This window comes from Odocoileus virginianus, chromosome 3 (genome assembly GCF_023699985.2).
Source record: "Odocoileus virginianus isolate 20LAN1187 ecotype Illinois chromosome 3, Ovbor_1.2, whole genome shotgun sequence".
Lineage (NCBI taxonomy): Eukaryota > Metazoa > Chordata > Mammalia > Artiodactyla > Cervidae > Odocoileus > Odocoileus virginianus.
In genome coordinates this window covers 75,625,257-75,760,628 of record NC_069676.1, presented here as the reverse complement: position 1 = coordinate 75,760,628, position 135,372 = coordinate 75,625,257, and the positions used below count along the sequence as shown (strand labels likewise).

Here is a 135,372-nt window from a genome sequence, read left to right as displayed (position 1 = left end):
AATACTTTTCCCTTTTAATATTTTTAAAAAACACTTCAGGGCTTTCCTGGTTAACCAGTGATAAAGGGTCCACCTTGCAATGCAGGGGCACCAGTTTGATTCCTGGTCCAGGAAAATTCCCCATGCCACGGGTCAACTAGTCCATGCATCACAACTACTGGGCCTGTGCTCTAAAGCCTTGAAGCCCACGCACCCTAGAGCCCATGCTCCACAACACGGGAAACCACTACAGTGAGAAAAGCCCAGGCACTGCAACTGGAGAGTAGCCCCACTCTCTGAACCTAGAGGAAGCCTGCGCACAACAGTGCAGACCCAGTGTAGCCAAAAATAACTAAACACACAAAATTATCTTAAAAAGACACTTTAATGGTGCTATGTTCTGTGTGCTTTATAAACAAATTAAATCATTTAATCTTCATAATAACCCTCTGAAATAGGCACGGTTATGGTCCAGTGCCCAGTTTACAGACAAGGAAACAGAACACAAAGAGGTTAAGTAATTGTCTAGGTCACAGCTAGAAACCTATGCTAGTTTGCTGAACTTGGTTTGCTTTCCTTATAGTAGAGGTATGAACCAATTCAAGCTAATAAATGTAAGGGGAAATCATTGGGGCAGGCAGCAAGGAAAACTACTGTTGTATTGAGAAAATAAACAAACAAAAGGGAGAGGTACAAGTGGCATACATCTTTGGTTCTTTGACCCTTACCCTTCGTCTGATCTAGAATTTGGACATGATGCTTGGAAGTTATGCAGCCATTTTGTGATCATGAGATGAAAACTGAAGCTGAAATAAGAAGAAAGAAGGAAACAGGCTTAGACTTCTTTTTTATGTGAAAAAAAAAAAAAATATATATATACACACACACATATATACACATACACACATATATATAGCCTGATTTGCATGAGATAAGAACTGGGCCCAAAGCTATCTTTATTGGTATTTAAATCTAGAGCATGGTTTGATTGCCCCCAAAGTCCTTAGGTCAATTATCCCTTTTTCAAGAGTTTCCCAGTTAGTCTCTCCTTTATCATGCCTGCTTTGGATCCTCTTCTCAGAGTCCAACACTCATTCTCTCTGCGTCAGGCTCCAATACCAACTCTACCTCCAATGCAGTCAACCTTTCCCATCATAATGTACAGCCTCTCCTCATGGTCCTGAACTTCTGACTTGCATAATAGGGTTTTGGATCTGGCCACTTAGGTTCTGGGGAAGTCGTCCTGAAACCGGGTGACCCCTTTGCACTGCTGCCCCTGCAGCTGTATTTGCTGAGTCATTTACAAAGTCCAAGAAAAGAATCACAGACATCTTCTAAAATTTGGAAAATTCCAGCCTTTTTATAATGTCATAGAAGCCAATGTGCAGAAGGACCTCTCAACTCCAAAGGGCTCAATCTTCAATCCAGAAGAGCCATATTAAACATTCATCTACTCCTTATGGGGCAGATACAGCAGCCCAGCTCCTACTCCCAGGGAAGAGACAGTCTGGCTTAAGGATCAAGGATTGGACAGAAAGCATATTTAACTGGTAGCTGGTGAAACAGAAGGGAAGGGGGCAGGGCACAACCTTTAAAAAGAATAACCTAGCCCTTGAGGATGCAACATAACTGATTAAAAGATTTGGATTCCAGTGAACCTTGAGCCTCATTATACACTCGTTGTAACACACTGCTACTCCTGCTGCTGCTAAGTCGCTTCAGTGCTAAATGACACACCCACAGGTGCCGTAACAGTTCCCGGAAAGAGGCCAAAAAGTGGGCGGTGGCCCCAATCCCGGAAATCCCCATCCATTCTCCAAAATAGTTGGACTTCTCCTCCCACTCATTAGCCAATGAAATTACCAAGCCCATGAAAAACTATCCCATATGTCCGGGCCTCTCACCTTCCAAGAGGACCCACCCTCTGTGGAGTGTTTCTCTCTCAATAAATCTACTTCTTAACTATCATTTTGCCTCTCACCAAATTCTTTCTGTGCTGAGACATAAAGAACCTGAGCTTTAGTAAGTCCTGAGACCAGGTGTGTGATTTCAATTAACAGACAGTGGGTTCAAGTCCCATCTGAGTTGCGCTATTTCACTGGTAACCTTCAAAGACCACGGTGAAGCTCTCCTTTTGTGACCTCTTTTCTTTCCTCCCATCAGGTAGGGCACGGTGTGTGGCACCCGTCTGTGGACAGCCAGGGCTTTGGGAGACTAAATCCATCCAGGTCTAAGGCTCATGGATTTCAAGCATGAACTCTGAAATGGAGCTGTTAGCCCTAACTTCTTATCTTTTCAGCACATCAGAAGCATTTCCCCCCCACCCAGAACAGGAAAGCAATTTTCTCCTAAAATGAATCAGAACACTGCTGGCAGCTTGGAAACAGCAGCCTTTCTCCACTTGAAGCTGTTAAGGTTTAGAAAATGTTAGGGAATGCTTAGCCAGGGGCCTCCCTGTGTGCTAGGCCAGCGGAGGCAAAGAGGGAAACGAAGACAGGAGTGGAAAGGAACCAGTGGGGAGAAAATGATAAACAGAGGAAGCAAAACACGTTCTGTTTTGCTCAGTCTGGCAAGAAGTTTAGCTATAGCCTTTCCTGTCCCAAAGAGAACCCTCCTCCAAAGATTATATTCACTGTGTTTGAATCTTAAGTGAAAACAGCCTTGAAAAATGTATTTGCATCTCAAGAGCTGAAACTAAATATTTTTCCTGTATTGGTGAGAAGGTCAGGGGCCACAGGCTGTCAAGGCCAGAGGAGGAGAGCTCCATGCTGCCTGAACTGGATTCAGAACGCCCCCACCACCGTCCTGGTGGGCCCAGGAACCTGGGGATGGGGGGGGGGGGGGGGAGGCTTCTGGAGCCCCTCCCCGACTCCTCCATCTCCACAGCCAATCTCACAGTGTCACCTGTCATCCCTTGTCTACCACAACTGCTCTGAGACACACCACTTAAGGCTTTCAAAAATAATCAATTGTTGTCTTTAAGATGGTTAATTTTACGTTATGTGAATTTTATCTCCAACATTTTTTTCCTTTAAAAAGTTAAAAAAAAAAATGTGAACTGATGGGCAGAAAACATAGTCAAGGAAGTTTACCTGTTTAAATGCTAGCTCCCTCATCCATCCCCAATACAGGTTACCCCCTCTCCCACCAATCCTGGTTTGGTCCCATGGTGCTAAAGCCTCATTCTACTACTCCTTCCCCTAACAGGGGAATATCCTATTAGGGGATATAGGGGATATAGGTATATCACTAATATACCTATTAGTGATACCCTAATAGGTATCACTATTTCAAGTGTCTCCAGTGAGTACCTCTATCATTTCTTGTTCAATCAAACACAGACAGTATTTTCACCAGCCACACCCTGCTTTGTGAAGGGAGGCCCCCCACCCCACTTTCTTTTCACCCACTTTCTCCTAACTCCATGCTCTGTCATCTGTATTTTAATTTTTGTATCATTAAAGTTGACAAAAGTTATTCTCTTCTGAAATTTTAATTATTTTTTTCCTTTTTTTTTTTTTGCCATGCCATATGGTTTGTGGAATCTTCATTCCTCCACCAGGGATTGAACTGGTACCTGTGACAATGAAAGTGCAGAGTCCCAATCACTAGACTGCCAGGGAATTCCCTGCCATTATATGAAGTCTTCTGTGCTTTGCCTTCACAGTTGAAAATCAAGTAAGTGTTCATACCACCCTAATTGCCCATATAATGTTTACTGCATAGTTTAATAACTGCTTTCTAAGAAAATTGCCCAGAACTGAACAACATGTGTTTTCCTGTGTGCTAAGTCACTTCAGTCATGTCCAACTCTGTGGGACCCTATGGACTGCAGACTGTCAGGCTCCTCTATCCATGGGATTCTCCAGGAAAGAATACTGGAGTGGGTTGCCATGCCCCTCCTCCAAGGGAATCTTCCCAACTCAAGGATGGAACCCACTTCTCTTACATCTACCTGCACGGCATGTGGGTTCGCACCACCTAGGAAGCCCAGGTAAAGGGCTCACTAAGTGCCTAAAGTATTACATAAAAATATTGATAGACACAGATTATGGCAAACAATAGTGGAATTTAAACCACTGTAGAAAAAAAAAAGGGGTAAATGCTGCATGTTTGTAAAGACAGAGGGAAGAAAACATCCCAACTGAAAGATTGCAAATCAGAATGGTTCAAATTTTCTCTCAATAACTTTGGGAACTAGAAGACAGAGAATGCTTTCAGACTTTTGAAGAACAATCATTTTCAACTTGGAATTTTTATACCCAGAAAAATTATCAAACAAGTGTTTGGGCAGAATAAAGACATTTTCAGATATGCAAGGACTCAAAAATTTACCTTCCATATATACTTTCTAGGAAGTTACTGGAGATATGTACCAACAAATAGAGGAAGTAAGTTAAGAAAAAGAAAGATAGATATAGGACCATCCAGGAGAATCACAGAATCCTAGGGGGACAGCAAGCAGAAAGCAGTCAATTAAAATTTGAAAAGAGTGAAGTAAAAGGAGATATAGAAGACCTGACACTATCCTTGAGCGCTTGGAACAACTTAGGTAAGCAGCCAAGACAGAAAAGCTTGAGGAGAGAGGGGCGCGGTGGAAAGGAAGACAGAAGTCCAGGGGAAAAACAGCTGTTCAAGAAAGGAAATAGTTATGAATAACGATGATAAGTACGATGATGATAACCATTGGATTTTTAACTCAAAATGGCAGAAAAACCACACATCTCCTCTCTGTCTTGAGATCTGAATTAAATAGATAGTAAGTGAATTATAAACCACTATTTTGAGGAGAACTGGAGGGGTTCCATCAGCAGACCAAAGTGTTCAGCTTATTTCTGGGAGGCAGAAAATAGTTGGAAGGATTTTGGATCAAGATGCTTATCAAACATAGGCATTTATTTTTACTTGTTCCTAAAACCCCATCAAAACATATTATTAAGGGTATAAAACCATGAAGACAACACGTTTCATATTCCAGATCATCCCACTTTATCACCCACAAAATACAATGTGTTTAATTTGGTTTGTACACCTTGGGTCAGTTCTGCCTCTCGGCTCTCATCACCTGGGGATCTCAGTGAATCTCACACAGCAGGGAGCTGGAGGAATGCCAAGGACAACAGGAAGAACTGCAAGACTCATACTGTTCTTGGTTCCATTCCCGAGGCTCCATGAGTAAATTAGAGGGCCTCTCAGAGCCCTGCTGGTCTCATCAGTAAAGTGGAGATTATAACATCTGTCCTATTTCCTTCAAGTTGCACTTGCTGAACTAAAGTGAGACCAGAAGTAGATAGAAACTATATGTTCTCATCCTCAAGCCTTGACTGTTAAAGTCTTCACCTTTTAATATTCAAGTTACAAAGAAGGCAGGGCATGCTTGCCTAGATGAACAGACTCTTCTTCACCCCATCCCATCCTCACCTCACCTCACCTACTATGGGAAGTCAGTCCCTTCAGTTCTACCATCAGCCCCAAAACAGGTCAGTGGAATACTATACAGCAAAAGGAAGGAACAAGCTAGGGACTTCCCTGGCATTCCAGTGATTAAGACTCTTCACTTGCACTGCTTGTCAAAAATGAATAAATAAATAAAACTATGAACAAGCTAAATCTATAGATAGTATGCACCTCCTCAACACATTCTTAACAGAGAGAAGCCAGAAACAGTATATTCTGTATGATTCAATTGCTATAAAGTGTAAATATAAGCCAAAGCAATCTATGCTGGTTGAAGCCACTACCCTGTCCCCTAGAAGAGAGAAAAAAAGAGACAGTCTTCTGGAGAACTAGTAATAGTCTGTCTCTGGATGTTAATGATGTGTTAGTTTAAGCAAAATCATTGAAACTGTGAAAAGCATACATATTAAATATCTACTATCAGTTTAGTTCAGTTCAGGTCAGTCCCTCAGTGGTGTCTGACTCTTCCTGACCCCATGGAAGCAGCAGGCCAGGCTTCCCTTGTCCATCACCAGCCCCCGGAGCTTGCTCAAACTCATGTCCATGGAGTTGGTGATGCCATCCAACCATCTCATCCTCTGTCGTCCCCTTCAGCTCCTGTCTTCAATCTTTCCCAGAATCACGGTCTTTTCCAAGTATCTACTATACACTAATAAAAACTTTTTTTAATGGGGGAAAGGAGGCCTGTGCCTTCATGCAAATTTGCCCAATCCCTTCCTGTGACTCCGATTTCCACAAACAAATGGATGCTGGCAACGGACAGTCCAAACCTAGGACTCCAGCTCCGTAGAGCTCAACCCTAGGTTAAAATAACCTATGAACTTAACATATACTTACTAAAGGGCCAATTTTAGCAGATTATTTTTCTAAATAATCCGCTCAGAGTTAAATCTACTTTAACTACTTTAGTCTACTTTAAGGACTCTAAACTACAAATTATTTTTAACTGACGTCATCTGAACAACTATAAGAGACAGTCATTGTCCTTTCTCCACCAAATGATTCCTGATAAATGAATTCAAATCATTGCTTCTTTTAAAATTCGTCTCTTTTTAATTCTATAGAGGAGTTTCGCATGTAAAACATGTCAATTAATATGTATTAATGCTTTGATAATACTAGAATCAAGTTATAAACTCACAAAAACGAAAGAACAGCTGCTCCCACGACTGCCTCAACCAGAAGTGAGATTCTGGCTTTACCAAAACAGGGGACAGGGACGGGAAAGGGGACGAGCGACCCGTGGAGGACAGACGCGTGGACCAGCCGTGTGGATAAGAACTAGAAGGAGGGATGCAGACATAGACAGGGGGAACCAAGAGCAGTTATGTAGAGGTGACCGACGCCCTGCAGTGGAAAAATCCCTGCCGCCCCTGCTCTGGGTCAAATCACCGCAGCCAAAGCGCGGTGGCCGGGTTGGGGTGTGAGGATAGCGGGTGGAGGATACTCGAGGGGACAAAAGACGGAGCTTCAGAGGCCACACTTCGGCCTCGGGGCCGGAACAGACTTTGGCCCCGCCGCCCCCACCTGCAGCACAGCCCCGAACCCGCGCGTCACTCCCAGCGGAAACGAGGCGCAGCCCGGGCTTCTGGCGAGGTGCGCGCCTCCCGGCCCCCGCTCCGACGCTTCGCAGCTCCGGGTCCGCGGCCCGCAGCTCTCCGCCGAGCGGGGGCGGGGACAGGGCTGCACCTACCAGGATCTGCGACTCGAGCGACGGTGCAGCCAGCGGAGACAGCATCCCAGCCCGGACGGCGCCCTGGGTCCACCGGCACGAAGGGTCGGAGCGGAACCGGGGAGGCGGGAGGCCCCCCGCCGACTCGACAGCGCGTCGCAGGTCAGTGTGCGGCGCCGGCTGTGCGGGCTGCACTTAGGAAAACTTTGGTTTGCGTGTCGGCTGCCAGGAGGAGGGCGCGGAGCGCGCAGCCCGGGCCCAGGGCCTCCGTGCGCCCCGCCGGGTATACTTGGGCCCTGGGAGCCGGCATCTCCCGCTCCCTGACACTGCGGAGCCCTGGCGCCCACCGAGGGTCGCCGGAGTGCAGGGTCCTTTCCAGAGACTCTGCCCCGCCGAGCCGGGCGCGCTCCGCGGAACCCACACTCGCGCCTCCCGCAGTCCCCGCCCGTTCTTGGCGGGGGCTCTGCGGCGGCGCGGGCTCGGACCTCGCGGGCGAGCGAGTTTCGCCTCCTCCTCGGCCTTGCAGCGCTGGGGAAGTGATGAGGGTAGCCCGCGGCCGCAGGATATCTAAGAGGATTCGGGCAGGGGCCTCGCGGGCGCGGGTCGGCGCCGTAGCGGGAACGGCGCGCGCTCGGCTGCCAGAGCGCGCGGGTCGGAGGGGCGGACTTGGGCGCGTCTCCGCAGGTGCCTGCGGCCGCCTGGCTGTGGGAGGTGCGGGCCGGGCGTGGGGCGCGGGGTGCGGGCTAGCGGGGGCTGCGGAGCGGTTTGCAGTACGGTCTTCACAAATGCGAGCCACACAGGGGCCGGCAGCCGGGCCCCCGGAGCCTGTTGGGGCCATACAGCTTTGGCACCAGGACCCCAGGCCCCTTGTCAGAGAACCGGGGTCCAGAGGTGCGCCTGCCCCCAGCAGAGGGGCAATGGCTTCTCCTCTCGGGCGTGCCATTTCCCAAAAGGAGGGCCGTGTCCCCCGGGCGGGCGGTGCAGGGAGCGCTCCGCAGCGACTCTGCTCAGAACCCCTTCTCGTGGAGGGCCATCGCCTCAGCCTGCCAGCTGTGCCCTGGCTCCGAGCAGAGGCGCCGAAACGCGCACCCCGCCCCCATCGGTGTCCCGACGCTGTCGCCCCAGTCACCTTCCTGTGCCCTTCTCCGACAGCTCCTCGGGCTCGCTCCCTCCCCGCTCTCGGGAAAAACTGAGGCAACAACTCCGTTCCGGAGGCCGCGAGGACTGTGAGGACGCCGCCAGAATCCTCGGCAGCCTGGAAATCCCATCACGTTGGTTCCCTGAGACTTGGCGGTATAGGTTTACATGTCTTTATGTGTGTGTGCTGGGAAGGCAGGGTTGCGGGAGGGGGGCGGGGGTGCGGGTTCTGCAGAGGGATGTGAGGGTGCAGCTTCCCCAGGGCCCAGCACCAGAGACCTGGGGTCGGCTGCAGTAGGTAGAAGTAACCAGCCCTTTGGGGGTACGTGTGGGAAAGACAGCAAACTGTACCAGCTTGGGTCGTTTCTAAATATTTCTTACAAGCCCAGTGCCAGAGAACACTTTACCTGGCAAGTCATGACGTTCCCTGGGACAATCTCAGTGGCATCTCTTGTTCTGGCTTTGTCCCTTCCCTTGCAAGGGGAAGGAGATGCGTATTTTGCTGGTGGTAGGCAGGCTTGCCTCATTCCAGGCGCAGCTGGCCTCCATGTACTGGCCTGGGCTGCCCACTACAAAGCTTGACTTTCTCAGACCTGTCTGGGAAGGGTAGGGCAGCAGACCTCCAGTACCTCGGCTGCTGTAACTCAAGGCCACACTCTTCTCTGGACCTGTGGGCCCTCTTTGCCCACTCTGAGGCAGGGCAGTTCTCTCTGCCCTTCGCTCCTGCAGCAGAGCTAAGCCTCAGATGCCCTGGAGGTGAAATGATGGAGACAGCCTGGTGGGGGAGCCTCAGGCAGGGACTGATAGCTAATAGGAAGTGGGACTGGGGGATGAGTTTGTCGCAGATTTTTCCCAAGTATGTACAAGAAGTACCCCCTATGGGGAGTGGAGCCTGGGATCTAATTAACAAGCTCTCCATGTGATTGTTAGGCCCATTGTAGGTGGAGGAACAGGAGGCACCTTAGCCCCCATTCTCAGACCCCCTAGCCCAGAGCACTTGCATTGAGTGATGTATGTTTAGAAACTGACATGATTGAATTCCTAAGTGGCAAATATATAAGGATCTTCTGAAATCCTCACAGTCATTGTCAGTAAATATTATCCCCACTTTAGGAATGGGGAAACAGAGGCTCAGAGGAACATCTTCTCCAGGGCTCATGACTTGGGAGGAGACAGAGCCCCAGGCTTTGCCACACAGCCTGCTGCCCCCTCTGAGCATGCTCTGGTCCCCTGCAGGCAGCGCAAAGACAGGGTAACCTGGGGCAGAGGTGAGGGCCTGAGTTTCCAGCTTGAAACCCATTTGTTAATTTCCACACACCCCATCCTTCTCGCTGCTGTTTCTCACCATGGCCAGATAAATATTAATAACTTTCTGGGAGGAAGCATAGATCCTGTTTGGAGGTGGACTAAGAGGCTCAAAGGAAAGTAAAATTTCTTCCCAAATGACAGGAAAACTAGGGGTGGCTTGGGGAGAAAAATGCCACAGGCAAGACCAAGCCTATTATCTGCAAGATGACTTTTAAAGCACCTTGGCCCCTGTGGCAATTGTTTGTGCTCAGTCACTTCAGTCGTGTCCGACTCTTTATGACCCTATGGTCCACAACCCACCAGGCTCCTCTGTCTGTGGGGATTCTCCAGGCAAGAACATTGGAGTGAGTTGCCATGCCCTCCTCCAGGGGATCTTCCGGACCCAGGGATCAAACCCCCACCCTGCGTCTCCTGCATTCCAGGCGGATTCTATACCGCTGAGCCACGGGGGAAGTCCATAGATACCACACAAATCAGGTACTCAAAACAGAACTCTACCCTGTGGGAAGCTGGTGTCTAAGAAGCAAGGAGACAGAGGAGAGGGAACATGGGAACATCTGTTAACTCCTGCTGAGCAGGCGGGTAAGAGAAGTGACTCTGAGAGTTCTCCGACCTTTCCCTCCTCAGCCACATCAATGGGGCAGACCTTAGCACAGAGTGGGGCAGACCAGGTGAATCCCACAGCTCAACAGTCCTTGCAGGGCAGCCTTCGTCCTGTGTGCGTGAGTGCGTGTCTGTGTGTGGACACACACAGGATTGCCCTGCGTAGAATCCACTCCTAACACTTCACAGATTTATAAACAGTGAAACATGATTAACTGCATAAACACCGTGGGGATGTCTTCCTTAACAGGGAATTAAAAAACTAGACTCCTAATGGGAGAGATGTGTGGGACAAATTATTGGTATTTATGTAGCTCTGAATAGCTTTGATTTCCTTTAGGAGGAACTGACAGCTGGCTGACAGAAAACTCATCCAAGGAGAGAAAAGACATAAGTGAAGTGTGAAATTGTGAATAACATTTTCAGGTAACTTTCTATTTCCATTTAAAGTGGGTGTCTGGAGGGGCGAATGTGGTTATGATTTGAATTGCTTCACTTATCTATAGAGATTTTTTAATAGGGCTCATAATTCTGAGATCCAGTGCCTTTTACTTCTTTTTCCTACCTCCCAGTCCCCTGGTGACAGGGCAGCGAGCTGGGAATTGCACCATACAGCCTGTAGACTCTCAGTTTCCCCCATTTTCAGCACGTGGCTTCTGCGGCTGGAGCCTTCCTGATCAATCTGTTTAGAGAACAAATCATTTTCTTGCCCAGGAGAGTTGTTGTCTACTTGGGGTGGGGTAAAGTTCTGGGGGGTCCAGCTGTTCTCTCCAACCATCCTGTCATGTTCAACCGTGTGCCTCTTTGCCCATTTCTGTGTCGTTTGGAACCTCCATGTCCTAAGCTTCCGGGGTCCTGCTGGTAAACTGGCTCCCTTCTCGCTGGGGCCATCTCCCTGGGGGGATTTATGTTGTAGCTTCTACTATGTTAAGGCAGTTAACCATGCCACCCCCACCTCTGTCTCCTCAGCATGTTTGAAAGTGATCATCTGATGCTACCCTCTTTCAGTTTTCTTTGTTCTTCAGAATAGAAATCTTCTTAAAAAATTTAGAAGAGCCTTGGGAGGTGGAGACCATTCTGGTGACTCAGATGGTGGAGAATATGCCTGCAATGCAGGAGACCTGGGTTCAATCACTGGGTTGGGAAGATCCCCTGGAGAAGAGTGAAAGAGGCGGTAAAAGAGTAGAGTAAATATGCCATGATGAATCATGAGCCTCGTTAAAGACAATTTAATTTTAAAATAAAAGCAATTTATCTGGCTGTTTAATAATTAATATCTTATATTACTCATATCTTTAATGCTGAAATTACTGTATTTGGGAATTATAAGGAAAATGCCCTTAAAGGGGTAGCTTATTCCATAGTTCACTTATTAGGTTTCATTTATGTTTACAAACATTATTTACAGATTCTAAAAAAACAACATTTTAAAATTTTTTATGTTATTTAAATAGCCTGTGAGTTAGAGACATGGTGGGCTTCCCCAGGGGCTTAGCTGGTAAAGAATCTGCCTGCAATACAGGAGACCCGGGTTAGATCCTTGGGTCGGGAAGATCCCCTGGAGAAGGAAATGGCAACCCACTCCAGTATTCTTGCCTGGAGAATCCCTGTGGACAGAGGAGCCTGGCAGGCTACAGTCCATGGGATTGCAAAGAGTCAGACACAACTGAGCGATGAACGTTTTCACTTTTCACTGTAGAGACGTGATAAAAATAAAAGATGGCTACATTCTGAGATAAAAATTTTTAAAAGAAGAACACAGTGAGTAGGAAGGCATACTGGAAAGTCTTTTTCCAGGTGTTGTCTGATTTCATCACCAGCCCCCAGGGGATGAATGTTTTATGATTGTCTTCCACCGATGGGGCACCCAAGACTCTGAGAGGCTGAGATATTTGACCAGGGCACAGAGCTAGAAACTAGGAGAGTCAGGGTGGGAATCTGGGTCTACCTGACCTTCAGATTTTCTCCAGTTGAACAGTCTGTTTGGAAGGTGTAACTGACCTGGGGGATCATTTACAAGCTAGATTATAACAGAGCCTGACTGTGTGAACACCATACTAGCACGAGGTGCCCTGGGTGGGGATGTTTCCAAGGAAGAGACCTAAGGCAGGAACACGTCTGAGCTAGGATCACTGTAGCCCGGAGAAGTGGTCTTCATCCCAGGTGGGGCTCACCTCTGTGAAGAGTAAATTAGTGAAACTTCAGTATCAGCATTTTTGATGTGCAAATGGATGAGGTGAGAGAACAGAATAGGCTGAAAGAAGGTGAAGGCATGAAGACAAGGGGGTTATTCCAATAAAGTCCTGATGACAAGATGAGACACTAGGAAACCAAAAATATATACACGGAGAATAAAGTACATGGTAACATTTTTTTTCTGAAAAATTTAATGTTTAAACAATTTCAGAATTTCCCTATTAAGTGTAAACAGTTTAAAAAGTGAGCAGTCCGACATTTATAATGGATAACCTACTGTATAGCACATGGAACTGCTCAGTGTTATGTAGCAGCCTGGATGGGAGGCATGTTTGGGGGAGAATGGATACATGTATATGTTTGGCTAAGTCCTTTCTCATTGTTCACCTGAAACTATCACAACATTGTTAACTGGCTGTACCCCAATACCAAATTAAAATTTTTTTTAAAAAGTGATCAGTCCAGTAGGCTTAGAAGTCTTTATAATGAGCAAGTGAAGCTTTTGTTGTTTTGACAGCCTGCAGTACTCGGGGGCGGGCCTGCCTACAGATGCGTGACCGCACCTTTGCTAGCTGCCACCAGCTAGTGGTGCCACTTCCCAGCTTCTCTGAAGCCCTGGAGCCCACGGCATCTTCTCTTTCCACAGGACCGCGGCAGAACCGCTGCCCGGCCTAGACATCCCAGCCAGCTCCCCTTCTTCTCCCAGTGAGAGGGAAACTTTCCCTGTGGGAGGGCAAGTTATGGCAGGAAGTGGCCAGGTTTAGCACTGTGAAGAAAGGTCTCTACATGAGGATAGGTGAAAAAATTTGAATGTTGCTCCAAAAGATTCTGTTAAAACTTTAAAAAAAAGGAAGAGGATTGGCTCCAATACTAGAAACTATATTTAATACTGAAATCTGGTATCTGGCAACTGGTTCTCATTTGAATCTCTCTCAAATGCTGCTTTTGGTCAGAGGTGTTTTTACATGATTGATACTATTACCTCTTCTCAAATGGCAGTTACAGAGTAGTTTTTATATTTTATATTATGTTCCAGCTCATTTCTATAAGTCTCTTTGCTTTATTAAACCCATTTGTATATGAAAAATGCTAAAAGAAGGGGTTTTTTTGTGATCACTGTCTCATGCGAACTCTTTTCAGATGTTTCACATTCTGAATAGACCTCTGAATTGGGCCCCAATCTGTCAGCCGACCATAAATTCCTAGGTTGCAGGTACATCTGGTTCTGGAATAGCTTTTTTAGAAGGTTGCACAGAGGACAAAAATAATATATTTTATGTATTACTTTCATTGTATTTATAGACGCATATATTGAGTGGTTGTTCTTTGCTTAACATCATTAATGAAACTGAAGTGGAAATGAATAAGTATATCCTTTTGAATACTGCTTATAGGAGCTGACTAATTGAAATACCTTGAAAGTCTAGGAGTAAATACTATTGAAAACACCACAAAAAGTGATTTATGTTGTGAAAACTGAGACCTTTTAATTATGAGACATTGTTACATAAATATTATGTTCTTTTTTGTATACATATCCCATTTTACAATAGAGAATAGTAGTATTGTATATAGGAGTATATGAAGTGTATACTATTTTAAAAATAAAAATAAAATGGACACCTATATACACACCATCCAGGTTGAGAGACAGAACATCACATGAATCTTAAAAACCTCTCTGTGTCCCTCCCAAAGTGCCTTATGCTCCTGATCCCCACCGAGAGGTCTTTTGGTCTTAACTGTTGTGTGGATCATTCCCTTTTCTTCTTTTTTCCCCAGTTTCCCACTTGTATATAATCCTTAAGTAGACTGTTTATTTTTTGGCAAACTGGGTAGCAAGCACAGATTAGTTGAATAAAGGAAGATCAATATTGCCAAAATATGGCAGAAGTTCTCAGGAGAAGATAAGTTGAACAATCTCTGGGTCTCAGTTCAGCTCAGCATCCCTGAGCGTTTACAGGAGCCCTTCTGGGCAAGGTCACGGGTGAATCCTGGGAAACATGGGTTTACCATGACAGGACTTCTGGCAGGCTACAGTGTAGACCAGATACTGCATATCCAAAGGCAATGGGTTTTGAGTCTCTCCTCCTAAGCTCAGGGCTTCCTGGTGGCTCACACGGTCAAGAATCTGCCTGTGGTGCAGGAGACCCAGGTTACATCCCTGGGTCAGGAAGATCCCCTAGAGAAGGGAATGGCTACTCACTCCAGTATTCTTGCTTGGAGAATTCCATGGACAGGGGAAACTGGCAGGCTATAGTCCATAGGGTCTCAAAGAGTTGGACATGACCGAGCAACTAACAGACACACACACACACACACACACACACACACACACACACACACACAACAAAATGACTTATCCCCAGATCTCAGAGCAGGTTGAAGCAAAACATCTCAGAGCAGGGCTGAAATGAGTGTCATTGGTTGCCCCAGAAAGCAGAGCATGGAGGGGAGAGCAGAGATATGGTGAGGAAAAAGCAAGCCAGTTAAAGAACTGAGGTCAGCAGTTCTTTAACTGCTCCAAATGCTTACCTGGGCATTTGGTCCTCAGTTAACAAGACGGTAAAATGGCAGTATAATCTCAAAGAGGATGCCTGTGCACATTCATTATCCTGGCATCTCACCATCTTCCTGGGAATTTTTGTTTCTTCTCCTCTGATGATCTCTAGATCTCGTTTCTTCTTTCTTGTTCCACCATTTCATCTTGATAGATCATATTCTTCAGTAGATTCTTGAAAGTGAATTGGGATTCAACTGAAAGTGATTCCCAATTATTGACTAATGGTTTGGCTGGCAGAGAATTGTAACCTGGGAATCATTTATCCTTTAGATTAAAAAAAAAAGATATCCCTGTTGTCTCTCATTATTCTTGTTGATAGGTCTGAATCCTTTGTAATTTTTGATCCTCTACTACGTGACTTATCCATTCCACTCCCCTTACTTGCCTCCAAACTTGTGGAATCTTCTCTGTTCTCAGTGTTCTGGAAATTTACAACCATGTGCCATGGTCAGGGTCTGTCTTCATCCATTGTGCTGTGTTCTAATTGGGCCCTTTCAATTCAAGAACTTGTGTCCCTCACATCTAGAAAATTTTCTTGATCTTATTCATCATTGCCTCTCCTGCTTACCCATTCCTCCACCCCCACTATTTTCTCTAGCAGGAACTTCTGTTAGTTGAATCTTGGATTTCCTGATCTAGTCCTCTAATTTTCTCATTTTTTTTCTTTCTATTCTTTTTGCTTGACTGTGTTAGAGATTTTATCAACGTTATTATTCAACCCTTCTATTGAGTTTGGCAGTTTGTATCATGTTTTTATCTTTTGAGAGCTTTTTACAGTCTCTCAATATTCTTTTTAATAGACTCGTATCCTTGTTTCATGGTTACAATATCTTCTTATCCTTTTGAGGACAATGAGTTTTGGAAGCTTTCATTTTCTGGACTTCTCCAGGTTGCATTTCCTATTTGTTCTGGTCTCTACCTTTAATATAAGAGGCTTTTTTGTTTGCATGCTCATGATTAAAGGGCTTGGGTTAAAAAGCTAATGTCAAGCTTTGAACACATGAGTGATGTTTTACACAACCCTGTGGGATGATTTGGGTGGCATGTTGAAGAATCCCTGTGATCAGCACTCTAGGTATTTTCTCCTTGGTAGGTCACATTCTTGAGAGAAGCCTATTCCATTTTCTTATGAAGAATAAAGATATGGGTGCCATCCTTCTTGAAGCTGAGTAGGGGGTCAGTGCTGTGAGTCCTTTGATATTGATGGTCAGTAAGCATACCGTCGTTGTGGTGGCACAGTGGTAAAGAATCTGCAGTGTAGGAGATATGGATTTGCAAGGGTTCAGTACCGGAATTGGGAAGATCCCTTGGAGAAGGAAATGGCAACCTGTTCCAGTATTCTTGGCTGAGAAATCCCATAGACAGAGAAGCCTGGCAGGCCACAGTCCATGAGGTCATAGAAGAGTCAGACATGACTTAGCGACTAATCAAGAAGCATACAGTCACTTATTCTCCTGTTTTCTTGTCCTCAGATATACCCAGCGGCTCTCAGTCCAGAGATTCTCTGTTTCACCGTTTCTGGAGAATAACCTGGACACCTTTTGAGGTGGGAAGTGACAGTCCTCTGTCTCCGAGTGGCTTGGAGTGGCGAAGTGTTTCTCATATTTTAATGTGCATGCAAGTCACCTGGGGATCTAGTTGAACCATAGGCTCTGATTCAGTAGGTCTGGGATCGGAGCCTGAGATTTTGCACATTTAACAAGTTTCGGGTAGAGCCACTGCTGGTGGTCCAAGGTAGGACCACCACACTTCTTGGAGCAAATCCCAGGGATCTAACTGCCTCTCTCACGGCCCTTCTCCTAACCTTCTAGGAGGGCTGTACTCTCCACTTGCTCCACTAGCTAGTTCTAGAGCCTCCGACTGCGGCCTCTCTCGAGGATTCTGTAGTGTACACGGGCTAGTTCTCAACTCTGCCACGATGACTCGAAGCACAGCCTTTTCAGGTTGGCTGAGTCACTTACCACTGGCTCATTTGCTTTCTGGCTTCCAAAATGTTACTGTCATCTTCTGTCCTTTTCCTGCTATCTTTGTGAGTTTATCTTTCTAAAAAAAAAAAAATCTTTACTTTTACGGGGTTTCAGGCAGGGTTAAAAATTAGATGTGTTTGTTCTGCCGTATCACCCTAACCGTAATCAGCTGCTAAAGTATTTTCCTAAAGTTGATTATGGTATTGGTATAGAGCCTGATCTGTGATAAATAACTGTGCTAATTAAAGTTTTCAGGTCTTTGCACAAGGAATGGTCTCTACTTCTCCGTTCCCCCTTTTTCTTCCTGCCAAACTCTTTCACAGTCATTAAGGCTTAGCTCAAATGGCTGGTCTCCGTGAAGCCCCTGTTCCGTCCTCACACTATTAAAGTCTGTGTGTTCTCATGACTTTAAGCCATAACCAGCTGCTTATTCCAAAGAACTGTATAAGCTCCTCAGGGCTGGGGCCTGTACCTTCATAGCTCAGCACCCATCACAATATTAAGAGCTTATAGCTGTTTATCACTGCATTAATTTCTGTGTACATGTCTGTCCCTTTTTTCTTCACTTTCTTTCTGCTCTCTTCATCTCTTCTTTTCTTTAAGAAGTCATATTTATTATCTATTCTACTATCCAATAGAAATTCATGTCCAATATTCTTAATCTTAAAAGTAAATGAGTAGAATAAATAATCCTTCTCAATTTATCAAAGCTGCCAAATTAAATGAAATAGACTTAAATATTACATAAACTTTTATTTGCTTTTTATCCCTAGCTCCAAGGACTGTTGTAAAACTAACATGTCCTTGACTGTCAATAAAGATATAATTCTTACCACCTAATGAAATTATCTGTTGAGTGAGTTTGAATCTAAATTATTTAAATAAATTAAACATAAATCATCTTCCATTTTAATGATAACAAAATGTTTATGAAGTCTACATGCCTTCATTTGTTTTTAGCCTAGAAAACTCCTTTGGAGCAGCTGTCAAAATTTAACCCAATAGTATGGTGCTAACCCCATAACCTAGTCAGTATATGATTTAAATAATGGAGTCAAGAAAAATGCATAATCACATTCTCACCATTCCTATCTCAGTGTCAGACACATCAGTTATTTTAACATCTTGTAGTCCAGATATTTTTCATCCTTTAAAAGAAACATCAAAATCCTCCTCAAATTGGAAATCTAGATCTTAATTATATTATTTAATTGAAGAGCATGTTTAGGTAATTTAATACTAAGAAGTATTTTATATTAAGCTGCCATAAACATGTTCTATTTCAGTTGATTCAGTTGCAATTAGACATAAATTTGGCTTCTTGGCTTATATTTGCATTTTAATATTATTAAAAAAATTTTTTTCCAAGTAGAAAATAAGATGATGATTATTTAGTTAATGTGGGGTTTAGAGAAATACCAGGCAAGTGTTATGTCATAAATATTCAATGAAGATTTTAAAAGTAAATGTTAGTTTGAATGCCCTAAAGGTTGTTACTATTCTAAAATTATTTTTAATTTTGCAATTCACTATTTTGCTCTGTATTTATTAAAGAACAATCTTATTTATGTCTTCTTTCTCTAGACATATTTCAGAAATTGTGAATAACAACATGAATATAAATTGGGACATTAATTCCAACTGATCTTTTGTTCTTCATCTTCTTTGATAACCAGGTATTGATTCTGACTTTTGAAGATGGATGAATGTGTAGAAATTTCCAGTGATGGAAATTCTCTAATTAAAGCGGTCCATCAGAGCCGGCTTCGCCTAACAAGACTTTTGTTGGAAGGTGGCGCCTACATCAATGAAAGCAATGACCGTGGGGAAACACCTTTAATGATTGCTTGTAAGACCAAACATGTTGATCACCAGAGTGTCAGTAAAGCCAAAATGGTTAAGTACCTGTTAGAAAACAATGCTGATCCCAACATACAGGACAAATCTGGGAAAACTGCCTTAATGCATGCTTGCTTAGAAAAAGCTGGTCCTGAAGTTGTTTCGTTGCTCCTAAAGAGCGGGGCCGACCTCAGCTTGCAAGATCATTCTAGTTCCTCGGCCCTGGTTTATGCTATAAATTCAGAAGATAGAGAGACCCTGAAAGTTCTCCTTAGTGCTTGCAAGGCAAAAGGGAAAGAGGTCATTATCATAACGACAGCAAAATCGCCCTCTGGCAGACACACCACCAAACAGTACTTAAATATGCCTCCTGGGGGTATGGATGGGTGTCATACCCCAGCCACCTGTGCCTCTCCTTCAGAAATAGACTTAAAAACAGCCTCATCGCCACTTTCACATTCTTCTGAAACTGAAACGACACTTTTTGGCTTTAAAGATCTGGAGCCTGCAGGAAGCAATGATGATACTGGGGATCGAGGCTCCCCTGTGAGGAAGCCTGGTCTGGCCCCTAACGGGCCCAAGCTCCCTCAGGCTCCTCACTGGATCAGGAGCCCTCCTTCGTTAATGCACAGAGTGGCCTCCTTACAAGAGGAGCTCCAGGATATTACTCCAGAGGAAGAATTATCCTACAAAGCCAACCGGCTGGCACTTTCCAAGCGATTCATTACTAGGCACCAAAGTATTGATGTAAAAGACACTGCGCATTTGCTAAGAGCCTTTGATCAGGCCAGCTCAAGAAAGATGTCATTTGACGAAGTAAATCATCAATCATTTTTTTCTGAAGGAAATCAGCAATGCATTGACATCCCAGTGGATCAGGACCCAGACTCTAACCAGACAATATTTGCTTCCACCCTGAGAAGTATAGTTCAAAAAAGAAACTCAGGGGCAAATCACTACAGTTCTGATTCCCAGCTCTCAGCTGGTCTTACCCCTGCAGCTTCAGACGATGGCAAAGCACATATAGGAAAGAAAAAGATTCTCTCGCCATCTTCTTCCTTGCTATCAGGGTCCAAAGAATTGTTGGAGAATATCCCCCCAGGTCCCCTGAGCAGGAGAACTCATGCCCTTTTAGAAAGGCGTGGTTCAGGAGCTTTCCCTTTAGATCACAACAGTACACAAACCAGACCAGGATTCCTGCCACCCTTAAATGTGAACCCTCACCCTCCCATATCAGATGTCAATGTCAGCAACAAGATTTCCAGCCTTCTTTCTTGTGGTCAAAAAGTGCTTATGCCAACAGTTCCTAGTTTCCCCAAAGAATTCAAAAGTAAAAAGATGTTGTTAAGGAGACAATCATTGCAAACAGAACAAATTAAGCAGTTAGTTAATTTTTAAGACATGGCTAGAAAATACGTTTTGTTCACGTTTAACCAGAAAAATACAGAACTAGAAGATTCAAATGTTCATCCTTTTAAATCTTTTTATTGGTTAGTTCATAATAATTAGGGGTTATCAAAATGTACTGTGTCCCATCATACTATGCACTGTAGATATATAAATTATAGATAATTTTTGAAAAGAGATTCTCTCAAAGCGATTTGTTTTAAAAACCTTCCGTATTTAACACACTTTATGTGGTCCAAGTTTTTAATTTAAACAAAAATAAGAAAACAAAGAAGGTTACATATGTTGGAGATAACTTTAAAGTTTTCAATTTTGCCAAAATTTTATTAGGAAACATTGTGTTCAAATCAGTAATTTTTTAAAAAAGCATTTCAAGATTGTAATTTGCCATGATGCCAACATCATAAAACATTAACAGCTATAAATTGTTCTATGGTCAATAAGCCTAAGCTACAAAGAAAGAATGAACTAATTCTTGAAAAATCTTGACTGCAGGTAGGTGACAATCTAATTAATATTTTTAAAGGTCAACCATTATAGTAGACAAGGCAGCTAATATGTGTTGTCAGCTTAATCAGTGTCAAAATGGCAGATCTGAGTTTTATAAGCTAGTTATAATCTATGCCAAATGTGTGCTATTTTTTGCTTTGCCTTTTTTTTTTAATAGGAACTTTTTTTCTTTTTATTCTATTTCCCAAGAGCAAACACAGTAAGACTAAAGCAAGAATAGAATACATTTAAAATATATAAACTATTAGAGGTAGTGAAAAGAAATTATAACCACAAAAATATTAGTTTGTTGCTTGACATTGTGACAAAGTTTACTAAAATTTCTTCCAGATACTAAGCTTCTGCAGTATTGAATTTACAGGATTATTAGTCAAAGGAACATTTCTGTTCATTTGCTGTTGACAGAACCTTTTTATTTATTTTATATTATGGAAATTTTCAATCACACAAATGTAGAGAGAATAGTTCAATGAAGCTTCATATATACAGTGTAATAGAGTATTGATTTTTTAAAACACAAAGGCATTTTGGTGTAATATTAACTCTTCAGTCCATAAATTCATTGTGGATCCAGATTTTTTTTTAATCCTCATATAGTGTCCTTCTTTATCTATCTTTATGACATTTGTTTTAAAGTCTGGTTTGTCTGAAATGAGTATTGCTACCTCCAATTTCTTGTCATTTCCGTTTGCAAGAAATATCTTTTTCCATCCCCTTACTTTAAATTTATGTGTGTCCTTCGCCCCATAGGGGTCATTTATAGGCAGCCTATTGTAGGCTCTTGTTTTCTTATCCTGTCAACCACTCTGCATCTTTCAATTGGAGCATTTAATCCATTGACATTTAAGGTTATTACTGATAGGTGTGTATTTATTGCCTTTGTTAACCTTGTTTTCCAGGTAATTTTTGGTTTCTTCTTTGTTGCTTTTTTAAAAAAAAAAAATTTGTTTTTCCTTTTGTGGTTTGATGAGTTTCCTTTTTGTGTCCTCTTCTTTTTGGTTTTTGTGAATCTGTTGAATGTTTTTGACACATGGTTGCCCTGTGTTTCAAGTGTGTTAATCCATTACTATATCTACTTGCAGTTCAGTTACCTATTACTATATCTTAGTGCAGTTCAATTCGGTGTGTGCATGCTTTGTCACATCCAACTCTGCAGTCCCAGGGACTGTAGCCCACCAGACTCCTCTGGCCATGGAATTTTCCAGGCAAGACTACTAGAGTGGGTTTTTGCCTTTTTCATTTTTAATGTTATTTTATGGAATTCTTTCTCCGTATCTTTTCATCCCTGTTATTGTTTTTTGAAGCTTAGTCATAGATTCCCAATGACAAGATAATACAGCTGTTAAAAGCATTTCTTGTTTTCTTGTATTAAACTATTCTTGTCTTTCTAAATACAACCAAAAAAAAAGTGTGGGATTTATCACAAAAAGAAACTAAATGCTTGCTTTGTTGTAAACAAGGAAAACTGATTATTAGATTATATTAGGTTAGCTAAAATTAAGAAAGCTGGTAGAAATTTAATTACAAAATGTATTAAGTATTCGGTCAATATTAAAGAATATCTTTTTATTGCTGAGATATAATTATTAGATTATTTATATAATTAGAATAATAAGGGTAATTTCCTTAGTGTGACATTCCAATTATCTAGTATTTAGGACCTGTGAATAATTTCTAACAAAATAAATGAATGTGATGCTACTATCATAAAATGTTATGGATATACTATCTATATGATTTCAAAATATGGTGTCTATACAGAGTCCTTATTTCAAGTTAGCAGTTTTACAACAAAGAGTAAATCAAACTATACAGAGCCTGAGTATATTAATTTGAGGTCCTGGCAATTGACACGATGCTTTTCTTCATAATTTGATATAAGCAAGTTGTTGTTTAACATAGTAATTAATTTCTTGTGGCTTTTATTTGAAAAATAAATGGAAACTGGAAGTTTTCCATTTAATGTTTTGAAAAACATTAATATTAATTGCATTAAAAGTATTTTTTGGTTCAGAACTTAGATTTGTGCCTGATGTTTATAGGTAACTAAACCCTTTTTGTAACTTTTAATACTGAGAAAAGTTCTTGGCTTCAAGTTGTAAGGATACGGTGTGGAAGAATATGTAGCTTGATTAGTTCATAAACAAAATGATATCAATAAAGATTTAAATGTCATTTTGAGTATCAGTGCTATTTTTTACTTTTCATTATATAGTACACATACTAATGATAAAAATTAACATAATCTGAGGAGAAATTGTGCCATATATGTTTTCTTGGAGTAAATAGAAAGTTAAGAAAGAATAACTTTTGTTGTTACTCTTATCCCAACATGAAAATAATATTTAAAGTATTAAAACTTTGTTGGCCATGTTTGGAAGAGTTTTAGTCTTCTATCAATCCTAGGAACATTTTAGGGGCTGAGGTTGTTTGAGCCTGGTTGTAAAGTCATCCCGTGGGATTCAATTGAGATTTGACCTTAAATACTGAAAGGACTGATGACTGGCATAGTCCGAATCCTCCAGATTAAGAAAAACAACTAAAGCCAGAAAATTGAAGTTACAAAAATATTTCAATTATTTTACCTATCCTAGGAAGATAACAATAACTTTTGGAAATAGCTGAGGATAGATGTTAATCAAAGATTTAACAAAAGAGATTCCTTTGATTGACTAACCATCAAAGTCTTATCAACTTCGAAGATTTTTTGAGACAGGCTTTACTTGACAATTCTAGATGCATTGGGACAAGTTGAAAACTAATGATTGAGATTACACTTTTGAATTTCAGTTATCCATGCAACTTCTTAGCTTTATTTTCATGTTTATTCAGTGTTAGCTTTAGTGGCATAAATATGAATTTTGACTGTCAGGCAACACATTTCAAAAAGGCTCTTCTCAATTTCTTAAAAAAAAAAGTCTATATTATCCCTACAGCTTTGGATCCTATAAATATGAGGAATCTGACATCCAAGGGAAGAACAGTTCCACCAAGGTATTCAATCACAGTCCACCAGAATGTAAACTGTGATAACCATCTGATCATTCCAGGTTCCTTCACAGGAGAAAAAGGTTTCATGACACTGGTTGGAATAAATACGGGTAGAATTTGAGGAATTCACTGGGGACCCCCTTGCATTATCATAACCAGGGGTAAATGTAGGTTATCCCAGTTCCACACAAATGGAGCATCAAGGCATCAGAATTCTCAAGAATGAAGAGATGGGGTATACCACCAGGTACATTCTTGGCTGTTTCTGCCTGCAGCTGTTAGAAGGGGCAGCCTAAGGTATCACGTCATCCCATTGGTTCCCTTACTCCCCGATAGTAAACTGGATGAAGGATGGACAAGTGACCCAAAGGAACAAAGCCACAAACTGAGATGAACCAATGGGGGCTTTCTCTCAGTATCTGAATTTGTCTTGTGGCATACTGGAGTTTGTGACCTCCCACTGCTAAGGACCTTGTCTTAGTTGCTTAGGACAGTGGTCTTAGATTTTGCCCTTCCTGCAGCCTAAGTGTTCAACATTTCTCTGAATTTTCTGGATATTTCTCCTATGGTAAGTTCTTCCCTAGCCTCAGTTATTTGAGTTAATTTGAGTAGGATTCTATTATTACATCCAAAATGTTTCAGACCAAGACAGTACCTAAAGCAGTATCAGTTGGATCAAGATGGAAAATATGGTCCAGAAAGAAGGTAATCATTATCAAAACAAGGACTTCATGGCTCATGCCAAGAGAGTTCCAACTTTATAAGACAGCTTTGACACCTAAGGCTTCAGCTTTGAAGAGCGTATCAGGAGACAGTATCTTTATCAGTGATCATATCATGTCACAAAGGCTCTTTAGTACAATGCCTGGCGTATAGTACACACTTCAGATTTTTTCTGCTTATCATAAATGTAAGGATAAGGGAATTTTAAAAACTAGAAAACATTTGAAAAGTTAGTAAGACAATGGTTATAATTATTCTCTTTCCTCTACAAAGTTCCAAATGGGTCATTATTTTATACAGCCTTTTAACTAAAAACCAACTTCAATATACTTCTGTACTGTTAGAGTCTTAAAACTGCTTGCATATATATTTTTCAATTTAAAGGCTAATAGGGAATTCCCTGATTGTCTGGTAATTAGGACTTTGAACTTTCACTGCTGATGGCCTGGTTCAGTCCCTGGTTGGGGAGTTAAGATTCTGCAAACTGAATGGTGCGGCCAAGAAATAAAAAAATAAATAAAGACTAATAAAACTATTTTTCAAGGATTGAATATATTTAGACACGAAATACATTTAAATTAGAGATGCCAAGGGAACATTTCATGCAAAGATGGGCTCAATAAAGGACAGAAATGGTATGGACCTAACAGAAGCAGAAGATATTAAGAAGAGGTGGCAAGAATACACAGAAGAACTATACAAAAAAGATCTTTACAACCCAGATAATCACGATGGTGTGATCACTCACCTAGAGCCAGGCATCCTGGAATGTGAAGTCAAGTGGGCCTTAGGAAGCATCACTACGAACAAAGCTAGTGGAGGTGATGGAATTCCAGTTGAGCTACTTCAAATCCTGAAAGATGATGCTGTGAACGTGCTGCACTCAATATGTCAGCAAATTTGGAAAGCTCAGCAGTGGCCACAGGACTGGAAAAGGTCAGTTTTCATTCAAATCCCAAAGAAAGGCAAAGCCAAAGTATGCTTAAACTACCGCACAATTGCACTCATCTCAAATGCTAGCAAAGTAATGCTCAAAATTCTCCAAGCCAGGCTTCAATATATGAACTGTGAACTTCCAGATGTTCAAGCTAGTTTTAGAAAAGGCAAAGCAACCAGAGATAAGTTGCCAACATCCGCTGGATCACCGAAAAAGCAAGAGAGTTTCAGAAAAACATATATTTCTGCCTTATTGACCATGCCAAGACCTTTGACTATGTGGATAGTCTGGAAAATTCTGTGGAAAATTCTGAAAGGGATGGGAATACCAGACTACCTGACCTGCCTCTTGAGAAACCTATATGCAGGTCAGGACGCAACGGTTAGAACTGAACATGGAACAACAGACTGGTTCCAAATCGGGAAAGGAGTATGTCAAGGCTGTATATTGTCACCCTGCTTATTTAACTTATATGCAGAGTACATCATGAGAAACGCTAGGCTGGATGAAGCACAAGCTGGAATCAAATTGCTAGGAGAAATATCAATAACCTCAGATATGCAGATGACACCACCCTTATGGCAGAAAGTGAAGAACTAAAGAGCCTCTTGATGAAAGTGAAAGAGGAGAGTGAAAAAGTTGGCTTAAAGCTCAGCATTCAGAAAACAAAGATTATGGCATCTGGTCCCATCACTTCACAGCAAATAGATGGAGAAACAGTGGAAATAGTGGCAGACTTTATTTGAGGGGGCTCCAAAATCACTGCAGATAGTGACTGCAGCCATGAAATTAAAAGACAGTTACTCCTTGGAAGGAAAGTTACGACCAACCTAGACAGCACATTAAAAAGCAGAGACATTACTTTGCCAACAAAGTCCGTCTAGTCAAGGCTATGGTTTTTTCAGTAGTCATGTATGAATGTGAGAGTTGGACTATTAAGAGAGCTGAGCACCAAAGAATTGATGCTTTTGAACTGTGGTGTTGGAGAAGACTCTTGAGAGTCCCTTGGACTGCAAGGAGATCCAACCGGCCCATCCTAAAGGAGATCAGTCCTGAGAGTTCATTGGAAGGACTGATGTTGAAACTGAAACTCCAGTACTTTGGTCACCTGATGCGAAGAGCTGACTCATTTGAAAAGACCCTGATGCTGGGAAAGATTGAGGGCAGGAGGAGAAGGGGACGACAGAGGATGAGATGGTTGGATGGCATCACCGACACAATGGACATGAGTTTGAGTAAACTCCGGGAGTTGGTGATGGACAGGGAGGCCTGGTATGCTGCAGTCCATGGGGTCACAAAGAGTCGGACACGACTGAGCGACTGAAATGACTGACTGACATATGTTTTCTAGCTTAAAGAAACAATGCTAGAATGATCAAAGCAGAAATGGCATGAACCTTTTATCCACAAATGCTGAGCACCTGAAACACCTTGATACATTCACACCTTTTGGTCTTAGAGCTCTACAGTGTTAAAAATTAGAACCACAAAGGTTTTTTGTTGTTATTTTGTGTTTTGTATATCTGGGTTATGTGTATCAATATTTACTACATTAAAATTTAAAACTGGGACATTTAAAAAATATTGTTTCAAAATGCCAAACCCATTACACAATAGCATAAATATTTTATGAAAAATAACTACATTTTCCAAAATATATTTAGTGAGAAGAGTGGCACTGTTTTATGTTTTTGCAGTGTCTTAAATTTTGACTTAATAGAAAACAGCTGGATTCTCATCTGTGTTTCTGCTTCAATCTGTTGTAAAATGTTTAGTGGAAACATGAAGAAAATGTGGTATCACACAGATATATATAAAAGGAAGAAATAATTTAAGAGGCTTTTCAGATAATTATAGATCATCTTTTTTTTTTCTTCATGAGGATTTTTTTGTTTGTTTTAATTTTAATTGGAGGCTAATTACTTTACGATATTGTGGTGGTTTTTGCCATACATTGACATGAATCAGCCATGGGTGTACATGTGTTCCCCATCCTGACCCTCCCTCCCTCACCCCTCCCCATCCCATCCCTCAGGATCATCCCAGTGCATCAGCCCTGAGCACCTGCCTCATGCGTCAGACCTGGACTGGCGATCTATTTCACATATGGTAATATACATGTTTCAACGCTCTTCTCTCAAATCATCCCACCCTCGCCTCCTCCCACAGAGTCCAACAGTCTGTTCTTTACATCTGTGTCTCTCTCGCTGTCTCGCATATAGGGTCATCATTACCATCTTTCTAAATTCCATATGTATGTGTTAATATTGGTGTTTTTCTTTCTGACTGACTTTCCACTGTATAATAGGCTCTAGTTTTATCCACCTCATTAGAACTGTAGATCATTTTTCTTGATACTGTACTCAAACTTGTTAAGTAGGTGGTAGTTTCTTAAACGGTTAGTTGTAGTATAGAATTTGAAGCCACACCAAGGAACTTTCATTTTCTGTTACATTAAATTTCATTGCTTTGTCTTGCACTTTGAATGGATTCCTTATCCAAGCAAGACCTTATAATATCATGCATTAGTAATTTGTAAAACAATGATTCCTTGAGTTATGCAGATATTCTAAGTGTTGACACATTGTACTATGTAGCATTAAAAAATAACACTTATTAATATCACCACTGATATCAAAGTCCTTAGGTGTCGGGAATTGTCAAGCTCACAATGATGAGTTCAAGTTTAGTTAAATTCTAATTTTTCATGTAAAAACTCAGGTTTTATCATTGGCAGAAGATACTGTCAGTTGTTTTCCTTTAAGTGACAAGCTTGGTTTATTCATTTTTGAGAAAATATCTGCCAATTACCCAAGACTAAGTAACTGGGCTGTCAGTTGTTCTTTCAAGTAAATATATTTTTTTTCGTGAAAGAAATGGCTGGTTCAGTTGCATCAAGGGCTTTTCTTTAAGCCCTGAACTTCAGCACAACAGAGCTGTACACTACCTCAATTCCTTCACATGGAATCTTAAAAAGACACGTACTCAGGATCAGGACTGACTGAAATGACTAACTGCTGCTGAATCTTCGATGATATTCCTGTGTCCTTTGTGTTTGAACATGTAGGGCAGTGGAGATTATGACTGATAGTCGATGCCAGCAATTTGATTCATACTAAGGGCTTCGCTCGTGGTTCACACAGTAAAGAACCCACCTGCAATGTGGGAGACCTGGGTTCGATTCCTGGGTTGGGAAGATACCCCTGGAGGATGGCCTGGCAACTCACTCCAGTATTCTTGCCTGGAGAAGCTCATGGACAAGAAGAGCCTGGCGAGCTACAGTCCATGGGGTCACAAAGAGTCGGACACGACTGTGTGGCTAAGCACAGCACGCAGCACACGGGGTATCCACAGCTGAGCCTAACATTCTTTTTCCTGCCATCACTGCAATGTCAACACAGTGAGATAGGCAATTTCACAAATGGTTTTTATCTCATCCACCTTCTAAAAGCACCTCAGGGACACTGAGGGGTTTGTGGGCCACACTTTGAGAACAATTGATCTAAGAGAATTGCTGAGGTTTTGTGTCATCCATCCATCCACTCATCCATCATTTGTTAAGGGCCTGTTCTGACCAGGTATCATACAAAAATGATGAATAACCTCTCCCCCAACAGCACAGTTGAGGGCAAAACACAAACCCATAAAATAATCATAGTCTAGCAGAGGATGTGCACCAGGAGAAAGCCCTGGGGAAGTCATGAAAGACCTTATAGAGACCTTGGCTTAGGGACGGAGCTCAACAGGCTGTGTGAAGAGATCACACCCTTCAACTTTAATTCAGAATTTTTTGATTAGCTCTTGAATTCACAAAGTGGCAACAGACTCTCACAGTAAATATTTCAATTAAATTTTCTAAATTCTTACTACATTATGTGATCCCCAAGAAAGGGATAAAGGAGAAAGGGGCAATGACCAGCCTTTATGAAGATTCTATAGCAGCAATCAAACCCAGAACAACTCAACTGCCTGATTTAGTCAGACTGGTTCCTTTTGCAAGCAGAAGCATAGAAACCAAAAAGCCTCCCTTAGAGGACAGGAGGTTGGGTGAGCACCTTTCAAGGTTTGCCTGTTTACTCTCTACTCTGATGGTTAGGCTGTGAGGTAGCTTTTGTTGGTTAAAATTATGACATAATTAAAAATATGCAGTAAAGTAGCAGTTACTGGGGAGTGAGTGTAGTTGTTTTTAAGAAACTGATAGAATTAAAAGAGCTTAGTCAAGTCCAACTCTTTACAGCCCCATGGACTATAGCCCACCAGCTGCTCTGTCCATGGAATTTTCCAGGCAAGAATACTGGAGTGGGTTGCCATTTCCTACTCCAGGGGATCTTCCTGACCTGAGGATTGAACCTTCCACTCTTGCATCTCATGCACTGGCAGATGGATTCTTTACCACCAGCGCTACCTGGGAAAACGGAATTAAAGAGCATTCTTTCTAAAGTCAGAAGGGGAGATGAGTTCAGACGAGATTGGGCATGTTCTGTTGTGGTATGACCATAGATGGGAGGTGAGTTCAGAGGCAGGAAGATGGGGTTTTTATTTTTCTTTCCAAATTGGTATAAAGGAGCAATGTCATCAAATCACTGAGAAATATAGCAATATCTAGCCTCTATCTTATCCTGTTTGGGTCAGTGGCTCCTCCTGACCCTCTGTTACATGAGCCCAAAATATGTATTATTAGATTCTTCCTCCTCCCCCATACTTCTCATTCAACTAGTTTACAAAGTCTTAAAAGTTCTTCCCTCTTAACCTTTCCTCTATATCTTGAGGCTTCCCATCCCCTTTTGCTACCACCTTAATTCAAGGCTGGAGAAGGCAATGGCACCCCACTCCAGTACTCTTGCCTGGAAAATCCCATGGACGGAGGAGCCTGGTAGGCTGCAGTCCATGGGGTCTCGAAGAGTCAGAGATGACTGAGCGACTTCACTTTCACTTTTCACTTTTATGCATTGGAGAAGGAAATGGCAACCCACTCCAGTGTTCTTGCCTGGAGAATCACAGGGATGGGATCACACAGAGTCGGACATGACTGAAGTGACTTACCAGCAGCAGTAATTCAAGGTGTCATCTCCTTTCAAGAATTCTAAGGCTCCTTCTCATGCCATTGGAATCATCTCTGTAACACTCAAAACTGATAACACATCCCTGCTTAAAATGGTATGATGCCTCCTACAGCTTGAGAGAAAAGGAACAAACTCCTTAGCTTGAAAAGTGAATCTGGCCCCTGCCTAAATGTTCAGCTTTGAAATACAGTGCCTCCACAAAAACTTTTCTGAACAAGTTTTTCCTCCTTAAGAGTTCCTCTGCTCATGTGCTTCTGTCAGAAAGGCCATTCCCTCTGTTTACATGGTGAATCTTACTTAACACAACTCAAGTATTCTCTCCAAATTAGAACAGACTGCTGTCTCTTTCCACAACCTGGAGTACCGTTCCATTACAGGAGTTACAGCAAATATCCAACATACTCTTTACAAGCCTCTCTCCCCCTACTGGGCTTCCTCTGTGGCTCGAGCTTGCCTGGTGGCTCAGGCAGTAAAATCATCTGCTTGCAATGCTGGAGACCCAGGTTCAGCCCTGGGTCGGTGAGATCCCCTGGAGAAGAAAACGGCAACCCAGTCCAGTACTCTTGCCTGAAAAATTCCATGGATGGAGGAACCTCATAGGCTACAGTCCATGGGGTCACAAAGAGTCAGACACGACTGAGCGACTTCGCTTTCACTTTTGCTCCCCTTACTAGACGATAAGTCTTGAGATAGAAATCATTTCTGAATTATTTGCCCTGCTTCAATAAATCAGACATCAATTAGGTGTCCCTTTTCCTCCCCCACCCCTGCCCCCCACAATCCTGGAGTTCCTACTGAACCCTGAAGTACTATTACATGTCTCCCTCATGACAGACACAAGCGACTAGACAAATTAAGGTCTTTGGACCAAAGCCTGGCAGTCCTGATGTGCGAGGAACAGATAGGTAATCACAGTGAGGACTAGAAGAGTGACGCTGAGGTGGGACTCTGGATCAAGGCCTCTGAACTCCTGTTGCTGAGGCCACCAAGCGCTCCTGGATCCTGTCCCACTTCTTTCAAGACCTGTTATCAGTTCTTCTCGGTTTCGCTAACTCATTATACTCTCATTTTCTAGACTAAAAAGTACTTCAGCACTACTATTTGCATCTTTCTAACACACGATATTCCTTGCATTGATTCATGAACTTATAAGATAGTAAGCTCATACTAGGTAGACTCCCATCTTAAATTTCAAAATGAGAAATATCACATTTTTCTATATATTCACTAGGTATTTAGGTTGTTGTTGTTGTTTTAGTTACAAGGAAAAACCTAAAACCCTAGCTCCAACAAACAAGCAAATGAACAACCTGTTCTGAATAACTTGCACCAATTTCCCACTGGATAAATGAGTATGCATCTGGTTGCTCAGCAATCAAATCACTTTTACAGGGCCATAAGCCACTCTCCTTTTAAAAGCTCTGATTTTTTGAACAATTGGATCTTGTACAAAAGCATCTTCTAGGGCAAGGATTGCTCTGCAGGCTTGAGAAATGGCGTTTGGATGCTATGGGATCTTAATATCAATACATTAAGCCAGAGAATCTGGAGAGAAAAAAAACAGGTGATATTAAATCATTTACTTGTGTCTGTGAACTTCTTCCCAAATATTTAATAATAATACCTTACAATTTTACGTGTCACTTTATCTCAATAAAGCTGAAATTTAAAAAAGGAAAGAAATAATTGCCTAAAGTCATGAAAACATTCTCCTTTATTCTCTTCTAAATGCTTTATAGATTTAGCTTTCACTTTTAGGCCTAAGATCCCACTCAAATTATTATCTGTGTAGGGTGTGAAGTAGGGATCGTTATCCTTTTTTCCATATGGACCATAATCCATTTAAATTTTACTTTTCAACAGAATAAATTTTATAATTCTCTTATATAATTTTATATGTGCTCAATTGTGTCCGACTCTTTGCGACCCCATGGAGTGTAGCCCGCCAGGCTTCTCTGTCCGTGGGATTTACTTGGTAAGAATGCTGAAGCAGGTTGCCATTTTCTCCTCCAGGTTACCTTTCCCATCCAAGTATCAAACCAGTATTTCTGGCATCTTCTGAATTGGCAGGTGGATTCTTTACCACAGAGTCACCTGGAAAGTCCTTTTATTCTCGAGAACACTTTAAAATATAGTTATAAATCTTAATCTAAATAACACTCTGTTGATAAATTTCTCAATATAAAGGTATTTGGTGTTAAGATTAATACTTTAAAAAATATTACTGAAGACCAGATAAATAGTGAAAATAATCTGGGCAAATGAATTTTATTTTAAACTTAAATGTAGTTCACTTATAAATTCAACTCTTTTTGTGAAAGCAAAGCATGGTCATTTTTGAACATTTATAACATAAACAATACTTTTTACCATAGGTTTTAAGAGTTATTCTTTGCTACAATTGTTATAATTTTATAATTATGAAATTTCACCTTTTGCTTTTGGCAAACCACCATAGAAAGTGAAGTTTTAGGTGTATTTGACCAATAGCACCATATTCAGCTGTAGCTAAAATTTAAAGTAGAGTATGATAATTTTCTTTAAGTACTGGCATGTGTACAATGTTTCATGTTCTATCTCTTACCGCTATCTATCTACAATGGCTATGATCGCATGGTAAGTCTAATAAGAAGGGACTATCTGTTGAACACTTGCTACCAGACGAGCACCGAGCTACATGCTTCCTTTGCAAGAATCTCCCTTAATCTTCACAACAACCCTACAAGGGAATCCTCATCCTCCACCCTGCCTCCTGCCCCCATTTTATACATGAAGGAATCAAGACTCAATGAGGTTAAATATTTCCCCAAATCCCTGGCTGGCAAGGGACAGAGGTGGGGCTGTAAGGGAAGTCTATTTGAATTCAAAACCGAAGCTCTTCTCTCTGCACAGCACTATTTTATTCTCTGGGGGGAAATGGTTGATAAAAGACAAATTACATATCCTAGGACATTCATTGGTAAATTACTTTTCAATAAATGAAAGAAAGCAACATGTTTTTCTGAATACCTTGCTCAGGACTGTGCCAGATACTGTAAAGACAATTAGGAATGTTCTCTCACCATGAAGGACTTCATAGTCTAGCTAAGGAGACATAACTACAATGTATGACACAATTATTGAACAGTATCAGTTAAAAGTAATCGTTAAAGTAAAATCTGGAGATTACTGATGGTGTAAGCATTTTTGAAACAAAGCACTGTGCTGAGGACACTGAATTAACTTTTAGAGTGGGACTATATTAGGAAGGGTATTGAAAGAGCAAAATTCAATGAAGTTGAATTTAAGAAGCCCCTAGAGATTTTTGATTTGGCATAAAGAGAGGTGTTTTCAAAGTTGTGTTTTTTTCTAACAGAATTATCCAGGGTTTCTTTGAGTAATGTGAGGAATGAAGTCATGAGGAAATAATTTTTAAAATTCTAGTAGTAGAACAAGGGCCTGGAACAAAGTGGTGTGGGTGAAAAACTTGAAAAACAAATAACAGCTTACCAGGATTAAAATTCTGCTCTCCAATAGTATTTTGCTCACTCTAGATAAGTTACTATGATCAAAACAAAGAATATAAAACAACACATTAATATATGGCTGTCAGGATGCTCTGAACAATAAGGAAATTCTAGATACATCCTAATTTAATCCTCATTGCTTTCAGTAAATAGACTTGATCTTGTTATAAGAAAACTGCTCAACCCTGTGAAAGTTAAAAACGTTTTGAAAGCCCTCTTTCTCTTTTGCAGTCTCTGAAATAATTAGTTCTCCAGGGAAAAGAAAAGAGGATGGCATATTTTTACGGAATCTCTGTAATGCTAGCACCAACATGTAATTTAGTATCTGTATGACATGTGGATTTTTTCAATTATTTTCAATATACCAAAATATTTTTATTAAGGGTTTTAAAGATTCATTTTCCTAAATCATTATTATATGAGGCCCAATGAAATCTCTTCTTTCCAAATCTTGTAGGTATGTACGGTATTATAAGGACATAAGCCTAACAGAGTAAGCGCTCAATAAATATTTTTTGACTGGATGAACTGGAACATAAATCAATCATCATAATTTGTATGGTAATTAATTCAGATCAGACAAAGAAGGATTACAAAAGCAAAACATGAAATAATTTAGCAGAATTTTCATCTTAGAGATTAATTTTGATTCCAATGGCTTGTTTAAATTCATGGTTTTGTGGTTCCAAGATGTCATAGAAAACTCGTTTTTTGTCAAAATGATCTCTAATAAAAAGTAAATCTTCAATGGAATAGCTATCATTTTTTCCAGTCCAAATGGTCAGGCTGTACCTGCATCAAAACAAAACAGAATTATATAGTTAACAGAGAAAGATAAGAAACAGTGATGAAGAATTCCAACAAGCCTAAACATAGTCACTCTCATTTGTCTCTAACCCAAATTCACATAGAAGAAAAATTAATTAGCACTGGTGGAACTGTATTTTCCTGTTTCATTCCTTCATCAACATCAAAGGGACTAGAGAGAATAAAATTCACATCACTATTGCCTAAATTAGGTAACCCTCATATCTGAATTAATGACTTTAGAAACCTAGAATGGTTAGCACTGTAAACAGGCCCAACTTTGGACAAAAGAGCAAAGATTGCGCTGTTGATCGAGGAATCTGTTCCTATACAAAACCACAGCTCTGACCTGGTTTCTTCAGCAGCCAGGCCAGAGTCAAAAGCGCGACTGGAAGGGACAGTGAAGAGAGACAACTGTCACTGACATTCCCAGCATTCATCTTCACTTCTAAGTGGCCCTGCTATCCCTTCTGGGGGTTTCTGTATGAGGTATAACAATGTCAAACAGAATAAACCTAGATCTATTTCTGGAGTCAAAAGACAATAATAATATATGCAGATTGATTATGGATGCAAGAATATGCTCAGAAATTAAAATGCTACTTAAATCATGTATTTTCATTTCTTCCGGTGACATTACTATTACACTGTTCTTATTAGAATTTAGAGAAATGCAAATCTCTTAAGTATTTTCATATTTATTTTCCTCATAAACATGTCAGAATCCAGGGGAAAATCTCCAAAGCAGTTGTTCTACTAAAGATGGGAAAACAGTCTAACCAATATATATATTCTTATTATTATACTGACACATTACTGTCCTTAAGGATGATAACATCATTCTGGAAATGTAACAAAGGAAAGTACTTCAGATTTTGCTCCATAATATTATTATGTGACAAACCCAAAAGAATTTTAAACTGCAGTGGGGAACACAGGAAAAAAATAAGAATTACTCTAAAAACACAGTTTTGCAAAAATGGCATTTTTAATACTTTATTCAAGCACCATGGAGACAAACCTTATAAAAAAACAGATATGAATTTAGGTTAAAAGAAGAGCTTTCCAGTGTTATTTTGCCTCCTTTAATCCTCCCACTATGGTATACAAACTAAAATAGGAAAAATAAAATTGCCTAAGGGTATTTTAAATTGCATTCATTCAAATCACCTATCAGGTTTCATTTTTAAAGCTCTTTCCACTGTGAAATAACATATAGGAAAAGATGCATAAAACATAAATGTAAATTTTGACAAATTATTATAAAATGAAATCCAGGGTAACACAACACAAACCAAGAAAAGAAATTTGCCAGCACCTTAGGAGACACCTGTATATCAGAGCCCCATCATAGCCTCACCTCTCCCCCGGAGTTCTCACAACTTAGACTTTTCAGTTGCCATCTTCATGCTTTATTTACCACCTGTCTATCCATCCTAAACAATACAGTTTAATTTTTGCCTGTTAATAAATTTTATATAAGTGGAATCATATGGGATGTAATATTTTTGGCATTGCTTCTTTTGCTGAATATTTTTTGTGAAATGTATTCAAATTGAAACATGTAGCCACAGTTTATTCATTTTCTTTGGAAAATAGTTTAGCAGTATTCACTAAAATTGAAAATATGAACACCCTATGACCTAGAAATTCTATTTCTAGAAATTCCTTCCTGATATAATCTTTAGGCACATTTGCACCAGGATGTATGTGTGTGCCCACATTTATATATATATGTTCACAACACCAATTTTTGTGATAGACAAAACCATGAAATAATCCAAATATCATTCAATAATAGATGAACTCTGATGTGCATATAATAGAATACAGAAATCATTATAAATTCTGATTAGAGACCTTTTGATATACAAAAATCTTCCCCAACTCTGCCTAACCTGTTCATATTCTTCATGGTGTTTTTTGATGGAAAGAATTTCCAAATTTTAATGTGTTCAAATTACTCAAAATATCCTATATGGCTAATGATTTTTGTGTCTTGCTTAAGGATTCTTTCCCATCCTTAACAGTCCTGGAAACACTGACACTCTTGGAGCAATGATTATACTAAAATCCCAGATTTTGCTTTCTAAATACCACCTGCCACTATACTCAAGAAGGGATCCTTGAAGAAGTAACTGATTTGGGAATTGGGACAAGTATGTGATTAGCTTGCCAAGAATGCAAGACCTGAGATCTAGTATAAGGAAATATTGAACTGATTGAGACTGAGGATATTTTTCATAATAAAGGGCCTGAAGTCTTTAGGACTGTTGCGTGTATGAGAGGAAGGGAAAAATTGAGGAAGAAGGGAATGGCAACCCTCTCCAGTATTCCTGCCTGGAGAATTTCATGGACTGAGGAGCCTGGTGGGCTACTGTCCATGGGGTCAACAAAGAGTCAGACACGACTGAGCCTCTAACACTAAGCACCAGATTGGTTTCAATGCTGAATTTATTCAAACTCATGTACAGGCTATTTGAATGTTATTTTTAACATCCTAGGAAATATAAAAAGAAAGAAAGGTCCTTAGTTTTTTTTTTAATGAAATGTCCATGATATAGATACTCAAAACTGAGAAAGAAAAAACTACAGACCAATCTCACTTTAAAATGCTGAAATTCTAACTAAAATATTAGCAATAAAATTCAGCAGACTTTAAAAGAATGATAAATCTCAATCAAGAGGGATTTATTCTGTAAACGTGTCGATGATTCAATATATAAAATGCTAATATAATTTTATTAATATATAATGTGAGAAAATATGGTTATTTTCATAAAAACTGAAAAAGCATTTAGTAAAAACTCAATACCCACAGGAATATGGATATTTCTCTATTATATGAGTATATGCTTCCCTTACTCTCTAAAGTACAGTGAATTATCAAACTGGGTCTTTCTCTGGATGATTTGTGATAATTATTTGTTTGTTAGAATTGTTTACAACTATGTAAAATATGTGTTGAGGGCAGTTTTACCAGAATCTTTTCATTTCTATGTATTCAAATGTATCAAACTTTCCTTTTATTGCTTCTGGGTTTTGTGCTTTACCAAGAAGTGTCTTCTCCATTCTGAAACCATACATACAAAAAAAAAAAAAAAAAATCACCAATTGTGTTTTCTTTATGCATTTATTGTTTGGCGTTCAAGTCTTTAATTCATCTGGAATTTATCTTGGAGGAAGATTAAGGAAGGTCATTTACTTTGTTTTTCCTACAGTGTTGCCTGTCCCAATACAAGTTATTGAACTTTTGCACCAATGATCTGAAATACCAGCCTTTTCCTATCCTAAGTTTCATGATAGGGCTGAGTTTATTTCTAGGCTTTCCCTGCTGTCCTATTGACTAACCTATTAAAAATCATAGTATCAAAACTGTTTTACTCTCTGTAGCTTTATAATATTTAATACATGGTCCAACAAATTTTTACGACATGCTAAAATAATAAAATATGGGGAATTCCTTGGCAGTCCAGTGATTAGGACTTGGTACTTTCACTGCCAAGGGTACAAATTCAATTTCTGGTTAGGGAACTAAGATCTCACAAGCTGCACAGCTAAAACAATTAATTTTTAAAATAACAAAATTTTTATATGGAAAAGACTTGGGATTATGACAGAATTCAAAGGGAAACTATTGTATCCATTTATAATTTTTTGTTAATGTTTAGCATATTGAAAAAAATGACAGACATTTACTGGGTACCTATTATGTGCAAAAGGTTTTGTGTGGAATAGAGGTGAAAGACCTGATATTAAGATTCATCAAGGAACTTCATTCCAGTGAGGAAGTCTGAGCACTGACAGAATCAGTGTCCATTTTCTGTCTCTTTCTCTCACACAGACTGTCTGTATTAGCAGTTTTCATCTTTCTATCTTTCACACACACTCACATGTACACACTACCCTGTTAAGCTTACACATACCTGTTTGACTGCTTCAACAGCCAAAGTAACTGAGAACAAGACTGCCTGACTAATGCTGCTCTGACAGGAAACGTTACAGGCTGATTTAGTTCATTACATATATATTCCATTTCTTTCACCATTGTCCAACTGTAACCTGAAATGAAAAAAAAGAAATTTAACTTTTCTCACCAGAATCCTGAAAAGTCAATTAAGTAAAAATTAAATTATACATGAATATGTAAATTCATAGGTAATTCATTAAAATTTCCATTTGGATTCAGAGAAAGTCCATGGACTGTAACCTATCAGCTCCTCTGACCATGGGATTTTCCAGGCAAGAATACTGGAGTGGGTTGCCATTTCCTTCTCCAAGGGATCTTCCTGACCCAAGGATCAAACCCGGGTCTCCTGCAATGCAGGCAGACGCTTTACCATCTGAGCCATCAGGGAAGGGTAAAAATTAAATTATATATGAATATGTAAATTCATAGGTATTCATAAAACTTTCCATTTGGATTCAGAGAAAGTAGAATACCACTTAATGCAGGAAAATATTTTGAGTGGGACGCAGATAAAAAAATTACATCTAAAGTAATGTCACAAATGAACGAGAGCAAATCAAACAAAAAAATTGAAACCTTAGAAAAGAATTGATTAATCTATCAAGTACAAAAAAGGAAATGTTGGCACTATATACATGTATATATACATATATATATAAAATTCTAAGGCTCTGCATCATTAATATACTCTATAAACTTAGATTTTCCACTTGTGTTAAGCTTTCTTTTCCAGGAAAAAGATGGTTGCTAGGTACTTATGAGCTATTTAAGTAATAATTAACTTCAATTTTTTTTAAAATGTGGAGGCTAGTCCAAATTACTTACACATTTTATCTAAAATAGAAATAGTGTTTAAATTGACTTTTATATATGTGTTTTGTGTTTTAAATCAAGTTTAGACATCGTAGAAAATATATCTGCCTATTTATAAATAGCTTCAGAAAAAAAATGTATATTTTAAAAATAACCCCTAAATTCTATCAAAAGTATGTTGAAAAAGTATTGGTCTGTAAAGGAACAATTTACAAAAAGCCTATAGCAGCTAAATTCCTCATGAAAGAAGGGATAGGTCTGCTTTCCTTTAAAATCTAGAAAATTGTATCTTTTTAATTAGAAAAAGGGGTTGCTAACATAAGCTACTACTTACATTACTACAAACATAAACTCTCTTTCCTAAAATTTGTAGCATAAGAAGTAAGGGAAGATAAAACACATGGTGGTAATGACCACAGGCCAGCAGGAGAAAAGTAGCCTGGAAACATTCAACACCAACATTATTTAAAGACCCAGACATGGTTTAATTCAGTTCAAGCCTGAGATTAAAGTCAGAGCCAGACTACACTGTGACTAAAAAGAGATCCGAAGCAGTATGGAAGCTATTAAATCGTTGTTAGTTTACCTTCTTTAAACACTTTGAATTATAGGCCAAATCCTTTACTGACACTAATAAAATGATTAGAAAATTAAAATAGAACAGATTTAAAGTATACCATTTTTCTCTCGATTATATCAATTGTTGGTCCAGGGGTTATAACCTAAATGTCACTATGCACCAGATAGTAGTTACACTAATCTCATGTTTAGATTTTAAAACTTTACAATCTAAAGACAGTAATAGCAAGTAAATTTTAAAATGCCCTAAACACAAAATAAAGGCTAACATTTCCATAAACTCTAAATATCTTCTTGGTTAATTATTTTCACCATGTGTTCAGGTGTCCCAGAGCATCTGATTTTACTGGATCCCTGATTGAGGATCCCTAATTAGTGATTTTACTGGACAATCACTAAATAGGGATGTATGAAGAAAAAGATGAATCCAAATAGTGTAATAAGTTTCATCCAGGAAAAATAAGCTGAATATCAGGTCCATTGAAAAGAGTACATGAAGAGAAAGAAGAAGAAACTTCCCCGAGAGGAAAGTCTCATGGCCTCCCACGCCCTCAGAGAGCATAAGGGCACCAAGCTTCCTTTCTAGCAGTCTACATTTCGAGGACCTTCTAACATCAAGGGAACAGAATCCGTGCTCTTCAACCACACATCCCCTACTTCTGGCCTTACATCACTTAAAAAGATTTTATTCCCACTTCTTTATCTTTCATCAAGCATACAGAGTTTGCTTCAAAGTAAAAGAAAAAAAAAAGAGTACAGAATGCTCCACAAGCACAAAGAGACCAACTCAGAATTTGCTTAAAGTCCGTAAAGAGGCAGCTTTGGTCATTCTAGACCTTGCAAATGAATATTTTTTATGGGAGCCTGGTGACAAAATATCACCAGTGAATGAGATCTGTCTGAGATAACGGAAGGAAGAGTCATACACACGTCTTTAGGACCAGATTTTTCTCTCCATTAGGCTCTTGGATTTACAGAACATGGTTTTGGTTTTGTATTAAAGGTTATTATTTTTATATCTGAATATATGTTACTTTGACCAAAAAGGAACACATATTTTAAATTATCACCTTCATTGACTTTCTCAGGGTGCCATCCTGTTGTCCAACCCAGGGAAAATGTCACATCTGGAAAGAAGGATGTCACAGTGTCTATAAAAGGTTTTGCATCCACTGCTCTGCTATTTCCATTTGGACCAGGAAGAACATCAGCATTAATCCACACTGGACGCTTCAGATGCCTCTTGACATTTTCCAAGAGCATCATGGATGGTTCTACAGCTGCCAAACTAAAGACAATTTGTTGTCAATGAGATACATTCCTAAATTAAAAGTAAAAAGTTCTTTTAGACTAGTGGCTTTAACATTCTCAAATTCATAATAAAAGTATAATATTATAATGCTTGAATTAAATAAAATCGAAGATTAGATATCACTAGAGGGGAAAGTTAACATGTGTCATATCTTAAAATACTGATTTATATTTATTATTCATGAAGGTACTTAAAAGTTTCTATAAATGTATGAATTACACCACTCCCTGTAGATAGAGAGATGTTTCAAAACCCTGTATTATGATCACTCAGTCTAAAAACAATTTAAGAAAAGACACAAACATTCACTCATCAAAGAATGTATAATTAGGATTGAAAATTAAACATACTCATAACCTGCAAATTCCAGTTTATGAAAATACCCAAAGTGCACTCAGACACCATGTCTCTAACATTGGCCAATGACCTTAGGGAGAAGAGCCTCTTTCCCTTTATGTTTCTTGTGTGAGTCTGGACACACAAACACATTTCTAAAAATGACTGCAAAATGTAAAATTAAAACATTTCCTTAAAGCTTTTGTAAACTTCATTTTTCTCCTCTACTGTGAACATCTTTTCTGAAAACTCGAGACAACTATATTTTAGTTACTTTTAAACTAAAAAGCAACTTCACTCCTTTTACTTCCCTATGTCTTTTTGGACAAATGCATTTTGAAATAATAAGACTCTGAACAGTCAATATAATTTTTACTTTTAAAAAATATAAACACAAACTTTATTGGAAAGCTACACTAAATACAATCTTGAATTGCTTCTGAATCTTTGAGGCCTATGCATATTTCTCAGAAAATTAGCTTTTAATGAACACAGTGATTGGAGGGACTAAGAATCTGGGAGATGGATATTGGGAGGGATAGCATGCAGCACCCCTTTTCAGTCTTCAACTTTTCTTCTTAATGGACTGAAGTCCTTCTGCCTATGCTTCCACCACTCTTCCCTCACTCCTTTTGGGCTTCCTACTTTATGAGCAGAAACGGATAACGTCATCATTGTTGTTCGTGTTGTTCAGTTGCCAGTCACATCTGACACTCTGCAACCCCAATGGACTACAGCACAGCAGGCTTCCCTATCCCTCACCATGTCCAGGAGTTTGCCCAGGTTCATGTCGACTGCATCAGTGATACCGTCCAACCATCTCATCCTCTGTTGCCCTCTTTTCCTGCCTTTTCAGTCTTTCCCAGAGTCAGGGTCTTTTCCAATGAGCCAGCTGTTCACATTAGATGACCAGAGTATTGGAGCTTCAGTTTCAGCATCAGTTCTTCCAAAGAGTATTCAGGGTTGATTTCCTTTAAAATCGACTGGTTTGAGCTCCTTGTTTTCCAAGGGATTCTTAAGAGTCTTCTCCAGCACCACAGTTAGAAAGCATCAATTCTTTGCCACTGTGCCTTCTTTATAGTTCAGCTCTCAAATCCATACATGACTACTAGAAAGATCATAGCCTTGACTATATGGATCTTTGTCAGCAAAATGATGTTTTTGCTTTCTTTTTCGTCTTTGCTTTTTAACACAGTTTTAGGTTTGTCATAGCTTTCCTGCCAAAAAGCAATCATCTTCTAATTTCATGGCTGCAGTTATCATCCACAGTGATTTTAGAGCCCAAGAAGAAAAAATCTGTTACTGCTTCCACCTTTTCCCTTCCATTTGCCATGAAGTGAAAGGACCAGATGCCAGGATCCTTGTTTTTTAATATTTAGTTTTAAGTTGGCCTTTTCACTCTCCTCCTTCATCAGGAGACTCTTTAAGAATTCCTCTTCACTTTCTGCCATGAAAGTGGTATCATCAGCATATCTGAGGTTGTTGATATTTCTCCCAACAATCTTGATTCCAGCTTGTAACTCATCCAGCCTGGCATTGTGCTTGATGTGCTCTGTGTATAAGTTAAACAAACAGGGAGACAATAAACAGCCTTTTCGTACTCTTTTCTTAATCCCGAACCACTCAGTTGTTCCATACAGGGTTCTAACTGTTGCTTCTTGACCCACATACAGGTTTCCCAAGAGACAAGTAAGATGGTCTGGTATTCCCATCTCTCTAAGAGTTTTTCACAGTTTGTTATGATACACACAGTCAAAGACTTTAGCATAGTCAATGAAACAGAGATAGATATTCTTCTGGAATTCCCTTGCTTTCCCTGTGATCCAGCAAATGTTGACAATTTGATCTCTGGCTCCTATGTCTTTTCTAAACCCAGTTTGGACATCTGGAAGCTCTCAGTTCGTGTAATGCTGAAGCCTAGCTTGGAGGATTTTGAGCATAACCTTACTAGCACGGGAGATGAGGGCAACCGTCTGGTGGTTTGAACATTCCTTAGTACTGCCCTTCTTTGGAATTGGGATGAAGACTGACCTTTTCCAGTCCTGTGGCCACTGCTGAGTTTTCCAAATTTGCTGACATATTGAGTGCATCACTTTCATAGCATCATCTTTTAGGATTTTAAATAGCTCTGCTGGGATTCCATCTGCTGGGATTCCATCATCTCCACCGACTTTATTGGCAGCACACTTCCTAAGGCCCACTTGATTTTATATTCCACAATGTTCGGCTCTGAGTGAAAGACTACACTATCATCATTAGCCGGGTCATTAAGATCTTTTTTTGTACAGTTCTGTGTATTCTTTCCATCTCTTCTTGATCTCTTCCGCCTCATAGGGTCATATTTATTAGTGAGCAAGGATACTGTTCACTAAAACCAGAGGAAATCAGCCTCTCTTTAACTCTGCTCCCATGTAATAAGCTGCTTTTTTCCTTCATTCTTATGCCCCTGAAATGCAGGCCCTAGATTATAGTGGATTAATAAACTCTAATGCAGGACATTAACAGATTCTAATATATTCTAATATAGATGTTGTCATTTCTCTGTCTCAAATGCTTTCTGCCTTGAATGGTATCAACGCTGTGTTAAAAACCTGAGATCTGGCCAACTGTACTTCCTACAAAATTCCCTCATTTTTAGTACCTTGTACCTATTACAAGATACTTAAGCAACTTGTACTATTACTCCGAAGCTTGCTTACCTATTACCTGTACCTATTACAAGGTACTTAAGCAACTTGTACCTATTACTCCAAAGCTTGCTTGTCTGCAAGTCCCACAGCAGCAGCTAAGTGCCGGTGGGGTTCTGCTCTTCAAAAGTGGAGTAGGAGGAAATCTTAAACTAATCCACATATGTCTTACAGCTGACCTCCTCTCCTTTTCTAGAAATGATTCTGCTTTCTTAAGAAATCCGGTGTCTGTGGAGTTGGGTTAATCACTAACTTCCCGTTTATATTCAACAGGAAGCTTCTTAGCCTTTCTCAATTTAGTAAACTGACATCAGGCTGTTTAACGATGGCTCGCCATCTGATAATATCTAGTCTCAGCACATTCTCCACCAAACTGACATTGCAACAGCATATATTAGGTGTCTACCATGTGCAAAGCACTGCACAGTTAGACATAAAGAGCTACGACACAGAACATAATGAAGTAAGATTTTAATATACATATTCTTAAACATGTAAAGGTTTTAATTATCACTAATGCAACAGACTATAGTACCGCCACTTTCCCCTTCCAGAAACTTCAATTAAAAAAAAAAAACCTATATTAAGAAAAACACAAAATCTTACTTAGGAAAGAATTAGTTTTAATTTCTGGAACTTTACAAAATAATTACAAAATTCTTCTGGAAGAGTAAATGCGGAGGAAATGCCATATTTGGGGAGGAAAAAAAAAAAAGACTGAGGATAAACTTTTGCCCAACAGCAAACTACAATGTTTACTACAAAGAATAATATACTATATTCCTAGCCTGGAAGACTCAATGTGTAAATACTGCAAAATAACAATTCTCTCCCAATTAATCTATACATTCCTTTGTTCCTTCATCTGGAAGATGAGAATAGGAAGAACCTACTTCTTAGGATTGTTATAAAGATTAAATGAATTAAATTCAGTGCTCTTAGACCATGGAGGAGGAAATGTCAACCACTCCAGTGTTCTCTCCTGGAAAAATCCCATGGACAGAGGAGCCTGGCAGACTATAGTCCCTAGGGTCACAAAGAATAGGACAGAACTGAGCGACTGAGCATGCTCTTACTCTTAGAACTGTGTCTGACACACAGTATGTATTTAAATAATTGTTATTAAATTCATTTCCCTTCAAATATGTATGATCAAAAAACATGCAAAATCTTTTTCTAATGGCACAGCCTTTTACTGGTGACTGCTAGCATTTAGAAATGAATGAGCTGATTTGACTGGTGAGGAGTTAGAGAATGTATCACATAGAGAACAAGTCTATGGGCAATGATAAACATTGAAAAACAGAAAACTGAGCATGTGAAAAGGCAAGGAGATCTAAAGCTTTGCTCGCCAAGCACTAAGGATTAAATACTTTATTTCATGGTCCCTGGTGGTTTAGTCGGCAAAGAATCCACTTGTAATGTAGGAGACCACCTGCAATGCAGGAGATGCTGGTTCAATCCCTGGGAAGATCCCCTAGAAAAGGAAATGGCAACCCGCTCCACTATTCTTGCCTGGGGAATTCCATGGACAGAGGAGCCTGGTGGGCTATAGTTCACAGGGTTGCAAAGAGTCAGCCACAACTGAGTGACTAAACCACCATTACAGAGAACACTGGACTGGCTCTAGGAAACCTGGAATCTGATCCTAGCTCAGCTCTCAAGTTTAGCTGTTGTCACGTAACCTCTTTAGGACTAAGTTCCTTTGTCAATAAAATGGAGTTGGACTATTATCATTCTAAAAGCTTTAAGATCTTACAATAGTTTTCATTCACAGTATAAAGAGGTTTACTAGTATATTTAGCCCCACAACAAATGAAAAGGCAAAGAGATCTAAAGTTTTGCTAGCCAAGCATTAATGATTAAATGCTTATTAGGTTTTTAAAAACCCTATGAATAAGATTTCCAATTCTTATTCATTTCTTGAGATGATTCAATTTTAAAATATTGTTCAAAGATAATGTAAGTTTACCACACATCCTAGATTCTCATAGCAGTTGCCTTCATGGGTTTCATGAAGAGCTTTTATGGTGTCACAATAAATCCCTGGCTCTACCTATAATTTTTACACTGCCAAAATACCACAAAAGTAAAACCTTCTGTGATGGCCATGGAGAAGAAAATGATACTTAATCTTGCTCTCTTCATTATCAATGTTTCTAAAACATTACTTTTAGTAATTAAAGAATTCTAAATAATTCCCCAAATATAATAACACAAATCAAGTAGGAAAGGCATTACTAACCCAACTTCTGCCAAGTCTCTCTCAGACTACTTCTTAACGAAAGTAGCATTTAAAATGTATTGTTCTATGGACTTGTGGACTTGTATTGTTCTATGACTTCCCTGGTAGCTCAGACGGTAAAGCGTCTGCCTATAATGCAGGAGATCTAGGTTCAACCCTTGGGTCGGGAAGATTCTCTGGAGAAGGAAATGGCAACCCACTCCAGTACTCTTGCCTGGAAAATCCCATGGATGGAGGAGCCTGGCGAGCTAAGGCCCATGGGGTCGAAAAGAGTCAGACACGACTGAGTGACTTTACTTTCTTTCTTTCAAATGGACTTGTGGACATAGCGGGGGAAGGAGAGGGTGAAACAAATTAAGAGAGTAACACTGAAATATATACACTACTACGTCTAAGACAGATAGCTAATGGGAAGCTTCTGTATAACACAGGGAGCCCAGCTCCACGCCCTGTGATGACCTAGAAGAGTGGGATGGTGGGGGGACAGGAAAGTTCAAGAGAGAGGGGATATGATATATATATATACATACAACTTATTCACTTCATTGTACAGCAGAAACTAACACAACATTTTAAAGCAATTATCCTCAAATTAAAATTTTAAAAAGGTACTGGGAGTTAGTCACATAGAAAAAAATTTGCCATTCTATTATTACAATGGTCAGTTATGATAAATTCCTTTATAAAAATTAAGTTTAGCCTCAAAACGTTCCCAAGAAACAATTTTAGCAGACAACTCTGTGGGTCTTTGGTCCATTCCTGAAACATATTAATTTGCAATTCCATTTTCAGTTTAGATAAAGTATAAAGTTACTTAGGTACAGAAATAAGAAGTTACTGATTTTTTTCCCTTATTGTTATTCTATAACAACAAGAAGACTGAACATGTTTGTACAAATACCTCTTAAAATCCAGCTTGATGCCTTTATTGCTTTTAATAACTTCAGCCAGCCATTCTTGTAAAGTATTATCACTGTTTATTTCTGGAGGATGGGCCATGATTGGTTGGCCATGTTCTGATCCATTGCTTGGAAGAATGACATCGGCCTCTATCATTTGAGCAGTACCTGTCCACATAAAAGAATCTATGTTAGTGTTAATAGAGACTACAGCAGATGGCATATCCAGTATCCTTTTGAGGAAGATAAAAAAGAGGAAAGAAAATAATTATTTACTGAGAAACAACTAAGTGCCAGGTACTATGTCAGGCCTTGCACGTTGCCCTTATTTGTTACTCGTGAGCAAACAGGTAGTGAGGAGGTAAATATCTTTGCCTAGGTCATGCTCAAACTGTTGTCCTAATATTTAATTTCTTCCCAGTATACAGCAAAGTGAGTATACAAAAGGAAGCTTAATAAGTATTTGTTGAAGCTTCTGAGAACACAAATAGTACTTTTATCTTCTCACTCCTGAAATTAGAAACTACAGATGTTTATTGTTTATGTTTGAAACGTTATGCTATAGATTCAGTTCTTTAACCCAAAGCTTAGCTACTATGTAAAAGCACACATCCCTGGAATGGGTAAGAAGCTTCACTAGTCACTTAGTGTGACTTAGCAGGCTTTGGTGGACTAATTTCAAAAATGTCTGACAACAATTCTTCCTATCCTCTCATCTCTTTCTCTTCCCCTTGAGTCTGGGTTGGTTTTGTGACTTGCTTTGACCAAGAAAAGGAAAACTGTCAGCTGTAGGCTTAGCTCTTAAAAGGTTTGGCAGCTTCTGCTTCCATCCTCTGGAAAGCCAGTTACCATGTAAAGAAGTTCAGGTAAGAATTCTGAAGACTCAGAAACCACATAGAGAGAGAAGCCTCATAGAAGAAAACTAAAGCTTCATGTCTGACAGACAGCATTAGGTCTCTGACACGTAAGTGAGGCCATTTCAGAATTTCCAGGCCCAGCTGAGCAACCAGCCAAGTGCAGCAACATGAGTGTCCCCAACCTATTCCACATGGAAGAGAAGAACCACAAAATCAGGAAAAATAATAAATCATTGTTATTTGAAGCCACCAAGTTTTAGAGGTAATTTATTGCACAGTAACAGAAAACAAGCAGAAATAGTTATCTGGAAGTGGGGCACTGGCATAAGAAAAACCTGAAATGTGTGACACTGGCTTTGGAATCCAGTAGATTCTAGAAAGGCACTGTTAACAGAGGTTGGAAGAGCAGTGAGAAAATTCTTTTTACATAGGAGTGAAACTTCTGGCAATACTGGCACTTGTAGCAACTGGTGGAAGATAGATAGGATGCCTAATGAATTTGTGCATTTGGCTAAGGAGGTTTCCAGGCAGAATGCTGAAAGCGTTAATTGGCTTCTTTTAGTTCCTATGATAAAGGATGGGAAGAAAGAGCTGAGTTAAATAATAAGCTGTTTAGACTTTAAGCAGCATAAAGAGGAAATATTTCCAGCTCAGAACTCGTGTGAGTTAGAAAATAAAACCACTCTTTCCATCTGGTGAAAGATTCTCAAAGGAAGAGAAAGCCTCAGTCCAAAAGTCAAGTCCAGGATGCTGCTAGTAAACTACAGCCTCAGGATCAAGGCCGAATCAAGGATACAACTACAGGACACTTTATTAAGGCCTGAGAAATATGGAGCCTTGGATACCAATACAACTAGATAAAAGAACTTATAGAATCTTAAGGGTGTTAACCTATAGCACCCTAACTAGCAAACCAAAGGAGAGAGACCTGCCTCAAAGAGATTTGGCAGTAAAGCTTTTGACTAAAGAGATGGTTTATAACTTGATATATAAAAATCCCAGTACATTTTTAATAGAGCTGTTACAGACTTGGACCTGAAAAAAGAGAGAGAGGTAAAATGAAAAGAGGTCTGCTGTTGCTGTTGTTCAGTTGCTAAGCCATGTCCGACTCTTTGCAAGACTGTAGCATGCCAGGCTCCTCTGTCCTCCACTATTGCCTGGAGTTTGCTCAAATTCAATTCCACTGAGTCAGTGATGCTATCTAACCATCTCATCCTCTGCCACTCCCTTCTTTTGCCTTCACTCTTTCCCAGCATCAGAGTCTTTTCTAATGAGTCAGCTCTTCGCATCAGGTGGCCGAAGTATTGGAGCTTCAGCTTCAGCATCAGTCCTTCCAATAAATATTCAGGACTGATTTCCTTTAAGATTTACTGGTTTGATCTCCTTGCAGTCTAAGGGACTCTCAAGAGTCTTCTCCAACACCACAATTTGAAAGAATCAATTCTTTATCACTCAGTCTTCTTTATGGTACAACTCTGATATCCACACATGACTACTGGAAAAACCACAGCTTTAACTAGATGGACTTTTGTCAGCAAAGTGATGTCTCTGCTTTTTAATATGCTGTCTAGGTTTGGTACAGCTTTCCTATCAAGAACTAAGCATCTTTTAATTTCATTGCTGCAATCACCACCTGTAGTGATTTTGGAGCCCAAGAAAACAAAAGCTGTCACTGCTTCCACTTTTTCCTCTTCTATTTACCATGAAGTGATGGGACCAGTTGCCATGATTTTAGTTTTTCAAATGTTGATTTTTAAACCAACAATCAACCAATGTTGATTTTTTCACTCTCCTCTTTTACCCTCATCAAGAGGTTTTCTTATTCCTCTTTCTTTTCTGCAATTAGAGTGGTATGAGCTGCATATCTGAGGTTGCTGATATTTCTGCAGGCAATCTTGATTCTAGCTTGTGATTTATCCAGCCTGGCATTTCACATAATGTACTCTGCATAGAAGTTAAATAAGCAGGGTGACAATAAACAGCCTTTCCCAATGTGGAACCAGTCCGTTGTTTCATGACAAGTTCTAACTGTTGCTTCTTGACCCTTATACAGGTTATTCAGGAGGCAGGTAAGGTGGTCTGGTATTCCCATCTCTTTAAGAATTTTCCACAGTTTGTTGTGATCCACACCGTCAAAGGCTTTAACATAGTCAATGAAACAGAAGTAGATGTTTTTTCTGGAAATCCCTTGCTTTCTCTATTATCCAAGGAATGTTGGTGATTTGATCTCTAATTCCTCTACCTTTTCTAAACCAGTTGGTACCTTTTTTTTCCAGCTAGTACATCTGGAAGTTCTCAGTTCACATACTGCTTAAACCCAGCTTGAAGGATTGTGAAAAGAAGTCTATGAACTCTCCCGTTTCTACAGCCTGGAAATAGGCTGAAAAGGCTACTCAGCTGCACATACAGGTCATTTTCCAATAACTGCATGAAGAGATGCTCAACATCATTAATCTTCTGGGAAATGAAAATCTAAACTACAATGCGATACCAACTCACAAATGCTAGGATGACTATAATGAAAAAGACAGACAATAACTAATGTTGACAAGGACATGGGGAAATTGGAAACATCATTCACTTTGCTGGTGAGAATATAAGAACCCACTCAGCTGCTTCAGAAAAGCTTGGCAGCTTCTCAAAAAAAGTTACACACAGCTATATCTAAGATGAAATAGGTCAAGCTTCTAATTTTATAAGTCACACAAACATGATTTCTCAGGAAAGTGGTATTTAGTGTAACATATGTAGGCATTCCATCTTGTCTCTCAGTGCGGTTGTAAAGGAACACATAGGCTTTGGAGTTCCTTAAGAGTAACAGTCAGTTTCTCCATTTAACGCCATTCATTTCCCAGGAGTAGAAAAGAAAACCACTAAATGGCAGTGTCAAGAGTCTCAGGCTCCATGTAAATTACATTCCTGATGGTTTCTTTTAAGAATAAGAATGGAAGCTATGTAGTAAGGGCAAGAGATCATGGTGGCTTGGACTAGGGTGAAGACAACAGAGATGGAGAGATGTGGACTAACTCAAAATGTATTTTGGAATAGAATTATAATGTCCAATACAGTAGACACACACAAGAAAACAAAAAACAAAGAATAGATGACTCCCAGATTTCTGGCTTAAGAATATATGGAGATTATGGTGCCATTTACTGAGAGAGGAAGAATCACAGGAAATACAGGTTAGCAGACACAATTAAGAATGTCATGCCCATTCATTTCAGTTCAGTCATTCAGTTGGGTCTCACTCTTTGTGACCCCATGGACTGCAGCACGCCAGGCCTCCCTGTCCATCACCAACCCCCTGAGCTTACTCAAACTCATGTCCATCGAGTCAGTGATGCCATCCAACCATCTCATCCTCTGCCGTCCCCTTCTCCTCCTTCCTTCAATCTTTCCCAGCATCAGTATCTTTTGTAGTGAGTCAGCTCTTCGCATCAGGTGGCCAAAGTATTGGAGCTTCAGCTTCAGCATCAGTCCTTCCAATGAATATTCAGGACTGATTTCTTCTAGGATTGACTGGTTTGATCTCCTTGCTGTCCGAGGGACTCTCAAGAGTCTTCTCCAACACCACAGTTCAAAAGCATCAATTTTTTGGCGCTCAGTTTTCTTTATATTCCAACTCTCATATCCATACATGACTACTGGAAAAACCATAGCTTTGACTAGACAGACCTTTGTCAGCAAAGTAATGTCTCTGCTTTTTAATATGCTGTCTAGATTGGTCATAATTTTTCTTTCAAGGAGCAAGCATCTTTTAATTTCATGGCTGCAGTCACCATCTGCAGTGATTTTGGAGCCTAAAAACATAAAGTTTCTCACTGTATCCATTGTTTCCCCATCTATTTGCCATGAAGTGGCAGATGCCATGCTCTTAGTTTTCTGAATGCTGAGTTTCAAGGCAACTTTTTCACTCTCCTCTTTCACTTTCATCAAGAGGCTCTTTAGTTCTTCACTTTCTCGCATAAGGGTAGTGTCATCTGTATATCTGAGGTTATTGATATTTCTCCCTGCAATCTTGATTCCATTTTGTGCTTCATCTAGCCTGGTATTTCATATGATGTACTCTGCACATAAGTTAAATAAGTAGGGTGACAATATACAGCCTTGACATACTCCTTTTCCGATTTGGAACCAGTCTGTTGTTCCATGTCCAGTTCTAACCGTTGCTTCTTGACCTGCAAACAGATTTCTCAGGAGGCAGGTCAGATGGTCTGGTATTCCCATTTCTTTAAGAATTTTCCACAGTTTGTTGTAATCCACACAGTCAAAGGCTTTGGCATAGTCAATAAAGCAGAAGTAGATGTTTTTCTGGAACTCTCTTGCTTTTTCGATGATCCAGTGGATGTTGGCTATCTGATCTCTGGTTCCTCTGCCTCTTCTAAATCCATCTTGAACATCTAGAAGTTCACAGTTCATGTACTGTTGAAGCCTGGCTTGGAGAATTTTAAGCATTACTTTGCTAGTGTGTGAGATGAGTGCAATTGTGCAGTAGTTTGAGCATTCTTGGGCATTGTCTTTTTCTTTGCGATTGGAATGAAAACTGACCTTTTCCAGTCCTGTGACCACTGCTGAGTTTTCCAAATTTTCTGACATATTGAGTGCAGCACTTTCACAGCATCATCTTTCAGGATTTGAAGTAGTTCAACTGGAATTCCATCACCTCCACTAGCTTTGTTCGTAGTGATGCTTCTTAAGGCCCACTTGACTTAGCATTCCAGGATGTCTGGCTCTAGGTGAGTGATCACACCATTGTGATTATCTGGGTCGTGAAGATCTTCTTTCTATAGTTTTTCTGTGTATTCTTGCCAGCTCTTCTTAATATCTTCTGCTTCTGTTAGGTCCATACCATTTCTGTCCTTTATTGTACCCATCTTTGCATGAAATGTTCCTTTGATATCTCGAATTTTCTAGTCTCTAGTATTTCCCATTTTATTGTTTTCCTCTATTTCTTTGCATTGATCAATGAGGAAGGCTTTCTTATCTCTCCTTGCTATACTTTGGAACTCTGCATTCAGATGGGTATACCTTTCCTTTTCTCCTTTGCCTTCTGCTGCTCTTCTTTTCACAGCTATTGTAAGCCCTCTTCAGACAGCCATTTTGCCTTTTTGCACTTCTTTTTCTTGGAAATGGTCTTGATCCCTGCCTCCTGTACGATGTCATGAACCTCTGTCCATAGTTCATCAGGCACTCTGTCTATCCGACCTAATCCCTTGAATCTATTTGTCACTTCCACTGTATAATCATAAGGGATTTGATTTAGGTCATACCTGAATGTTTTTCAGGTTTTCCCTACTTTCTTTAAGTCTGAATTTGGCAATAAGGAGTTCATGATCTGAGCCACAGTCAGCTCCCGGTCTTGTTTTTGCTGACTGTATAGAGCTTCTCCATCTTTGGCTGCAAAGAATATAATCAATCTGATTTAGGTATTGATCATCTGATGATGTCCATGTGTAGAGTCTTCTCTTGTGTTGTTGGAAGAGGGTGTTTGCTATGACCAGTGCATTCTCTTGGCAAAACTCTATTAATCTTTGCCCTGCTTCATTCTGTACTCCGTGGCCAAAGTTGCCTATTACTCCAGGTATTTCTTGCATCTACTTTTGCATTCCAGTACCTTATAACAAAAAGGATATCTTTTGTGGGTGTTAGTTCTAGAAGGTCTTGTAGGTTTTCATAAAACTGTTCAACTTCAGCTTGTTTAGCATTACTGGTCCAGGCACAGACTTGGATTACTCTGATATTGAATGGTTTGCCTTGGAAACAAACAGAGATCACTCTGTCGTTTTTGAGATTGCATCCAAGTACTGCATTTCAGACTCTTCTGTCAATTGTGAGGGCTACTCCATGTCTTCTAAGGGACTCTTGCCCACAGTAGTAGATATAATGGTCATCTGAGTTAAATTTACCCATTCTGGTCCATTTTAGTTCACTGATTCCTAAAATGTTGATGTTCACTCTTGCCATCTCCTATTTGACCAATTCCAATTTGCCTTGATTCATGGACCTAACATTCCAGGTTCCTACGCAATATTGTCCTTTACAACATCAGACTTTACTTCCATCACCAGTTACATCCACAACTGGGTGTTGTTTTTAAACACTTTGACTCCGTCTCTTCATTCTCTTTAGAGCTATTTCTCCACTGTTCTCCAGTAGTATATTGGGCACCTACCATCCTGGGGAATTCATCTTTCACTGTCTTATTTTTTTGCCTTTTCATACTGTTCATGGGGTTCTCAAGGCAAGAATACTGAAGTGGTTTGCCATTCCCTTCTCCAGTGGACCACGCTTTATCAGAACTCTCCACCATGACCCATCTGTCTTGGGTGGCCCTACAGGGCATGGCTCATAGTCTCATTGAGTTAGACAAGGCTGTTGTCCATGTGATCAGTTTGATTAGTTTTCTGTGATTGTGGTTTTTATTCTGTCTGCCCTCTGATGGATGAGAATAAGAGGCTTATGGAAGCTTCCTGATGGGAGAGACTGACTGAGGGGGAAACTGGGTCTTGTTCTGATGGGCAGGGCCATGCTCAGTAAATCTTTAATCAAATTTTCTGTTGATGCACAAGAACTCTCTAAGTGAAAACAGCAAATAAGAAGTTGGATAGACTAGTGCTCAGAAGAGAGGGAAATCTGACCGGGAGACATGTATGTGAGTTGCCCAGCCTCTCTCCCTATTCTCCCACCCATGGCTGTTGGGTAGAAGGTTTTTGAAGGTCAGGGTATGCCTTTGCTTTGGGAGACAGCCTGGTCACCATGTTTCCCATCTCAGGGAGAGTCAGAGGAAGAAGTCTGCACATCAAGATTAACACTCCAACCACAGGAGCCCCAACTTTTGACAAGAGCCAGACAATAGAAAACAGCTTTAGGTTTTTTTGTGATTTTATACACAAGAAAATCCCAAATAGATGCTACTTACATTAAAACAAAGCTCAAAGAAATATGTTTATAGAAATGAAGTTAAAAATATCTATCTTGCTTATACTGTTTACATGCCCTAATGCAGCAATTTACTATATTTTTATTAATACATCGAGTTGATGACTATAGTCACACTTTTCCTAAATACGTTACAAAGGTTTTTTTAAAAATATGACATTTTTTATTCTCAAAGAGATTTAATAATTTCTATTTTTAACCAGCATTTCTTTTAATATACATTTTAAAAATCTACATGCAAAAAATAAATAAATACATAAAAATAAAAATCTACATGCAGAACTGTTATAACAAAAAATAACATTATATGTAATAACTTTTGTAAACAATTTTGACTATTCTGAGATCAGATGTGTTGACAATGCAACTCTTATGTCAACAAATGACACTCCTACATTGTTCCTCCTGTACTTTGCTTTTTTAAATCACACATTGTTGAAAATCCAATATCCCATATTAATGAAAACAGAAACAGCTTCATTAATAACAGCTGTACTAAATTTAAATATTCTGAAAGAAATGAGATAAAGCAGTGTAATACATGTCTCCAGGAACCTGTTTTCTTTCCTTTGTACTTGAAAGAAATTGCAAGATTAGCCAGGACTGAAAAAAGGGACTTGATAAAAAGTACATCCAAAACTATAAAACTTGGGGTTCTGGTTGACTAAGAGAAAGTAAAGAGGATATTATCTGAAAACTAAGTAACCTATGAAAAATTCCCAGGTCAACAGCAGACTGCCAGCAACTGGAAATGACTTCCATTGATTATTTTTAAAACAAGGCTAGACGTATTCATATTTAATTAAATTATTTCTAGGTCTGAGACTTCTACATTTACTGTTACAAACCATAAAATTTAAAGCTTGCTTCCAAATTTTTAGCTGTTACAGAGAAATCCAATTTATTTTCTGCTTTGATTTTTATATTGTCAAAAAGGTTGAGATTATCTATATCAACCTATGAGTTACAATCATTTAGCTGTAGAATCTTTTTTATTTTCTAAATATAAAACTATATTGTCTGCAAATAATAGATATATTTCTTCCTATTTTCTTCTATTTTAAAAAATTGATATATAATTCACAAGCTATAAAATTACTCTTTTAAAGCATACCATTTAGTGGTTTTCAGAATATTCAGAAGGTTGTGCAACCATCACGTGTGCGTGTGTGCTCAGTCACTTCAGTCGTGTCTGACTCTTTGCGATGTTATAGACTGTAGTACACCAGAATCCTCTGTCTGTGGGATTCTCCAGGCAAGAATACTAGAGTGGGTTGCCATGCCCTCCTCCAGGGATCTTCCCGATTCAGGGATTGAGTCTGTTTCTCTAACACCTCCTGCACTGGCGTGCAGTTCTTTACCACTAGAGCCACCTGGAAAGCCCTGTGCAACCATCATCACCATCAAATTCGAGAAAAATTTTATCATTCCAAAAAGAAACCTGTACCCATTAGCATTTACTCCCCAGCCCCTATTCATTTCAGCTCCAGGAAGCCATTAATCAATGTTTTCCTTAAGCTTTCTTTCTGCTAAAATTTATTTATTAAAAACCACTGTTAGGTTATTATGTGTGAGGCACTGTTTTAATTATGAGGCATTAAATATTAGAAGACAAATTTCTTCCCTTTGAAAAGCAACTGATAGAAAAGAAATATATTCAGATACATTATCCAGATACACAATTGAGCTGGATGTGTAAATTGTGTCAATTGAGTATATGGGAAAATTTTTACAATAAAATATGAGATTACAAGGAAATCTTTCTGTTAGAACAGGGCACTTCAAGCTATGCCCCATCCCTCTGATGATACACCTTCATTCTCTTGCACCATTGTAGCCAAAAGGGGTACTTCACAGGAAAAGGCTAACTAAACTGCTATAGTGTTCATCTATATAAGATTACAGATGGGAGGGGGGACTGGGATGGGGAATACATGTAAATCCATGGCTAATTCATTTCAATGTATAATAAAAACTACTGTAATGATGTAAAAAAAAAAAAAAAAAAAAGGATTACAGATGGAGTTAGCAAACCCAAAGGCTTGGTTTCTAGCCCAGGCATAAATACTGCCCAAAGCATTATAAATTAGCATTCAATGGCTTCATTCATCCATTAGACAAATACTTTTGAGCCTCTCCTGAGTACGCTGTGAAAGACACAAAAATACGACCTACAACCGTGATCTTAAACATTTTACTTAAATCACTATTATATATAAGCAAATGTAATAATACATGAGAACTTTAAATAAGGCATAGTAAAGGTAAATCATTTCTGGAAAATGAGAAAATTCTTCCATTAGGAAAATTTGTTCATTTTGTAAATAAAATGAGATCTTTTAGAAGAATGTTTATATTAGCCAAGAATTTACACTTGAATCATCTAAGGCTCTGGTACCTGCAAATATGACCAGATTTTTAAAAAAAAATTGAATTCATCTAAGCACGGGGAATACTGACTTACTTCTCAGTGCCTCATTCATTTGCATCTTGTGGTTAGCTGCATGATACCAGATGATTTGGGCGCCATCTTCTGTTGTTATCTGGTTATTTCTCAGAAAATATTCCAGTATATTTTCACTCCAAGATCCTAAAATGACAGCATTCATATTAAAAATAATTTTATAGGGTATTTTTTAAATCAAAAGGGCACAGCATATGTTGATGGAGAAAAAAAAAGCAATAAAACTGAGAAAAGATTTTTAAAAAATTAAGAACCAGTATCAAGATGGGCTTCCCAGTTGGCACTAGTGGTAAAGAATCTGCTTGCCAATGCAGGAGACGCAAGTGATGAGGGTTCGATCCCTGGGTCGAGAAGATCCCCTGGAGGAGGGCATGGCAATCCACTCCAGTATTCTTGCCTGGAGGATTCCAAGGACAGAGAGGCGTGGGGGGCTACAGTCCATGGGGTCACAAAGAGCCAGACATGACTGAAGGGATTCAGCATACATTACGACGTGACAAATAAAAAGAGATATATATGTGTATATATATTTATACATAAATAGGCTATAAATGTGGAATATGAAATGGCAACCCACTCCAGTATTCTTGCCTAGAGGATCCATGGACAGAGAAGCATGGGGGGGCTACAGTCCATGGGGTCACAAAGAGTAGGATCTGACTGAATACGCACACATGCATGCTATATATGATATAAATAATAACTAGTAAACATATAGGATAGTCTGACCTCAGAAGTGTAAAGAAAAATTCAGGAAGAAAAAAAAAACTGTTAAGAAGCAGATACTTTAAAGCAAGAATTTCCACACGGTATCTTCTCTAATTCTAGCCCCATAATTAAGCAAAATGTATGTAAAGACAAAGCTATACTGAAAACATCAAAACTGTGTAGAACTTAAACTCTCCACCTGAGGCTCCATTCTATATTTATATTAACCATTAGATTTTTAAATTATATATTTAAGCATGCGTGTGTGCTAAATCGCTTCAGTTGTGTCTGACTCTTTTCAACCCTATAGGCTGCAGTCCGTCAGGCTCCTCTGTCCATGAGATTCCCCAGGCAAGAATACTGGAGTGGGTTGCCATACTCTCCTCCAGGGGATCTTTCCCAGCCAGGGATCAAACCCACTGTCTCTTATGTCTCCTGCATTGACAGGTAGGTTCTTTACCACTAGCGCCACCTGGGAAGCCCAACATTTAAGCATATTCACCTTCAAATTATGAGTGTCAGCAATACTTATGAGTGACTAAGTAAATTCTGAGTTAGTATCTTTAGATTTCTCTAGCATGTACAAATATACATAATTCCTGTATCTTTCGGCTACTTTTTGGCAGACCAGATTTTTCTTCTTAATTAGGCATTAAAATGTGAGTTAATTTAGTTAAGACTAAAATACTTGAATCAGTTCTACTTCATACAACGCCATATCCCACTGAAAGTGAAAGTGTTAGTCACTCAGTTGTGTCCGACTCTTTGCAACGCCTTGGACTGTAGCCCGCTAGGCTCTTCTGTCTGTGGGATTCTCCAGGCAAGAATACTGGAGTGGGTTGCCATTTCCTTCTCCAGGGGATCTTCCCAACCCAGGGATTGAACCCTGCCTGCATTGCAGGCAGATTCTTTACTGTCTGAGCCACGGGGGGACGACCCCCTAACAAGGAGAAAAGGCTGAAAAACAGTAAGAGTTATCTATAACCTTACCTCCCCAATTTTTGTTCATTGTTTTGAACACTTAAGTACCTACCAAATGGCTACAAATTCCCTATGCATGAGTGTGTCTTCCGTTAATTGTTTATTAATTCTACATAACAACAGGTTTAAAACTTAAAGATGGCCATTATAAACTGCTGACAAGACATAGAAAGAAAATAAAATTTGATAAGAGAATGGAGGGCACATAAAAATAACTTCTGAGTAATACTCAAGGAACTTAGCGACTACTCTGCGTGCTGGATTACAGAATAAAGAAAGGGGAGAGTTAATTGTAGTGTCCACTGTCCCCCAAGCAGTCTCCTATAGAAAAACACATGTCCCTTTTTAGCATAAGCAATAGTCACAGACCTTTCAGACTCAGATGAAAATAAGTGGTCATCATTTTTTAAATGTTTACCTTATGCATCTTAAAAAGGCACAGGAATTATTGGCTAAAACAGAAATGTCCAACAATGGTAAGTAATTAAATCACAGTTTATCCTCATGATAAAATATGTAATTGATGGGGCTGTTAAAAATGAAGTTTATAAGATATGTGACTTCCCTGGCAGTCCAGTGGTTAAGACGCTGCACTTCCAATGCAAGGGGCATGGGTTTTTGATCTTTGGTTGGGGAACCAAAGATCCCACTAAAGATGCTGTGTGGTGTAGAAAACAAACAAAGAAACAAAAATAAAAAAATTCACCACTATGTTCATAGCAGCACTAGTCACAATAGCCAGGTTATGGAAATAACCTAAATGTCCATGGACAGATGAATGGACAAAGAAAATGTAGTACATATATACAATGGAATACTACTCAGCCATAAAAAGAATAAAATAATGCCATCTGCAGCAACATGGATGCAACCAGAATGTTACTTAAAGAGTTATTTTTATATGCCTGCATGTCACAGTGAAGACCTAGTGCAGCACCCTCCTCCCCAAAAGTCAACTGTTTTCCTATTTACACAGCAATGAGTTAAGTGGAAGTTGAAAACACAATACCATTTACATTAAACCCACAAAACCAAAACACTCTGGGATAAAGCTAACAAAATATGTATAAGATCTACATGAGGATAACTACTCTGATGAATGAAATCAAAGAATAATTAAATAAATGGATAGATATTCCATGTTTATGGATAGGAAGACTCAATACTGTCAAGATGTCAGTTCTTCCCAACTTAATCTATAGATTCAAGCAATTCCAATCAAAATCCCACCAAGTTATTTTGTGGCTATCAACTAACTGGTCCTAAAGTGTATGTGGAGGGCAAAAACTCAGAATAGTTAATATAATATGGAAGGAGAACAAAGTGATGACTCTATCCAACATCAAGACTTACTATAAAGCTACAGCAATTAAGACAGTGTTGTTTTGGTGAAAGAATGAACAAATAGATCAATGGACCAAAACAGAGAGGCCCCCAAACAGACCCTCATAAATAGAGATAACTGATCTTCGATGAAGGCACAAAGGCAATACAATGGGGAAAAGATAGCCTTTTCAACAAACTTTTTTTTTTCTTTCACAAAAAAAAAAAAATCTAGACACAGAACTCATATCTTCACAAAAATTAACTCAATATAGATCATAGATCAAAGTGTAAAATTTAAAACTATAGAAGATAACATAGAAGAAGATAACATAGAAGAAAACAGATGACTCAATATAGATCATAGATCAAAGTGTAAAATTCAAAACTATAGAAGATAACATAGAAGATAGAAGATAACATAGAAGAAAACAGATGACTTTCAGTACAGAAATGACTTTTTAGATACAGCACTAAAGGCACCATCCATGAGAGAAATAATGGATACGCTGGACTTCATTAAAATGACAAACTTGTGCTCTGCAAAAGATAACATCAAGAGAATGAAAAGATAAGCTACAGATGGGGAGAAAACATTTGCAAAAGACACATATGATAAAAGACTATTAACCTAAATATATAAAGAACTCTTAATACTCAACAATAAGAAAACAACCCCACTAAAAAAAAAAATGGGCCAAAGACCTTAACAGACACCTTAACAAAGAAGATAGATGGAAACCATATAAAAAGGTGCTCCACATCACTTTTCATCAAACACAAATTAAAACAACAGGGTGTAACTACACACTTACTAAAATGGCCATAATCCAGAACACTAGTTATCAAATGCTGGTGAGAATATGGAGTAACAGGAATCTACACTCATTGTGTGGGAATGCACAATGGTATAGCCACTTTAAAATAAAGCTTGCCGGTTTCTTACAAAGCTAAGTACATTCCCATAATACAATCCAGAAATCACCCCTTGATATCTACCCAAAGGAGTTGAAAACTTATGTCCATACAATAACCTGCACACTTAGGTTTTTAGCTGTTTTATTTACAGCACACTTAGGTTTATAGCAGTTTTATTTACAACTGCCGAAACTTGGAAGCAACCAAGATCTCTCTCAGAATATGAATGGATAAACTGTGGTTCACTCACATAACAGGATTATCACGGTTCGCTAAAAAGGAATGCGCTCTCAAGCTATGAAAAGACATGGGGAAAGCTTAAACACACATTACTAAGTGAAAAAAAGCCAATGTGGAAAGCCGATATACTCTATGATTCCAACTACATGACGTTCTGGAAAAGACAAAAAAAATCTATGGATACAATAGAAAGATCACTGATTTTCAGGGGTTGCGGGGAAGAAGATAAGTAGATAAAGCACAAAGGATTTTTAGGAGAGTGAAACTATTTTGTATGATACTCTACCATGGACCATGTCATTCATTATACATTTGTCTAAACTCACAGATCCTGCACCACCAAGAGTGAACAATGTAAATTATAGACTTTGAGTGATTGTGATACATCAAGGCAGGCTCACAGCTGTAACAAAAGTACCACTCTGAAGAGGAAGATTGGTAATGGGAAGCTATGTATTTGTCCCTAGAGTAGGAAATGGCAAACCAGGTATTTTTGCCTGCAAAATCCCAGGTCATGGGTTCGCAGAGTCCAACACGACTGAGCACGCATGCATATGTCATGTAGGGCCGAATGGAGAACTTCCAGGTCTGCCACTTAGTATTCCTAAGAACCTAAAACTGCTCTTTTGAAAAAAAGAAATCCTGTTCGAAAAGGCACAATATTCTTGCCATTCTTGAACACCCCAAAAGCTTTTCGCTAACGCCCACACTGGGAACCAAGGCTCTAGGCCAGCTGATTATGGGCACACGTGGAGAACGCGAACCACGAAGATCCAAAACAGGAAGGAGTGCCACCAGAGGAGACTCTCAAAGGGCCCCCAACTACGGCACCGGGCCGGAGAAAATGTCCACTCACTGCAAGCCAACAGTGTGGAGCACGGTCTCAGACTCGGAGCCGGGGGAGCCCCGCTTACCAGGGCCCCCGGCGGGCGCTGTCATGGTGACAGTGAGCCTCAGTCTGCGCAGGCGCCGAGGGTGGGCACCTCTGACGACCCGTCACCTGTGGCGAGAAAACCCGACTCGACAGACTAAGAGGAGTGGCCTGCGAGACGGAGGCGGAAGAGGCTGAGAAGCAATGCGCACGCGCAGAGGCTGCAGCTCGAGTTTCGCGGGTGCGCGGTCCTGCCGGCTGTTGTTCGCGTCCAAGTGTCGCGCGACTTGCTCTTCTGAAAAGTAGTCACAGTAGTTCTGTAGAACGTCTGGTCAGGGAAGACGGAGGCTGGGTTGAGACGCCTAGTTGCCGCAGTGGGGCACGAATTTCCAAAGTTCGATATATATATATTTTTCTTTTTAATTTGATAACATCCTAAAAAATGACATGAAATCATAGCTTCATAAAGATGAGTATTCCTGCATGAGGAGGCTGAAATGCTAAGTCAAATTTTTTCTGCCCCGTCTTCTCGCTGACGGTTTTCATTGGAAACACTCCTGTCAGAGTCTCCGACCCAGCGCCTTCTTTGCCCTCCTTAACTCCTTTCCACAACCAAGCTGGGATTGGAAAAGCACCAGTGGAGTCAGACTGATGAGAATTAGGAACGTATCACTGCCGTATACTAGTACTGTAACTAATTCCACTCAGTCTGTCAGTTGTAAAATTAGGATAACAAATAGCACACGTTACATAGAGGATAAATGGCAGTCCTTCTCGCCCAACTCTGCAGATTTTTACATAGGTTAAGTCCAGACGAGATGCAATTATCTCAGTGTGTCTTCAATTAGGCTGGATTTCCTCAAGATCAAAAGATTTCTTGAGTTTCAGAAAACACCAAATTTCAATGACTTCACTTATCTTAGAGAAAAATCTTTCTGGAGACATACAATTGATCGGCTTGTATTTGATCTGCATTTCCTAATGATACAAAATGTTACACATTTAAAGGGTACAATTTACAATTAAGTGTAGTCATAGCATTGTGCAGCCAGCACCACAATTTTAGAACGTCTCCATCATCCAAAGCAGTCACTCCCCATTTCTTCCTAACTTTAGGGAGTCACTAATCCACTTTCCGGCTCTATGGATTTGCCCATTCTGGACATTTCATTTAAATGAGATCATACTGTATTTTGTGACTGGTTTCTTTCACTTAGCAGGTTGTCAAGGTTCATCCCTATGGTAGCATGTATCAGCACTTTCTTCTTTTTTGTGGCCAAATAAACTTTCATTGTTTACATATACCACATTTATTTGTCCATTCATCAATTAATGGATGAACCATGCATTGTTTCCATTTCTTGACTACTAGTGAATTTTGACTGCTATAAACACTCTTGTACAAAATTCTGTGTGGAAGTATAATATGTGGATGTATTTCTCCTGGGTATATACTTAAGAGTGGAATTGCTGGTTCATATGTTAACGCATGTTATTCTTTTTGAGGAATTGCCAGTTTTGCAAAGCAGCTACAGAAGACATTTTACATTCCCACCAGCAATGTATGAGGGTTCCAGTTTCTCCACATACTCGCCAATACTTAAAAAAAGTTTAATTATAGTCATCGAAATGAATATGAAGTAACATCTCATTGTGGTCTTTGTGTATTGCTAGTGACTAATAATGCTTAACTATTTAAAGTGCCTATTGGCTTTTTATATATTTTCTATGGAGAAGTGTCTATTCAAATTATCTGCACATTTTAAAATTAGGTTATTTGTGGAGATTTTGTTGAATTGTAGAAATTTTTTGTAAAGTCCGACTGCAAGTTCCTTAACAAATGTTTGATTTACAAATATTCCATTTTACAGGCTGTCTTTTTTTTTAAGTAATTTAATTTTGGCTGTGCTGAGTCTTTGCTGCATGCAGGCTTTCTCTAGTTGTGAAGAGTGGGGGCTATTGTAGCTGTGGTGTGCAGGCTTCTCACTGCAGTGGCCTCTCCTTGTGGGGCATGGGCTCTAGGCGTGCTGGCTTCAGTTGTAGCTCAAGGGCTCTAGAGCTCGAGCTCAGCAGTTGTGGTACACAGGCTTGCTTACCCACAGCATACGGAATCTTCTCAACCCAGGGATCAAACCTGCGTTGGCAGGCAGATTCTTATCCACTGTACCACCAGTGAAGTCCCGCAGGTTGTCTTTTCACTTTCTAGATCATACCAGTTGCAGTGCAAAAGTTTTTTTTTTTAGTACAAAAGTTTTTATGACCTGTTGATCACCATATTGGGGCAATATTTTTTAGATTTTTATAGTAACTGGATCAAACTTACTCTTCACTGTCCATTTTTTAGAACTATATAGTGGAATATGTAAAGAATCTGCCTGCAATGCGGGAGACCTGGGTTTGATCCCTGGGTTGGGAAGATACCCTGGAGGAGGCCATGGCAACCCACTCCAGTATTCTTACCTGGGGAATCCCCATGGACAAGAGGAGCCTAGTGGGCTACAGTCCATAGCGTCACAAAGAGTTGGACATGACTAAGCACAGCACAGCAACTGGAGTAAGTGGCATGAGATAATGATGTCTGATTATCTTGAAAATACTCCAGCAAAGAAATCAAGAGGTAAATGAAGCAAAAGTGGAAAATCTTGATTAACTTTCGAATCTGAGGATTGTTATAGGATGAATACATGGAATTTCATATTATTAAGATTTTCTCTATTTTCAAGTGTTTGGAAAATTTTATAGCAAATATGTGTGATTACTTTTTGTTTTTTTTCCCACAAAGGAAGGGTTTCATGTGATAAGGGTACATGATACATTGAAGAAAGATGATGTACAGGGCTTTATGAAGATTAGAATGTGAAAAATGGGCATTGACCTGATAGTTTGGAGCTGCTTTTGATGACATATTTAAATAGGAATAAATGATATAAAGATAAGTTCTAATTAACCCAATCTAGCTAGAGGTGGTGAGATTATATGTACTCCTCCTCTAGGAGTGGAATGAGATGAGGTGTCTGTGGAAGTATGACCTGTGATTCTGATTAATTTCTCCTGATTTTCTTTTTCAAGTTTCAAATATCTTATTTTCTTATTCGTACAGTATGAAGTTTCCTAAAGATCCCACAACATGATGTTTTATGCAGAGGAAAAATTAAACATTCAACATAAACCATACCCTACCCACCCACCCACCCAACCACACTAAAAAAAAAAAAGAAATAACCCTCATTCCCCAGTAAGGAAATAATGTTTACACTATTTTTCTGTAATACCAGCCAAGATATGCACAAGCAAGAGAAAGCATCTGCTAAAATATCTGTAACAAATACTTATGTACAAAAAATTCACAAAAGACAAGCTCCCCTCTTAAAGAAGAGCACATGGCAGTTGACATCGAAACAGATCAAGCCACTGGCTGGGATTATAAGCCACCTACTGATTTATACTCGTCTATAAAGCCTTCCAATTGGCTATATTCTATTCTGCCATCAAACCTATTTCCCAATTTTTAAATATTCTTGCAATATTTGTACTTCCCAGGTTAGTTCCATCACTTTTTAATTTTCCATTGCCTACAGGTACTTGACAGTTTATTTCTTTAAACACAGAAAGCATAAATATCTAAGATGATACAAATTTACTTGTTTCTACTAATTCCTGCTTCTGGAATCTAGTTCCCTCACATGCCTTTTCAGTTTTTGTGTGTGTGTGTGTGTTTTGTTTTTACTGTGTGCAAATAGATACCCTATTTGAAAAATAATTTGAGACCTACAATTACTTTCTATGGAGAGTTCTATTCCTCCTAGCACCTGAAGGAGGCATCACCAGTGGGGGACCACCTTAAAGCAAGTTGAATGCTTAAGTCTTTGGGAGATGTAGGCAATTCTAAACCTGGCTGTAATTTTACATAATTTATATTTCTGGCTCATCTTCATCCAAAGGCCAAAACCCTCTGAGGGAATCTCAGACTGTTGTAGGGGACTATTCTTCTGTCAGATTCACAATTCCTGTTAGATTCCCCATCTTGTGTGGGTCTTGAACTTTGATATCTGTCCCCCTTACCCCATTAGGCTATCATATTAGGGACCCATGCTCACTTCTCTTTTTTCATTTTTTTAACTGGATGTTCCATACTGTCTTAAAATCTCTTTGAGGTTTTAAGATTCTTTTTGTATTTTAATCAGCTTTGGTTGTTTTTAGCAAAGCCATACTCTAAATATCCTAACAAGCAATTTGGAGGAAGAGAAAGTTTCCCACAGTCCCATCTTTGTTCCTACATGGCCAAACCTACTCTTTCTCATGGTATTCTCTGCACTTAGCACATACTCCTTGTGGCATGCAATCCATAAATGTTGATAAGAATTATGCTTAATTTTGTCAAAGCAATTTTTTTTTAGAAATTTTTACTTAGAGCTGATGTAAGATATCAGTATTTTGTTTCAGTTACCTAATATTAGTTGCTTTATGTAATTAACCAACAGAAAATGTAGCAGCTTAAAACAACAGACATTTTGGACTCAGTGGGAGAAGGAAAGGGTCGGATGATTTGAGAGAATAATACTCAAACATATATTTACCATACGTAAAACATAACCAGTGTGAGTCTGACTCATAAAGCACGGCACCCAAATGCAGTGCTCTGTGATAACCTAGAGGGAGGGATAGGGTGGGGAGGGAGGAGAGAGGTGGGGTTCAGGATGGAAGGACACGTATACCTATGGCTGATTCATACTGATGTATAGCAAAAACCATCACAATACTGTAAAATAATTATCCTCCAATTAAAATAAAAACACAACAAAAAACATATACTTAGATTCAGAAATCTAAGAACTGCTTAGTTGGGTGGTCTTTGGGAGAGTACAGTCAAGTTGTGGTTGGGGCTGCAATTTGAAGTCTTGATGCGGGTTGGAGGATCCCCTTCCACTTTCCTGGCAGCTGACTTCCCCAAAATTGAGTGACTCAATAGAGAAGGAGAAAGAGAAAGGGACAGACAGGGAGGGAGAGGTGGGGAGAAATGTACCAAAGATGGCAGCCACAGAACTTTTATAAGGTAATATTGGAAATGACATCTCATCCCTTCTTCCATATTCTATTAGTTACAAACACAAACAGTGGTACAATGTGGGAAGTGACTACACAAGGGTGTGAATACCAACAGGCATGGATCACTGTGGGCTATTTTGGAGGCTGGCTAGTATCTTATTTTACCAAAAGGGGAAAAAACACAACTTTATATTCAGAGGTTCAGAACAAAGCACTTGAATTAGACATATTTCTTCATTTGTAAAAACATGAAAATATGGCTGTAATTTTCTCAATGCGAATGCAGATGTTTTCCAAAAGGTGTTAAATATTGTGTATCATCCCAACCTAAGCTAAATCCAAAACACAGACTATAAAGAGAAGATTTAAACATACGAAAAATCAGATGTAAAAAACAAAAAAACAATGTGTCAATTAAGTGGTAAAAGATAAATTTAGATGGTGAGGCAAGTAGGAAAATAAAAATAATAAAGGTTTTAAATATAGCTCAAATAAAAAATAACCCTGCAAGTATTTTTGTAAAAATTTGTTATGAGAAAAATAGTCCTCCTACTGAAACATATGGTCATAATCCCAATAATGGATATTCTTCTTGCCTTTCTGCAATTAAGATTGCTTTTATCAATCAAATAGTGGTTTGAGAAGCAGTGAAACTTTTTTAAGATAGAAGCCACATAACTTTTTTAAGTAGAAGCCACATAAATCAAAAGTAACTGAGGACATGACATTGTGTTCTTCAGTGTAAACAGCACACTATATTTTGTATAAAAAATGAGTGGAAAAAATAAAAACATATATTCCTATTTGCTTCTACTGTACCTAAGCCTTGGGAAGATACACAATAATAAAAATCACTTCTTACTGAGATTGGTGAGTGAGAGTGAGAAGAACAAGGTAGATGCATACAAAGTTGGCAGGAAAATTTATACTGATAAGTTTTTAACATTTCTGATTTTTTAATGTTAATATATTATATATGAACCATTACTTTAACCACAAAAGAATAAATTAAAACCTAGGATTGTTCAGAGGTTTCTGGTTTATTTCAAGATATTTTCTTTTAAAATTTGAGTCAAGTTATCAAAGTTATGCTTGCTATTAAAAAAAACCTTGTATTCTTATAAAACAATATTTAAATCTAGACTGTTGAGACACCATAGTCAAGCTACTCCTTTTATGATTAAATTATAAGGTAAGATATTCACACAACACAGAAGACTCTTTAAATTGCCTTAAGAGGGAAAATTCAATGTTTTGACATATTATCTACTCTTCAGATGTTCACCTCTTGCCAAGGCAAGTTTAATGCCCATCCCTTCTCATTTTTTTGGTACAGCTATCCTCCTGGATTGTTTTCCAACCAGTTACTCAAAAGTCATATTGCTATTTTAGCAAATTACTTTTTCTTTGTTAACTATCTGCTTCACATATTCATCTCCAAGAGGGAAAGAACTAGTTTATTCTTCTTTCAATCAATGAAGCTTAATAAAGTGCTCTGTGTATAGCAAGTATACAGATACAGAAAGTCTGCCAGATGGCTGCAAAAAACAAATGGGCTAAATTTTACTTCGTATTTCAAAATTCAGAGAAAAACAGTACTCTTAAAAGGCATAGACCAAAAATAGATCATTGCAGACTGAGTACAAAGAACCATTCTATTTCTTCATCTTTAAAAAAATTAAAATTTTAAATTAAGTATCAATGAAGAACATGACAAATGCATTCAGAAACATTTATCTACAAGAATACTTTAGTGCCTCCAAAGATACAATAACTCCAATTTTCATTAAATGTAAAAACTTTATGGGAACAAATCCAAAGCCACCCCATCATGGGAAGAGCCCTCTACCTTCTGGTTATTTTAAAGTAAATTCAGTATTCATAGACTGTACAGTTAACTTACACTGTAAAAAAAGCAACAAATATATAAAGAAAACAAATTGAGTTTAATATGCATTTGTTTTTATCTTATATGATGTCAACAAGTTTCACAAGTTATTACATGTTGCTATTTTATTTAATATCTGCAACATTTTACATTGTTTATGAAGTAGTTACTTCCAGAAGACTGATATTTTCCTTCATGCCATGTCTTTGGCTAGTACTACAGATGTGATTTAGTAGGAACCATATGACCAAACTGATTCAAATTTTGTCTTTCCTAGCCTGAGACCTAAGATCCTGAGTTACTGTAACCCTGACTTTGTCTTCAAGTTGAGATGCTTCATAGATACTTACTTTTCTTAAAACAGGGCTATTTAGTGTAGTTTCCTTTTCGTGAGACATAGGAGTGTGTTTGATACAAAAACATATATATTCCACATAAGAATTAAAAAAACATTAAAATAATGATTATATTTTATATAACTTAAATGACAGGATTAACTAAAATATGATTTTTTTTAAACACAATGAACTTTAAAATTTTTTTGCTATTTGAAGTAAAGAAGAAAGTTTTCTAACAGTTTCAAATACATAGACTTTAACTTATGTTAGTATCCTGTTATAAAAATAATTACCATATAAAGAATTTAAAGTATGCAAAAGTAAGTAGTTCATTTAAATTTATATTTAATACAATGGTGTCAATGAAAATATGCAGACTTGCCAAGAAATTTCTAAGGTTTCAAGAAGTTAAAAAAACACTTGTTTCAGGCTTCATTTATTGCTACATAATGACTACTTCAAGGGTCATCTGGCCTGTCGTCAATCACTCTCAGAAGTGGTATATACAGTGGTATACTTTGGGAGGAAAGGAGGAAAAATAAAGCACTGCAATACAAAAATATCACCTGTTTATAAATTATTAAAGATTTATAAAACACATACCAAATCACATGTTCTCGCTATAAAAACAATATACTTAAATATAGAAGCACAAAATCCTGAAGCACCCACAATTATTTTAAGAATACCCATTTAATCAACAGAAAGTCATATATATATATAAAATAATAATTCAAAAAGAAAAAAGGCAAAATTCTGATTTTAATGCAAATGATCTGTTTATCTAATCATGGAGGTAGGTCTCCACTCCAATTAAACAAATAAGCTAATCTGCCTTATTCAAAGAATTATCGTATAAGTCTAAGATCTGGAAACTGGTCTGTGCCATTGAAATACATTTTTAACAGACTTTAGAAACCAGTAATTTAACTGGCATATAAACAAAACAGGTATTTCCCTCATAAGGTTACATCTGAAAGGAGCCTTCACTAAAATCGTTCTTGGCATAAAAGTGCAGATACTTTGGCTTTAGCATTTAAACACCACAGTAAATGCTACAAATTTCTTAAGGACAAAAGAAATCTGTCTTTTCCAGTAAAGCTTCAAAAACTGTGGATCTCTTCAATTTTTTTGAGATTTAAATATTGTGCTAATGATTTTTAAAAGATCATTCCTGCCTAAAAAGCAAAGCTTACAAGTTTCAAACATCAAACATATTTTCTTTTAGTGTTTGTGGCATTTCAGCCTTAGTGCTGGAGTTAGTTTTAACAAATCAATTTGTAACATATAGTACGACAGTTCCTTCACTCAAAAAGATTTTCTATAATAAAAAATACTAATTCTATTTCTAACGGTAAACTAGTAGAGCTGGAGGTCCCACCATGGATCACAGGGATTAGAGCACTATCAAGATCATTTAGATAATGCTGAGGAAGAAGTCGGCCTTCAGATCCTGCCTGAAATTCAACCTGGAAAAAAAAAATCTTGGTAAGTCAACCCTACAAAGTGAGCAATCTTGTTTTAGTTCAGCAGATGAATATAAAATAAACTATTTAAGAGTATCATCTATTTGAGCATGTTAATACTTCATATTTTCATTCATAAAATAATGTTTTACATTCTCTTTTATTTCCCCATCTACTACATAAATTATAATTGTCCCTCCCACAGATATTATGAAAATAAAATTGCCCGCACTTTACTTTAGCTCTCTTCTCTACGAACATGTAAAACACGCGGTGGACCAAGGTTTTGAATAATTATCAGTACGACTTAAGTAAAAACCCCATGGTATTTTTTAAAAGATCTGCTTAAAAATATTTTTAATTTATTGTAAAATAATATTTGAATTGAATTTTGCTGGTGAAAATTACATTTTAATACATATGACTAAAAAAATTAACAATAATTACTTAAATAATTATCAGATGCTTCCTTGAAAAAGGAACTTTTAATAGATAAAAATATAAGTTCTTTTTTCCAATAAGAACTGTAACACATCCTGCCTGAAGAAAAGCAAGCCTTTAGCATATGAAATTATTCATGTTAAGACTGACCATTCTGGGACTTCCCTGGCGGTTCAGTGGTTAAGATTCCACTCTTCCACTGCAAGGGACATGGGCTGTATCCCAGGCTGGGGAACTAAGATACCACATGCTGCACAGCACAGCCAAAAAAAAAGAAAAAGATTGACTGTTCTAATGAAAAATCTGGAGTGAAATCTATTATATTAGATGTTGGAAGCAGCTAAAAACGTAACATTAAAATACTACTGGAATACCATTTTTTAACCTAGTAAATTGGTAAAGTTCGGAAGTTTGATTATACACTGCTTTGATAAGAATGTGAGAGAAAGAATACTATCATAAACTGTGGCAGAAGTATAAATTGTCATAACCTCTATTTGAGATAATATGGTAATATCTACTGACTACATACTTGGAACCTGGGAGTTCCAGGAATGTTATATACTCATAGTTAAGCAAAACCAAATATTGTGGATACCTTAAATATCAAGCAGTATATACAAAACATGCATAAAAACTAAATAAATTATGGTACATTTACATAGTCAACTACTACTATGCAACTTTTAAAAAGAGTGTGCAATTAATATGAAATCTCCCTAAGATATTAAAGAAGCACTGCTTTTAAAAAAAAAGTGAAAAGAGTAGAACAAAAAGGACATAAAAACTTACTTGCTCATACATGTAAATTACAAAGAATACACAGAAATGGATAACATTTGACTGCCTGACTAGGAAGGGAAGATGAAGCAGAGTATGGAAATGGACTAAAGTGTTAGGAGTCAAGGGCAGGAAGGAGGTCTTTTCAGGGCTATTATCTCAGCAACTCTACTGAAACCATTTACATTGTAGCCTGGAGTTAGTACCTCTAGAGGTCATCAATTAAATAAGAGAATTGTGTGAATGCTGCTCTCTGAAAATGTTTAATGAGGTGGCCCTTATATATATACATATATACACACACATTTATGAGATAATACCCCTGGAAACTCCTGCTCAGGATCCTACCAGACCTTGCCCTATGTATGTCTTCATCTGTATATCCTTTAATGAATTGACGAACACAAGCAAATGTTTCCCTGAGTTCTCTGAGTCACTCTAGCAAATTAATTAAACCCAAGGAGGGGGGGGCGGTCATTGGAATTTCTGATCATAACTGGTTGGTCAAAAGCACAGGTGATAACTGTGACTGGCATATGAAGTAGGGAAGGAGGTAGTCTGGTAAGACCTGGAGGTTCTGATGCTATCTCTGGGTGAAAAAGTGACAGTTATGTCAGATTCTTTGTGACCCCATGGACCACAGCCCACTAGGCTCCTCTGTCCATGATCCAGATTTCCCAGGCAAGAATACTGGAGTGGGTAGCCATTCCCTTCCCCAGGGGGTCTTCTCAACCCAGGGATCTGTTATGCCCGATGTCCGAATCCCCGAGCGGGAAGAGAGAAGTCCCAAGAGACAATGCAAAACGCAAGAAGGGAGTTTATTGCTAGCTCGAGCTAGGGCCCCCGCTGTGTCCAACGCAGTGGCGCACAGGCTGAGAGCCCCGAGCCCGGTTTTCTACCCATATTTACAGGCCATCCAATTTCAAACATAAGCAGGGGTCAATTAGCGAAGCGGATTGGTTACATGTTCGCGCGCGCGGGACTTTTCCGGAAACAAGTTCTGATTGGCTGTATCTGGGTGGCCTGATAATCGTCCTAGTTGCCAGAGGAGGGTCTTTCCCTTCCCGCCTCTGTCTCCTATCATGACGTTATGTTTGCTCTTCCTACATTCCGTTTGTTCTTCCTACAGGATCAAACCCAAGTCTCCTGCTTTGCAGGCAGATTCTTTACCAAGGAAATCCTTTACCAGGTAAGTCTTTTACCAGCAAAGTCCCTCTCTGCGTAGATCAGTCAAAATTAAGTTGAATTCTTAACACATCCTGCTTGTGTCTGAGAATTGCTTATTGGTGTGGGGGAAAGCCTCTACACATCTGGTGACCAAAAGTGACTAGTTAAAAGAGACAGACTGGAAAGAAATAGTAGGGAAGAAATAGGTTTTTCCCTACACAGGAGGAAAAAACTGAAATTTCCCCCTTTTAAACACTTTTATTAGACTTTCATGATTTTAAATCATATAAATATAGAATCTAACCAGCATAATTTAAAAACCTACTTATCAAGCAGGAATGATGTAGTGCAGGGATGAGTAAGCTATGGCCTGTGAGTCGATGGGGACCACCCACTGTTTTTGAAAACAAACTTTAACTGGAACGCAGCTAAGTTTGTTTATATATTGTCTATAGCTGCTTTCACACTGCAATGGCAGAGTTAAGTAGCTGTGAAAGAAAACAGATAGCCCAACAATGCCTAAATTATTTACTGTCTGGCCTTTCACCAAAAAAAAAACAAGTTCATGGGCCCCTGCTGTGGACAGGAAAGGAGATGATGTACATGAAGTACATACCAAATATTAATGTTCAACAAATATTAGTTCTCTCCAGTCATCCCAAAGTAAAAGGTTAAAAAACTTTTGATTATTTTAATATAAGATATATTCAGTTCAGAAATATATCAGAAAAACATGTCTCACCATATCAGTGTCAATGGAAACTCTGAGGCCAATTTTATTCATCCCATTACTCTTTAGAGTTTTCAAGTGAGGGCATAGTGCAGCACTACAAGCCATGGCGATTTCTTTTGCAAATTGGTAACGAGTTGCTGAAACAGATAAATCCTGGTCCTTTAGAAAGTAGAATACCTGAAATATATTCAATTAGGAAACAAGTCATGATTAAGACTAAAAGTAGCTTTAAAAATGCAATGGCTAATTTCAATTCAACTTTATGAATAAAATTCCAAAGTTAGTGCCATGAAATTCACTAGTTAAGAACATTCTCTATATTTGGGCTGATCTATAAGTGAAAACTTAAAACCAAAGGTTAGGGGATACAGGAATGACTTAGCTGTTTTTACCTAAAGTTAACTTGTAGCAACAAAAGCTTTGTTAATTCAGTTTAAAAAAGAGTATTAAAAAAAAAAAAAAGAGTATTAATGAGTCCATCCTACAAGATACCCATCTTATAAAGACATCTTAATGAAGTTAAGATCAAACAAAGAAATAATGTTCTGTAATTTCGGTATCCTCTATAGTCTCTGTTTATCTTGTATGTACCTAAAATCACAAAGAATACCTAAGAAATTAGTAACATTGATTGACCCAAGAGGTAGAATGAGGGGGAATACGCAGGTAGACTAAGGGGCTGGGAAGCTATAGTTTCATATTATCTTTAATCATATTTTTAAAAATTGGAACAAGTAAAAATGACTTACATATGTGAATTCTGATTATAAACTGATATCTATAAAATATTTTTTTGTAAAATAAGAGAAAAATGAAAACACTATGGTCAAATAACACGTTATTGCACAAACAAAGATGGCACTGCTGCCAAAACTTAACTGTGAGCTGACAGGCTGTATCACCATATAATAAACTGAAATAATCCTATGGGGATCCAGATCTGGTGGATAAAAGGCAGTCTGGGGTGGAGATTATGTGTGTCTCAAGGTGTAATGTAAAATGTAATAAGCTGCACTGAAACATTCAGAAGTTGAGTACTGTGAAATCTCCAAGTTAACAAAAATATATCCAAACACAGCATGTAAACAGAAGGGATCATTTTCTAAGATACCTCAGTACACCTTACAATCTTCTCATCAGTTTCAAAATCTGCTTCCAGTTTTATTTTTTCACTTGGAAATCCTTGTAATGATATTCCATCCACTGAACTAATAACACTGCAGAAACAATGTAATAGAATTATTAACCAAAGTGTTTTCTATGAAGTGAATTATAACAAATGGAATAAGGATAAAAATTATGAAAGCTATTAATTTAAAGTAGCAGTTAAGACATCTCAATTACAGACAAAATAATTAAAACTGTAGTTCACATTCATTTACCAAGATTTTTTAAATTGTGGAGCAAATTTTATCTACTTTTTCAAATGCCCAATTCAGACCTAAGGTTTAAAATACCTTAAATAGTCTCCTAACAGAAAAGCTATCTCATATATTTCAAAAACTCTATTTTGGAATCCTTCAGCATTAGCCCCCTTCTTTTTTTGCTCCAGATCCCTCAGCCAGTCTCCAAAACAAGAAAGAAAATGGGTAACTAAAGAAAAGAGGGAATGGCATTAATATTCTATAAGGTCTCTAATGGAAACATATATTATTGAATTCAGTTGTTTGTATTTACAATGGATCAACGTAATACAGAATAAACATCCAAAGGATTCCATTACTTACAAAAAATAATTGTGGGAATAAAACCACCATATGACCCAGCAATCTCACTCCTAGGCATATACCCTAAGGAAACCCAAACTGAAAAAGACACATGTACCCCACTGTTCATTACAGCACTGTTTACAATAGCTAGACCATGGAAGCAACCTAGATGTCCATCGACAGGTGAATGGATGAAAAAGTTGTGGTACATGAACACATTGGAATATTACTCAGCCATAAAAAGGAACACATTTGAGTCAGTCCTAATGAGGTAGATGAACCTAGAATCTATTATACAGACTGAACTACGTCAGAAAGAGAAAGAAATATTGTATTCTAATGCATGCATACAAAATCTAGAAAAATGGTACTGAAGAATTTATTTAAAGGGCAGCAATGGAGAAACAGACGTAGAGAATAGACTTGTGGACCTGGGGAGAGAGGAGGAGAGGGTGAGATGTATGGAGAGAGTAACATGGAAACGTACATTACCATATGTAAAATAGAGAGCCAACAGGAATTTGCTGTTTGGCTCTGGAAACTTAAACAGGGGCTCTGTATCAACCTAGAGGGGTGGAATGGGGAGGGAGATGGGAGGGAAGTTGAAAACGAGGGGATATATGCCTACCTATGGCTAATTCATGTTGAAGCTTGACAGAAAACAACAAAATTCTATGAAGCAATTATCACTCAATTAAAAAAATTAATTAAAAAATTGTGAAATAATTTCACAGAAATACATATCTGGTATATAAAAGGTAGTCTGGGGTGAAAATAGATATGTGTCTCAAGGTACCATAAGGAAGACAAAGTAGCTTGTCTTTCTCAGACCTGGCATAAAGGCTACAGTGCTACACAATGCACATTGTATCACTGGCCCCTTCCCAAACTGATCACCCTTTAATAATTTACAGCCTCCTAGATAAAGAAATACACATGATGCTGATTAGGTACATTTCTGGAAAAAATACTGTGTTTAGTAATTAAAGTATATACATTAAAATTAATGGTATAATTCTATATTTATATTTAATTTTGTTAACAGCATGTTTTTATCCTTTCTCCTCCATCAAATCAGTTACATTTTGATAACAAAAAATGCCTACCCTTTGTTTCCTTTTTCTTCAGAATCTACCCAGCAGATGTCCACATATTCTCTCATGTCCACAGCATCAACTTTCCCACATGTAATTTTAAAGTCTTTTTGTTCTCGTAAAGCTAGCCGCAAGCCATCCATAGTCTCTGGAGTTATTTGTACCATTAAGCCATCTAAAAATGAGAGTTATGTTTCACATTTCTTTTACTCAATATAAACTTATATGTCTATGCCATAAATTTTGCCATCAAAATATGTTCCACAAAAGTTTCAAATCATATTTTAAATCATTTTGATGATTGTTTCCTGTCAGAAAACATCTCTGGACAACAGGAATTACAATACCATGGTTCCTACAGGAATATTCAATAGGTGAGCCCACAACTGTCCAAGCTCTCTAAGGACCACTTCTGCATGGTTACCATTAAACCTACAATGGCCCTTCTGGGCTGAGAAGTCAAAGATAAGGGCTTAGGGAAGACTGAAGTCTGTGGTCAAGACACTAAAAAGGGGAGCACCTGGAGATTGTGTTCAAGGGTCTCTTTGAATCCGTGGACTGGAACTGAGGACACAATAGTGACCCTGGATGAGGCCCAAGAGAAAACAGCTATTATGCAGTTGGGAACAGAATAGAGATACTAGAATTCAAACAATGTTAGGAGATATTGGTAGTCTCAGTTCAGTTCAGTTCAGTCCAGTCACTCAGTCAGGTCCGACTCTGTGACCCCATGAATCACAGCATGCCAGGCCTCCCTGTCCATCATCAACTCCCAGAGTTTACCCAAACTCATGTCCATAGAGTCGGTGATGCCATCCAACCATCTCATCCTCTGTCGTCCCCTTCTCCTGCCCTCAATCTTTCCCAACATCAGGGTCTTTTCAAATGAGTCAGCTCTTCGCATCAGGTGGTCAAAGTACTGGAGTTTCAGTTTTAACATCAGTCCTTCCAATGAACACCCAGGACTGATCTCCTTTAGGATGGACTGGCTGGATTTCCCTGCAGCCCAAGGGACTCTAAAGAGTCTTCTCAAACACCACAGTTCAAACACACCAATTCTTTGGTGCTTAGCTTGCTTTATAGTCCAACCCTCACATCCATACATGACCATTGGAAAAACCATAGCCTTGACTAGACAGACCTTTGTTGACAAAGTAATGTCTCTGCTTTTTAATATGCTGTCTAGGTTGGTCATAACTTTCCTTCCAAGGAGTAAGCGTCTTTTTATTTCATGGCTGCAGTCACCATCTGCAGTGATTTTGGAACCCAGAAAAATAGTCAGCCACTGTTTCCACTGTTTCCCCATCTCTCTAAGTGACGGGACAGGATGCCATGATCTTAGTTTTCTGAATGTTGAGCCTTAAGCCAATTTTTTCACTCTCCTCTTTCACTTTCATCAAGAGGCTCTTTGGTTCTTCTTCACTTTCTGCCATAAGGGTGGTGTCATCTTCATATCTGAGGTTATTGATATTTCTCCCTGCAATCTTGATGCCAGCTTGTGCTTCATCCAGCCCAGCGTTTCTCATGATGTACTCTGAGAAACTCATATAAGTTAAATAAGCAGGGTGACAATATATAGCCTTGATGTACTCCTTTTCCTATTTGGAACCAGTCTGTTGTTCCATGTACAGTTCTAACTGTTGCTTCATGTCCTGCATACGAGTTTCTCAAGAGGCAGGTCAGGTGGTATGGTATTCCCATCTCTTTCAGAATTTTCCACTATTTATTGTGATCCACACAGTCAAAGGCCAAGGCATAGTCAATAAAGCAGAAACAGATATTTTTCTGGAACTCTCTTGCTTTTTTGATGATCCAGTGGATGTTGGCAATTTGATCTCTGGTTCCTCTGCCTTTTCTAAAACCAGCTTGAACACTGGTAGTCTAGACCAACCAAAATAGATAATAGAACCTCATTAACCTGAACTATGAGCCAAGAGAGAGCCCTTACAAAACCTACAAGCAAAAGAGATTTTGAAAATGAGTCCTGCCAGACTGTAAATACCTTATGATATCCACAGACCCATCTATTACAAAAATACAAAATAAAGACTATAGAGGCTTAAGGTAAACAGATATGAAAATGCCAGCTTAAATATAAATAAGCTTTCTTCAGCAAAAGCTAACAATCTAAAGTCTCTTGAGCATATCAATGACAGTACATAATAAAAAATTACCAGACAGTGGCAGGACACTGTAAGCCCCTGTAAAACTGGAAGGACTGATGCTGAAGCTGAAACTACAATACTCTGGCCACCTGATGTGAAGAACTGATTCACCAGAAAAGACCCTGATGCTGGGAAAGATGGAAAGTGGGAGAAGAAGGCGACCAAAGAGGATGAGATGGTTGGATGGCATCACTGACTCGATGGACCTGAGTTTGAGCAAGCTCCAGGAGTTGGTGATGAACAGGGAAGCCTGGCGTGCTGCAGTCCACAGAGTCGAAAAGAGTAGGACACAACTGAGCAACTGTACTGAAAAAACTGAAATTAACCATAAGATGGCCAAAACATTGGATTTAATACAAAAAAACTTTAAAATACTGAAATATCTGTTCTAAAATATATTCAAACACCTAAAGAAAAATACATTCAAAGAATGGAAAAGCAAATATCAGCTAAATGAATAAACAGATTTTTTTACAATCTTAATGGAGAAATAGAAACTGGGAAACCCTCCCTCCAAATTCTAGGACTTTAAAGTATAATCCAACTGAAATAGAAACCTTAATGGACAGGTTCAATAGTACATTGAAGATGGCAAAAGAAAGAATCAGAGAACATAAAGGTCAACAAATATGATCAAATCTGAAGAACCCAGAGAAAAACGAGGAAAATAAAAAGAGTATCAAAGACGTGTGTGTGTGTGTGTGTGTGTGTGTGTGTGTGTTAGCCGCCTGGTCATGTCCAACTCTTTGTGACTTACGGACTATATGTAGTCCACCAGGCTCTTTTGTCCATGGGATCTCCGAGCAAGAATACTGGAGTGGGTTGCTATTTCCTGCTCTACAGGATGATACAAAACAGCCTAACATAGATATGGATATACATATACACACACATATACATAGATATATATCTCCCAGAAGGAGAAGAAAGATCAGAACATTTTTTAAAATGGTTATGAAATTCCCCAAATTTGATGAAAAATATTGACACACACATCGAAAGAGTGCAACAAACACCAAATATGGAGCTCAATAAATGCCAAATAGGATAAATACAAAGAAAACCACATTGAGGCACATCACAGTAAAACTGGCGAAAAACCAAAGATAGAGGCTATCCTGAAAACAGACGAGAAAAAGGGCACATTAAATACAAGGAAAAATTAAAAAATTATGCTGAAACTCCAATACTTTGGCCACCTGATGTGAAGAACTGATCCATTTGAAAAGACCCTGATGCTGGGAAAAATTGAAGGCGGGAGGAGAAGGGGACGACAGAGGATGAGATGGTTGGATGGCATCACTGACTCAATGGACATGAGTTTGAGTAAACTCCGGGAGTTGATGATGGACAGGGAGGCCTGGCCTGCTGCAGTCCACAGGGTTGCAAAGAGTCGGACATGACTGACCAACTGAACTGATTACTGCCTTCACTAGAAACAATGAAGGCCAAAAAAAAAGAAGTGACATCTTTAAAGAAAATAAGAGTTTCAAAGAAGAATTTTATATCTAGGGAAAATACTCTTAAAAAATGAGAATGAAATAAAAACTGTTTCAGAAAAATGAAAGGTAGACAACTTTAGATAAATTAAAGCCTTCCAACTTGTATTACAAAAAGTACTAAAGACTTCTGGTGTCTGCTCCAACATGTAAAGAGTGTGGAAATATGTCAGTTCCACCTTCACAATAAGAAAAAGGCTGAAAAATAAATATTAGGAATAAACCTAACTTCTACTCAATAAGGGCTTTCCTGGCAGCTCAGCTGGTAAAGAATCTGTGTGCAATGCAGGAGACCCTGGTTTGATTTCTGGGTCGGGAAGATCCACTGGAGAAGGGATAGGCTACATGCTCCAGTATTCTGGCCCAGAAGGTCCCATGGACAGAGGAATCTGGTGGACTACATACAGTCCATGGGGTCAAAAAGAGTTGGACACGACTAAGTGACTTTGGGCTTCCTTTTTAGCTCAGAATTCCATGGACTGTATATTCATGGGGTCACAAAGAGCTGGACACGACTGAGAGACTTTGACTTCCAGTGACTTTCTACTCAATAGAGTACTGGAAATCCCAGCCACAGCAATCATACAAGAAAAATAATAAAGGGATAAAAGTTGGAAGGAAAGAAGTAAAATTGTCATTATTTGCAGATAACATGATAGTCAGCATAGGAAATCCTAAAAACTCCACACAAAAACTATTAAGACTGATAAATGAATTCAACAAGGGACCAGGATACAAGATTACCATACAGAAATATGTTGCATTTCTTTAAACTATCAATGAAATATCAGAAAGTTAAAAAAAAAAAATCCCTTCTTTTAAAAATTGCACTAAGAAAAATACCTATGAATAAACCTGACCAAGGAGGTGAAAGACTTATCCACTGAGAAGTATAAACATTGATAGAGGAAACTGAAGATGATTCAAAGAAATTGAAAGATATTCCATGCTCTTGGACTGGAAGAATTAATATTGTTAAAACAGCCATACTTTCAAGGCAATCTATAGATTTAATGTGATCTCTACTAAAATACACATCACATTTCTCACAGAACTTTAACAAATAATCCTAAAATTTATATGGAATCACAAAGACCCAGAATTTCCAAAGAAATCCTGAAAAAAGAACAATCTTGGGAGACATAAGCCTCCCAGACTTTGGACAATACTATAAAGCTATGGTATCAAAACAATATGGTAATGGCACAAAAACAGACATATGGATCAAGAGAACAAAAGATCAGCGCCTAGAAATAAACCCACACACCTACAATCAATTAATCTTTGACAAAGGAGGCAGGACTGCACAATGAAGAAAAGAGTTTCTTCAAGACAGGGTGCTGGGAAAGTCAGACACCTCATGTAAATCAATGACACTAGAACACTCCTCACACCATATGCAAAAATAAACTCAAAGTGGTTTGAAGACCTAAATATAAGACATGACACTATAAAAATCCTAGGAGAGAACACAGGCAAAACATTCTTAGACACAAATCATAGCAATCTTTTCTTAGGTCAGTCTGCCAAGACAAAAGAAAACAAAGCACATATAAACAAACAGAACCTAATCAAATTCAAAGTTCAAATTCAAACAGAACCAAATCAAAATCAAATTCAAACAGAACCAAATCAAAATCAAAATGCAATTTTTGCACAGCAGAGAAGCCATAGACAAAATGGAATGGGAGAAAATATTTACAAATGATGCAACTGTCATAGGGTTAATTTCCAAAATATACAAACAGTTCATATAGCTCAATATCAAACAAACAACTCAATCAAAAAAAGGGCAGAAGACCTAAACAGACATTTTTCCAAAGAAAACATACAGGTGGCCAACAAGCACATGAAAAGATGCTCAACACTGCTAATTATTAGAGAAATGCAAATCAAAACTACCATGAGATAGCACCTCACACAAGTCAGAATGGCTACTATCAAAAGTTTACAAATAATAAATGTTGAAGAGGGTATGAAGAAATGGGAACACTCTTATACTATTACAAGCATATTAACTGGTGCAGCCATTATGGAAAAGAGCATGGAGGTTTCTTAAAAAACTAAAAATAGAACTCCAATAAATAAATAGATCCAATAAGGCCATTCCTGGGCATATATCCAAAAAAGAGAAAAAGTCTTAATTCAAACAAAAATACATGTATCCCAATGTCCATAGCAGCACTATTTAAAATAGCAAAGACATGGAAGCAATCTAAGTATCCATCAACAGATGAATGGTAAAGACGTTGCATATATACAATGGAATATTACTCAATCATAAAAAAGAATGAAATATTCCCATTTGCAGCAACATGAATCTACAGATTATCATACTAAGTGAAGTCAGAGACAAATATTATTTATCACTTACATATAGAATCTAAAAAATAATACAAATGAAGTTACTTACAAACAGAAACAGACAAACAGACATGGAAAATAGGCTTATAGTTACAAAGGTGAAAGGGAGAGGTGGGATAAATTAGGAGTATGGGATTAACAGATACACACTAATATATATATAAATAACATGTATTTACTGTATAACACAGGTAACCATATTATCTTTGATAACCTACAATGGAAAAAAACCTGTAAAAAAATATAATATGTAAAAAAGATACATACAACTGAACACTGTGCTGTACACCTGAAACTAATATTATAAATCAACAATATTTCAATTTTAATTTTTTAGTATTAAAATTAAATTTAAAAATTTAAAAACTGAACAAATGTAAAATGAATAACTCTTAGATCTATCAAAGAATTGAGGTCACAGGGCAAACTGCTGCCCTGAAAAAAGGAACAAAATCAAAACCTATCATTAAAAAATCCAACAAAAATAAAACAGGTTTTTCCTTATTCCTTATCACATACAATGTGATATAAGAAATACAACTGAATATATCACATTCCATCATCAGAATGACAGATATGGCACACAAAATTGAGTCATAAAGCTCACTCATTTTTGCATGAGAATCCCTTGGAAAATGCCCTGGACAGAGGAGCCTGACGGGCTACTGTCCATGAGATCACAGAGTTGGACACAACCGAGCGATTAACACCAACAATGGAAACATGGCTTCCCAGGCGGCTCAGTGATAATCAACCTGCCAATGCAGAAGATGCAAGAGATATGGGTTTCATCCCTGGGTTGGGAAGATCCGCTGGAGAAGGGAGTGGCACAGGCTCCAGTATTCTTGCCTGGAAAATTCCATGGACAGAGAAGTGTGGCAGGCTACAGTCCATGGGGTTGCAAAGAGTTGGACCAGGCTGAGTGCATACACATGCACGCATGTGCGTGCGCATGCACACACACACACACACACACAGACACAGAAAAACAGATCTAGACAAGAACATTTGCAGTCACTGTTTCTACTGGAAGTCCTAGCCAATAAACAATAAACGAAAAAGGCATAGGGGCTCTAAAGAAAGATGTGAAACTACCATTATTAATATATACTATACTTAATTATATAAAAAACTCTACAAGAATCTACAGGCAAATTATTCAAATAACACAAGTTTAGCAATACAGCTGGTTATAAGATAAAAATACACAAATCAATTAGTTTAACTTCTATGTACCAGCAACAAAATAGATAAAAATTTTAATTTAAAAAGATGCAAGAATACATTAAAAGGATCATATACCATGATCAAAGGGGATTTGTCCCAGGGATGCAAGGATTTTTCAGTATCTGCAAATCAATCAATGAAATACACAACATTAACAAATTGAAGAATAAAAGCCATATGACCATCTCAGTAGATGCAGAAAAAGCTTCTTACAAAATTCAAGATACATGTACGATAAAAACTCTTCAGAATCTGGGCAGAGAGAAACATACTTCAACATAATAAAGATGCCATCCAAAAACTACTGGAGCTCATCAATGAATCTGATAAAGTTGCAGGATACAAAATACACAAAAATTTATTTCATTTCTATGCACTAACAAGCTATCAGAAAAAGAAATTAAGGAATTATCCCTTTTACAGCTGCATCAAAAAGAATAAAATACCTAGGGTATTTTTTTTCCCCCACCCTAGGGTATTTTTTTTTTTTTTCAGTCTTCAAATATTTTTTATTGGAAGGCCATGCATTGCCTTCATTTATTGTATTTCAAATCACTGTACATTTACTTTTGTGAAAACACTGCCTGCATTTTCTAGTACAAAAAAACCCTAAAAATTGTTTCAGGAATGTAGAGAAATATCCAACTTAAATAGGGAAAAAGTGCACCATAATTACTGCTGCACTGCAGTCATTTCTGCATTTCACCCTAGGGTATTTTTATAAGAATAAAATAAAAAAAACCTACCTGAGAAAGTAAAAGACTTCTACTCAGAAAACTGTAAGACACTGATCAATTGAAGATGACATAAACATAGATGTGTTCACAGACTGGAAGAATTAATATTGTTAAAATGACCACACTGCCCAAGGCAATCTACAGATTCAATGTAATCCCTATCAAGATACCCAGGTTATTTTTCACAGAACTAGAACAAACAATTTTCAAATTTGCATGGAAACATAAAAGACCCAAACAGCTAAAACTATCTTAAAGAACAGAACTGGAGGAATCATGCTCCCTGACTTCACACTATACTATTTAATACAAAGCAACAGCAATCCTCAAAACAGTATGGTTCTGGCACAAAAACAGAACCACAGATCAATGGAATAGAATAGAGAGCTCAGAAGTAAATCCATGCAATTGTGGTTAATCAATTCACAACAGAGGCAAGAACATATTCAGTGGAGCAAAAACAGTCTCTTCAATAAGCAGTGCTGGGAAAAGTAGACAGCAACATGTAGAAGAATGGAACTAGAATATTCTCTAATACCATGTACAAAAAGAAAAAAAAACACCCTCAAAATGGATGAATGACCTAAATGTAAGATCAGAAACCATAAAACTTCTAAGAAAGAAAAAGGCTAAGCACACTTTGACATAAATTGTAGCAGTATTTTTTTGGATCTGTTTCCTAAAGCAAAGGAAAATAAAAGCAAAAATAAACAAATGGGAACTAATTAAGCTTAAAAGCTTTTGCACAGCAAAGGAATCCATTGAAACGACAAAAAAACAAGCTACCAAATGGTAGAAAATATTTGCAAGGATAAGGAATTAATATCTTAATGGCTCATACAACTCAACATCAAAAAACAAAACAACCTGATTAAAAGTGGACAGAACACACACACAATGGAATACTACTTAGCCATGAAAATAATGACAAGAATTCTAACAAGAAGAATGGACTTGGAGGGTATTACATCAACTGAAGTTAAGTCAGAGAAAGACAAATACTGTATCATATTACTTATATGTGGAATCTAAAAAATAAAACTAGTGAATGTAACAAAAAATACAAACTCATGGATACAGAGAACAAACTAGGGGTTACCAGTGGGGAGAAGTAAGCATGAGGGGCAACAAAGGTGTAGGAGATTAAAAAATACAACCCAGAATGTGTAAATTGAATAAGATATAAGGATATATTGTACAGCAAAGGGAATACAGCCAATACTTTATAATAACTATAAATGAATATAACCTTTAAAACTTGTGAATCACTTTGTTGTACACTTGAAGCTTACATAATATTTCATATCAACTCTACCTCCATAAAAAGTAAATATAAAAAATTATAATGGCATTTATATTACACTAAAATTAAAATAAATACTATTTACATCAGCAATAAGATCAATAAGGAATGAATTAAGAAAAGATACTCAAATCATACAGAAAAACTAAAAAATTTTATTGGAAGAAATATTATTAAGTATTATGTAAATAAATTGAAGGTACCCAATGTACATGGATAAGAACAATGAAAATAGAAAATATGCCAATTTTCTCAAAATAAAAGTAGCAATTTAACACAATTACAATAAAAAGTCCAATAGACCTTCTAAACCTGACAAGCTGATCCTAAAATTAACATGATAAAGGACTTAAAACTGGCCAGAGCACTACTAAAATGAGGAATAAGGCCTGTGTGTGGCATCAGAGATAGGGAGAGTTCCTATAAAGCTATGTAACTGAGATAGCATGGAGGATGATATTAGTGAAAATGAAGACTAAGAACCTCTGAAAATACTCCATAAAAAGGACAAGGAAACTAATAAAGTGGCAGAAGCTACTTTTTTGAAACTCTGGAAATTAACCAAAGACTTGTACCAATCTGGAGAGTATTTATAAGAAGAATGGCGGAATTGTGATTAAAAACAGCAAGCTTTGTGTCATTTTAACTTTCCGAGTCCCCTCCCCTCCTTTCCAGTTTAGCATTAGCCTTAAAAACCAACAGTCAGCAATCATAGTAAAAACCAGCAGCTTGGTATACACTGGAGAGGGCAAATGGGGCTAGAACTCCTTCAAAATTTCATTACCGGAGAACTGTCATTTTTTGACTGGTCAGGTGGTTTCTGGAAGACTCCTCCCTAGGAGACTCGGTATACAATGTCTTTATTTGACTGGACTCTTAAGCTTGCCCTGTGGAAAGTAAGTCTTTTCTCAGGGAGCATCTGTCAAAAACAATTAGCAGCCAGTGATCAACATCATAGCTGCCTGTGGCAGCAGATAATAGTAGAGGCAAACAACAGGCCAAGCAAATACTTACAGGAAAATCTGGGGAATAAGATGTCCATAAGTACTTTGAAAGGCTCTACCACATACCTGGGAGCTCAGGAGGCCTCATGCATGTGCAATACAGTGCACGCCCAGGGTGTGTGTATGCTAAGACCAGACCTGAAAAGACCTTAAGCTCTCACCTCAGACTGACCTTTAGGTTATAAACAAACAAGAAATGCAGGTTAAGGCAGAGTTGTCAGGCTTGAGCTAGACCCAAATATTAGTCATGTTCTAGCTCTTGGCTGCAGAGAAGGCAATGGCACCCCACTCCAGTACTCTTGCCTGGAAAATCCCATGGACGGAGGAGCCTGGTAGGCTGCAGTCCATGGGGTCTCGAAGAGTCGGACATGACTGAGCGACTTCACTTTCACTTTTATGCACTGGAGAAGGAAATGGCAACCCACTCCACTGTTCTGGCCTGGAGAATCCCAGGGATGGGGTCGCACAGAGCTGGACACGACTGAAGTGACTTAGCAGTAGCAGTTCTTGGCTGAGTGATGCTTCACTTAAGTTTGAGGTATTATACTTTGTAACTTACATATATTCCTTTGTAAGTATCAAATACATTTTTAAAAGGAGATAGAAAACATCTTTACATTAAAGCAATCTTAAAGAAATTCATACCTTCAACTATGCTGGACTTAGCAAGAAATCCTGAGGATGCTTTTAGAGCTCCATTGAATACCACAAAGCTTGCACCTGTCACTGATTAAAAAAAAAACCAATAATAATGTTTTAAACTGCTCTTTTTATGGTATATGATATTTGTTAAATGCATGGTCAGAGAAGTTCTGCCATGCCACATAGTGCAGCCAAGGGTAAAAAAAGTAGAAGAAAGGTGTGTGTATGGAGGGGTACTGCTTAAATATACACACAAACAACAAGTCTCTGAAAGGATATACCAAAAATTGATAATGTTGGTTTGGTTGTCTGTAGGGAGTAGAAAAAGGTAGTCTGGGGGTCTAGGGAGGAAAGGAGATTTTGCAGTGTAAATACTTATACCCTGTGAATTTTTTACTACATAAGTATTTATCAAATAAATGTTAAATTCTTAAATTTTAATTTAAAATTAATTTTAATGAAAAAGATGTCAATGGTATGTTAAAAAAGGCACAATATAAAGTATCTAGTATAAAATCATCTAATTAACATATATATCAATATAAGAAGGAAGTATCTTAAAATGTTAACAAAGGCTGTATCTCACACTTTTTTCTTTTTACTACTCCTTGAAACATGTTTTCCAAGCTTACTACAAATAAGCATACATACTTTTATAATCAGAGGAAAAAATTTTATTAGCAGCCAGAATGTCTATTTTAAATGTGTTATCTTATAATAATGTATAAATTTTATGGAATACTTACTTCTACTTAACTCAATTTGTTAGGATCTGTATCGCTAGGATTTGGTAATCGCAGCAGTCATTGAGACCATTCAGCCGAGTAATGTAATCTTTATCATTTTTACATTCCTGGACACTTAAGAGTTTTATAAATCATTCCTACACTTATCTACCCTGTGCTTCCTGCTAATAGGAGTTGCAGCACAGCTTGCAAAACACTCTGGCAAAAACACTCCAGAGAACCCACTATATGAGACACACTAAACCTGAAGACATCAAAATAAATACTGTACTCTAAGTCTTTAACCCTAATGTTGCCCAAGATAAAAAAAACACACACACACAAATTAGAAGCAATTTTTTTCTATTTGTATAGCTAAATATTTAATGTTACTGTTTCATCATCTTCAATTCAGCAAATAAGTAAAACATCTATATATATATTTCCTCTTTGAAAGGAATTCTATTTTTTGAGATGGTTTTATGAATCAACACTAGGAACCAATACTCACCTTTTCTAGGATGGCCAGTAGCACTGTTGGCCTGTGTCTGATAAACTCCATCATTCTGTATACAGACTAGATGAGAATCTGCTTCTGTACTAAAACTAGCTCCAATGCTAATGACATGCTCATTAGAAGAATTTATTACTTTCATTACCTAGGGAAAAAGTACTCATTTAGAAACATTTTTAACATTTTTTGTCTTTATTAGTTGCAATAATTCAAAGAGTCATATTTCTGACCACCTTTATCAAGCTTTTAGTCTGGACAACTCCCTGAGAATGAGTCAGAAACAAATGTTTTAAGATAAAATTACCTCAATTAAAAAACAGACAAAAATAGTAAGAAAAAGAAAAAATAGAATTAAACATATCCTCTATTAGGAAACAAATCTTAAATTTCAACAATAACTTTATCCTGTCATATATTAGTCCAATTCAGAACAAGAAATTTAACATACTTCTAAAGAAATCTAATGTTTAATATTATTTTCAAAACTTGAATCAAGTAATTATACTTACATCATTGTATTTTTTCCGAGGTATTTTTATGCAGCTCTTCCCCATTTCCATATGAATCAACAGCTGATCTATATTATGCAAGGTATACTGGTAATTTCGAAGGTCCTACATAAAACAATGGTATTTCATAAAACTCATACTACTATTCATGAACATTTACCCATTCATTAAATCCTTTTTTTAAAGAGTTATCTGTCATTTTTAAACTTATCATACATAACTATCAAAATGCCATCCAGAAAGCAATGCCAACTTCACAAACAAACTAATCCTTCCAGCTACTTAATAATAATATAAAAAATATTCTCAGGAAGAACTCGAGTATTTGAGGGTGATCTATTCTTTTCTTTGGGGCTTCCCTGGTGGCTCAGATGGTAAAGAATCTTCAATGTGGGAGACCTGGGTTCAATCCCTGGGTTGGGAAGACCCCATGGAGAAGGAACTGGATACCCACTCCAGTATTCTTGCCTGGAGAATTCCACGGACAGAGGAGCCTGGCGGGCTATAGTCCATGGGGTCACAGAGTCAGACACCACTGGATGACTAACACTTTCACTCCTCTTTCCAGTTATACATCTTCCAAAATAGGTCTTCTAACTGAACATTTATAAATAAAAGCAAGTCCACTGAAATACTTTTCTATAATAAAAGGTAAACACAAACTTAGAGAAACTGGAGTACAAGGGGACCAGAAATCATCTAATCCAACAGCTCCTAGTAAAAATGAGATGACTTAGGCCAGCTTGCTCAACAAACTGACTCACTGTACTCTTACTAAAACTTCAACAACTGTGTAAATCTCACATTACCTAAATGTGTAAGCACTGCAGCTGAATAAATCATAGGCAATTTAAATCAGGTATACATAAATGAAGTAATGTGTTCTAAAAGCACTTCATCAAAAAAGCTCATTTATGTTAAATAAATTAGGATTTATTATAAATGAACTTTCATTATAACAAATATGCCAAATTAAAATAGAAAAATAAATAAAATTTGCTAAATTAATTTTTTAAGTAACAATATAATAATACTTAATAAAACAGTTCAATTACTCACAACAAGTAAGTTCATAATAGTGTGTCCTATTTCTCCAAAAAGAGGTTTTCGGCCTCTGATACTTGTTAAAGGAGCAGGATATGCTATATATAAGAATAGAAAACTGGTTACCATCAACAAAAACCAAAAGAAGCCTTGAATTTATTACTGCTAATTCTCATTTTTCAAAATTTATGAATAAATACCACTTATTCTGATCTTTGGGGAGAGTAAGAGATGACGCTAACCCATATTGTGTATGTACTAGATGCTACACTGAACTGGGACCTCTATATATGGTGTCCTATTTAAATTGCATTAACAACCCAATTAGGCAAGTATATCTACACTTACTTTACAAATGGGAAGTAGAGACAGAGATTAATAACCCTGCTTGTGGTTTCTGAGCTAATAACTATTAAAAGAGATATGTAACCAGGATTGCCCAAAGCAAGCCAAAGCACTTAATCTTTTCATCATACATGTTGCTTACAAACATCATAATGTCTGGAAAATTACCATAACTGGCTGGACCTCTATAAAGTTCTCATAATTTAAAAAGAAACACTCTGAAAATTTAAAACAAAGTATGAAGAATTCAAGATTTTTAAGGCATTTGTAATTAATGTTCAGTTGTGTTAATTAAGGATGATATAGTTCTTGGATCACCATGATAAAAGGAACATGTAGGAAGACAGTGCAAAAAAGTGACGTGGAATCTGTCACCTAATTACCTTTCTCTTTCTCTAGGACACTATAAACACTGCACACCAAAAAAGAAAAGTACCTTGGTGGCAATGCAGCAGGACTTCTGAAGAAAAGGAAAGTAAGAAGAGGAAGATAAGACTATTTCTACGACGGTAAAAATCAGACATGTTAAACTGAGAATTTCAGTCCTCAGCTTAGGTTAAATAAACCTCTTTAATACCTATTATATAAATGTACTTTCTTAAGACTCTAAGAAAACACACCTGACATTATCTACTTAAAAAAAATTAAGTAAGGGCAACTCACATCTTTGCTATTACAAACATATTTTTTTAGTTTTAAAAAATGACAACTAAGCTATTTGGATGACAGAGAATACAGAAAAAATGTAAGTTAGTGGTAAAACACATTAGAATGGTAAACAATATAATTAAGGTAAAGGCTGATTTTTTTTACTTCATTGTATATGAATAAGGGAGCATCCTTTGCAACTTGATAGAGGTAATTTTACCTAAAACATTAATCTTCAAAAGGTTATGACTTAGAATGACATTCTGTCAGAGTTAAAAAGGGACTTCATAAATCATCTAACTCAACATTTAATGATATTCCAAATAGTCTCAACATAAAAGTGCAGGAAATTGCTATTTGAAAATTACTAATTTCAGACAGTTTTCAGTCTTTAACCTTGGGACTCTAACTTTTGCCATGAACTTTTCCATAGGTATATTATCTCTAAAACAAAATAATCACACACATACACCCCCCACACACACACAATTTCAAGTTCTAGTCTAAAGTGGCATGAACACCAGTAACATCAAAATGCTGGTCTATCTAAAATCCAGCAAAACACAAAGAACTCGGAAAATAGAGACTAATTAACTTCTGTGTATAAGTGGTAATTTTTCTCATTACCACTAAACAGCTGTCATAGTTTTCCAGCTCCAACCTGATATTTTGAGGAGTCTCTCAAAATACTACTCTGTGATTTTCCTATTTTCAGTATAAGAAAAACAGATTTAGTATATAGAAGTGATACTGGCAAATATACTGGCCAAATTTACAGATTATTATGTTCCATAATGATTTAAGATTAGCCAGTATTTTAACCTAACTTTCCATAAAAATAACATACAAATATTAGTATCAGAGACAGAACATGAGGCTGAATGGATGAAACACATGGCTCAGAATGCTATCTCTTAAGCTCTCTGGTTCACAGTACAAAACCTGAGATGAAAGTTAATTTTTTACTTCTTAAAACACAATTTAATAGTATCACGTATTTAAATCTTAAATGGTAAGGACCACCCATTCAAATTAGAGATTAATAAATTTGCCAAATAGATTTAAATGTATGTCTCTTTCACGGAATTTGTCAATTCTGAAATAGAAATGGTCACTTTTATAACTTCTCTACATTTAATTTTCCTCCAAGAAAATATCCATTAAATTAGAAGCAAATGCCTACATTTTCCTTGTATGTGATATACTTTACATGCAATAAATAAATTATTCTTTTTTGTAAGGGACAAAGAAAGGTGTGAATTCAAAAAAGTTTAACACAGAAATTATTTTAGCTTAGAGATAACCTTAGAAATATACATAAGCCTGGACTATTACTTCACAACCATTTATGTCTGGCATTAGAGTATGTATAAATTGGGGTAGGGCACAATGATTTACCTTCTTAATATATAGGCAACATAACAAAATGAACTCCTTACAGGAAATACTTTTAAGAAAACTTTTCAAGGTTATCTGTGTTTTGTCTTAAGTTCAAAAAATTTTTAAGGTAAGTTAATAATATAATAATTATGAACATCTAGAAACTCATAACGTATCAAGGTTGTCTGGACTAATCTTGTACCAGAGGAGGGCTGTTTTAGAATTTTAAAAGTACATCAAAACAAAAGTAGTCAAAAAAAAACCAAAAACAAAGTAGTCCCATTAATACATTGAAAATTCATTTTAATGATATGTGAAATTCTTATTTACAGTCAGTATATGAACCTATATAACTTATTATTCTAAAACTTACCTTTATATTCTGCACCCAATCTCAACATTAAACGCATAGGAAAAACCTTTGCCCAGGGAATCTCTAGCTTCTGGATAAGAATTCCACAAAGAAAAGGATTACTTGGTAATAGGAGATCATCAAGTTTCTGAAAAGTAGGTGTAATAAATAAAAATCCTCCATGATCCTTGCTGCTGAGAAAACTCTCAGTAAAGGTAATACTGTCCAAGTTTTCTATATATTTTCCTAGAAATAAAATCATTAATAAAAAGATTTTGAATTGTTTTGAAGTGGCATTCTGAGTCTGAATGTCCCAATATAAACTTTCTTAAAGAAAAGCAATATATTTTCCTTACTTTCACTCTTGAAGAAGCATTAAATACCTTGTATACACAAACTGCAGTTATTTCTGAGGATTGGGAATTGTGAACAAAAATGTGAGAATGTTTCTAACCATAGGTGTTTTTAAATTTTTCTCCTTACTTCACGGTCAACTGAAAAGGCTTTCCATGGTTTTAGCTACCTCTGGTCAACTGTGGCCCAAAACTATTAAATGGAAAATTAAAAAAATCTCTTGCTACCCTGCTCCGCCCCACTGGGATGCGAAGCAGACCATGGTCGTTTGCCCAGCACGTTCCCACTGTGTATGCTACAGGCCGTCAGTCACTCGGTATACTGTTACAGTTACTGTGCTTGTGTTCAGGTAACCCTTGTTTTTCTTCATTTTGGCCCCAAGGCACAAGAGAAGCGATGTTGGCAATTTGGATGTTCTCTTACTCGGCCTAATTTATAAATTAAGCTTCATCATACGTATGTATGAAAAAATAGCATGTGTGTGGTGTGTGTGTGGCTTTCCCAGTAGCTCAGCTGGTAAAGAATCCGCCTGCAATGCAGGAGACCCCAGTTTGATTTCTGGGTCAGGAAGCCCTCCCGTGAAGGGATAGGCTACCCACTCCAGTATTCTTGGACGTCCCTGGTGGCGCAGAGAGTAAAAAATCCGCCTGCAATACAGGAGACCTGAGTTCGATCCCTGGGTTGGGAAGATTCTCTGGAGGAGGGCATCACAACCCACTCCAGTACTCCTGCTTGGACAATCTCCATGGACAGAGGAGCCTGGTAGGCTGCAGTCCATGGGGTCACAAAGAGTCGGACACGACTGAGCACAGCACATATATATATATATGCTATATATATATACACATATATGCTATTTTTCATATAGTATATATATACACTACAGAAAAACAGTACAATAGGATTCAGTACCATTTCCAGTTTTAGGCAGCCAGAGGTCTTGGAACTTATCCCCTGCAGATAAAGGGGGACTACTGTGTAGACACATAAAAAGATCAAGAAGGTAAACATATTTACCTTTTAAAATACAAAAGAAAACAATAAAGACACTAATCACGTAAAATGTTAGATCTAAGGAGACTGAAAATGATGACTAAGCTCTTTTAAATAATCAGTAATCTCTTCATAAAATAAACCTTTAGTACAGTTAGCACTGCTAAAAGCAAAAATGCCCCTCATTTACCCATCCCCTGGTCTGAACAGTTAAAAATAAAATACTGTACCTTTCAGAGCATCCTTATAAATGGTAATAAACAATCTGAAGATGTCCTTAGGAATAGTATCTTCATTTGGCAAACATAACAACAGAATAATAATTTCTGCCTGTCCCAAACCATGCAATCCATTGGTTGAGAAGTACCAGTATTTGTCTGAGGAATCTTAAGTGACAAAAGCGAACAACTATAAATGTCAACTTCTAATTGACCTATGCACGAAGCACAACTTTTCAAACTCCTTATTTCCCCAATGTTCTCACAAAAACTTTAAACTGAATTGTGTAAGATTACTTGTGTAACTGTGTAAGATTATTTCAATAGTTTTGGCCTCAGGTCAAATAACAGGGAGGGAATACAGACCCTTACTGAGCACGGCCCCGCCCATGAGAACAAGATCCAGTTTCCGGCTCAGTCAGTCTCTCCCATCAGGAAGCTGGCATAAGCCTCTTATCCTTCTCCACCAGAGGCAGATAGAATGAAGACCACAATCAGAGAAAATTAACCAATCTGATCACATGGACAACAGCCTTGTCTAACTCAACGAAAACTATGAGCTATGCCCTGTAGGGCCGCCCAAGACAGACAGGTCATGGTGGTGAGTTCTGACCAAATGTGGCCCACTGGAACTCCCCCAGTCGGTAGGTGCCCGATATGTTACTGGAGATCAGAGGAGAAATAACTCCAGAAAGAAAGAAGAAGACAGCCAAAATAAAAGCAACATCCAGTTGTAGATGTGACTGGTGATAGAAGTAAAGTCCGATGCTTTAAAGAGCAATATTGCAAGGAACCTGGAATGTTAGGTCGATGAATCAAGGCAAATTGGAAGTGGTCAAACAGGAAATGGCAAGAGCGAACACTGATATTTTAGTAATCAGTGAACTGAAATGGACCAGAATGGGTAAATTTAACTCAGATGACCATTATATCTACTACTGTGGGAAAGAATCCCTTAGAAGAAATGGAGTAGCCGTCATAGTCAGCAAGAGAGTCCAAAATGCAGTACTCGGATGCAGTCTCAACAATGACAGAATGATCTCTGTTTGTTTCCAAGGCAAACCATTCAGTATCAGAGTAATCCAAGTCTGTGCCTGGACCAGTAATGCTAAACAAGCTGAAGTTGAACAGTTTTATGAAAACCTACAAGACCTTCTAGAACTGACACCCACAAAAGATATCCTTTTCATTATAAGGTACTGGAATGCAAAAGTAGATGCAAGAAATACCTGGAGTAATAGGCAACTTTGGCCACGGAGTACAGAATGAAGCAGGGCAAAGATTAATAGAGTTTTGCCAAGAGAATGCACTGGTCATAGCAAACACCCTCTTCCAACAACACAAGAGAAGACTCTACACATGGACATCATCAGATGATCAATACCTAAATCGGATTGATTATATTCTTTGCAGCCAAAGATGGAGAAGCTCTATACAGTCAGCAAAAACAAGACTGGGAGCTGACTGTGGCTCAGATCATGAACTCCTTATTGCCAAATTCATACTTAAACTGAAGAAAGTAGACAAAACCACTAGACCATTCAGGTACAACCTAAATCAAATCCCTTATGATTATACAGTGGAAGTGACAAATATTCAAGGGATTAGATCTGATAGACAGAGTGCCTGAAGAACTATGGACAGAGGTTCGTGACATTGTACAGGAGGCAGTGATCAAGACCATTCCCAAGAAAAAGAAATGCAAAAAGGCAAAATGGTTGTCTGAGGAGGCCTTACAAATACCTGAGAAAAGAAGAGAAGCAAAACGCAAAGGAGAAAAGGAAAGATATACCCATCTGAATGCAGAGTTCCAAAGTATAGCAAGGAGAGATAAGAAAGCCTTCCTCATTGATCAATGCAAAGAAATAGAGGAAAACAATAGAATGGGAAAGACTAGAGAGGTCTTCAAGAAAATTAGAGATACCAAGGGAACATTTCATGGAAAAATGGGTTCAATAAAGGACAGAAGTGGTATGGACCTAACAGAAGCACAAGATATAAAGAACAGGTGGCAAGAATACACAGAAAAACTATATAAAAAAGATCTTCATGACCCAGATAATCACAATGGTGTGGTCACTCACCTAGAGCCAGACATCCTGGAATGCGAAGTCAGGTGGGCCTTAGGAAGCATCACTACAAACAAAGCTAGTGGAGATGATGGAATTCCAGTTGAGATATTCTAAACCCTAAAAGATGATGCCGTCAAAGTACTGCACTCAATATACCAACAAATTTGGAAAACTCAGCAGTGGTCACAGGACTGGAAAAGGTCAGTTTTCATTCTAATTCCAAAGAAAGGCAATGCCAAAGAATGCTTAAACTACCACACAATTGCACTCATCTCACACGCTAGCAAAGTAATGCTCAAAATTCTCCAAGCCAGTCTTCAACAGTACATGAACCGTAAACTTCCAGACGTTCAAGCTGTGTTTAGAAAAGGCAGAGGAACCAGAGATCGAATTGCCAACACCCGCTGGATCATTGAAAAAGCAAGAGAGTTCCAGAAAAACATCTGCTTTATTGACTATGCCAAAGCCTTAGACTGTGTGGATTACAACAAACTGTGGAAAATTCTGAAAGAGATGGAAATACCAGACCACCTGACCTGCCTCCTGGGAAATCTGTATGCAGGTCAAGAAGCAACAGTTAGAAATGGACATGGAACAACAGACTGGTTCCAAATCGGGAAAGGAGTATGTCAAGGCTGTATACTGTCACCCTGCTTATTTAACTTATCTGCAGAGTACATTATGCAAAATGCTGGACTGGATGAAGCACAAGCTGGCATCAAGATTGTCGGGAGAAATATCAATAACCTCAGGTACACAGATGACCACCACCCTTATGGCAGAAAGTGAAGAAGAACTAAAGAGCCTCTTGATGAAAGTGAAAGAGGAGAGTGGAACAGTTGGCTTAAAACTCAACATTCAGAAAACTAAGATCATGGCATCTCATCCCATCACTTCATGGCAAACAGATGGGAAAACAATAGAAACTGTAACAGACTTTGTTTTGGAGGGGCTCCAAAATCACTGCAGATGGTGACCGCAGCCATGAAATTAAAAGATGCTTGCTCCTTGGAAGAAATATTATGACCAACCTAGACAGCATATTAAAAAGCAAAGACGTTACTTTGCCGACAAAGGTCTGTCTAGTCAAAGATATGGTATTTCCAGTAGTCAGGTATGAGTTGAAGTATAAAGAAAGTTAAGCACCGAAGAATTGATTCTTTTGAACTGTGGTTTGGAGAAGACTCTTCAGAGTTCCTCGGACAGCAAGGAGATCCAACCAGTCCATTCTAAAGGAAATCAGTTCTGAATATTCATTGGAAGGACTGATGCTGAAGCTGAAACTCCAATGCTTTGGCCACCTGATGCGAAGAACTGACTCTTTTGAAAAGACCCTGATGCTGAGAAAGACTGATGGTGGGAAGAGAAGGGGATGACAGAGGATGAGATGGTTAGATGGCATCACCGACTTAACGTACATGAGTTTGAGTAGGCTCTGGGAGTTGGTGAGGGACAGGGAGGCCTGGTGTACCTCAGTCTACGAGGTTGCAAAGGGTCGGGCACAACCGAGTGACTGAACTAAGTAAAAATCTAAACTATTACTTCAAATCTCATTGCATGTAAAACTGAAAATTTTATTTATATTAATATTTGACTAAAAAATCAATATCCAATACTGGTTATTTTTTTACAGTTGCAAATCAAAATTCAACCTGATAATGAAATTAATTATTCAGAAATTCTGCTTACCAATTAGGCAAAGAAAAATAAATCATTACTTACAAAATGCTAACTTGACATTCACAAGTAGATTAGCATTTAAGACAAATGTAACAGGACAAGAACCTTCGCCTTCAAGAAGCAAAATGATTTGTTCATGAGATGGGTGTTCTTCTACTACAGGCACTAAAACAGGAAGATGACATATTAATTAGAATAAACATGTCTCCTGTTAAACATGCCTATCATAAAAAAGCCACATTTATAAATCTGCCAATGACTTGATGTCAGTTAAAAAGCAAAAACACATGTCATGAAATCAATCAACAACCAGACAACTGTTATATACGACTAATTTTTACTTTTCAACTTATGTGAATATATGAATATTAGAATACATGTAAATTCTGATCAATTATATTACATATATAGTCTACACACAAATATGTTGACTAAACAGCATACTGACACAATTTCAGCACCTTTAAGCTTTTAAGACAGTTTTCTAAAGTCAATTCCAATCTGCCAGCCACTCCAATTATAAATTCTGAAATTTGCAACTGTAAAAGTAGTCTAGACCCAAATTGTATGTACTGCTTGCTGTGATATGCCTTAGGTTAGTGACAAGTGGCTAAGAAAGAACTTGACAATCAACAGGAATATATACCAATGGCATGCAAAGAACAAGGCTTACAGTGTTTTTGCCACTGTCACTAGGATCATGAAATAGCTCCTACCTACAGAAAAGAGATCCTGGCTTCATTCTCCTACAGTATCAGGCACAGAACATACTCATTTCATGTGGGATGCAGCATAATGCCTGGAGTTACGTGGATGTATTCTTAGGGAACTATTCCAAGGTGGGAGATAGCCACAGAATCTCCAGCTTAAAAAGGTCCTTAGAGACCACCTATATTATCTTCTTTTACAAAGGAAGCTGAGGCCCAAAAGATTAAATTATGCTTCAAGTCATAGGTATATTATGTAGCAGATGAGGAACTAAAATTTCTACTTCTGTCACCCAACCCAATTCTCTTTTCTTTAGGCACTATGCATCTTTTAAAAAAAATGATATGGAGTCAAAACTAATACAGGACTTAAAGTCTATGAATTTTTCTGCTGTACTGGACTTTAAATTAGGGACCCAGATAAGTGAATCACATTCAAATAAACTCAAGAGGTCAGATCTTTTTAGAATTGTTTTTATACAGTAAGACTTTTTGTAAACTAGTGTTCCATGCAATCATACATATTTCAACCACAGTAAGTTTAAAAAAATACATTTCATATATCAGAGACAAAACTCATCAATATATTCTTCTTTTAAAAAACAATAACAAAACTCCTTTTTAAATTTAAATAAATGCTATCCTACCTGATCCCTTTTCTCCAGATGTAACCAGAAGGGGGGGCAAGCTGTCCTCATCATCAGGTAGAAGACTAATCTTGTTGCAAACATTATCATCAACACCACACAATAACCTATAATCTGAAGCACTAGCAACAGGTAAACTGGTGTTAACCAAGACATCAGTAGGACCTGATGGTTCCTCGGTTTCTGCAAAAACATCATCGTCTAGTGTAAAAGCAGCAGGTGCAGGCAACCCCTCAGTTCCTGTGTTTGCAGGCAGTTTTTCCACAGGTGGAACCTGAGAAGTAGGACTTCGAATTATTTCATTTCTTGTATCTCCTGTGTCACTGTTTGGTTCTTCCACTGGAATAGAATGGTCCACTGTGTCTACCATCTGTGAAATACACAGGACAAAGCCCAAATCAGTTCATGGTCTCTGCTCAAATGTGAAATATTGATTTCTAAAGTCAAAGATATCTTTTTAAAAAGAATAAATAAAATCAAAATTGGCTCAGAAATTCTTTAGAAGCCAATTTTCCCAAGAAACAGTACCATCTTGCTTCTAAATTCAAGTACACACAGGTTTATTAGCTTTACTATATGCTCAGGTAAGTATGACTTTAATTTCATAGACTGGAAAAAGGAGGCAAGGAGAACTTCAGGATCCTATTCCATACCACAAAGTGAGCATGTTTATTAGTTCATCCCAAGGCACTCCTCCTCCTAATAGACAAAAATGCCTGGCTGGGAGGTGGAAAGGGAGAGGAAAAGGGGAGAAGGTGGAGAGGGGAGTGGTTAGGAAGCAAAACGGTCGATATATTCCACAACAGTAGCGATCTGGAATAAACTATACATTAAATCTGCTTCAATTAAGCGTCCCCCACCCTCCTGCTTTTTTAGACTGGCCAAACCTGAGTCAATAGAGAACTGCTTATGAACTCAAGTAATACCAGCCTCTGTAAAAATTCCATTTTGTTAAAATATTGATTGAGGGTAGGTGCTAGATAAGGAACATACTTTTTGTAATTACTTTTGGTAATTATGGCTCCTTGTAAAATCTAGCTCACGAATTCTTACTGACAAACAACATAAGTTTACATAGTATGGGAACTTGAAAAGAGGATACATGTGCATCTTGTCTAATATGTGTACCCTGGATAAACCAGGTACTGGCTCAGAGGAGATGCTCAATAAATCTCTGTTTAATGAATAAATAAGATTTCTACTTCACATGTTAATACTTGCTTTTGTAAGTATTTTACTATTTTACAATTAAGAGTTCTTAGTGGGTTGGGATTCTATGTCTTCTATCTAACACCTAGTACATCTCTATAAATACAAACATATATACTACCATGATACTTCACTCAATGCTTGAAAATCATTAAACAAATGAGTCTAAGTTGCCTTACTAAATCTCAGTTCTACTTCCCCAAACTAGTGGTTCTCAAAATGTGGTCCAGGGATCTCAACACCCTTTCAGGAAGTCAGTGAAGTCCCAGGATTGTCTTCATTTAATGTAACTGAAACAACATATCACAACAGACTGAATTTAGAAGTAGATGTAAGAATCTATCTTCTATTAAGCCACATGTTAAAGAAATTCACACAAAATATAAAACAATGTTATTCCTCTCAATAAACTTTTACTTTGAAAACTTCATAAAAATATTATTTCTATTAATGAGTTTATTTTTAATTTATTTGTTTAAAATTTTTGTCAGTTTTAATTCAGTAATTATCAATAAACATAACCCACATAACCTACAGTTCTTTTGAGTTCTCAATAATTTTTAAGAGCATAAAGGGGCCCTGAGATTTAAAAAAAAATTTAAGAATCATTGACTTAAACTGGCATTAAAAAATAAAAATTAAAATATATTCACTACATCATATGTTTCTCATTTAATGAAGCTCAAAGAATTTTTTAAAAAGTACTCTAGTAATCGGGGGCTTCTCTGGTGGCTCAGTGGTAAAATATCCGCCTACCAATGCAGGAGATGCAGGTTCAATCCCTGTGTCAGGAACATCCCCTGGAGAAGGAAATGGCAACCCACTCCAGTATTCTTGCCTGGGAAATTCCACAGACTGAGTAGTTTGGCAGGCTATAGTCTGTGGGGTCGTCAAAGAGTCAGATATGACTTAGCAACTAAACAACGACTCTAATAATCATACAAGGAATTACCTATTAAATAAAATTTTACTAAATTAGCAAGTCAATCTTTAGATTCCTTACCAACGGCATATCGGGTAAGAGAGGACTAAAGTCTTCAGAACATCTTTTACTTCCAGATGATAATTTTGTTGTATCTGCAACTTCACCATTGGGCAATATACCATCTGCAAACCATACTCTCTTCTGTTCTTTGGAGCATAATCCTAGAATCAGTTTAAAAAAGTAATGCATTTCAATTTGATATTGCAATGATTTAATATTAAATAGGTCAGGAAAAGTTTTCAAAAGCTTTTTCTAACTATTGGCAAGCCCTGCATTTCAGGGTTTTAAGGCCTACAGAAATGGCTTTTTGTGATTCATCTACCTGGAATAGTTTTTTTCCTAATTCCTACAAAGGCAGGGCTGGCCCTAGGAATCCCTTAGTCAAAAAAAGTATAGACAGGAGAGGTTATACCTTAAAGACATCGAATGCAGATTTAAAGCCTATATTATTAAGGCTAACTCTGTGAGTATGGAGACCAAATAGAGTTTAGGGACTAAAGCACAGGGAGGGAAAAAGGAGTAGACCAGAGCGTGGAAGGTAAGCAAAGGAAAAAAGTATGAGAACAGAAGAAAGAAGCATAAAAAGTCTAAAAAAAGAAATGGGATCACTTGGGCATCCGAGCTCAATTTCTCCTTCTAACTTAACAGAAGCACGACATGTTTTGTTCTTATAATGTTGGATATTTACATTTTTTAATATAATTAATTTACATTTCTTAATAGTAATTTTTTCCCCTCAAATTTGGAAGAAATAACTAGATGTCAGCATAAATATCTGTTCTCTTTTGTTAAAAAGCATCTATGGAGGAAGGTTATGAAAATTCCTACCAGATTTTAGAACATAACATCAAAAGGACCAACTTTCCATATCAAAATACAAATAACACTGAAAAAATTGGATTCATATATAATTTCTGCAACATGGGTGGATGTATTTAAAAAGGAATCTTTCCTGGTTTTGCAATGCTTCATAATTTAATAATTTTAAAGTCAATATAAGAAAATATATAAATATTTTAAAAAGCAGACTCATCATCTTTAGAGTTGTAATATATAACCACACATACTGAACCTCTTAAGTTACAATGATAAATAGAAAATAGCTATTAAGTGAGAGATAAGTGAAACTCAAAACAGTTGACAGAAATGCTTGAATCTGTCTGACAATTAGTTATTTTCTAGCATGTTACAGACTAAGTTTATGTTGAAAAATATACACAGTACTGAATAGCACAGGGAACTACACTCAATATTTTATAATAACCTATAAGGGAAAAGAATCTGAAAAAGAGTATATATACGTATATAACTGAATCACTGCATCATATACCTGAAAAGAACATAACATTGTAAATCAACTATATTTCAATTTGAAAATTAAATAAAAGTCTACACAGGTTTTACTCAAGATCCTAAACTATAATAGGTTGTAAAAATGAACAGAGACCAAAGGTTTTTAAATCTTTAAAAGTTTTTTAGAAGATATAAGAAAACACTTTTTATTGTGGTGAAATACACATTTAAAAACAGATTTTTAAGGAAAGGGAGACGTGCCAATTATTTACCTATTGCCTTTCAAATCCAAGCCCACCCTTGCATATCGTGCTCTTTGACACTCTCTGGACATCTGAAAAGCGCAAGTCCCAGACCCCCTGCTAGTTGGTTCTGGTCAGGGTACTAATGACAGGCACTGGTTGAAGACTGAAAGGCGGGAAGAGAAGGAATTCTTTCTGTTTTTAGTTCCCGCCAGGATCTCTGCAGCAGCAGCACCACCAGATATACTTACATGTCCCGTGAGTTTCAGTATTCCTTACATCAATCAATTAACCAAGCTGGGAACTCTCCTTCAGTCATCTTAACACCAATCCTATGAGGCTCCTTAATGGCCCCAGCATTTGCCACCTGGTGTTCCTCTAGAAGCAACAGCACCAGTCGCATGATGTGGTACCCTAATCCATGAACACCAAGTCTGAGAACCAAGCATCTCCTGGTATTCCTGTACTGAGTTCTAGTAACACCGACTCTCCCCTTTCATTCTCCCAACCCCAGGGATAGCGGCTGCTTCCTGCACTTACTAATCTCTGAGTCACTTGATCACTCACTCAGTTGTGTCTGACTCTTTGAGACCCCATGGACTGCAGCACACCAGGCCTCCCTGTCCCTCACCATCTCCACGAGCTTGCCCAAACTCATGTCCATTGAGTCGGTGATGTCATCCAACCATCTCACCCTCTGTCATCCCCTTCTCCTGCCGCCTTCAATCCCTCCTAGTATCAGGGTCTTTTCCAATGAGTTGGCTCTTTGCATCAGGTGGCCAAAGTATTGGAGTTTCAGCTTCAGCATCAGTCCTTCCAATGAACATTCAGGACTGACTTCCTTTAGGATGGACTGGTTGGATCTCCTTGCAGTCCAAGGGACTCTCAAGAGTCTTCTCCAACACCACAGTTCAAAAGCATCAGTTTTTCGGTGCTCAGCTTTCTTTATGGTCCAACTCTCACATCCATACATGACTACTGGAAAAACCATAGCTTTGACTAGATGGATCTTTGTCAGCAAAGTAATGTCTCTTCTTTTTAATACGTTGTCTAGGTTTGTCATAGCTTTTCTTCCACCCTTGAGCGTCACGTGAGCATGCCCTTTTTGTTTTTCTACCCTTCTAACATACATACCCTTCATATCTTCCTAACCAGTTCCCTGTATTAAGTTCCTTCTGGTAGCTAGTCTAGGTTCTCTATTCTCACTAGATTCCCTTAATATTAGGAAACTTCTATTTTAATAATTATCTTTAATATTAGACAGCATTTTCTTCTAGTTACCTTCAACACTTGGTTGTTTCAGTGCTGAGATTGGTAAAGTTGTAGGTGAAGGTATACTCGATGTTTGAGTCTCCTGAAGAGGCGGGACGGTGGCACACTCATCAGAATGATTAGATTTAAGATTAGAACCAGTTGGACTCATCATCCTTTCAAATGCCTGAGCTATAAAGGGAAAAAAAATTCATCTCAGATGTTTTGAAACTTCAAAGTAAGTTATGATAAATACTCTATTTTTCAAGTTGTAAGGAGAAAGAAATCAAATGGTGAAACAAGAAGTGGAACGTGGGAAAGATAATATTCTTACTTCCTTATTTTAGTTGGCAGCATTCTACTTCAGTATAAGCTACCAATTAGTTATTTGAATATAATTTTGGCTTATGTTTGGTATCTACTAGAGAAAATCATTGTTACTTAATATGACCATCTGTTTTTGCCCTTGTACCCTTACAGTCTATTTCAAGTATAGTTCCTAATGATTCTTTAAAGACATAAATCATATCACATCATTCTTCTGTTTAAAATCCTTTAATGGCTTCCCTACTGAAACGAAAATTTAAGTTGTTACAGTGGCCCACAAGACCCTGTCTTAGTCTACATTTCTATTAATTCTGCCTCTGCTTTCCTAGTTAGCTGACATCATTTCTCACTAAAATCCTACCTACTCATAATGATACAGCCACTGAGGCCTCCTTGTTCAGCAGTGAAGCAAGCACTCTTCTAGGTTAGGGTCTGTGCTGTTACTGTTCTTTCTGCCTGGCATGTTCTTCCACATAGCTTTATTCTCTTATCTCCTTCAAGTCTCTGCTTAAATATCATCTTATCATAAACCCTTATTGTTACCACCTTTTAAAATAACCACCTCTTGCCCCTGAATCTGTTATCATCTATCTCTCTTACACTCTTTTATTTTGATTTAGAATATTATCACCATCTGATATTCTCTTTGCTATCCTATCCATCACTCCCCACATTCATAAGCTCTATAAGATCAAAAAGTTCCATAAAAACAGGAAATATGTTTTGTTTTCAGCTGGATCTCTAAAGCACAGAACAGTGACTGAACATTGCTGAATGATTTCGTATCCAAAGTACATGGAACAGCACTGGTAGCTCCCCCGTAAGCATTTCTCCAAATTGATCTGCTACAGATGCTGTCACTGCTACAATAATCTTCTTCAAGCGCCACTCAATTAGCACTCTCATGCAATGACTTCCACTAATCAAACATAATATTCAGAGTTTCAAAGTAATTTCCAACTTACCCTAAGTTTATGTAATGGCACTCACATGCATGCTTCTTTAAAACTTATAAAGTCTTAGCACAACTTCCTCATATCCAGTCTATAATGAAACTTCTTCCTGGAATTTGTCTTAAAAAAGTCCTTGAGACATTTTTCTCCTCTTATTAGTAACATTATTTTAAATGATCATGTCTAGTATTTTCAACCCTGATGCTGGTGTTAAAGTAACTTATTTATGTTTTCTTATGGTGTATAAATTAATGATAAACAGAGCCACAAATGAAATTACATGTTATATCAAAACAGAATAAATAAAACAGATACCTAAATAAACAAATCCATTCAAAATATTTTCTTTAATAAACCAATGCTTGATCTCAGTTTCCTAATAGATTTCTTTAATGACTGTATCATCTCTCCTGGATCCTTAAAGTCAGAATATACTTTAATGTTCACCTAAAAATCTGACTTGTCAACTCAAAGAATGTTTCAAATCTTCATGGCTGCTTTATTTCTAACCAGGGAGAGATAATTATGTTGGAGCTTGCTCTAAGATTTCTTAATTCTAGCAGATTGCTTGGCCAGCAGCACCAGCAGTAGTCTTAAAGGCTACTGAAATGGCATAAGCAAAAGACAAAACAACTGTAAGTACTTAAATTCTTCACAAAGACTGGTGGTATTATGGAAATATGAAAAGATTTATACTCTTATTATCTTCCAGAGCAGAGGTCAACAGCAGGGAGTAAAGCAGCTTACCTCAGGCTAACAGACTCACATCAGAGCTTTTTGAAGAATTGCTGAAAAAATTTATCTTCATTCAAAAGAGAAAAACAAATTATTATCAAGTATTTATTTTCCTGGCTAACAGGAAGCAGTACCTGAGCTAGTGCACAGGTCTGGTCTAAAAAGTCCCAAGTAATATTTGCTGGGAATTAAACTGTCAACAAACCTTTAAAAATGTCAAGAAGTACTCAAAAGAACAAACGTGTATTTGAAGAAAAAAACAAACATACACATATAGACACATATACAACTGTGAGAACTCAAGTAAGACCACCAAGATTTCTGCTGGTAATAACAGTAAACTAGCTAAACATACAAACAAAATTATAAAACTGAGAAAGGAAAGAAATATGTAAAAGATGAAACTGTACAAATAATTTAACAATTCCATGAATTTATATAAAAATTATAAATATTACTACCTTATCTTTCATTCCCACTGTAGGTTGTAATTTTCTATAAGGTGGGAACTATTATCTTACCTTATGCTATTAATATATAAGACTGGATACTATTTACTGGTAGATATTCTGTAAACGTTTAGATTAAGATGATGAGGATGACAATGATGGTGACAAAAACAAATAGGCGGATGAAATGTAGCGTTTAGGGACTTGGTACCTGTTAAAAGTTAATGAACTGCCATTCCAGAAACTGAACGCTTCCTTTCCAGACTGGGAGTAATAATTGTGAGAGCGGAACAAAAAGAAGAGAAACCAAGCCTTGGGATGTCCCACCTAAGCCAGATAAGTCAACACTAGGTCCTCGCCTTAAGAAAATAAAGAAGTTTATCTTTGTCACAATCTAGTTGTTTTTAAGATATATTCAATTACTGGAAGAAGATATGTCAGATTAATACTCACCTTTACTAATAGTCTCATAGCAGACTACACATACTCTTGCCTCCTTCTCTAGATATTGCAATTTACACTTCCTATTACAACAGACACCGCAAAATACCTGAAGAGAATAAAATATCGAAATAGATTTTGTTTCAAGCATGGTTATACCTATCGGAGGCAAACACCATTTTTCTGATCACATGACAATTTTTCTAATCACTGTAATCATAGGCAATTATTAAAATGATTTTTTATTTTTATTGTTTTACTTAAATGAGGTTTCTATAACTTAAAATTATATTACTGATGAGAATTCCTTTAAATCAATTACACTAATCAGAAGGGGAAAAAAACTTTCTTAAGTAATAAGTTCACAATTTTAAAAGCTTTCTGTCATCCTTTACAAACCTTTTTTTTTTTTTTTAACTTTTTGGTTGTGCTGCATTGCATGTGAGATCTTCAAATCCCAATCAGGGATCAAACCCACACTCCATGCAGTGAAAGTACAGTCTTAACCACTGGACTGTCAGGGAAGTCTCCTTCCTTTACAACTTTTAAAAGTAGAATGTTATTCAAAAGAGAAACAGACTCAGATTTCTAGAGAACAAACTAGTGGTTACCACTGAGGAAAGTGGAGAAGGGCAAGACAGGAGCAGAGGATTAAAAAGCACAAACTAACAAGTGCAAAATAAACTACAAGGATGTGTTGTACAGCACAGGGAACATAGCGAGGATTTTATAATAACTACAAATGGAGTATAATCTTTAAAAATTGGGAATCACTATGTTGTACACTTGAAACTTTCATAATATTATAAATCAACTACACTCAGTTAAAAAACAGAACAGAACAAAACCAAACCCACACATAGAGGGCTTCTGCTGGCCAATCAGGAGACACGGGTTCCATCCCTGATGCAGGAGGATCCCACGTGCTGCAGACCAGCTAAGCCCGCGTGCCACAGCTCTTAAGCCTGTGCTCGAGGGCCTCTGAGTCGCAGCTACTGAGCCAACGGGCTGCAGCTACTGAAGCCGGAGCACCCTGGAGCCCGTGAGCCGCAGCAAGGGAAGTCACTGCCGTGAGAAGCCTGCACACTGCAACTCAAGAGCAGCCCTTACTTGCTGCAACTAAAATGAAGTCGCTCAGTCGTGTCTGACTCTCTGCGACCCCGTGGACTGCAGCCCACCAGGCTCCTCCGTCCATGGGATTCTCCAGGCAAGAGTACTGGAGTGGGTTGCCATTTTGGGGAAAAATGCAATGTTATTTCTATAGGCAAGTCTTAGAATTCACAGACAATTAAGACAGAACACAAATGAAGTCATCTGCAGTGTTCTGAACCTCGGGCAAGTCAATCTGCTTTTTTTCTCAGTGTTTACCTCAGGTATCAAGCATAACACTACCTGCAGAGTAGTCCTGAAATTAAGTATTCAAGGGTAAACTGGAATCTAACTGAATTCCGTACATCTGATGTATTAATGTCAGGGAGAAAATGACACACATTGTTAGATTTCACAAAAATTAGTGTTCCTCATTTCCTGGTATGTAATACCCATGACTGTGTGACATTTAGTCAAACCTCAAGCAATCTATAAAAATGGCAGTGCTTTATATATTTCCACATAAATGAAAAACAATGATTTTAAATTAACTGACTCTCTTAATCATCTATTAGTCAGTTTTTCTGTCATATAAAATTTCATTTAAAATGCCTCAAAAGAATAAAAGACAAACATTTTTATAGCTTACTTTTCCGCATGCTCGGCAATGATGTCTCCGTTTTGTAAAAGTAAATTTGACTTGGCAGTTCATACAGTTTGGAGCTTCTGAATCAGGAACCCAAGTAGGTTGTTTCTGGCCCAAAACAAGGCCATCTTTGCAAGTGTTTGCAGGAAGAGATTCTTCATTTGCAGTTACAAAACTGGACCCACCTTCAAAATTACTTTCTATATCAATGTAATTAGAATTGAAGCTAACCTGAGGGTCAGTCACAGAATCTGTAGTACAGGTGGTTGGAACAGTGGTATTTGTTATCCTGGGTTTACTTTCAGGCATATTTGGAATATCCAGTTTATTTGGTTCCTTTGAACTCCTTGTTCTTGATGGAACACTAAACAATTGCTTAGGTCTGGCCCCTCCAACATGAACAGACTGACTGTTACTATCAGAGACTGATAATTCATTTGTAATCTCAGACTTACTGCTAGATAACCCTTGTTCAACTGGAACTGTACTTTTTTCACCTAAAGAAAGGCTACCATTTTCAGCTGTATTTTGTTTATCAACTGTTTCACAAATCATATTAATACCAGGACTTTCCCCAGTAGCTCCTGCTTCAGCATCGAAATATATATTATCAATACTTCCATCATCCAGGCCTTTCATATCTATCTGATTCATTTGAGATTTTGCATCATTTATATTTTCTTCAAATGATTTTACGTTACTCGTCTGAAGATACTGTTCAGTGAGAAAGGCATCAAGTTCAGCATCACTAACTGGTGCACCACTTTTCATGCCTTCATCAATGTTAAAGTAATCTAAGTCTTGTCCGTCAATATCACTGCTTGAAAAAGTGAGACCATGACAATGATCAGGAGATGCTGGGGCACTACCACCAGAAAGCTCTATCTGAGATCCTGCAGCTGTACAAGAGCTGCTGTTATCAGGGCAATCCACAGACTCAACCCTAATTACCATCTGGTTAGAATCTACCTTTCTATCTCCCATCTTTTCAGCTAATGGCTGATGAAGTATGTTTTCACATTTATCCTGTTTCAAAAGATCAGTCTCCTTCAAAGATTCCCCACCTGGAGTAACTTTCTTCTGTATTTCTTCATATACAGTCACTGCATCCTGTACATCATCTTTATTTTCATTCTGGGGTAAAAAATCACCATGACCTTTACTGTCAATTAAAGATCCACACAAAGACCCAGCTACTGGAAGACAGGACAGTGAGGAGTATGTATTTTCACTTGAAACATGTAAAGCTGAAGCAGAATCTTGGATTACATCTCTATTATCATTAAGATCTAAATTTCTGGAGTCTTCTTTTGCAGATTCTTTTATAAATATAGCAGTCCTATCTTCCTCAATGGAAAAGTCGGGTAACTCGGAGTTTTCATCTCTTAAATTTGAACCATTTAAGCATAAGCCTCCATTTTTTGGAAGACTGCAAGACAAAGCACTTGTGCCTCCCTCTTTTAAACATTTTGTGGCAGCTTTAACTGGCACCTCTTCCTCCTCTTCTACCAAACAGCCAACAGCTTTTACTAACTCACATAGCTGGTTCTTGTGTTGTGGGTGGTCTTTGGCATCAAACACTTTGGAACTTTGTTGAGTCAAAGCAGATGGCATGTTAAAATCAACAACTGGTTCTGACTGATTAGAGATCTTTTTATCCTCTACATTTTCTTTTTCATTGTAATTACATGAATCTGAAAGTGCTGTATCCACTTTTACACCAAATTCTGTAGTTCCACTGATTCCTCTGCTTTGTAATTCAGAGCTGACATCATTCTGTTCCTCTCTGACTGTATTATTACCACGGTCTGTTGAAGACACACAGAAAGTTTCTGACACTGAAGATAAATCCAGTCCAACCAAGGAATGTGCACTAGACTTTGAATCATCTGGCAATAGTTTTTTAATATCTTCTTCACTATTAGTTACATGAACTAAATTACCCATGTCACTTATCAGATCACAAACAGGTTTACTACATCGTCCCATATATAGGGGCTGGATTTCATCTGAAGTGCCACTATCCACAGAAGAAAGGAGATCAAGCCCTGCTACATTTTTTTCATTCTGTATAGAAGTTAGTCCCTCAAGTATTTCTTCACTCAGGGCAATCTGATTTGTCTCATAACCTGTTTCTGATGAGACACAACAATTAATGCACTGTTGATCCTTTGGTAGCAATGAAGTTACTTGTGAGGCAGTCAACTCCGAAGAGACTGAATAGTGCTTAGAATCATACGCCTTTTGTGCATCTTGGAGATAATCTTGTTCATCTAATTAAAACAGGAATATAATGTTAGTCAGGAGACCCAAATCAAAATTATTACAAAGATGTTATGGTTTCTACAACTTCTAAGCTTGTTCTTTTAGACCAGAGATAGATTACTCTCTTACTGATAATAATTACAGAATTATTTTTATTTAGATTTAAACTATTTGGGGTTTTTACCTTTAAATGTAGATGTCATAATATGATAGAAACGCTACTTAAAATAACTGTTGCACTATAAAAACCAGACTAAGGAGGAGCTGCAAAACGATCTAACTTCTCTGTGCTGCCCGCCAGGTTCCTTGTCTTCATCCTGAGATGGGGAAAATACGATCTTTCATAGTAATGAAATACGAATTTCATGAAGAACTCTCAAGTTGCTTTTAGCTGGTTCATATGCTGGTTTTAAAGGTCTTTCTTTTACCTAAATTTATATCTAGAAAGAAATGTCTAGTTTTCTTACTTCTATGTCTGGCTATTGGTTCTATTTAGTATAAGAATACACTAATTCATTATAACGAGATATGTGAATGTTCTACAGAAGATAACCATGTGACCAAAATTGAAACCATATTTTGCTAAGAGTACTAGTTACCGACCTCTTAAAATTACATTAATGGTACAAATGAAAAATCAACAAACCTGGATTCTGTTCAAAATCATCGAGAAGTCTGTCCAAGTCACTGACTGCTGCTTTAAAATAACTGTCCATTCTACTTGTAGACTTATTCAGAATTTAATTCTTGTGTGGCTAAAAAATACAAAGTATGATAGTTCCTTTAATTCACTATATTCCTTTAATTCCACATATTGCATGCCAAGAAACATAGTCAGGGAATAGACACAAATAAAATTTAAGAGTATTGCTTTGAAGAATCTGTGATATATTTGGGGAAATTCCTCTATACATACAAAAATGACATGAAAACAAACTCTTTAACAATATAACATGTATACATAAACTACTGTAAAATTTAAAACACTCATCTAAATAACTCATGGGTCAAAGAATTCATAGCTGAAAACTAAAAATAGTTGTAAGTACCATGTATCAAATAATATAAAATATACTACATATAAATAATACTGCATGTAAAAAGTTGTGAGAATCAGTAAAAGTGGCACTTCAACAGATACGTAGAGACTTAGATGCTTAAACTAGGAAAGAAAGAAAACAAATAAGCTAAGAGTAGAAATTAAAGAAACAGAAAATAAGCATACGAGAGAGGTACAATAAAGCTAAAATTAACTTTATGAATAAAGTAGATGAACCTTTGATTTGTGGCAGGAACTCCACCAAATAAGCCTGAGAGACCTTGAAGGAATCTATCAATGACTAATGGGAAAATATAAAAGAACACAGGGGCTAAGCTGAAAGTGATCCCACTGGCTTAAATGGGACAAGTGAACATCAAATAAATGAGGCCTGACCACAAATCAAGTGGATTAAACACACACACACACCAAGAGATCATAATGACACTAAAAACAGAAACAAAAACCACCACTCACTAGAGGGTTGCGAGGGCAGTAACCCATTACTCTGAAAATTGATATATTAAGAGAAAAGAAGAATTTATTTTGCCCTTTATTTACAAAATGTACTTTAGGATAACAAAATAGTTGCTAAGGAAGAGTTCTTTAGATAAGAATTCCAGTTGATAAATGCAGAAGGATGTTAACATTTTAAAAATCATCTCTTCACAGTCCCTAATGCAATAAATGGACTAGGCAATGGCTATCAATGGATGTCAAAACTGTTGGATGAAAGGCTGGTGGGAAACTTTATAACGTGGGATCAGGCCAATACATATGAATCCGGTGATCAATTTCACCATCAATAAATGTGAAAGAACCAAACATTATGTGCTTCATGTGGAAAACACAGAATCACATACAAAATATTCCTGCCTTAAAAAATAAGAACAGCAACTGACTCCAAATCTAATCGAGCTTTTAGCACTAACTGCATGTTGACAGGAAATTCAAGCATAGAGCAACAAGTTAAAGGACGTCATAAGAAAGCAATTAAGACTAAGTGCAGACTGGGGGAACACTTCCAGCAATGTTCCTCAAACAGTTGATAGTGAATGACTTTTTAAGCTTTCAGTCTGTTACAAGCTGTTACTTTTGTAAAACACAATACAAATTTTGCAATAATATACAAACAAAAAGATATACATTATTAAACACATGTGAATGGCAGCCTGGAGTAAGGAAAAGGAGAGGGAAATGAAAGATACAAGACAATAAACAAATGAGAGTGCTTTACTAGTCACTGATGATAGTTACCACAAACTGGGGACACAAGGCTCAAAAAAATGATACTTTAAAGACGTAATTAAAAAGGTTAGACAGAGTTTAATACAGAATCAAAGAACTGAAGACCTATCTGAAGAAATAACCTCAAATGCAGCCCAGAGAAATAGGGAAGAGGAAAATATGAAAAGAAGTTAAGAAACATGGATGACAGAATGAGACTGGCGCCCTACCAGGAGGATGGAGAGCACGGAACAAGCATGCTTGTCAAGATACTGCTAGGAGGTCCAGCACTGATCAAAGGCACAACAGATACAGGCCACCCATTACCAAGCAACATAAACCCAGCTGACCCTTGAACCACATGGGTCGAACTGCACAGTTCACTTACATGCAGGTTTTTTTCAATAGTAAAGACTGCAATACTGCACAATCAGGGTTGGTGGAATCATGGATATGGAAGAACCATGGATACAGAGGACTGACTATAGGTTATGGAAGAATTTTGGAGCAGAGGTCAGCATCCCTAACCCTCATATGGTTCAGCAGACCACAAAGAGGAATCCATAGTTACTCTATAGTGAAACTTTTGAATCCTGAAGACAGAAGAGACAGAAGGAAAGGGTCATCTTCAAAGGAACAATTAATTATCCTAGCACAAGATAAACTTCAGAACAATTCTCAATAACAATGGTATGTCATCCTAATTCATTTAAGTGTATTACTTCTATTTCTATTTTTAAATTGTGGTTATACCATAATATACAAAAGTACATGAAAACACACAGACACCAAAAGAAATAAAAGGAACTTGGAGGAAGAGATAATATAGGAAGAAGAAAACATCAAAGAAACTTACATTCTCAGAAAAAAAGCAATACAACTATGAAACAGCAACAGGAAGCCATACATTAGGAATATATGGAGAAAAAAGTAATCATGGAAATTGATAGCAGAAATCTAAAAATTCAAGTGAGGCTTACAGGATGAAGTAAAAGCAGTGCTTAGAGGGGTTTTTAATAGTATTAAGTGCATATATTCAAAAAAGGAGAATGATCTAAAAATCCATACTCTTAAGTTTCCATCTTGGGAAATCAGAAAAAAAGGAATTTAAGGCCAAAGTAGGTAGCAGAAAAGATAAATACATTAGAGCAGAAATCAATAAGTTAAAAACAGGAAAACAACAAAGAAATAAAGAAAATCACTGAAACCAAAAACTCTTTACAAAAGTAAAGTTGATAAACTAGGCTAATTTTAAAAAGAGAGAAATACAAATTACCAATATCAGAAATGAGAGAGGGGTCATAACTACTGATATCATGGACACTTAGAGAAAAATAGAGGAATATTATGAACAACTCTATATCCCCAAACGTGATCATTTCAATGAAATGGACCAATTTCTTGAAAAACACAAACTACCAAAATTCTCACAGGAGAAACAGATAACCTAAATTCTTACATATATCAATGAAACTGAATAAATAATTAATAACCTTCCACAAAATAAGCCACCAAGTCTAGACAGCTTCACTTGTGAATTTTAACAAACATTTAATGAAGAAATGATCCCAATTCTCCAAAGTCTCCTCCAGAAAAATGAAGCAGAGGAAACACTTCCTGAATCATTCTATAAGATCAGCATGACTCTAACACCAAACCATAAAGACATTACAGGAAAGGAAAACTGCAGACCAATGTAGCTTATGAACACAGACGTAAAAATCTACAACAAGATCTACCAAACTGAATCCAACAGTGCATAAACAGAATTATACACAACCACCAAATGGATTTATCCAGGTATACAAGGTGGGTTCAACATCTGAAGATTAATCAATGTAATGTACCACATCAACAGACTGAAGAAGAGTTATCAAATAATCATACTGACTGAGGCAAAAGAAAACCCATTTGACAAAACCCAATACTCATGATAAAAATTCTCAGCAAATTATGATTAGAGGGGAACTTCTTCAGTTTGGTAAAGAATATCTACAAAATACCTATAGCTCCTTCCATGGACACATCAAAATTACTATTTATTTTTAAAATATTTATTTCTTTATTGTGGCTGTGCCAGGTCTCAGCTGTGGCATGTGGTTATCTTCGATCTGTTGTGGCATGCAGGATCTTTTAGTTGTCGCAGGCAAACTTAGGTGCAGCATGTGGGATCTAGTCCCCTGACCAAGGATCAAACCCAGGCTCCCTGCTTTGGAAATGTAGGGTCTTAGCCACTGGAACACCAAGAAAGTCCTAAGATTACTATTTAAAGAGCAACCACTGATGAGAACTTGCAGAAAAGATCTTCTATAACTTAATAGAAAGAAACCACAACAAGACGGGCAGGAAAGGTGGAGACACGGTACAGTTAAGACACATAGCCCTGGGTGGGTGACCCATAAACAGCATAAACGATAGCAGAGGTTCTGCCCAAGGATTGAGAAGCCTCAGCCCCACAGCAAGTTTCCCAGCCTGGAGGTCCTGAAACAGGAGGACATGCCCCCTAAAACATTAGGCTTTAGGCTTACACTCAGGAAAGCCAGAGGGCCGGGAGAAACAGAGACTTAAGAGTTCCCACAAAATCACACATGCTCTGAGATCCAGGGCAGAAGCAGTAATTTGAGAGGAGGTTGTGTCAGACTCACTTGCTGATTTCAGAGAGCCTCTTGGAGAGGCAGGAGGCAACTGGGACTTACCCTGGGGACACAGATGCTGGCATCGGTGGTTTTGAAGAGCTCATTCTACCATTTGGATACTTGTGATGATAAGCATCATCTGGCTTATTAGCCACAAGATCTGGACCGAAGCAACAGCAGGCCAGCATCAGCTCCAGGACACCCCAGATCTCAAAGCCACCCATGTCAGGAAACAGCCCCACCTACCAGCAGGCAGGCCAATACCAGCCTCAGGACCCAGCTTCGCCCATTAATGGGCCAGTACTATTCCTGGGCCAATCAGCTCATAACCCAGCCCTGTCCACCAGCAGTCCAGCATCAGGATTGGGACACCCCAGGCCATACAGCCAGCCATGCCAGGACCTGCCCCTGCCACCAGCAGCGGGCAGCCTTCACACTACTTAGGGCCTGGCAACCAAACCAGAGGTCAGCCACACCTACCAGGATGCCCACAGCAGTCATCCCACCACAAAGGAAGGGCCCATGCCGTCCACCTAGAGTGCACTCTCTAGAGCACAGAGGTCTGGGGACGAGAGGGGAGAGTGCTATGGACACCACAGGACACCTTCTACATAAGGCCACTAGTCCAAAAGCAGGAAGTGTAACCAACCTACCAAGTACACAGAATTAGAGACAGAATGAGGTAACAGAAGGAATAAAAAGAAAACCCCAGAGGAAGAACTAAGTGGAGATAAGCAACCCACTTGATAAAAAGTTCATGGTAATGGTCATGAAAATGCTCAAGCACTTGGTAAAAGAACAGATGAACACAGTAAGAAATTAGTTTCTTATTAATTAGTAAGAAATTAGTTTCCAGCAAAGAATTAGAAAATATAAAGAACCAAACAGAGTTGGAGAATACAATAACTGAAAGAAAAAAATACACTGGAAGGAATCAGCAGTAGGATAATACAGAATAACAGATCAGGGAACTGGAAGACAGAGTAGTAGAAATCACTCAAGCTGAACAGGAAAAAAAAAAAAAAAAGAATTAAGGTAAAAAAAAAAGACAAGAGACCTCTGAGACGACATTAAATGTACTAACCTTACATTATAAGAGTTTCAGGAGAGGAGGAGAGAAAGGAGCAGACACATACTGCACATACTGCAAAACACATAACTGATAAAGGACTTGTCTCTAAAATCCTCAAAAAAAACTCTTAAAATTTGGGTTGGCCAAAAAGTTCGTTCAGATTTTCCATAAGATGTTATGGGAAAACCTGAATAAACTTTTTAGCCTACCTAATAGACAACAAACAATCCAATTTAAAAATGGGCAAGAGTTCCGAACAGATATGTCTCCAAATAAGAAAGGAAATCAATCCTGAATATTCATGGGAAGGAATGATGCTGAAGCTCCAATACTTTGGCCACCTGATACAAAGAGCCAACTCATTGGAAAAGACCCTGATACTGGGAAAGCCTGAGGGCAAGAGGAGAAGGAGGCAACAGAGGATAACACAGGGTGGATGGCATCACTAACTCAATGGACATGAGTATGAGCAAGCTCCGGGAGACGGTGAAGGACAGGGAGGCCTGGCGTGCTGCAGTCCGTGGGGTCACCAAGAGTCAGACACGACTGAACAACAACATACAGCGCAGGGAACTCTGCTCAACCCTCTGTAATAACCTAAATGGGAAAAGATTTTTAAAAAGAATGGGTACATGCATATGTATAACTGAATCACTCTGCTGTACACCTGAAACAAACACAATTACTGCTCATCGGCTGCACTCCAACACAAAATACAAGCTCAAAGGCTTCCCTGGAGGCTCAGTGCTGAAGAATCCACGTGCCATGCAGGAGACACGTCTGACCCCTGGTCTGGGAAGATCCAGATGCCACGAAGCAACTGTTTGTGCCACAACCGCTGAGTGTATGTGCCAGAGCCCAGGAACCACAACTACGGAAGCCCTCGCGCCCTAGGGCCCGTACTTTGAGACAGGAGCAGCCACTGCAACCAGAAGCCCGTGCACCACAAAAAAGAGCCCCTGCTCACTGCAACCAGAGAAAAGGCTGCACAGCAATGAGGACCCAGCACAGCCAAAAACGAAATAGATAAAATTACTTTTTAATTTAAAAAAGATGAAAAAGTTGCAAACAAGCATACAATAAAACACTGAACATCACTTATCTTTAGAGAACTACAGATTAAAATAATAAGATACCTTTTCGCATCTACTACAATGGCTGAAATTAAAAAAAAAAAACCCTGACAATACCAAATGCCCCAAGGAGACCAAGCAGCAAGAACTTTCATTTAGGAATGCGACGGTACGGTCACCTTGGAAGACACCTTGGCGGTCTCTTATAAAACTAAACATTGTCTTACCATATGATCCAGCAACGGTAATACTAGGTATTTACCCAACTGATTTAAAGATTTATGTCCACACAGGCACTTAGGTGTGAAAGTTTATAGCAATGTTATTCATAACTGCCAAAATGTGGAAGCATCCAAGATGTCCTTCAATAGGTGAGAGGATAAATAAACCTTGGTACATCCACGAAATGGAATTTATTTATCCACTGAATATTATTCAGTGATATGAAGAAATATACTATCAAGCCACAAAAAAGATGGATAAATTTTAAATGGGTATTGCTAAATAAAAGAAGTCAGTCTAAAAAAAAATCTATGTACTCCTATAGGTTTCTAATTTTATGATATCCTGGAAAGGGTAAAACTAGATAGACAGTAAATACATCAGTGATAACCAGTGCTCTGGACTAGGGGAGGACTGAACAGGTAAAGCAAAGTGGATTTTTTAGAGTGGTGAAATTATTCTGTATAATACTATAATAGTGAATACAAAACATTAAGTGTTTGTTAATACCCATACAACTTTATAATACAAAGAACAATCTCAATGTATGCAAATTTAAAAAATATTTAGAAGGCTGGAGAACTCAGGTGGAACACAGAATTTGAAAAAAAAAGTGTCTAAATGCATTATGAATACCTAAAACAACAATCCTGAAGAGGATGGAAAAATAAAAGTTCTACCTTGGGAAATGAATGGAGTCTAAAAGCAACACAAGCATTATATTCTAGTTCAGGGATTCTCAACCTCCGGGATCTAATGCCTCTGGGGTAGAGCTGATATAAAATAATAAAAATAAAGTATAGAATAAATATAGTGCACTTGAATCATCCTGAAAGCACCCTACCCACCCCGGTCCATGGAAAACTTGTCTTCCATAAAACTGATCCCTGGGCCAACCACCCAGCAGAACCGCTGCTCGAGTTGATAAAACTATTTCTCATGGGGGTATAGGTTAATTCTGAAACCATCATACACATGTTAGAAATGAAATTAAATAAATGGATGGCTGATGGTGGGAGCAAGGTCTCCCACTTTTAGAGGGAAAGGTTATAGTTAAGGGGAAGAAGCTAGAATATGATCCATATGGTAACAAATTTGAGCTGGAGACATCAGAATAAATTCATGTTCATCTTAATATGAACACAGGGGGTTACACATCTGTAATAATTTTTTACTTGAAATATTTGTAGATATTATCATAAACCCACTTACCTCTTGCTCCGTCAGCTAAAAGGGCCTAAAATCAAGACAATCCTAGTGACAACAAACACACTAGAGCCAGGTCCTGGTTTCTTCAACAGAAGGAACTAAGGTTCCTTGCAGAAATGGCTGACTCTAAGACTGGGACAGGAAATATACAAGAAGGGCACGGAGTATCTTGTAACGCCAGAAAGTAAGGAAATGCATGTGCACATACATTGCACACACACAATGAAGGAGGTATGTCAAAATCTACCTCCCATTCGGTCTTTTTCAGGAACTACTAGAAAATGTACTTTGCCAACATGAAGGTAACAGCCACCAAGGAAGAAAGACCTGACATCCTAGAAACAAGCTATCCACCACAGGGGAGAGACAAAAGAAATTCAGAGATGACCATAAATGGACACTTCAGGAAGACAGCTGGGCAACAGGTCTAGAGAGCTACCCATCAAGACGGAAGCAGGGTGACAGGAAAGATGCTGCAAAGTAAACAAACAGATTATCTGATACATGGGAATCTACCAAAAGATTTATGTCTTGTCTGAAAGGTTGTTAACATATTAAATAAAAGATGAAAAAAAGACATATTAAGAAACCAAGATAATTTTAACTATAGGAAAAACACAAAATTATCTAAGAATGTATCATTATAATATACTACCTAGCTCAGCTGTACAAAATATTTACATGGTTAAACAACGTGTGCTGGGACCCTTTGGATTGTAGCCCGCTAGGCTCCTCTGTCCATGGGATTTTTCAGGCAAGAATACTGGAGTGGGTTGCTATGCCCTCCTCCAGGGGATCTTCCAACCCAGGGATGGAAACTGCATCTCGTCTCCTGCATTGCCAGGCAGATTCTTTACCACTGAACCACCTGGGAAGCCCCTAAAAATTAACATATAACATGCAAACATAAAGGAGAGAAGTGCGGTATTTAAATGTGGAGGTTGGTATAACAAAACTAAACTCCCACCTTCTGTAATAGAAGTTGGTAAATAATATATAAAACTTATTTGTTTACTTTGTGGTAAGATGGGAGTAGGAGAGAGAGAGAGCGAGCTGTGTAAGAAAGCATCTTATTTAAAAACCTAGAGGTGAAAAAAAGAGTTGAATAACTGCTGACTGTGGGGCAACATTTCTCCATAAAGGTTCTGTGAGAGAATTAATCCTTAATGCCCTGAGGCGTCCACTCTATGTAACGAATTAACATCTCTCCTATGCATCTAAAGTGTTCCTGCAGTTGACCCTTTAACAGTGGACTACGGGAGCTGACTCTGCATAAAGTTGTGTTAACTTAACAGTTGGCCCTCCATATCCACAGCTCCTCAGTATCTGAAATTCCTCTGTATCCATGGATTCAACCAAGCAGGTACTGTAGTATTTATTTACTACTGGAAAAAATAAAGGTCCACAAATAAGTGGACCTGCAGTTCAAACTTGAGTTGTTCAAGGGTCAATTATAGTTATAAATCACCCTTGGGGGAACTGAGAAAGCAGTTGTCAAATTATTTTCTGTGTTTGTGATTCCGATGAGGAACATTTAGAAAAGCTGCTTCTGCTTTTGCTTCTGCAGAGGGGGATTTATGGGAGAGGATGAGGGCAGAGGGCTGTTTTTCATTATAAGTCTTATAGTATTATTTGACTTTTTAAATTACATACAGGTATCCTTTAGATAAATATTATGTTAAAAATAAACATAGCAAAAAGTGATAAAAGGAATTCTGAATGCAAAATGTATTAAAAAAAAATAAAGTGCAGAACTGAAGGAAACAATTCTCATTAGAAAAAGCCAGATAATTTTTCTTAAAGAATATAGAATTTATTAAGTAATACTTAATAAAGTATTTCTACTTATAAAGTATTTCTATCTAAACAGCATTGTATTACTAAGCACTATGTTCTTTAAGGCACCCAAAAGATACCAAAAAAAAGTAGGATAATTAATCATAATCTAATAATTTATAAAAGGTATGATGGGGTGTGTGCTTAGTCACTCAGTCATGTCCAACTCTTTGCGACGCCATGGACTGTAGCCCACCAGGCTCCTCTGTCCACAGAATTCTCCAGGCAAGACTACCAGAGTGGGTTGTCCTTCCTTTCTCCAGGGGATCTCCCCGACCCAGGGATCAAACCCTGGTCTCCTGCACTGCAGGCAGATTCTTTACCATCTGAGCCACCGGGGAAGTATGATACTGAAATCTTTTGACATGAAATCTGATTAAACTGCACATACTTCCCATTTCAATCAAGACTGACTTATTGTGCGAGTAATCTACCTTGTACAGAAGACACAAAAGAAATACAAGACACACTCCCTATTCTAAGGAATTTTATTTACATGTGCATAATAACCTGCTTTAAGTAGTATCTTTACTCACTTGGTTATTTACATACACATAATTTTACAAACAAATATTTACACTATTTAGTTTTACAAAAATGATTTTTAAAAATCTCTTCATGAGTGAAACCAAACTGGCAACAACGTGGAAGATTTGTCAGAAAACAAAAAACCAACAGTAAGGACGCTCCTAAAATGATGGTTCAAGTGAGAGACAATGAGAGCCTGAGCTGAGACAGATTAGACAGAAAGGAAACAGATATAAAAGTGGCTAAAGAGTGGTAACTTTTGGAGAGTGAAAACAAGGGAGAAAGCTAGGACTAGCTAGGCTGCCATCACAAGTGAGTAGGTGGCCAGCAGTACCACTGACCACAACGGGCCATACAAAGAGGCGCAGGACTGAGGGAAAACAAGAGTTTGCGTCTGAACTGGTGTTTGAAGTACCTTGAGAATGTCCTGGGGGAGATGTCCAATAGGTAGCTGAATGTAAGGATCTGGAATGCAGGAGAGAGGTCTGAGATAAAGATTTGGAAATTGGCAGCACATAGCTGTTAACAGATGAAATCACCTAGGAAGAGAATACAGAAGAGGACAGGAGCCTGATATCAGAAAACTAAAGGTCACAACTAGTATTTCTAAAGCCACTCTGAAAGAACTTTGCCCAGAGTTCTACGTACTTCTATAGAAAAATATCCAGTATATAATGTTAGAAGACAAAAAAAGGAAAAAAATCAAACTATAAAAACTCATGCATAGTACAAACAAATTTTTACAAATAAGTTGTAAAAAAAAAAAACAGTATTAGCAAAGGGCACAACGAAAAAAGAGGAGTGAACGCCAAACTATTAATAATGGTGTCTGAGATTATGTAAGCTTTTCACCTCTATATTATATGTCCTTATAATATTTTTTAACAAAAATATACTACTATAAATAGGAAAAAAGTTAATTTTGTTCTTTTCCTTCAAAAAATGATAGCCTTTATATGTATCCTTATAATATAAAAAGATAATACAAATATTTTAGAAAAACACTTGGACACTGGACGATAAATAGGCAAAAAATATGAACAATTAGTAAAATCATGAAAAAAAATTTAGTGTACAGTCTGTACTATCAAAGTTAACACAAATTAGAATACATACCTTTAGCTGCCTACTAAATCAGAATACAATCTTTCTAATAATAAAAACACACATGGTTGGTAAGAGTCTGATAAAAAGAGCATCACAGACGCTGATGATAAGAAGTAAATCGGTATACTCAGACAGGGGAACAATATGATGATATATACCAAAAGACTCAAGAAAGATTCCTAAGATTTGATCTAATAATTCACATTTCATAAATTCAAGAAAATAATTCAAAACAACTAAAACTATGCAAAGATATTTTGCCAGATCATTAATTAAAACAATCTAGACACCAACATTAGGACATAAAAGATTATGTAGACATCAAAAGTGATGTTTATGTCTGTCAAGACAAAGGTACGTACTCTATGACCTAGCAATTCTACTTCTAAAGAAACACTCCTACTATGCTCAAGAATACATTACAAAGAACTTTCAATGTTGCAGTGTTTGTAATAGTGAAAACTTCGAAGAACCTAACAGCTCATTGATATGAGAATGATTAAATCAGCCTTTTCAAACTGTGGCCTGAGGGCCCCTAAAAACCCCAAATCTTTCCGGCGGTGAAGACCTTCCTGTCCAAATATTTATCTGTGCAAGGATGGATTTTCTTAATATGCTTCAGCTTAAATAAGGTAGCACACCAAATGAGATTCTACCTGTCTCCTATAATACCAGAAAGTGATCTACAAAAAATGTAAAAAAAAAAAAACCACAAAAAAACCACCTTTCTAATATATTTTTAAAAATACTTTAGCTATTTTAAACATTATTTTTAGTATATAATTAATTGGTTTATTGTTCATTTTAAATGAATAAATGAAAATTTTTAATTTTCAGTTTCAATTTCTAAAGTAGTATATATACTTCATTAGAAAAACAAAAACTTTATTACTCTTCGATAATTTTTAAGTGTAGAAAGGGAACCTGAGACCCACTGGATTAAATAAACTGTGATATTTTCATATTATCTAGCATATCAGGGGATGATAGTTAACAGGGAATTTAGTTTTACCTGTAATATAACTATTTCAAAAGATAGTTTGTTCATGTGTCAGTAGTGTAATCAAAATCATAGTTGTATCTATGAAGTTTTTTTAAAACATGGGGAAATGCTGAAAATATACTTTTAAGCAAGAAAAGTGGGTAATCCAACTGTATATAAAATCTCATCATCTTAATTAAGAAAATGCCACGGGGAAAACACTCATGTAAAAAGTCAAAATTAACTATTGCTGATTACCTTTAACTGTGGAATCATAGTTGATTATTTTTCCTTTTCCTTTATTTTAATATTAAAAAAAATTTACACTAAACACGCAGTTTAATATCCGGGGGAGGAAAAAAAAGGAAAGAAATTGGATGAAAAATTAGTTCTACTAAATCAAACCACTGAACTGCTAATTCAAAACACAAGCTCGAAACAATAAATTAAGGAACCTAATTCGATCAACAAGCTGCCTATTTTGTCAAAGAAAAAAACAGTTATCAAACGTGGGGGCTAGAGGGTGCAAGAACACCCTCAGTCCGGAATATAATAATAGGCAATCACAGTAGTACAAATGAAGTTAACAGTTTAAAAGTTAGATCACCTTTTATAGTTTTTCAAAGGTACAAAAGAAAACATAGACGGAAGGAACACCGCCGCGTCCTTCGGGTCTAAAACGACGAGAAAAAAAATGCCTGGGTGCGGGAAAAGGCTACGCTAGAGCTCGGGCGGCGATGACAGATCGGTCTGCGGGGGCCGAGTCCTTTCGGCGCAGAGGCTGCCGTTCTCTCCCGAGGAACGGCAGCCCCTCGGGCAGGCGCTGCACCCCCGCCCAGGCCGGACAGACGGCTCGGGGGCACGGGGGGCGCTTCTCCCTCCACCCGCCGCGGCCCCAGGGGGTCGCTGCCCCGGGCAGCGCCGAGCACTCCGGGCGGCCCAGGTGGGTGGGACCCGGCAAACAGTGGCCGTGATTGCCATCCTAGCCTGGTCCGGCCCTCCAGGCTTTACCGAGGGGGCCGCTGGGGTTGAGGGTGCTGATTTCCCAGGCAGTTTCGGGGCGGGGCGGGCGGGGGGGCAAGGCTCTGCCCCTGGAGGCTCAGGAGGGCCAGACCCAGCGCCTAGCTCCGCGCGACCAGCGGCCACCCCGCCCCCTCCGGGAGGGCAACAAGGGTGAGAAGAAGCCAAGACGCCTGTAACAGGGAACTCTTACCTCCCCACACCCCTGCGGAGCTCTCTGACGACCTACCGAGACGCCGCGCGGAGGAGTGAAGGGCGACCCCGGCCGGGAGTCCAGGGAGTGCTAAACGTCGGCTCAAGGTTTGTTTCCAGCCTCTTCCCTCCGCGACCGGGGAAAAGCAGACAGCGCAGGCGCAGAAGAGGCTTTCCTCTGACTCGCACGCCCCCTCCTTCGGCGTCCGCGGCCTCCAGTATCGCAAGGCGCCTGCGCGCTGCGATGCAGGGGTCTAAGCCCCGGGCCCTGGGCTTCTTACCGGAAATGCCTGAGGAGGCTCTGAGGTCTCGCGAATGCCGGGAAAATCGGCCGTAGGTTAGGAGTCGGTTTCTCACTTGAGGCCTTCGAGGCGGGATCCGGTGGCGGCCGGTGTCATTGTCCGGCTTCTTTGGTCCTTCGCTGACCTAGACGCAGCTCCCCCCGTCCCCCACCCCCGGCCTCCTGCGTCCTCCGGCCTGTACTGGACACACCCGCCTGCTGGGCAGCCAGCCCGGCCTGCTCCCCCCGCCCCCGGCCCTGCTGCTATCCCGGAAAACCTCACTGTAGTTTTTTTTTTTTTTTTGGCTTCAGACTAGTTTTGCAACCACCCCACCACCCCTCCTCCTGGCAGCAACAGAAATGCTCCTAACCCACTGCCAAGCCTTAAGCCCTCCAGCTGACTGGCCATTCCCAAGGGCTCTGTCTTTGCCTCACTTGCTTTAGTTCTGCTTTTCTGACAGTGGCCATGAGAACAGCTGCCTCTTCTGTCTGCAAACAAAAGCTAACTCATCTGGAGAAGTAAACGTCAATCATGTGATGTATATTTGAGCTTCTTTGGGCTTTACTATTTTCACCACAAATTTCCTATAAATTTAAATGAGGGACGAAAAGACATCAATGTGGGTGCAGAGTATTACAAACTAGGGAAAATAATCCATCGGTGGCCAAAAAGTTTTAAATTTCCCAATCCATACTGATCTTTCACAAATTTCAAGAGCTTTAGCATCTCAAGAGTATTTCAGTCTGATGTAAATTTGTGGTGAAAGAGTTGAGAATCAGGATCCAAATCTACAACTTGGACGTCTGGTTTGTGATCTTTCAAGGATACTTCATCTTGATTTTCCTAAACTCTGAAATGAAATTGTGTAGGTTTAGCTTAACAGTGAAACGTATTGATTTCTTAAAATAATTTAGTGAGCATCTGCTATGTGACAGACACTGCTTTAAGTGCTTTGCTTAGATTATCCCATTTAATCCTAAGAATAATTCTACCAAGTGCAGTGTGCATTTTCTCTACTGTATGTATGCTGTTTCTCTCAGATAAATAAAAAGAAGTCACTAACCCTTATAGAAACAGTCTTACAGCAGTGATGCGTGTATACAAGTGCCTATTTGAGATAGAAGTATTTATATTGCACAATGTGAGGACAAAGACTAGAAATAGAAAACACTTAAGACCTTAAACAGATAAATGGGAAAAGTGTCGACATGAACAGTCAATTCACAAAATAAGAAATGTGTACTGCATGTTTTACTAATGTTCAAACTCATTAATAATGAGAAGACAAAAGAGACATGTCCCGTGGATCTAATTAGTTTGTTTACTTTGTGAGTAAACTCCATTGGTGAGCATAGAATGAAATGAGCATTCATGCCCTGTTGGGGATATAAATGAGGACAAAGATTCTGTGAAGTTACTTGTCAACTCATTTCAAGAAATGTTCACATGACCTAATAAGTAGCTTTTCTTTTGGAAATTATAAGGATATATTTCAGAGTACAAAGATTTAGATGAGTAACAGGAAAATATATCAAAAACTCAAAATACCTTTCACATACAGACTGTACTTTGTATCACATTTATTTGTTTATGGGTGTTTCCTCTATAAAGTGCATTTTGCTAGGAGTTGTAAGTACTATAAAGATGGATAATTTATGATTTTTTCCCTGAAGAAGTTCACAATCCATTGTGTTATTCTTTCATTTATTAACATATAGAGCTGAAAGATTGCTGCAGTATAGTAAAATTACAAGAGCTGTGTGTAGATGCTTGGCCAACATTTCTTTGTTGGTTGAAATAAATCTACACATCAAATGCAATGCCTGAAAAAATATTAAGGAAAAAGAGTTCTTGGAAAAAGTTGAGTAATAATTACTGAAATATTTTCATGTATTATCTTTCACCTAAAGAGTCTAGTTTATAACTAAATGGATTCTGGAAAAGCCATCATCCTAGTTCTAACATATTTGGTTAATTTATTCCTTAGACTAGCCATTACTTGGATCATCAGCAGTTTTTATTATTTTGAAAGGTAACTAGAATCTTGATTATTTTAAGTGGCTTAAATTTCATTGTAATATGAACTTCCAAAGCTGTTCCCTTTTCATAAGTAAACTGGGTAGAGAAAATACCAGAAACATATAAAAATAACTATTATAATTATTCATTTGTTTTATGGCTGGTCTGAGATTAAAAAGCAATTTTTTTTTTTTCAAATCAAGAGTTTTTATTGTCTCTTTAAAATATCACAACTGAGTCCATAGAACCATCTGCTATCTTGTTTCTGCAGCAGGATCACTGAGATCTTATTCATCAGCCTGCTGAACTGTTCCTTTTTCAGAAACATAGATACCATCCCAAAATTTTCTGATATCCTTGTTTTTAACTGTGGTGGCTTGCTGAATCAAAGCAGCTGAATTTGACACAAGTTCAATGTCATTTCCTTCAAGAATCAACTCATCTTTCTGGGCTTGAGATACTGAACAGGCAACCCCTGGCCTCATTCGAGCCCTGCGTATGTATTTTTCACCCAAAAAATTTCAGATTTCCACAAGAGAACCATTCTCCTGAATAACACCGTTGATGGGGAAGTGGGCATACACCGACCTCATCTTGTAGCAGAAGCCCAGTGTAACACCCTTGATCATGTTCTGTACGCGGCTACAGATTGTGCGAACAGTGGCCAGTTCCTTTCTGTTTCCCCACCATTTGTCAACACGGAGCCTCTTTTTCTTTCCAAGGAGACCGAGTTCTACATTGATGTGATTGAAGTCCCTCCGCAGGGTGCCTCTGGGGCCCTTCACAATAACAGTCCGTCCCTTCAAGGTAATGTCGACATTTTCTGGGATGTCGACAGTCTGATTGCTGAGAATGGTCTTCATTCTGAAACACAAACACTTGGGGTAAGAAGGCCGCTAACGACCAAACTCCACCGCACGGAGCTCCACTCCTACCGGAGATTGCCGGCAAAAATACGGGAGGACCCGAACCGACAGCTGTCCCCGCTGCGCCCTGGTATGCAAGGAGCAGCTCCCCAGGCGCCTGTTATAAGCCCAGCGGGCGAACTCTCCGCTCAGCGCATCCCTGGGAATCCTGTCGAGCCGGCGCCATCCCGGCAAGACTGAGGAGCTGGGGTAGGCCTGAAAGCCCAGTACAGGGCTCAAATTCAAGCGCAACCAAGTTCATATGGCGTTCGCTGTGTGGGAAGACAACCACGATAGACTTCCCGAGCGCCACAACTACGCCGCTGGCCTTCCCAGAGCCAATGGCTTCAGATTCCCAGAGCCCACCAATTACAGAAACCACCTCACCTCTAAAAAGCAATTTTTAAACTAGGGATTCATTGCTCCAAAATAAAGAATGTGACCTGCAACAGTTAGTTACTGATTAGCATTTAAGTGCTATATAGCCATGCTAAAATACCAATGTTACAAGGAAAAGAGCTGAAACATCTTTAAAAAAAAAATTGTCGGCTAGTTAGGGCCAGTTAGATCAGCTATTCAGAACAATGGCACCGCTGAAGAAATAGTTATCATTTTGGTGACCATGCCAGCTAGTTTTTAAAAATACATAGAAAAAATTTGGAAGGAATTCTACTAAAATAGTAACTCTATTTTTGGAAGGTGAAATTATGGGTGATTTCTCCCTCTTCTTTTGAGTATTCCATTATTTTCCAATTTTTTTTTAATAATGAGAACATATTACTCTATTTTATTTATTAATTTTTTTTTAGTTCATGTTTTATTTTTTTTTCCATTTATTTTTATTAGTTGGAGGCTAATTACTTTACAACATTGCAGTGGTTTTTGTCATACATTGAAATGAATTAGCCGAGAACATATTACTTTAATAATCCAAGAGGGAAAATGGAATAGTTCCTTTTAAAAAGAATTGCTGAATTCATAACTGAGTCAACCAATTACTTAATATTCATTATGCAATCTCTGCATGTAATATATTTCATGACTATGAATCATCAGAAAGAAATATACCCAAAATGATTGATGAGCACTTGTATCTAGATACATTCTTAGAGGTGATACATGGTACAGTCATGCCCAGAGCTCAAGTCTGATACTGCTTCAGCATCATGACACAGGGTTTCTTGTTGAGGGGGTCAGAATTCTTTGCCAAATATTTCTAGTTCTTATCTCTTCTGGACATGTGATGGCACAGTACCTTCTGATTCCCATGTGGTTGAATAGGGCTGAGTGACTGATTCAGGCTGATGAACTGTGTGAAGTGACATGTGTTTTTCTAGACTGGATATTTTGCTCACCAATGTGTGCTCAAACAGGTGATGGCAAGACTGACTATAAACATTTTAGGAATCAGTGAACTGAAATGGACTGGAATGGGTGCATTTAACTCAGATGACCATTATATCTAAAACTGTGGGTGAGGAAATGGAGAAGGAAATGGCAACCCACTCCAGTATTCTTGCCTAGAGAATCCTGTGGATAGAGGAGCCTGGTGGGCTGCTGTCCATAGGGTTGCACAGAGTCGGACACGACTGAAGCAGCACATGCATTGGAGAAGGAAATGGCATCCCACTCCACTGTTCTTGCCTGGAGAATCCCAGGAGGAGCCTGGTGGGCTGCCATCTATGGGGTTGCACAGTTGGACATGATGGAAGTGACTTAGCAGCAGCAGCAGTGGGCAATAATCACTTAGAAGAAATGGAGTAGCCATCATAGTCAACAAAAAAGTCCAAAATGCAGTACTTGGATGCAACCTCAAAAGTGACACAATGATTTCTGTTCGTTTCCAAGGCAAACCATTCAATATGACAGTAATCCAGGTCTATGCCCCAACAGTAATGCTGAAGAAGTTGAAGTTGAACAGTTCTATGAAGAACTACAAGACCTTCTAGAACTAACACCCAAGAAAGATGTCCATTTCATTAGTGGGGACTGGAATGCAAAAGTAGGACGTCAAGAAATACCTGGAGTAACAGGCAAATTTGGTCTTGGAATACAAGCAGAGCACAGGCTAATAGAATTTTGCCAAGAGAACACACTGGTCATAACACCCTCTTCCAACAACACAAGAGAAGACTCTACCCATGGACATCATCAGATGGTCAATACCAAAATGAGATTGATTATATTCTTTGCAGCCAAAGATGGAGAGGCTCTTTACAGTCAGCAAAACAAGACTGGGAGCTGACTGTGGCTCAGATCATGAACTCCTTATTGCCAAATTCAGACTTAAGTTGAAGAAACTAGGGAAAACCACTAGACTATTCATTGACATAAATCAAATCCCTTACGACTATACAGTGGAAGTGACAAATAGATTCAAGGGATTAGATCTGATTGAGAGCCTGAAGAACTGTGGATGGAGGTATGTGATATCCTACAGGAGGCAGGGATCAAGACCATTCCCAAGAAAAAGAAATGCAAAAAGGCAAAATGGTTGTCTGAGGAGGCCTTACAAATAGCTGTGAAAAGAAGAGCAGCAAAAGGCAAAGGAGAAAAGGAAAGATATACCCATCTGAATGCAGAGTTCCAAAGAATAGCAAGGAGAGATAAGAAAGCCTTCCTCAGGATAAGGAAGCTGTGGTACATGTACACTATGGAATATTACTCAGCCATTAAAAAGAATTCATTTGAATCAGTTCTAATGAGATGGATGAAATGAGCCCATTATACAGAGTGAAGTAAGCCAGAAAGATAAAGACCAATACAGTATACTAATGCATATATATGGAATTTAAAAAGATGGTAACGATAACCCTATATACAAAACAGAAAAAGAGACACAGATGTACAGAACAGACTTTTAGACTCTGTGGGAGAAGGCGAGGGTGGGATGTTCAGAGAGAACAACATTGAAACAAGTATACTATCAAGGGTGAAACAGATCACCAGCCCAGGTTGGATGCATGAGACAAGTGCTCAGGGCTGGTGCACTGGGAAGACCCAGAGGAATGGGATGGGGAGGGAGGCGGGAGGGGGGATCGGGATGGGGAACACATGTAAATCCATGGCTGATTCATGTCAATGTATGGCAAAAACCACTACAATATTGTAAACTAATTAGCCTCCAACTAATAAAAATAAATGGGAAAAAAAAAAGCAAGCCTTCCTCAGTGAGCAATGCAAAGAAATAGAGGAAAACAATAGAATGGGAAAGACTAGAGATCTCTTCAAGAGAATTAGGGATATCAAAGGAAAATTTCATGCAAAGATGGTCACAATAAAGGACAGAAATTGTATGGACCTAACAGAAGCAGAAGATATTAAGAAGAGGTGGCAAAAATACACAGAAGAACTGTACAAAAAAGATCTTCACAACCCAGATAATCATGATGGTGTGATCACTCACCTAGAGCCAGACATCCTGGAATATGAAGTCAAGTGGGCCTTAGGAAGCATCACTAAGAACAAAACCAGTGGAGGTGATGGAATTCCAGTTGAGCTATTTCAAATCCTAAAAGATGATGCTGTGAAAGTGCTGCACTCAATATGCCAGCAAATTTGGAAAACTCAGCAGTGGCCACAGGACTGGAAAAGGTCAGTTTTCATTCCAATCCCAAAGAAAGGCAATGCCAAAGAATGCTCAAACTACCACACAATTGCACTCATCTCACACACTAGCAAAGTAATGATCAAATTTTCCAAGCCAGTGAACTCATGTCCATTGAGTTGGGGATGCCATCCAGCCATCTCATCCTCTGTCGTCCCCTTCTCCTCCTGCCTTCAATCTTTCCCAGCATCAGAGTCTCTTCCAGTGATTCAGTTCTTCGCATCAGGTGGCCAAAGTATTGGAGTTTCAGCTTCAGCACCAGTCCTTCCAATGAACATTCAGGACTGATCTCCTTTAGGATGGACTGGTTGGATCTCCTTGCAGTCCAAGGGACTCTCAAGAGTCTTCTCAAACACCACAGTTCAAAAACATCAATTCTTCTGTGCTTTGCTTTCTTTATAGTCCAACTCTCACATCCATACATGACTACTGAAAAAACCATAGCCTTGACTAGATGGACTTTTGTTGGCAAAGTAATGTCTCTGCTTTTTAACATGCTGTCTAGGTTGGTCATAACTTTCCTTTCAAGGAGTAAGCATCTTTTTATTTCATGGCTGCAGTTACCATCTTCAGTGATTTTGGAGCCCAAGAAAATAAAGTCTGCCACTGTTTCCACTGTTTCTCCATCTATTTGCCATGAAGTGATGGGACCGGATGCCATGATCTTAGTTTTCTGAATGTTGAGCTTTTAGCCAACTTTTTCACTTTCCTCTTTCACTTTCATCAAGAGGCTCTTTAGTTCTTCTTCACTTTCTCCCATAAGGGTGGTGTCATCTTCATATCTGAGGTTATTGATATTTCTCCCGGCAATCTTGATCTAGTTTGTGCTTCCTTCAGCCCAGCGTTTCTCATGATGTACTCTGCATATAAGTTAAATAAGCAGGGTGACAATATACAGCCTTGACGTACTCCTTTTCCTATTTGGAACCAGTCTGTTGTTCCATGTCCAGTTCTAACTGTTGCTTCCTGACCTGCATACAGATATCTCAAGAGGCAGGTCAGGTGGTCTGGTATTCCCATCTCTTTTAGAATTTTCCACAGTTTGTTGTGATCCACACAGTCAAAGGCTTTGGCATAGTCAATAAAGCAGAAGTAGATATTTTTCTGGAACTCTCTTGCTTTTTCAATGATCCAGCGGATGTGGGCAATTTGACCTCTGGTTCCCCTGCCTTTTCTAAAACCATCTTGAACATCTGGAAGTTCATGGTTCATGTATTGTTGAAACCTGGCTTGGAGAATTTTGAGCATTACTTTACTAGCGTGTAAGATGAGTGCAAATATGTGGTAAATTGAACAATCTTTGGCACTGCCTTTCTTTGGGATTGAAATGAAAACTGACCTTTTCCAGGGGCTCTGGGTGTGGGTATGGTATAAGTCCTCTTGGAGGAGGTCGCCATTAGCCCCACTATAGAGCTGCCAGAACTTACATAGGACTGGGAAATATACTCTTGAAGGGCACAACAGAACCTTGGGAACCAGGACCCAGGAGAAGGGAATAGTGACCCCGCAGCAGACTTGCCTCTGGGTGTCTGGGAGTCTCCAGGGAAGGTGTGGGTCAGTGGTGGCCTGCTACAGGGTTGGGGGCATGGACTGTGGCAGTACATGCCTGGGATCTTTTGAGGGAGATGAAAGTGAAAGAGGAGAGTGAAAAAGTTGGCTTAAAGCTCAACATTCAGAAAACTAAGATCATGGCCTCTGGTCCCATCACCTCATGGGAAATAGATGGGAAGACAGTGGAAACAGTGTCAAACTTTTTTTGGGTGGGGCTCCAAAATCACTGCAGATGGTGACTGCAGCCATGAAATTAAAAGATGCTTACTCTTTGGAGGAAAGTTATGACCAACCTAGATAGCATATTAAAAAGCAGAGAAATTACAGAGAAATTACTTTGCCAACAAAGGTCCGTCTGGTCAAGGCTATGGTTTTTCCAG

General features: G+C 38.3%; 3 protein-coding genes and 1 pseudogene across 12 annotated transcripts; 1 reads left to right on the top strand and 3 right to left on the bottom strand.

Moving 5' to 3' along the window:
• Positions 1-7,640: 7,640 nt before the first annotated feature.
• Positions 7,641-22,813, top strand: ANKRD34B (ankyrin repeat domain 34B). Of its 3 annotated transcripts, none has more exons than XM_070465758.1 (5): positions 7,641-7,792; positions 8,261-8,407; positions 10,497-10,582; positions 16,388-16,461; positions 18,559-22,813. In XM_070465758.1, exon 5 carries the CDS (start codon positions 18,581-18,583, stop codon positions 20,117-20,119), a length of 1,539 nt encoding a protein of 512 aa, XP_070321859.1. In that variant the 5' UTR covers positions 7,641-7,792; positions 8,261-8,407; positions 10,497-10,582; positions 16,388-16,461; positions 18,559-18,580; the 3' UTR covers positions 20,120-22,813. The 3 variants fall into 3 exon arrangements, with proteins under 3 accessions (XP_070321859.1, XP_070321861.1, XP_070321860.1); XM_070465759.1 differs by lacking the exon at positions 7,641-7,792 and adding an exon at positions 9,976-10,135 and having other exon boundaries at positions 8,327-8,401; XM_070465760.1 differs by lacking the exon at positions 16,388-16,461.
• A 9,791-nt stretch (positions 22,814-32,604) lies between these two features.
• FAM151B (family with sequence similarity 151 member B) lies at positions 32,605-63,016 on the bottom strand. 3 transcript variants are annotated; one of them, XM_020875759.2, is made up of 6 exons: positions 62,854-63,015; positions 57,770-57,895; positions 47,509-47,674; positions 41,098-41,315; positions 38,592-38,727; positions 32,605-34,650 (listed from the first exon to the last, which is right to left on the bottom strand). In XM_020875759.2, the coding sequence occupies exons 1-6, from the start codon at positions 62,876-62,878 to the stop codon at positions 34,491-34,493; spliced, it is 831 nt and encodes a 276-aa protein (XP_020731418.2). In that variant the 5' UTR covers positions 62,879-63,015; the 3' UTR covers positions 32,605-34,490. The 3 variants fall into 3 exon arrangements, with proteins under 3 accessions (XP_020731418.2, XP_070321857.1, XP_070321858.1); XM_070465756.1 differs by having other exon boundaries at positions 62,796-62,885; XM_070465757.1 differs by lacking the exon at positions 57,770-57,895 and having other exon boundaries at positions 62,854-63,016.
• Positions 63,017-69,395: 6,379 nt separating this feature from the next.
• On the bottom strand, positions 69,396-127,072 carry ZFYVE16 (zinc finger FYVE-type containing 16). Of its 6 annotated transcripts, none has more exons than XM_020875747.2 (19): positions 126,667-126,866; positions 123,744-123,867; positions 113,133-113,241; positions 110,225-112,494; positions 108,499-108,595; positions 105,612-105,773; positions 102,814-102,956; positions 100,602-100,971; positions 99,290-99,412; positions 95,508-95,663; positions 93,952-94,176; positions 91,221-91,303; positions 90,162-90,266; positions 89,650-89,797; positions 88,417-88,497; positions 77,485-77,647; positions 75,781-75,886; positions 74,679-74,846; positions 69,396-71,551 (listed from the first exon to the last, which is right to left on the bottom strand). In XM_020875747.2, exons 3-19 carry the CDS (start codon positions 113,200-113,202, stop codon positions 71,387-71,389), a joined length of 4,635 nt encoding a protein of 1,544 aa, XP_020731406.2. In that variant the 5' UTR covers positions 113,203-113,241; positions 123,744-123,867; positions 126,667-126,866; the 3' UTR covers positions 69,396-71,386. The 6 variants fall into 6 exon arrangements, 5 of the variants coding, with proteins under 5 accessions (XP_020731406.2, XP_020731407.2, XP_020731404.2 ...); XR_011486975.1 differs by lacking the exon at positions 123,744-123,867 and adding an exon at positions 72,140-72,239 and having other exon boundaries at positions 71,462-71,551; positions 126,631-126,868; XM_020875748.2 differs by lacking the exons at positions 123,744-123,867; positions 126,667-126,866 and adding an exon at positions 126,911-127,072.
• A 2,099-nt stretch (positions 127,073-129,171) lies between these two features.
• LOC110126223 (large ribosomal subunit protein uL6 pseudogene) lies at positions 129,172-129,827 on the bottom strand (annotated as a pseudogene).
• Positions 129,828-135,372: the final 5,545 nt, after the last annotated feature.

Excerpts from the sequence above, each read along its gene's own strand:
- ANKRD34B (XM_070465760.1), top strand. The coding sequence starts at position 18,581 with ATGGATGAATGTGTAGAAATTTCCAGTGATGGAAATTCTCTAATTAAA.
- FAM151B (XM_020875759.2), bottom strand. The coding sequence starts at position 62,878 with ATGACAGCGCCCGCCGGGGGCCCTG. Across the intron at positions 38,728-41,097 it reads CCCTGAGAAAGTCAATGAAG|GTTACAGTTGGACAATGGTG; the intron begins GTGATAATTTAA and ends TTTTCATTTCAG. Across the intron at positions 34,651-38,591 it reads CTGTTGAAGCAGTCAAACAG|GTACAGCCTGACCATTTGGA; the intron begins GTATGTGTAAGC and ends GTTTTGATGCAG.
- ZFYVE16 (XM_020875748.2), bottom strand. The coding sequence starts at position 113,202 with ATGGACAGTTATTTTAAAGCAGCAGTCAGTGACTTGGACAGACTTCTC. Across the intron at positions 95,664-99,289 it reads GAATGTCAAGTTAGCATTTT|ATTCCTCAGACAAATACTGG; the intron begins GTAAGTAATGAT and ends TTGTCACTTAAG. Across the intron at positions 94,177-95,507 it reads TTATAAGGATGCTCTGAAAG|GAAAATATATAGAAAACTTG; the intron begins GTACAGTATTTT and ends TTTTATTTCTAG.